This window comes from Elephas maximus, chromosome 2 (genome assembly GCF_024166365.1).
Source record: "Elephas maximus indicus isolate mEleMax1 chromosome 2, mEleMax1 primary haplotype, whole genome shotgun sequence".
NCBI lineage: Eukaryota > Metazoa > Chordata > Mammalia > Proboscidea > Elephantidae > Elephas > Elephas maximus.
In genome coordinates this window covers 226,393,101-226,496,573 of record NC_064820.1, presented here as the reverse complement: position 1 = coordinate 226,496,573, position 103,473 = coordinate 226,393,101, and the positions used below count along the sequence as shown (strand labels likewise).

At 46.4% G+C, this 103,473-nt stretch overlaps 1 protein-coding gene across 5 annotated transcripts; it reads right to left on the bottom strand.

The window, feature by feature from the left end:
• Positions 1 to 28,205: 28,205 nt before the first annotated feature.
• SLC37A1 (solute carrier family 37 member 1) lies at positions 28,206 to 101,714 on the bottom strand. Of its 5 annotated transcripts, XM_049874944.1 has the most exons (21): positions 101,547 to 101,714; positions 101,215 to 101,429; positions 95,089 to 95,321; positions 88,494 to 88,575; positions 76,725 to 76,857; positions 75,933 to 76,011; positions 72,240 to 72,375; positions 70,606 to 70,682; positions 69,257 to 69,423; positions 68,286 to 68,323; positions 64,505 to 64,582; positions 59,575 to 59,706; positions 56,764 to 56,854; positions 54,882 to 54,944; positions 54,358 to 54,443; positions 52,418 to 52,466; positions 50,968 to 51,041; positions 43,533 to 43,611; positions 36,133 to 36,230; positions 31,917 to 31,981; positions 28,207 to 31,420 (listed from the first exon to the last, which is right to left on the bottom strand). In XM_049874944.1, the coding sequence occupies exons 3-21, from the start codon at positions 95,193 to 95,195 to the stop codon at positions 31,405 to 31,407; spliced, it is 1,650 nt and encodes a 549-aa protein (XP_049730901.1). In that variant the 5' UTR covers positions 95,196 to 95,321; positions 101,215 to 101,429; positions 101,547 to 101,714; the 3' UTR covers positions 28,207 to 31,404. The 5 variants fall into 5 exon arrangements, with proteins under 5 accessions (XP_049730903.1, XP_049730901.1, XP_049730899.1 ...); XM_049874942.1 differs by having other exon boundaries at positions 101,215 to 101,714; XM_049874943.1 differs by lacking the exons at positions 101,215 to 101,429; positions 101,547 to 101,714 and adding an exon at positions 100,614 to 100,702.
• Between the last annotated feature and the right edge of the window lie 1,759 nt (positions 101,715 to 103,473).

Genomic DNA, 103,473 nt, shown 5'->3' with positions numbered 1-103,473 from the left:
TAATACCATCAATTCTTGATCATTTGCTGCCTCCTGAAGTGGTTGAACATTGACCAATTCCTTTTGGTACAGCGATTCTGTGTATTCCTTCCATCTTCTTTTGATGCATTCTGTGTCGTTCAATATTTTGCCCATAGGATCCTTCAATATTGAAACTCAAGGCTTGCATTTTTTCCTCAGTTCTTTCTGCTTGGACCATGCCTAGGGTGTTCTTCTCTTTTGGTTTTCCAACTCCAGGTCCTTGCACATTTCATTATAATACTTCATCTTCTTGAACCACCCTTTGAAATCTTCTGTTCTGCTCTTTTACTTCATCATCTTTTCTATTTGCTTTAGTTATTCTACATTCAAGAGCAAGTTTCAGAGTCTCTTCTGACAAGCCACTACAGTATGACAAACTGACAGATGAGTGGTGGCATGTTCTCTGGTAAACATTAATTTGTGATACAAAGACCCATACTCATTGCTTCTTCCCTGGACCTCACTATACCATATCCTCCAATTTTGCTTCTTTCGGTCCCTGGATCAGCCAACCAAGTCATTGGCTACTGCCCATGAGTCTGTGTATATTCTTTCCTTGGGCTACCTCCCTCTTTACACAAAGTGGTTGACCAGGTAAACTGTCCAAATCTCTGTTCACTCTCTTTGAAGGCCACCTCTGAGGAGGGCTTTAATGCAGCAGAGCCATAAATTTTGGGTTGCATTAATACTGAACCAATCTGCCTGTGAACCACGCTCACTCAGGCTTCTCCTTTTTCAGGTGGTCAAAGGAAATTCCCTTCCCCCAATGAATTCATAAGTGTGAACCAAGGAAGACACATTTGTGTGCAACCGTGATAGGTAACATAGGGATCTGGGCACGTGTTTGTGCAGCTTACTTGTGCCTCTGGCTCTGACTGAGCCTGTACCATGTGTGGTGCCATATGTACCACTTCCACTTTATGATATATTGCTGCTGGACTTACCCAATGCTTGATTTGGTGGTTATGACAATACCCGGATCATGATGGGCAGATCTGGCCACATAACTACCTGATGTTCCGCAGTCAGTCTCTACCAGAACCCAGGACCCAGAAGCATGCCAGGAGCTGTTTCAATGGGTGTAGAGTTCTCTACTGCATATGGAATACCTTACTTTAGAACTAAAGGGGTCTGCATTGTGACTCTTCTACTTGTGCTTGCCAGAGCTTCTGCAGCATCTTTATTTACCATACGGTCTGCCCAGTCATGTGGTCCAAGTGGCAGGGCTGTTTGTACTGCAGCCTGGGCAGGCTTGAAGAGCGGTTTCTTGCTCTGGGCTGGAGCAGTATTCCCAAGTGCAGAATATGCTGCCTCCACAGGGATGGGTGAGCACTGGGACAAGCTTTTCCCATGGGAGGACTGGTCTGGGTCTACATATGGAGCCCACCCCATCTGGGCACAATTCACTAATGACTCCCTAAGTCGTGCTACCTGGAGCTCCAGGTCAAGTCCTGGGAAAGGCCAGCTGAGAAAACAGACACAGGAACTACCTGGAATGGTCTATCTGGCCCACACCTGAGGACCTTCCTTTCTCCTGGACTCTCTGCCGAGTTTGCCAGGTTGTGTTCAGAATCCATAATTCAGACCTGCAACAGGTCATAAATGTCAAATATCATCTTATCTCTGTAAAGCCCGAGAAGTCCTTTGTGGAAAAAAAAAATCCCAAAGTTTGTCTTACTTTCCTAGGGCTGCCATAACAAAATACCAAAAAGTGGGTGGTTTTGAAAAACAGAAATTTACTTTCTCACAGTTCCAGAGGCTAGTCAGGGCACCATCATGGCTATGGTCTCTCTCTGTTGGCTCTAGAAGAAGATCTTCCCTTGCCTCTTCCAGCTTCTGGTGGCCTCAGACATTTCTTGGCATTCCTTGGCTCATAGATGAATCCTTCTCTTTTATAAGACACCAGTCATATAGAGTTAGGACTCATTCTACTCTGGTATGACCTCATTCACTTGAGCGACAACATCTGCAAATAAAAACTCTATTTTCCCAAACAAGGTCCCATTCACAGGTATAGGTGCTAGAACACCAACACATCTTTTTGGGGGACACAATTCAGTCCATAACAGCCTCTTGGTAAGCATGGTTTTATGCTAAAGATCCTTTGGTCAAACAAACTCTGTTATTCATGAACATGGAGTTTTACAGAGAAATGCAAAAAAAAAAAAAAAAAAAAAAAGCTGTAAATCTGTGAAGAAAGCATCAAACGTGGTCAATAGCCTTGGACTGACCTGACCAGTACTGTGACTTGTGCAAGGATTCTGGGCTCATTTTCTTCTTATGTAAAATGGGAAAAGCAACATTCACTGTGCAAGGTGGTTGTGAGGATTAAAAGGGATATTCTGTATGATTTACCACCCATCTGTCAGTGTGTCATACTGTGGTGGCTGTCGTGCTGCTATGAAGCTATGTCACTGGTATTTCAAATCTAGTAGGGTCATCCATGATGGACAGGTTTCAGCCAAATTTCCAGACTAAGACAGACTAGGAAGAAAGGCGTAGCTATCTACTTCCCAAAATTAGCCAGTGAAAACGCTATGGATTACAAGAGAATAGTGTCCAATATCATACTAGAAGATGAGGTTGGAAGGTACTCAAAATACACAATGGCCACAAAAATGGACTTGAGCACACCAACGATCAATATGATAGCTCAGAAAATTTCGTTCTTGGTTGAAACCAGCGTGGGGTTGCCATGAGTCAGAGCCAACTGGACAGTCACTAACAACACCAACCAACAATGAATCTATGTGATCAAGCTTGGCTAGCAGTAAAGCTATGTATAGCTGTAAAGTATTTTAATAATTCTTTACTTTCTTATAATGTGAGTTTCTTTTTGTGGCAACATTAAAACTAGAAAAGTTTTCTGTTTTATAGAAAAATTGCATGTAACCGAACCATTGGTTAAAGTAAAATGTAGGCAACCAAATCCTACCAGGAATGGAAATTTCACTTGATTTATTATTAAATTGATAATTAAAAAAAAAAAAAGCAGCAATGCTGTAGAATGTAAAACTATTTGATTTATCTGAGGCAAAAATCTTAAAAATATGATTTCAGGGTATCCTAGTCATATGGGTGCCCAATTTATAAACTCTCACAAATAGTCCCAGAGGCCTCGGTGTGGCTTCTGCTGTCTCCTATCCCCTTGTTTTCTCTGTCACTGATGTTCCCTTGATACAACACCAAAACTTCTCCACCTCAAAGCCATTGTAAAAAATTTAAAAATACCCGAACACAGAACTTTGAGAGATTCCTATGTTTCAGAATCAAAGGGAGGAAAGGAGATGGAAGCATAAAGATGGTTAATAGAACACATCACCCTTGGCGGCATAAGGTATGTGTAGCCAGTAAAGGTACTACTCAGCTTAGACCATCAGAAGAAAGCAAGAATGGATGACTAGGAGGATGATGACATTCATCCTCTTAAAAATTCATGATCTTTTGTCTAGTTTCTAGACCTGGGTTAGTTTTTAGACTGGGACCTGTTGATTGAAGAGAAGACTGGGTCACTAGGAGAGTGAACTGTGCAATATCATGGAAAGTAAACTTGATATCAACTGTCCAATTCCTTCACCAAAGAGATAATTGGAGAAAAGGGAATATCTAAATATTTTAAGAACTGTTAGACATAGGGTTGGAGTTGACACTGATAATTAAAGGCCCCAAGCTTCACCATGGCTTTTCTATTTAAGTAGAAGTATATGGGGTCTGGAAACCCTGGTGGTGTAGTGGTTAAACGCTACGGCTGCTCACCAAAGGGTCTGCAGTTCAAGTCTGCCAGGCGCTCCTTGGAAACTCTATGGGGGCAGTTCTACTCTGTCCTATAGGGTCGCTATGAGTCGGAATCTACTCGAAGGCACTGGGTTTGGTTTTTGGTTTGGTTTAACATGGGGTCTAGGCAAAAATTGGAGTCTTGGCCTAAGACTGGCTTACAGTGGATCCGCTTGATGTATTAACTCACCTGGTAGACATGTTCTCAGTTCCCACATTATAATTAAAAAAAAATTTTTTTTAATTTTTTTTTATTAGGGTAGGCAAACTTGGCAGTTGGCGCAACCTCACTTGGGTCTTCGGCCTATGGGATAAGAACAAGCAATTGTAGTGTGGGATGACAAATGAAAGGCTATGAAACTGCCCCTACTCTTGGCCAATATAGTAAATAAGAAACAATATTGCATCCCGGGGGGGTGGGGGGGTTGGTAGTGGAAATTAGTACTACTGATAAGGATCTAAAGGATGCAATGGAAATGATCTCCCTCATCTCTCCATTTAATATACCAGGCTGACTCCTGCAGAAATCAAAAGAATCTTGGAGAATGACAGCAGACTACAGCAAGCTAAACCAAGGAGTTGCCTCAATTGCAGCTGCCCTGCCATATGTGGTATTTTTACTAGGGCAGATTAGCACAGCCTTAGCTATATGGTATGCTCCCACTGATTTGATTAATGCATTCTTTTCGATCTTTATGAGAAAAGATCAGAAACAACTTGCATTCACATGGAATGAATAACAATATACATTTTGTTTTGCCCTAGAGCCATGGTAACTCAGCCACTCTATGTCCAAGGAGATCTGGACAACCCAGGCTTCCCAAAGAACACATCTATCTACTACATTGATGCTATCATGCTAACTGGGTGATAAACAAGAAGTGGCTAATGATTTTTGCAACAATAAAAACAAAACAAACAAACAAAAATCCAGGACCTCAAACACTTACCATATGATCCAGCAATCCCACTTTCAGATATTTCTCTGGAGAAATGAAAACCTATATTCACACAAAGACCTGTACGTGAATATAACAGTGCTGTTCATAATTGGCAAAAACTGGAAATGACCCAAATGTCCTTTGTGGGTGAATGGATAAACAAACTGTGGTATGTCCACACAATGGAATACTACTCAGTAGTAAAAAACAAACAAAATATAGATACACAAAAAGGAACAAACAATAGATACATACAACAGCATAGATGAATCTCAAATGTACTGTGCTAAGTGAAAGAACCCAGTAGTCTCAAAAGATTACATGCTGTATAATTCCATTTATATGACATTCTGGAAAAGGCAAAAATATAGAAAAAGAGCACAAATCAGTGGTTGCCAGGGGTTGGGGACAGGATCTGAATAAAAAGGGGCAGCACAAGGGAATTGTGGATGTGGGAATTTTTCCATATCCTGTCTGTGGTGGTGGTTACAAGAGTCTATGCATGTGTAAAAGCTCAGAGAATTGTACACCAGAAAAAGTGGATGTTTGAAAACTGAAAGCATTAAAAAAAAAAAAAAGTGGCTAATGCATTGGAAGTCTTGGTAAGATATATGATTTGCAGCAGGTGCGAGGTAAATCCTAAGAAGTTTTAGAGGACTATCACGGTATTAAGATTCTTAGGGGTCCCATAACCATGGCCATGCTGGAACCTCTTGTCCAGAATAAAGGACCAGCGATTGCATCTTGAGGCTTTCACCACAAAAAGAGAGGCACAATGCCTGGTAGGCCTCAATGGATTCTGGAGGCAGCACATTCCGCCCCTGGGGATACTGCTCCAGCCCATAGACTGTTGACATGGAGAACTGTCAGCTTCGAGTGAGCCCAGAGCAAGAAGGGGCTTTGCAGTGGGTCTAGGCCGCAATGAAAGAAGCCCTGCCACCGAAGCCATATAACCAAAATGTTGTATGTTGAGAGGTGACAGTGATGGGAAAAATGCTGCATGGAATTTATGGCAAACCCCTATGTAAGAATCACAACGTAAGCCCCTAGGATTCTAGAACAAAGTTATGCCATCTGCAGCAGAGAAAAACAACACCTGGTGAGCTACTGGGTCCCAGTGGAGACATAATGCCGGCTTTGCATCTGAACCTACTCAGATGAGCCCAATTCTGTCACACCCACAAGGCTGGCAGGCTCAGGAATGATCCCTCCTGAGATGAGAGTGTCTATCTGGGACCAACACGCAGGGACCAGCATAAGCAGAGAGTACGAACAAGCTGCATGAGCATGATGCCCAGCACCCTACCACCCTCCATTACGGAACGCTCACCCCTCAGCTCACCTATGGCCCAGTGGAGGAGCTCGTACAACCTACTGATGGAGGAGGAGAAAGCTGGATCTTGGTTTATGGGTGGGTTCATAAAGTCTGCAGCCACATGGGTTGGCCTTGTAATCTAGCGATGAGGAAAACTCTCCCAAGGAACAGAGTTTTGGGTTCACCTGGTATTTGGGGTTGAATTGTGTCCCTCCAAAATATACGCTGAAACTATTAACTCTGGTACCTGTGAACATGACCTTGTTTGGAAAGAGGGTCTTTGAAGATGTTAGTAGTTTAGTTCACATATGGTCTCACTGGGGTAGGGTGGGTCCTAATATTACTGATGTCTTATAAAAGAGGAAAAGAGACACAGACACAGAGAAGGAAAACGGCCATGTGGCGACAGAGGCAGAGGTTGGAGTGATGCATCTACAAGCAAAGGGACGCCAAGGATTGCCAGGAACCACCAGAACCTGGAAGAGACAAGAAAGAGTCCTCCCCTACAGTCTTCAGAGACATCATGGCCTTGCCAACAGCCTGAACTTGGACTTCTGGCCTCCAGACCTGTGAGGCAATACATTTCTGTTGTTTTAAGCTGCCTGGTGTATGGGGCAGGGTGTATGGTACTTTGTTATAGCAGCCCCAGGAAACTCAAACACTGGTCATCACAGTGTGGAAAGAGTAGTGGCCCCGAAGCTAGGAGATATTCGAACTCATGGGCAGCGGTGATGACCTGGCCAGCTGCACAGGGGCCTGGGAGGGCACAAGGTGAAGAGCAGGGACAAGGAGGTATTGAGTTGGGACAGATGGAAGGGCAGGGGGAGTGGGCAGGAAGTGTGAGGACCTCTGTCCTCACTCACCAGAGAGCACACACCACGGAAGAGGCAGAAGCCACCAACTCAGAGGCATAACAGCTGGCCATTTCAGCTAATGTGGGCCAGCTCTGATGAGGATATTTACTTCAGACCTCTCCATGGAGTAAGCCAAGGCTATTGTCTGGCCTGCATCGTGGTTCAACTCTCCCTCTGCCAAGTCCTTCTCTGCACCTCCTTTCCAAAGGTATCAATCTCGGGGTACTTCCTAATACACATCCATCTCAGAGTGTACTTCCTGGGACTCACCTGGGATGTCTCCCATGTTCCTAGAGTGGGGAGAACCAGAAATACCGGTGAGCAGAACTAATACCCACACAGTGCCCTCTGCTGGCCAAAGATCACTCTCCGTACATGTAAAATATATTCCCTCCTCCCCACTACTAGCCCTGGTCGAGCAGTGGTTAAGAGCTTGGCTGCTATCATGGATTGAATTGTGTCCCCCCAGAATATGTGTGGCTGTCCTCCATTTTGTGATTTTCCTATGTGTTCTAAATCATAATCTCTGCCTGTGGTTAAAGAGGATCAGGGTGGGATTGTAACACCCTTGTTCAAGTCATATCCATGATCCAGTGTAAAGGGAGTTTCACGGGGATGTGGCCTGTACCATCTTTTACCTTACAAGAAATAAAAGGAAAGAGAAGCAAGCAGAGAGTTGGGGACCTCATACCACCAAGAAAGCGGTGCCAGGTGCAGAGTGTGTCCTTTGGACCTGGGGTTCCTGTGCAGAGAAGCTCCTAGTCCAGGGAAGAATGATGAAAACAACCTTCCTCCAGAGGCGACAGAGAAAGCCTTTGCCTGGAGCTGATGCCCTGAATTTGAAATTCTAGCCTACTAGACTGTGAGAATAAATTTCTCACTGTTGAAGATATCCACTTGTGGTTTTTTTGTTATAGCAGCACTAGATGACTAAGACAGGTTGGCAGTTCTAACCCACCAGTCGCTCCTTGTAAAACCTATGGGGGCAGTTCTACTCTGTCCTATAGGGTCGCTATGAGTCGGAATCAACTCAATGGCAACGGGTTTTTGTTTGGTTTTCCCCACTCCCGGTTTCCATTCTGTCCTGCTACCAAGCTCGAAGACTCCCTGGGCAATACGTGCATTAACGGGCTGATGCCCAGTAGTCCCCATTGGGTCTGGACAGGCATCTTCTTGATCTAGAGATCTATGAAATGAAAAGACAAGTTATTTCCCTGCTCAAATTTATTTATTTGGAAAGGGGCAGAATGGCAGACACACAGTAGGCACGAGTCTTTAAAAAACAGTAAAAGCAAACCAGTTGTCTCTGACTCATAACGACACCATGCGTGTCAGAATAGAACTGTGCTCCATGGGGTTTTTTGGCTGATTTTTCAGAAGTAGATTACTAGGCCTTTCTTCTGAGGTGCCTCTGGGTGGACTTGAACCTCCAACCTTTCAGTTAGCAGCTGAGTGCCTAGCCATTGTACTCCGGGATACCTCACAGGTATGTAGCTATCCTGAAATCCCACTGGGGGAAAAGAAAAAAGTTGCTGTTGAGTCAATCCCGACTCACAGTGACCCACTGGATGGAGGATAAGGCTTGACGTGGCCCTGATTCTCTTCCCTCGGAGTGGGTCCCCATTCTTTGTTCTCTGTGGCCCCAGGCTCTGCCTTCTGGGTGGTTCTTCCCTTTCCATTATCCTCCTGGGCTTTGTCGGAATTGAGCTTTGAAGATTTCTCTCCTAGACAGCTGAGCTGCCTTCTGAATCTGCCTCTTGCGCCTAGAAGAATGGGGACACAAGCATTATCTTTAACTTTTCAATGGTCACGTTCTCTTAAAATTGTAGCTGAACTCTGTCTTCGTTACCTAGTGCTGCCGTAACAAAAAAAACCACAAAGTGGGTGGCTTTAAAGAACAGAAATTTATTACCTCACAGTCGGGAGACCGGAAGTCCGAATTCAGAGAGTGGCTCTGGGGGATGTCCTTCCTGTCTAAGTCCCCTTCTGGTAGTTGCTGTCAACCCTTGGGCTTGCAGCTGCTTTGGACGTCTGTGTCTGGACCCCCAAGTGTGTGCCTCTGAATCTATTCTGCTCTTTTTGTAATTCAGAAATACTTAGGTTTTGGACCCATCCTACTTTGCCATGACCTCATTAACATAAAAGAAATATAAAGGATGCGAATCCAAATGCCAACAGCATTCTTTAACAAGATGGAAAAATGAATCACCAAATCTATATGGAAAGAAAAGAGGCCCTAGATTGGCAAAGCATTACACAAGAAAAAGAACACAGGAGGTCTCACATTACCTGATCTCAGAAACTGCTATACAGCCTGGTACTGGTACAATGACAGACACATAGACCAACGGGACAGAATCAAGAACCCAGACGTAGGTCCATCCACTTATGGCCAGCTGATCTTTGACAAAGGACCAAAGTTCATCAAATGGGGAAAAGACAATCTCTTTAACTCATGGTGCTGGCAAAACAGGATGTCCATCTGTAAAAAAATGGAACGGGACCCATGCCTCACACCACACAAAAAAACTAACTCAAAATGGATCAAAGACCTAAATATAAAACCTTAAAAATGATAAAGATCATGGAAAAAAAAATGGAGATAATGCTAGAGCCCCTAATATATGGCGTAAATACAATACAAACCATAACTAACAATGCACAAACACTGGGAGAGAAACTAGATAACTGGGAGCTCCTAAAAATTAAACACTTATACTCTTTAAAAGACTTCACCAAAAGAGTAAAAAGAGAACCTATAGACTTGGAAAAAAAATTTGGCTATGACATATCCGACAAGAGTCTAATCTCTAAAATCTAGAAAATATCTCAACACTTCAACAACAAAAGACAAATGATCCAATTAAAAAATGGGCAAAAGGTATGAACAGACACTTCACCAAAGAAGACATTCAGGTGGCTAATAGACACATGAGGAAGTGCTCGAGATCATTAGCCATCAGAGAAATGCAAATCAAAACTATTATGAGATACCATCTCACCCCGACATTACTGGCACTCATGAAAAAAGCAGATAATAACAAATGTTGGAGAGGCTGCGGGGAGACTGGAACTCTTACACGCAGCTGGTGGAAATATAAAATGGTACATCCACAGTGGAAAACAATAAGGTGCCTCCTTAAAAAGCTAGAAATAGAAATACATACAATCCAGCAATCCTACTCCCAGGAATATACCCTAGAGAATTAAGAGCCGTATCATGAACAGACATACGCACCGCCATGTTCATTGTAGCATTATTCACAAAAGCAAAAATATGGAAACAGTGTAGATGCCCATCAACAGATGAAGGAGCAAATTATGGTACATACGCAATCTTAGTCACCTAGTGCTGCTATAACAGAAATACCACAAGTGGATGGCTTTAACAAAGAGAAGTTTATCTCCTCACAGTAAAGTAGGCTAAAAGTCCAGACTCAGGGTGTCAACTCCAGGGGAAGGCATTCTCTCCCTGTTGGCTTTCTCATCAATCTTCTCCTGGACTAGGAGCTTCTCTGCACAGGGACCCTGGGTCCAAAGGATGCCCTCTGCTCCTGGTGCTGCTTTCTTGGTGGTATGAGCTCCCCCTGTCTCTGTGCTAGCTTCTCTCTTTTATGTCTCAAAAGAGATTGCCTCAAGACACAGTCCAATTTTGTAGATTGAGTCCTGCCTCACTAACACAGCTCCCACCCATCCTCCCTTAATAACATCATAGAGGCAGGATTTACAACATGTAGGAAAATCACACAATACCTGGAAACATGGCCCAGCCAAATTGATACACACATTTTTGGGGGGACATGATTCAATCCATGACACACAACGGAATACTATGCAACAATGAAGAGCAATAATGAACCTGTGAAACATCTCACAACATGGATGAATCTGAAGGGCATTATGCTGAGTGAAAAAAGTCAATCACAAAAGGGCAAATTTTGTATGAGACCACTATTATAAAAATTCAAGAAAAGGTTTACATGCAGAAAAAACAATCTTTGATGGTTACACAGGAGGGTAGGGGTGGGGAGGAGAAATCACTTGCTGGATAGTTGGCAAATTTTAACTTCGGTGAAGAGAAAGACAACACTCAATATAGGGGAAGTCAGCACAACTTGACCAAGGCAAAGTCATAGAAGCTTCCTAGACGCATCCAAACACCTTGAAGGACCAAGTTGCTGGGGCTGAGGGCTGGGAACATAGTCTCGGGGGACATCTAGGTCAACTGGCATAACATAGTTTATAAAGAAAATGTTCTATATCCTACTTTGGTGAGTAGTATCTAGGGTCTTAAAAGCCTGCAAATGGCCATCTAAGATACATCTATTGGTCCCATCCTTCCAGAGCAAATAAGAGTGAAGAAAACCAAAGACACAAGGAAAGTATTAGTCCGAAGGACTAAAGGACCACATAAACCACAGCTTTTACCAGCCTGAGCTCAGAAGAACTAGATGGTGCCTGGATACCACCACCAACCGCTGTGACAGGGATCACAACAGAGGATCCCGGACACAGCAGGAGAAAAATGTAGAACAAAATCCAAATTCACAAATAAAGAGCAGACTTACTGGTCTGACAGAGACTGGAGGAACCTCGAGACTAGGGCCCCTGGGCACCCTGCTAACTCAGAACTGAAGCCACTCCCAAAGCCCACTTTTCAGCCCAAGATTAGACAGGCCTATAAAACAAACAATAACACATGTGAGGAACGTGCTTCTTAGTTCAATCAAGTATATGAGACCAAATGGGCATACCTGCCCAAAAGCAAAGATGAGTCATCAGGAAGGGACAAGAAATCTGGGCAAATAGACACGGGGAACCCCAGGGTGAAAAGGGGGAGAGTGCTGACACATTGCAGGGATGGTAACCAATAGTACAAAACAATTCGTGTATAAATTTTTGAATGAGAAACTAATGTGGGCTGTCAACTTTTACCTGGAGCACAATAAAATTAAAAAGAAAAACCCCTATTTCCAAACAGGGAGGTATTTACAGGTGCAGATGTTACAACTTCCACATGACTTTTGGGAGGAAACAATTCAATCTGCCATAGCTTTTTACTTCATTTATGAAGAGAGAGAACTGACGCACTCTAAGTTCTTTTCCCTGAGCCACTGTGTCTGCCTGAAACTATTCCCCAGGCGCCACCAGTTAGAGGTTGTTCCAGTTAGAGATTCGGGCAATGGACGGGGGCCACGCAGTGATTTAATTCTTGACAAACAGCCTCGATTTTCTCAGTTTCACCATTTTGCTGTTTGCGTTTGAGAAGCAGTAGCTGCTTTCCAGTCCTCCAAGCTCCTGAGTTTGTTAGTCTCTCGCTGCTTTTATTTCCGGTTTAAACCAGGTCATTACCTTCTGAGCTCATCTTTGTCCTATAACAGCGTTCTACATGGTTCCAGTAGCAACCAGCACACACTACTGAATGAAGCTCCGTTTTCCAGCCACCTCCCCCAGGGCTACAACTTCATCGGCTGTCAGACCTGCTTCCCACGGATTCGCAGGTGTCTATGTCACTGGCCGAGTCACCCACCACCACCATCTTCCCACCTCTGAGGGTAGCTTTGTCACTGTTGTTCCGCAGCGGCTCCCCACATCAACACACTCGGGGCCAGGGCCAGGCTCGCAGGGAAGCGAGTTGTTGAACATCGCCAGGCACTATGGCAGAGGGAAAGAGCTCCATAGGACCATGCTCTGGCGATGAAAGACCCCAGCCCAGAAGGGACATGTGACCCTTCCCCTCGATCCCTGTTGGCTGAGCAAGGGGGCTGGAAGCGCAATGGCTGCATGTGCTCAGAAGGGGTGAGAATTGGAAATATTTGGCAGAAAACACTCATGATGCTACCTACAGAGGACTAAAGACATGGGAGGATTTTTAGAGGACTCCAGAAAAAAAAAGTTGCTATCAAGTCTACTCCGACTCATGGTGACCCCCTGTATGTCAGAGTAGAGCTGTGCTCCACAGGGTTTTCAGTGGCTAGTTTTCCAGAAGTAGATTGCCAGGCCTTTCTTCCGAGCCATCTCTGGGTGGACTTGGACCTCCAACACATTAGCCATTTGCACCATACAGGGACGCCTTGGAGGGCTTAAGGGGGACAGATACATTATAGGGTCTACTTGAAGTATCATCCAGGATAGGGGCTGGGGGCAGTCCCAGGGTGGGCTTGAGAGGTGGTTAGGAGTTGATACACATTTGTCTCACATCCTGCATTGTTCTGCGATGGTGCGCACTGCACACTTGATGGTATCCTTGAGACGGTGATTCCCAGGCTTGAGCAAACCTTAAAACCAAAAAACCAAACCTAGGGCTGTCGAGTCAATTTCGACTCATAGCAACCTTGTAGGGCACAGTAGAACTGCTCCATAGGGTTTCCAAGGCTGTAAATCTTTATGGAAACAGAACGCCACATCTTCCTCCCTCGGAGTGGCAGGTGAGTTCGAACCACCTATCTTTCAGCTAGCAGCCAAGCGCTTTAAGAACCTTGCAGCAGGTCAAATGCCTGACAGCCCTTTGCAGCCCCTCTACCACCTCCGAGCGCCCTAATTCAGGGAGAAGATACTGGATTTTAGCTGCTGCTGCCTCATTTTTGAGCTCTGAAGTGCAAAACCTTTCTGCTCGCCACATGGCCTTTCCCAGTGATCTGGAAAGCTTTGACGGAGCTGTATTTTTCATGGAGGGTGCCAGTAACACATCAATTATTCACCAAACTGAAAGCCCACCAGCCATCACTGGTCTCTGGTGAAATCCCCCTCTCTGAGCTCCTCTCTGAGCACCAGCCTTGGGTGGGCGTCTGGGATGGAACAGGCTTTCTTGCACATTGCAAGCATGGATTTATCATTTCCCCCACTTGGTATTCTCGAGACATTCATTTTTCATTTCATACCTCAGTTTCTAAAAATAAAGTTAGTGGTAACTTCAGTTTCTTACTCATTTCTCTTCCCTTTCAACGAGGCAATTGGGTTTGTAAGATCCTGTGGCTGAGGAAACGGGGTGTGAGACTCTCAGCTTGTTCTTTTCACACATGCCAGCCCTTCCGTTTCAGTCAGGGGGCACATGTGTGATTGCCTGGGTGGGGAAGTGGCCAAAAAGGGCTCAGTCCCTCCTCACATCCATTAGGGCACAACCATGGAGGACCAGTGTCCTGAGGGCTCGTCCACTGATCACAGTGGAGTGGGGCTCAGGCGGGCTTTCCTCCCCACCAGGATTTAGGGGTGCAAACAGCTCTCGTAGCACTGGCATCGGACTTGTTTCATTTTGAGCAAGATCTAGGGGCAGGGTGTTGACCCAGGGACACGGCACACAGTGGGTCTCTCTCAGGCTCTGGGAGCCGTGTGAAGTCCTTCATCTCTCTGGACTTCATACTCCCTCTGTAAAATGGAGAACGGTGTGTGACCTCTCCTTCTGTAGAGCTAGAAGCAGAACTAGATGACTTGTTAAGACACTGAAGTCATTTGGGGTGAATGATATGAATTTAGGATTTGCTTAAATATACTTAAAGTTATAAAATGAAGTAAAATGGCTGGGTAGAGATAAATCAAGAACAGCAGACTGTCGGTTGCCGTTGAGGTTGGGCGATGGGTACCTGGGGGCTCGTATGTTGTTTTGTTTGTCTTTGCGTACACATGGAAATTCCAGAATAAGAAGCGTAAGAAAACCCACAAAACAAAATCGCAAGGAAAACCCACTTATTCCACCTTCTTTGGGGTCTGAGGTAGGTGAGTTTGGGCCTCCCAGCCTGACTGGGGGCAGGAGGGTGAACTGTATTCTTAGGCTGGGATTCTAGCATTACTTGGGTCGGTCTCAGAATGGCAAAAGGAGTAGGAGTATGTAGGTCTCTCTGAACCTCGGTCTCTTCATTTTTTTATTTAAAAGAGGGAATAACAGACTAGACCTCACAAGAAGGGTTGCAGGGAGTAGGTGGTGAATGAACATGAAAGAGCTAGATGTGGGCTGACTTCTGCCCTCCATCCCTTCCTTGCGCGGCCCTCCCAGCTGCTCCTGCCCACTCCCCCCACCACCCACCCTCTTTCAGTTCTGCCTGCTAGGCTCCAAGCTCAGGCCCACTTGGTTCCTCGCCCAGGCTGCTCATCTGCATATGCTCCTACACCTTTGATTTCCTCCTAAAACATGAAATGAGACCAGCTAAGCCAGTGGAGGAAACCCTGGTGGCGTAGTGGTTAAGTGCTACGGATGCTAACCAAAGGGTCGGCAGTTCGAATCCACAGGCGCTCCTTGGAAGCTCTATGGGGCAGTTCCACTCTGTCCTATAGGGTCGCTATGAGTTGGATTCAACTCGATGGCACTGGGTTTGGTTTGGTTTTGGTTAAGCCAGTGGAGCACTCTGGCACCCCTCACCCTGGTGAGGTGCCAGGAGGGACTTGCTGGGTAGTGGGGAGGAGTGTGAGGTAGGGCTGGCCAGTCTGGCCTGTGCCTGGCAGAGGTGCAAGGTTGTGCTCCCAGGAGTGTATTTAAGCCAGCTCTGAGAGGCCCGAAGCCCAGACTCAGGGAAAAAAACAAAACAAAGCAAACCCATTGCTGTCCAGTTGATTCTGACTCACAGAGACCTTACAGGACAGAGTAGAACTGCCCCACAGAGTTTCCAAGGTGCCGCTGATGGATTTGAACTGCCAGCCTTTTGGTTAGTAGCTGAGCTCTTATCCACTGCAGGGCTGAAGTACACGCACCCTGGAGTACTGCCATGGAGATATCCCACAGACCATTGCGACCCTTCAGAGCTCTCTCCTTCCACTGCTAGGAAGCAAAGCCCTGTCCGGCCTGCTGGAGTGAATCAGCACTGCACGGCCCTCTTGTGGCAGTAAAGCTGTACAACAGAACAAAACGTCACCAGGTCCCACGCCATTTTCACCGTCATTGCTGTGCTCCAGCTCTTTGTTGCTGCCACTGAGTATTTTGAGCCCTTTTTTTTCCAACCTAGGGGGTTGGTCGCCTAGTGTTATATAGGACAGTGTTCTCTTGTGATCCATAGCATTTTCATAGGCTGATTTTTGGAAGTAGATCACCAGGCTTTTCTTCCTAGTCTGCCTTAGTTTAGAAGCTCCACTGAAACCTGCCCACCACGAGTGACCCTGCTGCTACTTGAAATACCTGTGACATAGCTTCCAGCCTCATAGCAACAAGGAAGCCACCACAGTTTGACACACTGACAGTTGGATGGGGGGCATTAAAATAACTGAGTTATATATAAAAAAACAATGGGGCCCCAGGCAGGAATACTTCTGGTCCCCTGAGCATCACCAACCCTGCTGGCTGAGGTGGGAGGGGGGCCTGCCTTCCTATCAGCTCTCGAGGCTGTGCAAAAGCCCCTCTGTGGGGATCGGGCGCCAAGCAGAGCCCACCTCGAGGTCTGCAGAGATGACCAGGTCATGGACTGGGGACAGCGTGGTGGCTTTGGGGGCATGAGAATCACACTCATCCCACCCATGGTGGCTGAAGGAGCTTTCTAAAGACGAGGGGCTGTCTCCAAGTTTCTTTCAAACAAAGAGCAGGGTCAGCATAAGTCTGGGGACATGAACCAAGGATAGTGGTGGAGACCCTGGGTTTGCCCTTGTGCCTCGTGGAGTCTCAGTTTCCTTAGCTGTCAGCTCAAAAATTGTGGTTATATGAGCGCTGTTGAGGCTGTTACTCTTCCACTCTTTCCTCAGGCCTTTCCATTTCCGAGTCTGTCCATTTTCTCTTGTTCAACAATATTCCATCTTCCACCTCTCCCCTACCCTGCTTCAACCCTTCATTTCCATGGTCATACCCTAGCCTTTGTCATTGCCAGTATCTGCCCCACCTCCAAAATCTCTGTTCCAAGGTCCCCGCTGACTGTCAAAGAAACAGTTGCCACGGAGTGGATCCCAATTCATGGCAACCTCATGTGTGTCACAGTAAGACTGTGCTCCATAGGGTTTTCAATGGTTGATTTTTTCAGGAGATCACCAGGCCTTTCTTCCAAGGCACCTTTCGATTAGTAGCCTAGTATATTAACCATTTGTACCACCCAGGGACCAATGACCACCACTGCCTACTTTTCCAGATCATGGGTCCAGCACTGCCCTCCAACAAGTCTCCAGTCCCAATGGGATGGACAATCCATCAAGTCCACTCAACTTCACACTCCATCTTCCAGCTCTTTACCAAGCTTTGATTCAGCTTAGAGCTGGCCTGTCATCATTCCAATCTTCCTTGCCTTCTTTTTCAACCCCCTTGTCCCTCACTCTTTCAGTTCTCTTTACCTGGAAAACTCCAGTCTTGGTTGAATTCAGTGCCCCATGGCCCTTGCTCACTCCCCTTCAGCCACATGCATCTCCCTGCTGTTCTCGCACTCACCCAGCTTCTCTGTCTGGGATGGGCTTTCCCTAGATCTTTGCAGGGTTTGCCCCATCATGCCACTGAATCCTCTGCTCAATTATTCTTTCCTTTGCACCCAGTGCAAATTAATAGACTCTCCTTTCCTGTTCTCTTATCCTGTTTTAGTTCCTTTATAGAGCTTGTCATTACCTGAAACGGTACTAGTCATTGGGTTACTTGTCTATTACTCCCACCAGAATGTATTTCATGAGGGCAGGGATTCTGCTTATCTGTTTATTGCTGATTCTTAGTGCTTGGCAGTATTTGTTGAATGAATGAGTGAGTAAACGAGTGAACGACACTAATCTACCACCCAGGTAGACCCTGGCTTTAGATTTAGGTAGGTTTCATGACACCAAGCACCTGAGAGGAGTCTTTGTGGGGTTTGGACTTCAAGGGTAATGGTTCTGAAGGTAGAAATTCTAGGCTTGGTGACTTATTTTTCTTTTGTACTTTAGACGAAGGTTTACAGAACAAACTAGCTTCTCATTAAACAATTAGTGCACATCTTGTTTTGTGACATTGGTTACCAACTCCACGACATGTCAACACTCTCCCTTCTTGACCTTGGGTCCCCTATTACCAGCTTTCCTGTCCCCTTCTACCTTCTAATACTTGCCCCTGGTCTGGTGTGCCCCTTTTGTCTCATTTTGTTTTATGGGCCTTTCAAATCTTTGGCTGAAGGGTGAACCTCAGGAGTGACTGCATTACTGAGCTAAAAAGCTGTCCAGGGGCCATATTCTCTCAGTTTCTCCAGTCTCTGACAGGCCAGCAAGTCTGTTTTTTTGTGAGTTAGCATTTTGTTCTATGATTTCCTCCAGCTCTGTCCGGGACCCTCTACTGTGATCCCTGTTGAGCAGTCAGTGGTGGTAGCTGGGCACTATCTTGTTGTGCTGGACTCAGTCTGGTGGAGGCCGTGGTAGATGTGGTCCATTAGTCCATCGGACTAATCTTTCCCTCATGTCTTTGGTTTTCTTCATTCTCCCTTGCTCCTGACAGGGTGAGACCAGTGGAGTATCTCATATGGCCGCTCATAGGCTTTTAAGACCTCAGACACTACTCTAAGGTTGGTGACATTTTGGATGTCACTAAGGGTGTGGTGGAGCCCTGGTGGTGCAGTGGTTAAGCATTGGGGTGCTGACCAAAAGGTCAGCAGTTCGAATCCTCTAGCAGCTCCTTGGAAACCCTATGGGGTAGTTCTACTCTGTCCTATAGGGTCACTATGAGTTGGAATCCACTCAACAGCAACAGGTTTGATTTGGGGTTAAGGGTGTGGCAGGATGCTGGGCTCAACATTCAGCTGCTACTGCATCATCTCTTGGAACAATCTACTCAAAACACAACAACCCCAAGAAGAAGTCATTCCTGGCATAGAGTTTTTTTTTTTTTTAACTTTCTTTATTACTTTTCAGGATTATAAAAATAAACATGTCCACAGTAAAATATGTAGACAACACAGAAAGATGTGAAGGAAGGAAACATTATCCACGTAAAACATTTGTTGGTGGCGGTGTTGGTGCTGTTGAGTTGGTTCTGACTCTTAGCGACCCTGTGTACAACAGGATGAAACACCGCCATTTTCTGTGTCATCCTCACAATCACTGCTATGTTTAAGCCCATTGTCGCAGCCACTGTGTCAATCCATCTCATTGAGGGTCTTATTTTTCACTGACCCTGTACTTCACCAAGCATGATATCCTTCTCCATGGATTGGTCCCTCCTGATAACATATCCAAAGTATGTGAGACGAAGTCTTGCCATTCTTGCTTCTAACAAGCATTCTGGTTGTACTTCTTCCAAGACAGACTTGTTCGTTCTGGCAGCCCAGAACTCTCCACCAACACCATAACTCAAATGCATCAATTCTTCGGTCTTCCTTATTCATTATCCACTTTTCACATGCATGTGAGGTGATTGAAAACATCATGGCTTGGGTCATGCATACCTTAGTCTTCAAGGTGACATCTTTGCCTTTAACACTCTAAAGACATCTTTTGCAGCAGACTTGCCCAATGCAATCTTTGATATCTTGACTGCTGTTTCTATGGGCATTGATTGTGGAGCCAAGCAAAATGAAATCCTCGACAACTTCAATATTTTCTCCATTTATCTTAATGTTGCATATTGGTTCAGTTGTGAGTTTTTTTTTTTTTTTTATGTTAAGGTATAATCCATACTGAAGGCTATAGTCCTTGATATTCATTAGTAAGTCCTTCAAGTCCTCTTCACTTTCAGCAAGCAAGGTTGTGTCATCTGCATATTGAAGGTTGTTAATTAATCTTCCTCCAATCTTTGGATAGCCCAGCTTCTCATTATTTGATCAGCATACAGACTGAAAGGATACAACCCAGACGCATATCTTTCCTGATTTTAAACCATGCAGTATCCCCTTGTTCTGTTTGAACAACTGCCTCTTGGTCTATGTAAAGGTTCTGCGTGAGCACAATTAAGTGTTCTGGAATTTCCATTCTTCTCAATGTTATCCATAATTTGTTATGATCCACACAGTCAAATGTCTTGGCATAGTCAATAAAACACAGGTAAACATCTTTCTGGTATTCTCTGCTTTCACCCAAAATCCATCTGATGTTAGCAATAACAAAATCCCTTGTTCCATGTCCTCTTCTGAATCCAGTTTGGCAGTTCTGGCAGTGCTCTGTTGATGTACTCCTGCAACCACTTTTGAATTATCTTCAGCATAAATTTACTTGCATGTGATATTAATGATATTGTTTGATAATTTCTGCATTCCATTGGATCACCTTTCTTTGGAATGGGCACATATATGGATCTCTTCCAGTCGGTTGGTCAGGTAGCTGCCTTTCTAAATCTCTTGGCATAGATGAGCGAGTGCTTCCAGAGTCACATCTATTTGTTGAAACATCTCAATTGATAATCCATCAGATCTGGAGCCTTATTTTTCACCCAATGCGTTCAGTGTAGCTTGGATTTCTTCCTTCAGCATCATCGATTCTTGACCATTTGCATAGTGGTTAAGAGGTACAGGTGCAGGTTGGCAGTTCAAATCCACCAAGTGCTCCTTGGAAACAGCATAGGGCAGTTCTACTGTGTCTTATAGGGTCACTATGACTTGGAGTCAACCCGATGGCAATGAGCTTGGTTTTTGGTTTAAATGGCTGAACATCAACCAATTCTTTTTGGCACAGTGACTCTGTGTTTTCCTTTTATCTTCTTTTGATCCTTCCTGCGTCATTCAATTCTTTGCCCATAGAATCCTTTAATATTGCAACTCGAGACTTGAATTTTTTCTTCAGTTCTTTTAGCTAGAGTCATGCCAAGCGTGTTTGCACAGAAAACCTTTTGGTTTTCTAACTTCAGGTATTTGCACATTTCATTATAATACTTTACTTTGTCTTCTTGAGCCAAACTTTGAAATCTTCTGTTCAGCTCATTTACTTCATCATTTCTTTAGCTACTCTATGTTCAAGAATAAGTTTCAGTGTCTCTTCTGACATTCGTTTTGGTCTTTTCTTTCTTTTTAATGACGTTTTGCTTTCTTCATGTTATATGTCCTTGATGGCATCCCACACCTTGTCTGGTATTCAATCATTAGTGTTCAATGCATCAAATTTATTCTTGGGATGCTTTCTAAATTCAGGTGGGATATACTCAAAAGTCATACTTTGGCTCTCATGGACTTGTTTTAATTTTCTTCATCTTCAACTTGAACCTGCATATGAGCAATTGCACAATCAGCCCCTGGCCTTGTTCTGGCTGATGATTTTGAGCTTCGCCATTGGCTCTTTCCATAGATGTGGCCAATTTGATTCCTGTATATTTCATACTGTAACGTTCACATGTATAGTCGCCATTTATGTTGTTGAAAAGGTATTTGCAATGAATAAGCCGATTGTCATGCAAATTCTATCATGAGATCTAAAGCTTCATTTCTATCACCAAGGCTATTTTCCAACTACTGGTCCTTCTTTGGAAACCCTCGTGGCAGAGTGGTTAGGAGCTATGGCTGCTAACCAAAAGGTTGGCAGCTCGAGTCCACCAGGCGCTCCCTGGAAATCCTATGGGACAGTTCTACTCTGTCCTATAGGGTGCTATGAATTGACTCCAAGGCAATGGGTTTGGTTTTTTGGTTTTGGATCCTTCTTCGTTTCCAATTTTTGCATCTCAATCACCAGTAATTATCAATGTATTGGGTTGTATGTTTGATCAATTTCAGGCTGCAAAAGTTGATAAAAAAACTTCAGTTTCTTCATTTTTGGCATTAGTGGTTAGTGCGTAAATTTGAATAATAGTCATTAATAGTCTTCTTTGTAGATGTATAGATATTATCCTATCACTGACAGCGTTGTATCTCAGGATAGATCTTGAAAGGTTCTTTTTGCAATGCTATTCCTCTTCAATTTGTCATTCCTGGTATAATAGTCCCTACAATTGCCCGATTCGAGATGGCCAGTACCAGTCCATTTCAGCTCACTAGTGCCTAGGATATTGATCTTCAAGCATTCTGCTTCATTTTGACAACTTCCAATTTCCCTTGTTTCATACTTCATACATTTCACATTCTGATTATTTATGAGCAAATGTTTGCAGCCATTTCTTCTCATTTCGAGTCCTGCCACATCAGCAAATGAAGGTCCTGAGAGCTTTGCTCCATCCCTGTCATTAAAGCTGATTCTGCTCTGAGGAGGCAGCTCTTCCCCAGTCATCTTTTGAGTGCCTTCCAAACTGAGGGGCCCATCTTCCAGCACCATATCAGACAATGTTCCACGCTATTCATAAGGTTTTCACTGGTCAATTTTTTCAGAAGTCGATAGCCAGGTCCTTCTTCCCAGTCTGTCTTTGGAAGCTCCTTTGAAACCTGTCCACCATGGGTGACCCGGTGGTGGAAGCTATGCCGATCATGCATGGTGGATAGGTTTCAGCAGAGCTCCCAGACTAAGGCAGACTGGGAAGAAGGACCCAGCTACCTACTTCTGAAAAAATTGGCCAGTGAAAATCTTATGTATCCACCACTTGTCTGTCAGTTGGTCATACTGTAGAGGCTTCCATGTTTGTAAAACATTTAGCATTGTGTTTTCCCAAGAAATTAAACTAATATTATTCCATGGTTTCTGAGGGCCATGAGAGTGGGAACCATGGTTGCTTCGCCCACCTCTGTAGCCACAGTCACTACTTGAGTGGATAAATTAATGCATGAGCAGACAGAAGCTCTGGTAATGCTTTTATTTGTATCCTTCCAGGGTTTTTCTTATACAGGACCTTTAAAAAGAAAAAAGACCATACCCTGTATGCTGCTTTCTACCAACCTGCTTTTCACTTGGCACTTTAATTTGTACATTTTTCTATGTCAAGAAATACGGATTCCCCATAATGTCAAGAAATAGATTCTCAACAATGAAATAATGGGTCTAAGCAACAATCATTAGTGGCTGTTGAAACCACTCCATGAACAGCTGATGAAGGGCTTTATAATGGGTGGAACACGCCGATGTCTTAACATCACAGAGAGGAAGCCGGGCACTATGTGACCCCGAGGGAAGAGCACCCCACCACTGATGAAGAGTTGTGCCAAAATCCAATTCGAGTCAAGCCAAGCCTCCAGCTCTAGCTGACAGTTTCCAGGAAACCAGGGCATTGAAAACGTGGTAAACACCACCATTGCAACGCAGTCAGAAAAATCTGGAGTGTGGGCAGTCCTACCAGACAAATAGCCTGCACACTGCAAAATGAGAAAGGAAAAAGAGGAAACTGATAGAAGTGCTGTATGCGACGTAGGAACCCAGTGCAGTGTGTAGGCCTTTTGGACCTTGATTTGAACAAACGAAAAGTAGAAACATTTATGAGCCAATTGGGGACAATTTGATTGAATGCAGGCTGCATATTCAATGATGTCAAGAGTTATTGTTTTTTCTTTGACCTGTTACTGGTATTTGTTTATATGTTTTTTTTTTTTTTTTAAAGGTGTTATATTAAAAAAGAGAAAGACACCATAACGTGAAAAGACAGCCTCTGATTGGGAGAAAATGTACACAAAACCTATAACCAATGAAATGTTTAGATCCAAAATATAGAAGATACACTTACAAGCCAGTAAGGAAATGACAGACCACCCCACAGAAAAAATGGGCAAAGGATATAAAGAGGACATAGCCGTTAAGTGCTAAAGCTGCTAAACAAAAGATTGCAGTTCTAATTCACCAGATGCTCCTTGGAAACTCTATGGGGCAATTCTATCTACTCTGTCCTATAGGGTCGCTATGAATTGGAATGGACTCGATGGCAATGGGCTTGGGCTTGTCACAGAAAAGGGAACCTGAGTAGCCAACAAGCATATGAAAAGATGTTCAGCCTCATTAATCAGTAAATCAAAACCCTTGAGAGGGTCACAATAATGTTTACAGTACTTCTAGGGACAGAGTTAAAATCCAGGAAGGGGCTACCTCTGACACGCTGGTAAGACTCTATTACTTGCGCTGGATAATGGTAATGAGACCATCAGTAAACTGGCCACGTTGAACAAACAAGGGGCTGTGCCTAGGGGGCGAGCCTGCCATCCTCAGTAACAAAAAGAGTTAACTACCAGCATGGAAGCTATCCCCTTATTAGGCAAAACTAATCTCTGCATTCAGAGTATCTCCCTATTTAGGTATACTTCCAGCTCCTGTTCCCACTCAGTTAAAGCTGGTCTTCAGTCCAGCTAAAACCAGTCTTGGACCAGCTCAGGCCCTCCTGAACTGCCCAGTACTGATGACCTTGCCCCTCAGATGTCTTATTGACGTCAGAGGCCAAAAAACACACCCCCATTTACACCCCAGATATGGGCAAAATGCCATCTTTGTGGTCCCCCTTTCAGACTGAACAGGCATAGAAGACTGCCCCAAGAATGCCCTCTCATGTCAAACCAATCAGAAAGCTGGCCCCACCTGGGGGTGCTCCTGGGGACCCCAGACCCGATTTACTCTATTCATATAAACCACTTAGACTATTGTTCTGGGAGGCACCTTGCCGACCTGAGCGAGTCCTGGTATTCTCCTTTACTTGGACAGCTCCCTGGGTCTCCACAGCCGCAACCAGCAGACCTTGGAGTGTCAGGTTACAGTTACGCGGGTGTTTAATTTATAATCACTGTTAAACCTACTTAAAGTCTACTAGTCAGTGTGTATAGTTCAATTTTTTTAAAGCTTTTTTAAAAGAAATAAAGATCAATATCACTGTTTTGGAAACCCTGGTAGCATAGTAGTTAAGAACTACAGCTGCTAACCAAAAGGTCGGCAGTTCGAATCCACCAGGCGCTCCTTGGAAACCGTATGGGGCAGTTCTGCTCTGTCCTATGGGGTCGCTATGAGTCGGAATCAACTCAACAGCAATGAGTTTTGGTTATCACTGTTTTAGTGGCGGTATAGATTGCAGTTAAATAATTCTATAATATATTAAAAGGCCCGCACTGATGGACTTTTAGGTTGGTTTTTTACTAGAAACAATTTTAGGTGAATGCCGCTCTACCAGATTTTTTTCTTTAACTCTTCTGATTACTCCCTTAGGATAAATTCCTGGATCTAGACTTGCTTAGTCAAAATGGACTCACACTTAGGAGCCCTGGTAGCGTGGTGCGTAAGCACTCAGCTGCTAACCAAAATGTTGGCAGTTCAAACCCACCCAGTGGCTCCCCGGGAGAAAGACCTGGCATTCTGCTTCTGTAAAGAATACAGCCAAGAAAACCCTCTGGGGCAGTTCTGCTCTGTCACGTGGGGTCTCTGTGAAAATGGACTCACGGCACCTAACAACAGCAACAAAATGGATACGCACTTACACATTTTTTTTTTTTAATTTTGATTCATTTTGTAAGAGAAAATGTGTGCCAATTTATGCTGTGTAGGCCTGGTTTCTGATAGGAAACACATTCCTACTCATGCACACACACCTCTCCACAGCTCTGGGAAGTTATAGAAAAAAGGAATTTTTATCAGAAAAGACCCCGTGCCTGCTGACCACTCTTGTCCACCCAAGGGAGACTGCATCTCCCGTTGCTGACACAGTGGTGGTCGCTTGGGACCCCACAAGCTGGTGGGCTCTGAGAGGCCTCCTCCTTCTACATCCCCTCGGCTCCCAGGCCTCCTTCCTCCTGGCTGTCCCAGCCTGGGGCTTAGAGGAGCCCCCTGCGGCAGAGGCTGGTAGCTGGGAAGTCAGACCCGAGAAGGCAGCTGAGAGAACCAAGAGGTGTTCGTTCTGATCTGATCGTGTCACTTCTAAAGTGAGGGTGGCAGGGTGGGCTCGTGGGCTGCTGGTAAGGGTGTGGGCGAGGTGGGTTGTAAAACCAGTTGCCATTGACTTCAACTCACGGCGACCCCTTGTGTGTCAGAGTAGAACTGTTATCCATAGGGTTTTCATGACTGTGACCTTCTGGAAGCAGATTGCTGGGTCTTTCTGGATGGACTTAAACCCCCAACCTTTCAATTAGCAGCTGAGCTCATGTCATGTCATCCCACCTGTGGGGAGTGTGGGTCCTTCCCCCTGTGGGAGGCTTTACCACCAGCAGCAGCTGGAGAGAGAAGGAGACACGGGAGAAAGAGTGAAGACAGTGGGAGAGAGAAGAAACCAAAGCTGAAGCCCACCGAGGCCTGTGGAGCCCACTGCATAGAGCCCACTGCGGCTTCTGGGATGGTGACAATCTCAGTAGCGGCTCTGCAGGACATGGCCCACAGTGGGCTGCAGAAGAGCAGACCACCCAGGGTTAGCAGTAGACCCAAGGCCATGATTTCCCAGGAGGCATCTCAGAAGGGTCGGGGGGCTGCTCCCTCGCCAGCTAACGACAGTGCAATTTACAGTGCCCACAGTTTCACATGACGTGCTAAAAATGTGCCAGGGGACCCTCAGAACGTCTGTTGAACGAATGGGTGGATTAGTGTGGAAATGTAAGCAGCACAATTTTGCAGACATGTAGCTCTAGAATGTGAGTGGTAGGAAGAGCCCCAGAGCCCATCTACTTTAAAGACGAGGGGCTTGAGAGCCAAGATTGGCCTCCAGGACTGCCCAGCTTCTTGTGTGGGACCCACGGACATTTGGGGTGTTGGTGTCATGTCTCAGGACCCTGAACCTCTTCAGGACGCAGGGCACAGGGGCTCAACAAAAGCACACCCAACACCTGTGTCTACTCAATGTGTCAAAGTGCCTTTCAGAGAGGACGGAATGTGAACTAGGGTCCCTAGGTGGCGCAGTTTGCGTTGGACTACTAACCTAAAGGTTGGCAGTTCAGCCCACCCAGCAGCACTGTGGAAGAAAGGCCTGGAGGTCTGCCTCTGTTAAGGTTACAGCCAAAAAAAGCCCTGTAGAACAGTTCTGTTCTGTAACACGTGGGGTCGCCATGAGTCAAAATTGACTCGACAGCAATGGGATTGAGAGTAGTATTATCCCAAAAGATAGACTACCCAATTAGTGCCTCATGTTAAAACCCCAGAGAGGGAAAGGGCAGTTCTGGTGACTGACAAATCAAGGAGGCAGGTGACAGAATACTCAGTTTTTTGATTCCATTAACCAAAACCGTCTCCAAGCAGTTTTCATTAACAGCCCAAGGCCTTTCCCTCCCACTCTCTGATACTGTTTGGCCAAATGCGAGCCATTTCAACCAAACCCCCGAGCTGTCAAAGCTGCTTCCTCCCCTTGCGCCTGTCCAGGCTGGGCCTGCTGAGGCCCCGGGTTCCCCTCTCTGGCCAGCCCATCTCCCAGATACTCCAAGTGTGCTCTACGGGCCACCAGGTTACAGTCCATGCTGAGGTGAGCTATGAAATGAGCATTTAAAAACTTGTATAGCAATTTGACAGGGCGATTTTTATGTCCTTTGGATTTAGTAAAAAATGAGGACTTTTTTTAGTGATCAATTTATTTCTAGCCATTTATCTTTACTGAATTTTACAAACCAGTGGGTAAGGGGGAGGTCCTGGCCCTTGCCCACAGCCAGTTTGAGAAACAAAGATCAACAGCCTCCAGAAGAGGAAGGACAAAGACCAGCCTGCACCTGAGCACAAGGAAGGATTTGAAGCCTTCCAGGGTGTTTTCTGTAGGGTCGCTATGAGTAGAAATTGACTATGGCAACAGGTTTATTTATTTATTTATTTATAGGGTGTTTTTACTAAGGCGGCTTCCAGGAGCAACTTTCCTGTCCTTTGTGATGGGAGAGCTGGGGTCCCCTCTTTGACACTTTCCACTGGACTGGACACAGCGTGCATAAAATTTCAATCACCCTGGGCATTCTTGCTGACTTGAATAGGACAATCTCCAAGACATGCAAATTTATGAGCACAGAGCCTCATTTCCATATGAATGCCAACACAGTGCTCCCCAACCGGCTGTTTGCAGAGGGAAGTGAGCTCAGCTAGGCTGGGGATAAAATTAAGATGTATTTTTATGCTGAAATCATGTACTCTTCCCCTTAATAGTTACAATGAAATCTTCCATTCACGGGTTGAAGATGTACCTTGGCTTTAAAAAGCTGTTACCATCGAGTCAACTCTTGACTCCTGGCAACCCCACGAGTGCAGGGTAGAACTGCTCCATAGGGTTTTCATGGCTGTGACCTTTGCAAAGCAGATCTCCAGGCCTTTCTTCCACTGCACTGCTAGGCAGGTTCAATTGCCAGCCTTTTGGCTAGCAGTCAAGTGCTTAATCATTTGAGCCACCCAGGGGCTCCTGCTTTGAAAAATAACTGGGTGTATACCTCATTTTCAAAAAAGATCGACAACCCGTTTCAAAAGGTATTAATAGGATTTAGCTTAGACGGTTCAGGAGCACAAAATTCTTCTTCCTTTGTGGGTTGTCTAAGATTCTCTTCTGATACTTTACCAAGTTGGGGAAAAGCAACTCTGATCACCTAAGAGCCTTCTATTTGCTGAATAACAAACAAACGACAGTGGTCACTGGCTGGGGTGGGGGGTGGGGGAGGGTGCAGGGAGGGAACAGACGTGAATTCAGTCTACCTAGGACTGCGCCATGGAGCCCTGGTGGTGCAGTGGTTGAGAGCTCGGCTGCTAACCAAAACACAGGCAGTTCAAACCCACCAACTGCTCCTCGGAAACCCTACGGGTCGGTTCTATTCTGTCCTACTGGATCGCTATGAATTGGAACCGGCTCGATGGCACCTTACAACAAGACTGCCCCATAGAAGCCAGACTCCTCAGAGCTCCTTAGAAGCAAGGATGGCGAGACTTCGGCTCACTTATTTTGGACATGTCATTAGGAAAGACCAGTCGCTGGAGAAGGACATCATGTTTGGCAACGTAGAGGGTCAGAAAAAATGAGGGCAATCTTCCATGGGATGGATTGATACAACGGCCACAACAATGGACTCAGATGTACCCCCAATCATGAAGATGGCACAGGCAACGTTTTGTTCTGTCATACGTAAGGCTGCCATGAGTCAGAGCCAACTGGATAGCAGCTAGCCAAAAGAGGAGCCCCATACTGGGCTAGAGGAGGCCTTAGAGAGACCAGCTCTGCAGAGGCAGAGAAGCAGTGGGTTCAAAAGACCTTATTTTTAAAGAAAATTCTCTGTGCATTACCAAATACCAGTTACCAGGTGCTGTTGACTCTGACTCATGGCAACCCCATGTGTGTCCGAGCAGAACTGTGTTCCATAGGGGTTTCAATGGCTGTTTGTTCAAAAGCAGATTGCCAGGCCTTTCTTCCAAGGCACCTCTGGGTAGACTCGACCCTCCAACCTTTTGGCTGTGTTAATCATTTGCGCTACCAAGGGGCTTTGCATTACCAAATACGGTGAAATCTGTGAGAGCCACAACTCGATGGGACTGCCTTGTTTTTCTGTATCTCGGAAGTTTTTCACCTTTCACAGGCTCTTGTCTTACCACTTTTCTATCACTATTGGTGGAAAATATTTGAGTTTTCCTTCTCTCACAGGTCTCTGCCTTACTGAGGTTCCAGCTTTCACAGGTTTTACTGTAGCACATTTATATTGGTCTCATTTTCCCCTTACACTATTCAATTTAATGTCAACAGCGAACACCTAGAAAGAGACATGCAGGGTGGATGCTGGGGACTTGGAGGTCAGGGCGCAGATCAGCAGGCCTCTGTGATGATACCTGGTGGGGTGAGGAAGTACTGGTGGGGTGCTTAAGGCTGGGGAAGGGAAGGAGGTGGGCTAAAGGCAGAAGAGGAAACTCAGGATGGAAGAGAACAGGAGGAAGAGGAATGTGAGGGCTGTTGTCGTTAGGTGCCATCAAGCTGGTTCCGACTCAGCCACTGGTCCTGGACCGTGTGCACAATTGTTGCTATGCTGACACGTGTGTGTCAGAGACCTGCAGATACTCCATTTAGTGTTGATGAAACTTTTATTTTAGTAGGAGGAAAATTTTAAATGTATAAATAACTTTCTTTTAGAAAGGCCTACTCTGCCTCGGAAAAAAGGCCTGGCAATCCGCTTCCAAAAAATCAGCCACTGAAAACCCTACGGAGCATAGTTCTACTCTGACACGCATGGATTGGCTGTGAGTCAGAGTCTACCCCATGGAAACTGGTTTTCACCCAGTGGGACCAGGGACGTGGAGAACCTGCCTTCTATGCCTCGCACCCTGCCTGGGCTTCTCTGGAGGGCTGGCGTGGCCCACCCTGGGACGGCAGCAGTGGAGAAGCCCTTCTAACCTCCCCCTTTTCCTAGTGAGAGGCCGGCACAGAGCTATCTTTGAAAGGTATTTAAGTATTTAAATATATTGGATATTCTGTTCCCTTTTTTTTTTTTTTCTCTTTGCTCAAACACAGGAGCTCCAACTCTGAGGAAAATGTGTACCGTGCAAACCTGGGAAATACCTAAGAAGAAAGCTGTGAAGCCAGATCTCCACTGTTGGGTGAGTTAGAAGTGTAGGAAAATCATTTTCAAGTGCAACTCTGCCCCCACTTGGTGTGTGGCGTTTCCCAAGGAAGGGTTTACAACATATGCAGCCGGCTGGGTTTGCAGTAGCCTGGGCTCAGGCTTCTGTGTAAGTGCCGGCCTACTCCTGAGCAGGGGTGACCCCTTTTCTGGGGGAAACTGCCTTAGCCTGGCTGCAAAACTGCGGTGGGTGTCCAATCCTGAGAAAACCAAAAGCACACACTGTACCTGGGAGTTTTCTTTTTATAATGTGATGGAAACGGGCCCAGAAATAATCAACATTCTCTGAGCATTCTGCTGGAGGTTTTTCTTTTTTTTTTTTTTTTTCTAAAAACATTTATTTCAAAGGGCAGGTAAGTGTTTTGCTAGGCAACAGCCAGGAAAACAAACAGCCCGAGAGCAGTCGGAGTTTGTCTTAATAAATAATGAAATGCCCTTTACAGTTTCTAAACCTCATATACACATCACATATTTTAAATAAATAACATCCACTCTGCTACCGTGTACCTAGAGACCATCCCCAGATGTGTGCAGATCCGGAGTGAAGCAGATTGCTGCGCTTGAGATGTGTGGCTCACAGCCCTGAGTGTGACGCCCCCACCCCATGCCGGGGCCCCTCTGAGAGGGCTCAGGTGGGCCCCGCTGTGCCTGGCGCTTCCCAATGTGCCTGGGCCCCATCGCCAGCGTGGGGAGTTTCACTGTCGTTCAGTTTTCAGGTCATACAGAACGAGAGGAAGCCCTGGGAAAATCTTTTGGGTAATGTGAGGAGTCATTTTAGAGGCTGAGTTGTTATTTGCTTCCTAACACCAGCTTCTTTGCTAGCTGGTGGGTTCTGATATTCTTCCATTCGCTTTAGGCAGCACCTTTGGGGTCTCTGGAAGTGACGGACACATTTGTGGTCAGGGGTCCTGCTGGCAGAGCGTCATGTCCCTTTAACATTCTAGTACCTAAATACCTGAGAGAGGGGGTCTGCATCTAAGAACTCATTGTGTCGCCATTGGTTTTCATCCATCCAGTGGAGCAATGGGGTGAGACCTGCCACGAGGCACTTGGTTGTCAGAGTCTGTGTTTTCCTGGTTTGGGTAAGGCAGCCGGGCAGCAGCTCCCACCGACGTACTCACTGCTGTCCTAGGCTCTGCATGTCGTTGCAATGGCACCAGGGATTCGCCAGTTTGAATCTGCGTTTCACCTAGGTGCCTGTGCAAAAGGCAAGGGTACGTCATTCTTCTCAACCCAGGAGGCTCTGTTTGAACTTTTCCAGGAAAGACGGCTTGTGAAGGATGAGATTAACACAGTCAGTGTTCCTTAAACCTGAAAGATATGATAAAGTAAAACTGCAAGCCACTGTTAAATAGATGCTTAATCTCATAGAACACGCACACAGCCCTCAGACAGCACGTCTGTCTCTCTCCGCCACAGCTTTTTCTGGAAGCAGAGTCTGAAGGTGGATAAGGCCTGACACCATCCCCACAGCCTGATGGTGGGCGGAGAGGAGAGAGCAGGCAAGGCAGGGGCAGGCGCGGGCGGGCGGGGGCAGCTCGGGGAGCTGTCACTGCTGCAGGGAAGCTGCGGCTCCCAGGGCCAAGGACAAAGGAGGCAATTTCCCTCACACGTCTCCGTTTGGATCCGAGGAGCGATGGCCAGGATCATACACACACAGGGGCGCCTTATCAGTGAAGGGAAGAACCAGAGACATGCCATGGAAAGGACGGCTCCCCATTTTTCTTTTTCAGGAAGAGCCCGGTGTGGAAGGCAGATAAGGCAGAAAGACATCCTAAGGCTGAGCAGAGGCCGGTGGTGGACTTACGGAACTTGGTCCCCCGTCGGTGTCCCCGTGCAGCCCAGCTCCTTGTGGATGAGGCGGATCAGGCACTGCACCCAAAACAGAGGGAGACGAAACCCGTCACTGCAGCCCAGGTCCCACAGAGGCCGGCAGACACCTGCCGGGGCCCTGCCGCCCCACCTGGGCCTGCAGTCTCCCCCATGGCGCACCCTAGCATGTCTGCTCCAGGAGATGGTTTTTTTCTGAAGAGAAAGGGACGTAAAAGCCTCCAGAGGGAGCCAGACGCAGGCCGCCTCTGGCCAATTGCTCAGCTTGAGGCATGGTTGTTTCTTGGGAAGCCCTAACAAGCAAGGTTTCAAGGCTGCGGCTCTGAAAGAAAGGTGTTTTGGGCAGTTTTCAGCAGCCTGAATGACTTCTGGGTTCAAGTAATGGCTAAAATAAAATTAGTACAATAATAAGATGTCCAAATTGGGCAAAGACAGAAAACAAAGATGAAGTGACAAGTGGACTGCAGGGATGCTGGGGAGAACCTGAGAGCGTGGGGGGTCAGGCTGAACACCAGATGGGCATCTCCTCAGCCGAGGTGTGGGAGGCTCAGGAGGCCGTCTGGGGAACAGCTGAGTTTCATCAGGAAGCTTCTCAGAGAGCACCTCAGGCCTTCACAAACAGGCCGTCAGTGAGTGCAGCTGCCCTGACCCTGAACAACCATGGCCAGCTCTGGTCGTGATCCAGCGCCTTCTCTTCACAGTTCTTTAAAAGCTGAGACCAAGTTTACAAGTCTAGACTAATGACCAAGTGTCACAGAAAACTTAATTGTTTTTTTCTGCATTTCAAGTGTGGCTCTAGTCTTTCCCCCAGCATTACCCAGCCACACAGAAGGCTGCCCTGGAATGTATACTTGAGGGACATCCTGCTGCTTCTTAGAAGGCAGCAAGTACCCACAGGCCCCAAGGCGTGTGAAAGGCCCAGCAGTGGGGGTGCTAGAGGCAAATCTTGGGGGAGGAGGGGGTCTTCATAAACATTCACACACATAGCTACATTATCAAGCCTCAGGTAGAAACTCTGGAAGGCATAAGAGTTTCTATTTTCTTAGATGCTTATCATCCAAGCAGGACCTTAGAAGCCGCACATATGATATAAGTTCAGGTTAAAGAGAACAGGTATTTCTCCTACAGATAAAATGCAGCTTTGCCTGATACACATAGCATAGCAGTGTTTATTACTGTCACGAGGGGTAAAAGTAATTGGAACATTTCAGATGCTACAGATAGCATTGGTGGCAACAGAATAAAGGACAGGAATACTACTGTTAAATGATTTGATCACTGTGAATTTGAAACTGTAGCTCCAACTACTACATGTTTGCTAAGTTTGAGCCGGTACCTCGTCGACATTATGAATTTTATCAAGTCCAATGTGTGCGGTGTTAGTAGGAGGAGGTGTCTGATTATGAAAAGGAGATCAATAGGAGAAATGGAAAAGAAGAAAACAAGTGTTGTTGGGCCATCTCATTTGGTCCTCCATTTAATATTTAATCTCTTTTTTTTTTTTCTCTTTTTAATATTTGCCATCTCTTCTTTCCGAGCTACATTCTAGGTAATTTTCTTATTTATCTACACTCTACTTAAGTAATTCTCTCTTTAGATATATCTAATTTGCTTTATGAACCCATCCATCAAGGATTTTTTCTGCTAAAGACCAACCACATTTTTCACTTCCAGAATTTCTATTTGGTTGTTTTTAAAACATGCAGTGTTTTTTGATAGTGTTTTGTTCTTTTCCCATGAGTCCAGCTTTTTCTTTTATGTCTTTAGAAATGTTAAATATATTTATTTTTACAGTTTATCTGATAATATTTTTATCTGCAGTATTAGGAGGTCTGCTTTTGCTGGTTGTTGTGCCCGATAACACTCCTTCACAGTGGATTGCTTTCTCATGTTTCATAATTTTGGATTTTGAGCTCTTCTTCAGGAGCATGTTAACACTCCTTCACAGTGGATTGCTTTCTCATGTTTCAAAATTTTGGATTTTGAGCTCATCTTCAGGAGCATGTTAACGCTCCTTCACAGTGGATTGCTTTCTCATGTTTCAAAATTTTGGATTTTGAGCTTATCTTCAGGAGCATGTTAACACTCCTTCACAGTGGATTGCTTTCTCATGTTTCATAATTTTGGAATTTGAGCTCATCTTCAGGGGCGTATTAGTTGTAAGAATCCTGTGCATCTGGATTTGTCCCACTCAAATGGTTTTGGATTTGCTTGTGCCTAATATCACACTGACCATTCCAGGGCCAATTTTATTCTTTTGTGTGTGAGCATGTGTGTGTGTATTTCAGTAATGTAAATTCAAAAATTAAATGTAACTGTGGGCAAGTCCAAAATACCAGTGAATATTTTCCCACATCTGGTGTCCAGGCTAAGACAGACACAAATTCTTACTGTCTTCCTGTGCCAATGTGCAGATGTTGTCTAATACACCCCTTCACTGCAAGCACAGTCCTTTGAAGGTCCTGGCTCCAGTTTCAACTCCTCACCTTGTACCAGCCCAACACTTCATCTCTTATTCCCTACGAACATACTGTATTTTTATGCAAATAATGCATGCCTTCTATGTTTGTTTGCCAATGGTGCCCTATCCCTGTGAGGTATTTTCTAAGTGTCCCTATGCCAAGATATTTGTGGAGGGAGGGTGCGGTTGGCAAACAAATGTACAAGGCACACATTATTTGTGTAAAAATACGATAACCATCCCAGCCCTAGATTCCTAAGATTGGTAACTCACTTCAGGGCTGCTCTGCATCAACCTGTGAACTAGTTTTATGTTGTCTCACGTTTTTGGCTCCTGGGGATTTCCTAACTTCTTTGTGAGTTCAGCTATGCATTTAAAATGATTTCCAATACATATAACCCAGTATTTCTGAAGCAGAATTATCAGGGACTCTAAACAGCTGTAAGAATGGAAATTTTGCTGCTACTTTGTGGAAATACATCTGGGGATATAACTAAAATCCTTAGCCATTTAAAGAAAAAATGGTCTGAGAGTCAGCCTTTTAAAACTTAATAGGTTCATAACTGAAAGATGGTATTTGATTCTGTATGCATTGGGGAAGCTCTGTTTTAGGAATCCCTGGGATTAAAATATAGAATTTTTGTTTAATTAATATAGTTGATATTTTCATCAAGATTTTTATCAGGATCAATCTCAGTGTTTCTTCTAGCAAAGCAAGAGGAGCAGCATGGCTTTAAGGTTTGGGGACTTTGTATAGCAAGATGACATGTAATGATAAGAATACTCTAACCACCCTCGATGTATGTGTCTGTGTAACTGTCACATACTTAATCACCCTCAGATGTATACACCTGTGTGACGGTCACATATCCTAATCACCCTTGGATGTATATGTCTGTGTGACTGTCACATACTCTAATCACCCTTGATGTATATGTCTGTGTGACTGTCACACTCTAATCACCCTCAGATGTATGCATCTGTGTGACAGTCACATACTTTAATCACCCTTGGACGTATATGTCTGTGTGATGGTCACATACTCTAATCACCCTCGGATGTATATGCCTGTATGACAGTCCCATCATCACTGGTCTTCTCTGTCCTGAAGGAGCCCTTGAGTCTTGTCAAGTCAGGAAGGGTTGAGAAGCAGGACTCCAGGGAAGAGGCAAACAGAAGGCAGCTCAGTGCCCACACTGGCAGCCTCTTTGCTCCTCTTTTCCTCTCCCATCCCTTTGGGTAAAAGGGAGTCAGGGGGCTCCTCCTTGTGAGGACTTGATGGAAGGAGGGACACCAGAACAACAATGGCCACCAGTGATGTAGCCAAGCACCAGGCATTATTTTCTTTAATTCCCACAATGATCCTGTCATTGGGCGCCATTATTATACCAATTTTAAAGATGTGGAAGCTGCAGAGCAAAAAGGTTAAGTAAGCTGCTCAACTTGCACATATATGATAGCTGACAAAGTCAGAATTCAAAACGAGGGAGCTCCATCCTCTTAGCATCTACATCATCCTCCCTGAAACTACAGAGCAGCAGGTTGACCTACAGTCTGTTTTCAACATTATTTTTAAACGAGATAGAGGGTCTTCTACCATGAATATTTAGGGAAGGACCATCTGTAGAGATGTATCATTAGAAAAAAGAAAAAATTGTCTACAGGAGTGTTTGGCCAGCCACCCTAGATACACTCATTAAGTGCTGGTTGGATTAAAAATAAGATGACTTACCAGTAAGGCACAGGCATCTGCAAACATCAACATGTAAAACACGTTGTTCCATCCAGAGGGGGAGATGAGCCCAGCCAGCAGAGGGCCCAAGGCTGCTCCTGAATGTGGCGAATGGACACACATGGTGTGTTTAAGGAAAATTCTGGCACGTGACATTTGAAATACCCAAGCCCAATAAATATACAAAAGATGCTAAATGCCTCACTCATAATGAAAGAAAAACATACTGAAAAAATCAAACCAAACCCGCTGCCGTCGAGCTGACTCCGACTCATAGTGACCCCACAGGACAGAAAAGAACTGCTCCATAGGGTTTCCCAGGCTGTTATCTTTATGGAAGCAGGCTGCTTGGTATTAGCAAGGGTACAATTGGTTCAACCTTTTTCTGGAACTGAATCTAAAAATACTTTCTAGCACCAAATCTAAAAAAGATTTAATGGATGATATTAAAAATGTTCATTCTTTTGATCTAACAATCTCATTATTTTAAAAATTTATTATATAAAGAAATACTTTCTGAATCTAATGCACAATTTTGAATATTCCCATGCTATAAAAAATATTACTGGGTAAAATTTGAATAAGGTCTGTCGATACTAATACTTTATCAATGTTAACTTCTTGAAGTTGATAATTGTACTGTGGTTATATCAGATAATTCCTTTTTTAGGAAATAAATATTGAAGTAGTTAGGGACATGGGGTAGCATGTCTGCATTTTACTCTCAAGCAGTTCAGGAAAAAATATGTACATGTGCATGCATAAGTATACACGTATGTGTGTATGCGTAAGTATACACATATGCGTGTACATAACGTGCGTGTACAAATATATGAGAGTGGGGGAAGGGGAGGAGGGAGGAAAAGGTGAAAGAGGAAGGGGAGGGTGTAAAATGAATAGTTTGTACAATGAATTCTGTGAATTCTTTGTATTATTTTTACAACTCTTCAGTAAGTCTGAAATTATATCAAACTAAATTTTCAATAACAAAAAACAAAATATTCTGAAAAATGCCCAAAGATATGTGTACAATATTGTTTGTTGAAGCAGTTTGGTCATTTATTTTCCTAGTAGGGCTTGGAATAAATCATGATACATTCATAGATGGTTTATTGTTTTGGGAGATGTATGGTTAAGAAGTGTGAAGGAAGAATTTACACTAAACTGTAAACAGAGATGTAATCTCTGGGACATGAGATTATTAGGGTCACTCATACTTCATACATATTTTTGTTTCAAGTTTTTACAAAGAGCACTTACTACTTTTATAATTGTTTTTAAAAACAACTGTGTGTGTTTAAGCCTCAGAAGAACTTCCAGGTAAATGCAGTAGATTGTTCCTATGTGTTGATCTCTCTACCTCCCAAATACCACGAAATGGACTATAAACTGAATTTAAAAATTATAAGCCCACAAAGAGAAGGGCAGATGAGAGAAGGCATGTGTTCCTGGACAAAGGCTCCAGTTTTCCCTGCTCTACCACATGTCCTCAGAGGGAGGTGGCATAGGGACCCCCCCCGCCCAGATTCAGGACTACCCAAGCATGTGAGGCAGACTACCCAAGCACATGGATGGTGGGTGGCGGAGAAAGGGAGATTGGTTGAGTCTTAGATACGTCCCCTCTGCCCCACTCCCACATTCCAGATTTCTCCTCCTCAGCCTCACTATCTAGTGACCAACCTACCCTGAGCCTCACAGGAGAATTTGAACCAGTGGGCTCTGGGATTGGGGACGTTAAGCCCAATGCAGGGCAAATGTGAGGCACTGACTGAGGACAGGGGCATCCAGGAGAAGATGTCACACGCATCCCGCAGCCCTGCCTACCCTCCTACACAATGACAAGAATCCTGGGGGCCCGCACCCCTAGGCAGGCACAGAAGAGTCTTCTCCTCTGGATCCCAGTCGGGTCCCAGTTAAATTCCACTACTGTGAAGACCAGCAGGTGACACGCCCTCCCATGGAGAAAGGACTTCTCATAAGTGTTTAGTGGCTCATTCTTAAATATGAAAATATGACAGATGACAAAGATTCATCTCGTGTCTCAGGAAAGACCCCAAATGAAAGCAAACAAACCAGGGGGAGGAAGGACCTAGAGGAACAAGACAAATCAGGGAGAAGAAAATTCTAAGGAAATTATAATACCCTCAGAGGGTTAGTAGAAAATTAGGTTAAACCATGTAAGACTCCCATTTTTGTAGCTGAAAACTAGTTCAGTGTTGGCAGTTTCATGATTCAACGTATACCGCATCTAAGAAATAAGAGCAGGATGCACTAAAAGGACAGTAAAACACCAGTGAACCTTAAAAACATTACGGCCAAAATGAAAAGTTCAATACAAGGTTGGAAAATAAAGTCACAAAAATCTCTGCAGAACAGAAGGAGAGATGGGCAGGAAGGTGGAGAAAAAAAAAAAATTGAAGGATTAACCCAGAAAGTCCAACATTTGATCGATAAGACTTTCAGAAGGAAAACACAGAAACTGTTAGATAAAACTTATCACTGAAACAACAGAGAATAATTTCCCAGAAATGAGGGGTATGTGTTTCCAGACTGAATAGACCTACTAGGTTCCTGTAGCACAAGTGATGAAAAGGGTCCAGGGATAAAGAAAAGATGCTAAATGATTTCTAAGAGGAGAAAAAGAGTCATAAATGAAGGCCTGGCATAAGAATGACAGCGGACTTCTCAATAGTGGCAATGGAAGTTAGAAGCCATTGGAATTCAGAAGGAAAAGGATTTCCAATCTAGAATCCAAACTGTCCATCAAGTGAGAGAACAGAATACAGACACCACAAACTTGCAAGCTCTCAAGATTTACCTTTTGTGAACTACCACACAAGAAGCTACTAGAAAATGTTTTCCACCACAGAGAAGGGGTAAACATGGGATCTAGCAAACAAGGGTCCAAGGTAGGCCAGAGATGAAAGCCATCTGGAGGCTGGTGGTGAAAGAAAGGTCCTGGACAAGAGCCACGGAGCAGGTGGCTGTGGAGGCCCCTCACAGGAGGGATGGTGTGAATGGAGGTATGGAGAGCAACACTGATGAGGTTGGGGTGGGTGGGAACACCTGTGGCAGAAACTGAAACAAAAGGAAGAACAAAATGTACCTAGTAGAGGATGTATAATTAAAGTTTATTTCCTGGCCCAAGAGTGAACAATATTAACATGGCCATTATAACTGATGAGGATGAGGGGAAGGGAAGTTGGGAGGGTAGAAAAAGAGCTAAGTCCCCATCTTCCTTCATAGGTGGGCAATAGATAACGTCAAAAATGGATGAATTGAGAAATATGTAGGTAATACCAGAAGAAGAAAAAGTTGAAAGTAAGTGCTTCCAGGAAGAGCAGGGTTAGACAGTGTGGGGTTGAGAAGTATCATTTTCATTAGAATAAGCCTATAAAACTATCTGGCTTCTAGAGTTACATGTATGTTTGACAAACTAAAAATTAAAAAGATTCAATTTGATTTTCTCTTCCTAAAACCTATAGAAATGGCAAGCTGTACATCACACCGGGAAGCAGTTCTAAGCACTGCAAATGCCCTGCACAGATAAGCTTGTGCAACTGAGCCATAAGGCACTTCTGTGATTTTTGAGAAAGCACCGGCTTATTGACAACTAGTCAAGGTTTTCTTCCTAAACAAATGCCACTGATGGGTATTTATAATACTTAATACATTGGGACAAACTCCCTGTGAACAGATTTTTTTTTTGCTGAAACAATGTGCATTCCCACTTGCGGGTCCCTTTGCTTTTGTCTCGCTGGAAAGCATTTCTGGAAAGAAATAATGACCAGAGCTCAGTGGTGTACAAGGTGCATGCCGTTTCCACAGCGATCATTACTCAGCCCTCCCTGCACTCAAGCAGCAGGAAGTGTGTGAGAAGTCAGAGTTGCCTAATGAGAACTCTGAGCGTAAGTGCTGCAGAAGTCAACGTAGGCTTTGTGGTTTGGGGACAGTCAGTGTTTTTGGCAGATTAATGAAAATGTCAGAGATGGCACCATTCGCACCCTGCCCTTCTTCTGTGTGGCTAAAAAGGCATTTAAAACCATTCTTTGGTCTCTGCTGCCATGGCTCACTGGGCAGTGGCAATGGGCTCCCTCCATTTACAGATGCAATGGGCTCCCGCCATTTATAGATGCAGGGCCCCCCACCCTTAGCCACAAACGTCTGCTTCCCTGTCATTTTGAGAAGGGTACCAAGAAAAATGTGTTTTTCACCTAATTCATAATTTCTCTCTCTCTTTTTTTTTTTACTCCCATCCTCTGCTTTAAAATAGCAATCAGGGCTACCAGCTGAGCTCCAAATTAGCTTTCCAAAAAGGGCTTCACTGTGGGAGTTGGACTGATTCACAGACAAAGACCTCTGTTGGCAGAAGGCGGAGAGAAGGTTGTTCAAAGTCACACAGTTAATTAGAACCACACCCAGCCCAGGAGTCCCCATGACGCCCAGCAAGTGTGTCTTCCAGACGGCGTGGTGTGCCTGCTGCGCTGCCTGGGCCGGAGGTCATGGGTGCACACCACACAGGGACCCATCACGAGGCACAGTGCTGGCCTCCCTTCATCCCCTGTCCTAGACACATCCCTAGGCCCCAGGAGGTGCCCCATAAGGGAATAGCCTCGCTTGAAATATCAGAGGGATGACCGCTAAAACTGTCCAACAATTCAAAGTCATTTCTGGACCCAACAAAATAAAAGAACCAATATTGAGGGCAAAAACAGGGCTGGTACAATCTGGCAAACCCAGAAGTCAAAGCCTGGCCTTCTGAACAATTGTGTACTCCCTTTTTAACCACAGGAGATGGGCTTTACCCTGAGACGGCCCAGTCCTTCTCAGAAAAGGCACATTCTCTCATGGAAGGCATGCTTCTGGAATCCCTGGAAATGGCGGCAGAGCATGGATCTGGGGTTACTGTGACCCTCAGACCAGCCCTGCCCGAGTGAATGTGTGGGCTGAGAGAAGGCCTGGGGCCTCTCTGACCTGACTCACCTGTGAACTCCACAGCCTGGACAGGAGATAGGAGGCCTCTTGGCCCCGTCTGCAATTCTAGGTGTTTCAGACCAGCCAGTCAATTCGTTTAACATTCATTTATCGAGTGCCTACTATGTTGACCTTACTTATTCGATCTGCATGCTGGACAAATATTCTGTGCAGCTGGTCTCCATGGAGAATGCAGCATCAGGATTGGAGGAAGACTCATTACCTACCTGAGATATGCAGATAACATAACCTTCCTGGCCAAAAATGAAGATGAGTTGAAGTACTTAGTGATGAAGAAAGACTACAGCCTGTAGTATGGACCCGTACATGAAGAAAATGAAAATCCTCACAGCTGGACTGATAAACATCATGATAAATGGAGGAAAAATTGAAATTGTCAAGAATTTCATCCTACTTAGATCAACAATCGATGCCTAGGAAGCAGCAGTCAAGAAATCAAACCACATATTGCATTGAGCAAATTTTTAAAAGCAAAGATGTCATTTGGAGGACTAAGTTGTACCTGACCCAGTCCATGGTCTTTTCAATTGCCTCAGAGGCATGCGAAAGCTGGACAAAGAAAAAGGAAGTCAGAAGAGAACTGATGCCTTCAAACTGTGGTGTTGATGAAGAATACCGATTATACTGTTTATTGCTAGAAGAACGAACAAATCAGTCTTGGAAGAAATATAACCAGAGTTTTCCTAAGACACAAGGATGGTGAGACTTTGGCTCTCTTATTTTGGGCATGTCATTAGGAAAGACCAATCGCTAGAAAAGGACATCCTGGTTGGTAAAGTAGAGGGTCAGCAAAAATGAGGGAAACCATCAATGAGATGTATTGACACAACAATGGCCTCAAACACACCAACGGTCCTGAAGATGGCACAGAACCAGGCGACGTCTTGTTCTATTAAACATAAGGTGGCCGTAAGTCAGGGCCGACTTGATGGCAATTGACAACAACCATGTTCCCGGCACTGCTTCTGGGAACACAGCAGAGAGCAAAATAGACAAAATCCCTGTCTTCACAGAGACAAAAACTTAGCAAATAAGTCAACGATGTATTTGAGAAGGTGGTAAGTGCTATGGGGAAAAACAGACTAGAAGAGGGGCCTCGAGTATGGGTGAGGAGGGATTCACCGTCTAAACAGGGGGCCTGGGGTGGTCTCACTGAGAGGGTGGTATGTGAGCAAAGACTTCATGACACAAGAGAATGAGGCCTGGGGCCACCTAAGAGAAGAGGGTCTCAGGCACAGGGCACAGCCCATGTGGAGGGCCTGCACTGGGACCACGTTCAGGGCTTTTGAGGTGCAGCAGGGAGGCCACATGGCTGCAAAGTGAGGAGGGGCGAATGGTGGGAAGGACTTGGGATTCTGCATCAGTCAGAGAGGAGTGGGCGCGCGAGAAACATTCTGTGGGTGTTTTCTGTCCAGCCACGATAAAGGGCCATGTCAACAGCCCAGAGAAAAGCCTGTTTCCTACAACTGAGCAGAAGGGCTGTCCCGAGCCCTGGGCTCTGGTTCACTGTGTTTTTGCTGATTCACCCAGCAATCTGCCTGTGCTGCCTTTTCTGGTAGACCCTTTGTTTCACCGCTATGAGGGTGCAAGCACAGACCATGTCCCCAATGCCCTCCCCACCGCCCCCCCCGCCCCCACTGTTCCCACTGGGGTTTGAGTCTGGAGCAGCAGGAGACAAGCCAGTTCCAATCCCAGACCTTCCTGACCAGCTGTGGGGCTACATTGGTCAACCTCCCTGAGCTTCAACTCCCATACAAAAGGGACAGCCCAGGGTACTGAGGGAGGTGAAGGCCCAACACAGGACAGCTCTTAGGGCCGCAGCAGGGAGGGGCCACAAAGGCTAAGGGCAAGGACGTGGAGGTCACCCTCACTGACTGGCTGATGAGAACAGGCCTGATGTTTTTTACCAATTCCCACCTGTCCGTTTGCCGAGGGGGTGCGCTGCTTATTTTGCCACCTTTCTTTACTCCAGAAGATGCTACTGAACGCTCTTGAAGAACCTCAGCGAGGCTGGTAACATGTGACATTGAGAATCTTGTATGCTCTTAGACCATTACTTTTTCCGTCATTGCAATAAAACTCTGTCCTTGAAATGGGCTACATTGAGCCCGTGGGCTGTAGTCTGCAATCTGTAGTTTAGATTAAAACCTGACACACCTTCTAATATGCTGAAGAAAACCAGCCCCAATCAGAAATACCCACCTACCTCCTCTGAACCACCCCCCAAAATGAGGACGCTCCCCACACGCTGACTTCCCGTGGGCTTGCCAAAGCTTTGCTTTGTCATATTTTAAGAAGGCCAGCCGACACTAGTATCACCAAGGCAATTGGGATCCTGGACATCTGTTCAATGTGGCTTCCCCGGGACTACAAGCACCCTCTTGGAGCTAAAATTCTCCACGTACCTACAGACCCGGTTCCGTCGATGATGGCAGTCACGGTGGCAAGGGCATGGGCGTTCCCTTTCAAACTTTTATGAGTCCCCTAGAAGAAAAGAAAAAATAACGTGAAGCCCACTGCAGCAGCATTACAGCTGAGAAATAAACTTCTGCCTTCCATACGACAACTTACTCAAGTAACTGCAAAACGATTCAGCATGTGGGATGTTTTCCATTAGAAAATTTAAACTCTACCCTAAACTTACGTTTCAGTGGTTTTTTAATTTTACTTCTTTATTGTGCTTCAGGTGAATGTTTACAGAATAAATTAGTTTCCCATTCAATGGTTTGTACAGAAAGTGTTCCATGACACTGGTTACATTCCCCATGTGTCAGCACTCTCCCCATTTCCACCCTGGCTTCCCTGTCCTTACGTCTGGATTCTCTACCCCTTCCTGCCTTTTCATCTTTGCTTTTGGGCAAGTGTTGCCTTCTTGATTCCATAAAAATGATTCTTTTAAGGAACACGTTCCTGTCTATTGTTTGGCTGAAAGGTGGTCTCCAGGAATGGCTTTAGCTCCAGGTCAGAAGGGTGTCTTAGGGCCATAGTCTCAGGGCTTCCTCCAGTCTCTGTCAGACCAGTAAGTCTGGTCTTTTTTGTGAATTTGATTTTTTGTTCTACATTTTTCTTCCACTCTGTCCAGAACCCTCTATTATGATCCCAGTCAGAGCAGTCAGTAGCTGTTCTGGTTTCTGGGTCGTGTAGGCTGTGGTTCATGTGGTCCGTCAGTTCTTTGAGCTAACTGCTCCCTTGAGTCTTTGGTTTTCTTCACTCTCCTTTACTCCAGATGAGAAGGGACCAATATTTGTATCTTAGATGGCCACTTGCAAGTTTTTAAGACCCCAGACACTACTCACCAAAGTAGGATGCAGAACTCTGTCTTTATAAACTATGCTACGCCAATTGATGTACATGTCCCCTGAGTGCATAGTCTTTTGCCTTCAAGCCTAGGAACTTCACCTCGCGAGATGTGTGGTTATGTCTAAGAAGTTTCCATGACTGTGCCCTTGTCTGCTCTATTTCTATACTAATATACACGCAGCACCTACAATAACGTATGCAGAAATATCCACAACCAAACCTATATCTGCAGGAGGTGTGCGCCCTTACACCCTCTCCCACACCTCTTTAGCTTACCCAGCTACCTATGTATCCATTTGTAAATTATTGTTTGTTAACACTATTGTTGCAGGATTGTCTATGTTATAGTAATTACCATGTTGGTGTTGTTGTTAGGTGCTGTGGAGTCAGTTCCGACTCATAGTGGCCACATGTACAAGAGAACAAAACACTACCCAGTCCTGCGCCATCCTCACAATCCTAGTTATGCTTGAACCCACTGTTGCAGCCACTGTGTCAATCCATCCTGTTGAGGGTCTTCCTCTTTTTCACTGACCATCATACAAGCACGATGTCCTTCTCCAGGGACTGGTCCCTCCTGATAAGATGTCCAAAGTATGTGAGACATAGTTGATTCTAAGGAGCATTCTGCTTGTACTTCTTCCAAGACAGATTTGTTCATTCTTTTGGCAGTCCATGGTATATTAAATATTCTTTGCCAACACCACAATCAAAGGTGTCAGTTCTTCTGTTTTCCTTATTCTCTGTCCAACTTTCACATGCATATGAGGCGAATGAAAACACCGTGGCTTGCGTCAGGCACACTTTAGTCCTTAAAGTGGTATCTTTGCTTTTTTTTTTTAACACTTTAAAGAGGTCTTTTGCAGCAGATTTGCCCAATGCAATGTGACTTTTGATTTCTTGACTCCTGCTTCCATGGGTGTTGATTGTGGATCCAAGTAAAATGAAATCCTTGACGACGTCAATCTTTTCTCCATTTATCATGATGTTGGTTATTGGTCCAGTTGTGAGGATTTTTGATAATGTTGAAGCATAATCCATACTGAAGGCTGTGGTCTTTGATCTTCATCAGTAAGTGCTTCAAGTCCTCTTCACTTTCAGCAAGCAAGGCTCTGTCATTTGTATATCACAGGTTATCAATGAGTCTTCCTCCAATTTGATGCCCTGTTCTTCTTCACACTGTCCAGCTTCTCAGATTATTTGCTCAGCATACAGATTGAATAGGTATGGTGAAAGAATACAACCCTGGTACACACCTCTCCTGACTTTAAACCATGCAGTATCCCCTTGTCCTTTTCAAACAACTGCCTCTTGATCTACGTACAGGTTCCTCATGAGCACAATTAAGTGTTCTAGGATTCCCATTCTTTGCAACATTATCCATAATTTGTTATGGTCCACACAGTCGAATGCCTTTGCATAATCAATAAAACACAGGTAAATGTCCTTCTGGTATTCTCTGCTTTCAGCCAAGATCCACCTGACATCAGCAATGATATCCCGGGTTCACGCTCTCTTCTGAATCCGGTCTGAATTTCTGGCAGTTCCCTGTCAATATACTGCAGCAGCTCTTGAATGATCCTCAGCAAAATTGTACTTGTGTGTGATATTAATGATATTGTTTGATAATTTCCATATTCGGCTGGACCACTGTTCTTGGGAATAGGCATAAATATGGATCTCTTCCAGTAGGTTGGCCAGGAAGCTGTCTTCCATATTTCTTACCTAGACGAGTGAGCACTTCCAGCGCTGCATCCTTTGTTGAAACATCTCAGTTGGTATTCTGTCAGTTCCTGGAGCCTTGTTTTTCACCAGTACCTTCAGTGCAGCTTGGACTTCTTCCTTCAGTACCATCAGGTCCTGATCATATGCTACCTTCTGAGATGGTTGAACGTCGACCAATTATTTTTGGTATAGTGATTCTGTGTATTCCTTCCATCTTCTTTTAATGTTTTCTGCATCTTTTAATATTTCCCTATAGAATCCTTCAATATCGCAGCTCAAGGCTTGAATTTTTTCTTCAGTTCTTTCAGCTTGAGAAATGCTGAGTGTGTTCTTCTTTCCTTTTGGTTTTCTACTTCCAGATCTTTGTACATGTCATTATAATACTTTGCCTTCTCAAACCATTCTTTGAAATCTTCTATTCGGCTCTTTTACTTCATCATTTTTTCCTTTCACTTTAGCTACTCGATGTCCAAAAGCAAGTTTCAGAGTCTCTTCTGACACCCATTTTCATCTTTTCTTTCTTTGCTATCTTTTTCATGATCTCTTGCTTTCTTCATGTATGATGTCCTTGATGTCATTCCATAACTTGTCTGGTCTTTGGTCATTAGCTTTCAGTGCGTCAAAGCTATTCTTGACATGGTCTCTGAATTCAGGTGGGATATGCTCAAGCCCATACTTTGGATCTTGTGGACTTGTTCTAATTTTCTTCAGTTTCAACTTGAACTTGCATATGAGCAATTGATGGTCTGTTCCACAATCAGCCCTTGGCCTTGTTCTGTCTGATGATATTGAGCTTTTTCATAGTTTCTTTCCACAGATGTAGTCGATTTAATTCCTGTGTATCCCATCTGGCAAGGTCCACGTGTACTGTCACGATTTATGTTGGTGAAAAAAGGTATTTGCAATGAAGAAGTCACTGATCTTACAAAATTCAATCAAACAATCTCTGGCATCATTTCTATCACCAAAGCCATATTTTCCAAGTACCAATCCTTCTTTGTCTCCAACTTTCACATTCCAATCACCAGTAATTATCAAAGCATCCTGACTGCATGTTTGATCAATTTCAGACTGCAGAAGTTGGTAAAAATCTTCAATTTCTTCATCTTTGGCCTTAGTGGTTGGTGCATAAATATGAATAATAGTCATATTAACTGGTCTTCCTTGTAGGCATATGGATATTATCCTATCACTGACAGCACTGTTCTTCAGGACAGAACTTGAAATGACTAGGAAGAAGGGCCTGAAAAGAATTAGCCAATGAAAGCCTTATGACTAGCAGCAGAACATTGTCTGATACAGTGCTGGAAGATGAGCCCTTCAGGTTGGAAAGCACTCAAAGGATGACTGGGGAAGAGCTGCCTCTTCAAAATAGAGTCGACCTTAATGATGTGGCTGGAGTCAAGCTTTCTGGACCTTCATTTGCTTATGTGGCACAACTCAAAATGAGAAAAAACAGCTGCAAACATCCATAAATAATTGGAACCTCGAATGTATGAAGTATGAATCTAGGAAAATTGTCAAGAATGAAATAGAACCCATAAACATTGTATCTTAGGTATTAGTGAGCTGAAATGGACTGGTATTGGCCATTCTGAATAGGACAATCATATGGTGTACTATGCTGGGAATGACAAATTGAAGAGGAATGGCATTGCATTCATCAACAAAAAGAACATTTCAAGTAATTACCGTAGTTGCCTTTTATTCTTGCCTTCCTCTCAGCGTCTTCCTTTGTCTTGGTCATGTTGTGTTGACTTCCCCCACGGTGTTTACTGCCTATCTCTTCATCAGTATTAACACATCTTCTATCTAGTTTGTAATTTTCCCTCCCTCCCTTTCCTATGCCTGGTAACCATCAAAGAATGTTTTTTTCTGGGTGTAACCCTTTTCTTGTTTTTTCATAATGGTGGTCTCATACAATATTTGTCCTTTTGTCATTGACTTATTTCACTCAGAATAATATCCTCCAAATTCATTCATGCTGTGAGATGTTTCATGGATTCATCATTATTATTTATCCTTTTGTAATATTCCATTGTGTATACATCCCACAGCCTGTTTATCTAGTCATCTGTTGATGGGCACTTAGCTCGTTTCTATCTTTTCGTTATTGTGAATGATGCTGCAGTGAACATGGCCGTGCATGTCTATTCACATCATAGCTCTTATTTCTTTAGGGTGTATGTCTAGGAATGGGATTGCTAGATTATATGCTATTTCTATGTCCAGCTTTTTAAGGAAGCACCATACCGTTTTCCATCGGGGTTGCAGTTTCACGGGGTCGCTATGAGTCAGAATTGACTTGATGGCAGTGGGTTTGGTTTGGTAGTTTCAGTGGCTTTTAGTAGTAAAAAACCATCAGAAATACCTGTCCAAGTGTATTCTAGTTAATGGAACTCTTTGTCGTCAAATAATTATTTACTCAGCACAATCATATTCTTCACTGGAATATCACACACGTGAATGTGGGAGATAAAAAGATGAACATGTTCCCTAAGCTGCACTGGCATTAGTGTCCTCTTCCATGTGTTCGCTGAATTCCTGAGCTGTGACACACGTTGGGTATCTCTGCAGTGTCCAAAACTCCACCAGATTAACATCAAAAGCCAGGGAAGGGTGGAGAAGAGGAGACAACCTAGGAAATCATTGTGGGAGCGCAAGTTCTACATGACAAACCAGTGGGAGCTCCAGTTTTTAAAAAGCCACATATGGAAGGTTAAAAAAACAGCACAAACTGAGGACAATAAAAAAAAAATAAAGGGGAAAAAAATCAAGAAAAATAGTGCCCGGAAGCCTAAAACTCTAAAAATGGACTAAAGCTTGAAAACACAAATGCTTGTGCATGTGTGTGTACACACCTATATGATACAAGAATAAGGAAAAACATGCATACACAAAACTCAGGGTCTTACACTTTTTGGGGTCTACAAAATAAGTGAAAGTCCCTCCTCTGCCATCTAATTCCATGAGGACAGATATGTTAATGGTCTGGTGTGGATCCTTCTGGAATTTTCTATGCTATGCAGACACGAGTATGTACATACTCACGCATACCCAAGGACAGGCTTTGTAAAGGCATTTCAGGTACATTCCAACCACAGGGGTGGTCAAGGCAGGGCTAGACCTGCTTTGGGCCAATGACGTGGTGGAGAGAAAGGAGATGAGAGAAGCTGAACTCCCCAGTGTCGCTGCACTGGACTTCTCTCCTCCAGCCCATCAGGGGCAAGAGCCTCTGGTTCTCTCAGGAAAGAAAATAAACCTGAGATGCCAAGGACATAGCACAAAAGCCTTTTGTTGCTTTAAATGGGGTCGAGTTTCTTGGGCCAGATGACCTGCCTGTAACCCTAAAGGAGAGCGGCCAATGGGACAGGTGTGGAAAGACTGCAGAGGGATGGGGCTGTTATGATTTTTGAGCAGGACAATGAGTGGGTTTCTACAGTTTGGGGATGCTGCCCTTGGGGATGGTTCTAGAAGGGGCTTTAGAGAAGTAGAGGAGAAGTGATCATGGAGTCCAGCAGAAACATCGAAAGAGGACTCAAGTATGTGGGGATGTGCCAAACCGATGGCCCTCAAGTCCCTGCCTCCACGAGTCCACAAAACCTTTCAAGAACTCCTTTTTGTTTTAAATAAACGTTGAATTTTAGAATAATTTTAGATTTAGAGAAAGCTTGCAAAGATAGTACAGAGTTCCTATACACCCTATGCCCAGTTTCCTCCGTCATTATGTTTTTCTGTTTTTGTTGCTATTAATGAGCCAATACTGATGCATTATTATTTACTAAAATCCAGACTTTATTTGGATTTCTTTAGTTTTCCCCTAATGTTCTTCTGTTCCAAGATCCATCCAAGACGCCACATTACAGTTAGTCATCATGTCTCCTCAGCCTCTTCTTGGCTGCCATGGTTTCTTGGACTCTACTTGTTTTTGATAATTTTGACTGTTTTGACCCCTTAATTGGGGTCTGTCCAGTGGTTTTCTCATAATTATACTGCAGTTATGGGTTTTGGGGAGGAGGACCACAGAAGTAACATACTCCCCTCATCACATTCTGCGGATGACTTATCACTGCTGATGTTGACTTGTGGTTTACCATGGGCAATGTCTGTCTCTCACACCAGGAGATAAGAGTGCCCCTGCTTCCTTTGGGGTTGAACTGAGGTTTCTACAACCAGACACAAAGGCCATCTTGTCAGGACAACCCCCTCACTCTTCCTTCCTCTAGAAGAGTTAGTCAATGGTTCCTTTGGATCCCAAAGCACTGGGTGGTTCTGGTATGACAGCATTCACCACTCTGTGCACTGATCACTTCTTCCCCATGCTGTGGCCCTCCTGGGTAAGGACCCTGTGTGCCTCATCTCTGCAGTCTCACAGACCAGCTGAAGGCTCAGCGCAAGTGGGTACCAAGAGTGGGTAGAACAAGGGGGAAGGGACAGAACATGCTTTGCTGCAGCCCGGAAGTCACCAGCCTTCAGGATGAGCCACGTCCCACCAGTTAACAACAGTAACACAGAGGAACAAGCCCAACTGCCAGCTTCAGACCCAGGACCAGAGGCTGCCTCTGGGGCCTCAGACGAGGCCCTTCACCTCATCTCAGCCTCTTCGTCTGCACATGGCAGACTGCCGTCTTCCCTTATTTGCTTCAGAAAACTCTTTTAAGAGGATAGACAGAGGTTATATGTTAAAAAAAAAAAAAAAGTTTTTATAAACAGTGTTTTACTAATGCTGAACATCTTTGCCACAGAGAGGACAAGGTGACTACTGCCACCAGCATTTCGTTTCATAGCTTGTGCTACGATGCATGGCCCACTCACCAGGTCAGCGGAGACAGCAGTCGTGATCAGTGCGTACGGCCCGCTGACCAGGGCCCCGCTGAGCAGCAGCATCACTGTGGAAACCAGAAAGGGGATTCAGCCAACAGAAAAGCTCCCCCTGGGAGAGTGTGTGCGTTCTTAGAAATCCTCTGGGTGGGGCCTTGGTACTGTGCTCTTGGAGACGCACACCTGGCTACCGCATGGTGGACCTGAGCACATGATCTTCAGGGAGCACCAGTCAAGCCGCTGCAGAAGGTGGCTGAGCAAGTCCCCGGAGATGCTAATTCCCTGGGTGTGCATGAAACCTGCATGCATCGTTATTAACTCCTTAAAGACTTATCTATTGATAAGTTTGTAAGTCAATCACACTTCCCTAAAGATTTAGCTATCGCTCCAGAGGGCACTCAGTTTACTGGTCTTCCATGGGTAGCACCTGTCGGCATGCTGAGAGGAAGAGAGCCTGGTGGGTAGGAGCACAGAGCCTAACCTGGGGGGTCACCTGTGTCGGTGCACCCTGGGCTGCCCAGGTTCAGGGTGGCTAAAGCCAGCCACTGCTTCTTCTGCAGCAGAATAGCCTTCCTCCCGTCACCGACAGCTGCTGGTGGCAGCCCCCAAAGGAAACCCAGGACCCCAGCGCAGCCATGCTTGCCACAGCCAGGACAAACATGCTTAGTTTTGAAATGTGTGGCCTCTTTCCCAAACTGTCCTCTGGACTCACATCCTTTGTGCAGATATTTCTGGGGCAGAGAAACTTAAAGGAAACATCATGCCCTCCTGGCACTGGCAGGCTGCTTTCAGACACCTTGTAAAATGACCAGATACACACATGCACCTGCACTTCCGGTCCCTACTGCTGGCTTGTTAGGGGAGAAAACATGTTTACCAAGTGTTAGAGGCTTAGTCTGGCAGCACCGCTGGCAGGAAGTTAAAAATAGCCCCCATTGTTATACCCAGGATGGAGGCAGGACAGCCAGTCAGCTCAGACGGACAGATGGGGAGACCACAGCCAGGCTCCCCTGGACTTTCCACAGTCTAAGAGCCAGCCTGGGCCCAATGCCTCCCGCCCAGGGCCGCCAGAGACTCAGCCGAGCTCCTACAGAGGCCACAGCCAAGGCCCGAGGAGGGGCGGGAGGATCCGCAAGGGGGACGAAGGGCCTTCCACTCCCGTCTGGCTTCTCTCTAAGAGGCTCCCTTCCCACGGGCACCCAGCATGCATCCCTGCTCCGGGCTAGGTCCCTGGCACTCCCCAGGTGCACTCTGAGGCCTACCGACAGTCAGGCCTCACACCTGGGAGCAGGTGTCCTCAGGGGCTTCTCCCAGTGGCCCCACCTGAAGGACGGGACTATTTCAGACACACCACATGCTCCTATTACACCAGCTGGATGTTTCTTTGTTGTTTTTTATATTTTACCTCAGCAAACTATGTGAAAGACAGGCTGCAAGTACTCACCTGTTGTGGCTTCTAGACCCATTTTACTGATGGTGGAGAATATGTAGAGCTGCAAACAGTGGAAAAGCAATGGTTTACTAGAAGCAGCCACGAGATTGTCCATAGCTATCTGTCTGCATTTTGCTATGAGGTCCTGTTTGTCCTGCTTGCCAAGTTGCCCCCTTAGCCAGAGTTGGTGCTAGGTAGATACCACTGTCAGCCCCATTTTTCAGATGAAGAAACTGAGGCGCAGTGAGGTGAAATCGCCTGCTCAAACTCATGAGCTACTACATGCATCAGAAGTTGCATAAACCAAGTGCTATGATGGGAGAGATCAACACTGCCTGGGGAGGGGGCTGGTGTCGGTGATCCTAAAGGATGAGCAGGGGGAGAAGGCTCCCAGAGAGCAGAGCAGAGCAGCTGGGTGAAGCCAGGGAAGGAGAGGCTGGGAGACATGCTGACAGGGGACGCTGGGCTCTGCAGGCCCTGTGGGGCACGCTGAGGAGTCTGGACAGGTTCCAGGCAGTGACGAGTGAAGAAACCATGGCCATGGGTGAGCCAAGCCTGTCAAGAGCCAAGCCTGTCAAGAAAGTGAACGCTGGCCAGGCGGGAAGAATGTTTGCTGGTGGAAGGTTAGCGGGGCGCTGCTTGCAGACATGCTAGGGCCCAGACAAAGGCAGCAGTGGGGGTCCAGGGAGGGTGCACATATTGGAGATTTGGGGTGTCCTAAGACAGATTAGGAGACTTAGAGATGAGGGAAAAGAGAAGGTGGAGAAAACTCTGGGGGGCTGTGAGATCCCTAAGAGCTGAAGAATGTAGGAGAAGGACCCAGGTGGATGGGGGACGGACAGCAGCTGAGCATTCTGGTTACTGGTAGGAGGAAAAGGCCCCAACTGCACACAGGCCAGACATGCTGAGGCCTGAGGAATAGGCCAGGGTCCAAAACAAAACGAAAACGGGGGATGCCAGGGAGAGTAAGGTCCGGCAGAAGCCACCTTGGGAGCCAGGAATGCAGGAGCTTGGAGACCGGCAACATACAAGGACTGGACAACAATGTTTTGGGGATGGAGGACCTTTCTGAAAATCAGCAGGAGGGCTGGGTGGGCAGCTCACAAGGCTGCCCTCGAAGGAGACTCCCCAGCCAGGATGAGAGCTTGGCCCAGAGGCTCTACCACACAAGGCTTTACACAGAACGAGATGACTCGCTCCTGGAGCCCCCACCAAAACTGGGCCTTCTTTCTAGTCTCAAGGCCCAGTGAACAACCAGGAGGTGGGGCCTCGCGCACTCTCCTGGACCTGGAACTCCAGTGTGGATCAGCTCAGCACTGTACTCCTCACAGGGTGGTCTTGGTACTGGGCTGCGGTAGTGAGGGCTCAGACACAGCAAGGGCCTGTCATGGATTGAATTGTGTCCCCCCCAAAATATGTGTCAACTTGATTAGGCCATGATTCCCAGTATTGTGTGGTTATACTCCATTTTGTGACTGTAATTTTATGTTGAGAGGATTAGGGTGGGATTATAACACCACCCTCACTCAGGTCATCTCCCTGATGGAAGGTAAAAGGGAGTTTCCCTGTGGTGTGATCTGCACCACCTTTTATCTCTCAAAAAATAAAAGGAAAGAGAAACAAGCAGAGAGTTGGGGACCTCATGCCACCAAGAATGCAGCACCAGGAGCAGAGCGTGTCCTTTGGACCTGAGGTCCCTGCGCCTGAGAAGCTCCTTGACCAGGGGAATATTGAGGACAAGGACCTTCCTGCTGAGCTGACAGAGAGAGAAAGCCTTTCCCTGGAGCCGACACCCTGAATTTGGACTTGTAACGTGCTAGACTGTGAGAAAATAAATTTCTCTTTCTTAGAGCCATTCACTTGTGGTATTTCTGTTATGGCAGCACTAGACGACTAAGGCAGGGCCTGAATGCAGACGTGGTTCGGGCACCTCAAAGTCTGAGTGGGCTTACCGTCGGGGCCGCAAGCAGCAGCATCAGGCCGCAGGTGGAGGCCCTCTTCTCCAGGCGGTCTGAGATCAGGCCTGCCAGGATCCCACCTGCAACGAGGACAGGTCCCCATCAGGGGAATGCACATTACTGGACTCGGTGAAAGAGAGCTCTTTTTCCCAGATCCTTCCCCTTCCTCACTGCAAGAAGACCTCCCTTAGTGCCTGGCCCTGTCCCAGGACTTGCTTGGTTGCTGGGTTTGGGGTTTAGGCCAGCCCCATCTATCGCCTCCCTGTGAGGCAGGCTCCTGTCTCTGAGGAAGCGCTAGTTCAAGTTTAGAGGCAGGGCCCAGGAAGAAGGAAAGGAGGCCTTCCCCTGAGTGAGGGCCACAGAGCTGCTGGGCTGAGTCCACTCGGTGCCACAACAGCTCACTCGGGGACACACTCCCTCTCGGCACTTAATCACCTTCCAAGAGATCCTGGGCCACTGGTGCTTACGGTGTGATTGTTAAATTGTCTGTCAATGTAGAACACACCTAATGGACTCACCGAAGATTCCGCCCACATCAAACAAGGTTGACAGCACCCCTGCTTTCTGAGCATCAAGGTGATCTAGAAAATAACAGGGGTCTAGTTAGTGAGAGCACTCTCTGTCATCGTGTCACCGGAAGGAAGTCAGGGCATGACAGACCACACAGGAGATTCTTCGGTTTCACACGCATGATTTAAACCAGGTGGTAATTATTAGTTAACTCGCCTTAAAAAAAAAAAAAAAAAAAGCAATTCACTATGAATAGAAACATAAAGAATGGAAACTCAACCCTCTAACCAAAAAACAAGGATTTATTCTGCTGAGTCAAATTACCATCCCATCTTTGGGTTCTGAGGGCCCTCTGTGGTAGCCAGAAAGTCAGATGCAACATGGGAAAGACAGAAGTAAGGCCTGTGAAAAAGTACCTAGGGAGACAGCCCTCAAATGCCTCTGGTGCTACAGGAGTTTCCTGCAATACAAATCATCTGACCATATGGGGCTGGAACCTTCTATATTTCAGATGAGGAAACTGAGGCCAATGACCTGTCCCTGCACTGAGGTCCCACAATTCTCCCCACTTGACTTGATACAAGTCCGGAACTTAGAAGGAGATTACAGATGACCGTGCAGGAGGAACGAGACTTAGTGAGCATCGAAATGGTTGATCCAGCCCTATCTCTCCTAACGCCCTGAATGGCACGTGTAGAAACTTGCTTTCTTCAATCACTACAACTGAACGTGCCAGCAATTCAAGACCCTTGTCCGGACAGTGTCACCCCTTGTGCAATCCCAGGGGAACACAGGAAGGAAGAAGGCACCCCGTCTGTTTACATGGTGACCGCCATGTCTAGATCAAGGGCAGCTCGTGTGCAGATCACCTGCCTTAACGAAGCGGGGGGATGTCACCAGAACCTCAGGGAGCCTGAGCCTATGAGCCCTTCTGTCTGTCTGTTAGTTTTTACCAACTCTGTACCATCACTAACATGACCTCCTCACTGTCTACCACCTCTCCCTCCTACGGACCCCATTCCTGTTCACAAATGCCCTAGGGGACAGTGCCCTCCCTGTCCCCTCAATTTTCATCCTCAGGTTCATGTCACTTTTAATTTGCCCTCATGATACTATTCGGGATATGTGTCTGGGCTCTTTAAACCATCCTACTGTCTCAAGGGTCCCTCCTCTTTGTCCCATCAGCCAGAGCCTGGATCTCCCTCATGACCCTTGTCCCTCCTGGTCTCCCTGATCCCTGGGGCCTGGAGACTTCAGGGCACTCCCTGACCATCCTGTTCCAGCCCACAGTTCCAACACCTACACGCAGCACCCTCTCCTCAGAAGGACTGCTGATTCCCTCCTTGTCGTGGTCACACAGCACAAGGAATGCATACAGTATCGTCCTGGTATTTCTGTTGTAATGTCTTTCTTCAGCCACTGCTGGACTTCAGAATGTAAGACAAACCGCTGGCCTTCCCCCAAATTAGAACTCATTTCCAAGAAGAAATTTCCTCGTCAAATCATTAAAGATTTATTAGCTCGGAGCCGCAGAGGCCCTGCTTTGGCTCACTGGCCACTGTGCCCAAGGTCTGACACAGCTCAAATTTAAACACAGGCCGCCCCAGAAGACAAGGCACCTGATGGACCTGGAGGCCAGAGCCAGGACAGAGCACGTCAAAGTTTTCAATGCCAGGAAGGTTGTTATTACAGCAATAAAACTCTCACATCCCAAAATTCTTTTGTCTATATATTTTTACTAATCGTGTTGTTCGTTTCAAAGTGTGCCTCTCGAATTGCCCTACATCGTTTCTTCTTTCCACGACTACAAAAACTAGCAGATAAAAGCGAGTGCAGATCACAGTCACTGCACAGAGCTTAACATTCCCACCTCCAACAACAGATACTCACCCACATTCGTGATGTACAGTGGAAGCCAAAATAGGAAAGTGTAGCTGACCAGCTTGGCAAACAGCAAGCACAGAGAGAACTCTACCACACCCTAGAAGGGAGACAGGCCAGTGTGAACTTGGCAAATGTGAACTTGGCAGTTTTTTTAAAATATGCAACACGCTCATATAGTATCTTTGGTCTGGTCTCAGCACCTCTAGCTCCCTACAGGGAGAGGATACTGTACTGCTGCACTGCACAGTCTGACAATGTGAAATACTCGGCGATGGCTGACGGAGCCTCGCCTGTAGCACCTGCTATGGTGTTTCATCTCAGACCACGCAGCTCTGAAAACATGGCTACTGAGGGGTTCCTCGCAGAGCGTGGGTGTGGTGAGCACCATCTAGTTAGGGAGTAGTTCAGGGCTATTTCATTTTTCCCTTGAAAATGAAAGGACTGCAAATTAAACAGTGACCCTGAAACACACAGAACAAATCACTGTGACCATTCTGTGAGGTCCACAGGCTGGTGCACCCTGGTCTGAATAATATGGACCACTGGACGCTGGGAAAACAGTGGAAAGAGAAATTGAGCAGATGTTAATAAGGAAGTCGAGGTCTGAAGTTCCATGGGCACTCTGAAATGTTTGCTCGCCTTTCATAAATAGTATTTTTATTTTGTGTCTACCTTTAATAAGAAGTGGCGCTTGTGAGACAGTAATTGCAGGTATCACTTGGGAAACCCAGTCACACTAAGGCGCTCAGCAGTCCCCTTTCCGTTCCCCACACTGTGTGTGTGTACGACACCCACCAGAACTAGGCAAAGAGCACACACATGCTCAGGTTCCAAAGTTATTTTAAAAAATTCAACAGCTTAATGCTTTCAAAACTGATATACCAGTGTGGATATGTGAGTTGTGTGTGAGTACGTGTGCATGCGTGTAGAGCATGTATGCATGGGCATATGAGTGCGTGAGTATGTGAATGTGAGTGTATACGAGTTTGAGTGTGAGTATTTATTTGCACGTGCAAGTGTGTGCATAATTTATTGCATGCTGGCACATGCCTGGCATGGTGCTTAGTGCTGTAATGAAACTATTTTATTTAATCCTCAGAACCACATAAAAAGTGCCCAGCTGGGTACTTAACCTGTATCACAGACGAGGAAATGGAGGCTCAGTGTGGTTAACAAACCTGTTGGGGTACACAACTAGTTGGTAGCCAGGCGAGTGTCACCGCAGGCCAGGCCTGCAGAGCCTGTAGTCTGGACAACTCCACCGGGAAGATTTTACTTGTGTGTGTTATTAGTGTATACTGCATACTTATATGTATCATAAGTATACACCACAGACTGCCAGAAGAACGAACAAATCTGTCTTAGAAGAAGTACAGCCAGAATACTCCTTAGAAGTGAGGATGGCGAGGCTTTGTCTCATGTAGGTTATCAGGAGGGACCAGTCCCTGGAGAAGGACATCATGCTTGGTAAAGTAGAGGGTCAGCAAAAGAGAGGAAGGCCCTCAACGAGATGGGCTGACACGGTGGCTGCCACAATGGGCCCAAGAACAGCAATGACTGTGAGGATAGAGCAGAACTCAGCAGCGTTTCGTTCTGTTGTACACAGGATTGCTATGAGTCAGAACCGACTTGACAGCACCTAACAACAACGTTATTAGTGTGTACCCTCATTTTAGCAAAATCTTCGAGGCAGAAGCAATGCTTTTTGTTTTCCTTGAATTTCCTTAAGGAGACTGAGACAGGATGTTACGTTAAGGTTCTGGGTTATTCTGGGTTGTACTATACGTATCACCAGCCTCACAGTCACTGAGGGGCCCCTGGGTCCATGTTCTCTCAGCCCTTTCCCCTGAGGGGGAGCATTAATGAAGCGGTCTTGTCTTGAGGTGAAAGCTATAGCTGCCCCTCTTGGTGTCTGAATATCAGCACCCAGGGCTGCAGCCCAGGCTTTTCTGAGCGTGGTCTACCGGCCAGCAACAACAGAGCCTGGACCCCCAGCCTAGCCCATCTGCAGCGACCCCTCCACCCGCTTGTGCTCTTGGCTCTCCACCTTCTGGCATCCTCTGTGGGTCATCATGCTAGAAGACAACAGCTTAAAGGCCCTCTGCCCAGCTCCTCGGATCCTCTGCCAAGGGAGCCCACGGATTTAGTGGAAGGAAAACCTAATGCAATAAGAGATGGCACCATTGCACCTCTCCCTCCCACCTATTTGCAAGCCAAGCCTTGAGCTCTCTCTGCAGGCACTGCAATTGGCTCTTTCCCTTGGCCTCTGCACACGCTGCCCCTTTACCACCCCCCATCCCCCAGGCTCAATCACACACAGCCTGTTACTAAAACCGCTTTCAGAGGCTGGAGCCCAGCTTACCTGTGGCCGCAGAACTCAGTACTGGTTCTCGCCTCAGGGCCTTACCCTCAAGGCCTTTAGGGGTGAGGCAGGCCAGGTAGGAGGGTGATGCCCTGGGGAGGCCTGAGGCCCCCCTAAGGGAGTAGGGGTTGCAGCCCTCAGCTCTGACCACTGCCACAGGGATGCAGGCCCAGTGACAGGAAGTCAGATTTGTCTATAAAATTTCTGAATTTCTAAATGGTGGCAACGAGTTCAAAAAAGTTCTAAACATAGTCTGAACCAAGCGAAACATCGCCTGCAGCCACCTTCACACAAAGAGGAGTGGTTTGCCACCCCTGGTTTTTGCCAGGTAAGTATCACAGGTTTCTTTTATAAGACTTACTGTCAACGGAGGCCAGATTTTTTTTTTTTTTTTTTTTTCATGGAAAGAACAACAGAGGACACTTTAAAAACTGTTCCCAGGCTTGCTTACTCACTGGAATTCTCAAGGCCCCGGTGAAGCTGATGGCCGCCATGGCACTTCCGCCTTCAGCAGGGAGGATGATGACGTGGTTGGGATGGACGCCACTGCTCCCATCTGACAGCAGCAAGCACTGCGCCTCCGGGTCCTGCGGGTAGCCCAGGAAAAGAACAAGGACAAGATGGTGAAGTGAAGCCAGAGCTCATCAGGACTTTGTTTGACAATTTATCCTCTGCTGAAAGTCTTAGACAACATTCTCCTGGCAGTCATTAGGGCTCACATGTTTTTAGGAAACACTAACTAAAAATATGCAAAATCCTTCAACTGCTGGAATCTATTTGGTAAAAGTAATTTTGAAAAGTGAAAAAATTACAAATTTTTGAATGAGAAACGAATTTGTGCTGTAAACTTTCACCCAAAGCACCACCATTGTGAGAAATTGTAAACTAAAGTACATCCATAAAAATGGCATAATTACAGCTGTAAAAAGAATGTGGGATTTTAATGACGTGGGAGAATGCTTACGTACTCAAGTAATAAAACCACATTCAAAACTGTATTCTCACTCTGATCTGCAAGGATATTTAAATACCGTGTATATAACTGGGTAACTATAGCATCTATTTCTAGAAAGAAAGACGCTAAATTCTAAACCCTCAATGGCTATCACCGGATGGCAGGATTACATGCAATTTTTATGGACGTGTCAATAAGAAATTCTTTACATGGTCCTGTATTTTTTTTAAGGCGTTTACAATGGACAGGCATTAACAAAAACAGCATTATTTCAAAATTAATAAACCAGTTCCGATATCTTGTGAATTCTAACACTCTGGCCACTCCTAAGGGACCAAGTTTGTGTTCATTAAAACAGAGAAGAGTGGGCTCCAGCTCAGGGTGGGATTTCAAATGAGATCAAGGATGATCTAAACATGGTCTTCGTGAATGAACTCTGAAGTTCAAGGACTGACACAGAAATGTTCCTATGTATTTCAGACTTTCCACAAAATCAAACAGATTTGACTGGATTTATCTTACCACAGGAGTCCCTGGGTGGTGCAAACACTTAACATGTTTGGCTGCCAACCAAAATGTTGGAGGTTTGAATCCACTCAGACGTGCCTTGAAAGAAAGGCCTGGGATCTACTTCTGAAAAATACGGCACTGAAAACCCTACAGAGCACAGTTCTTCTCTGACATACACAGGGCCACCGTGAGTGGGAGTCAGCTCCATGGCAACCTTTTTTTTTTTAAATCTTACTACAACCTATACAAGATGGATTCAAAATGCAGTTAAATAAAAAGAAAGAAAAGAAGGAAAGAAGGAAATGACAATGCACTGCTATATCCCCCCCTCAGTATTTAGATTAGAGCACTCTTTCAGTAAAAAAAAGAAATCTGGAACACTGGGTGGCAGGCGACAGGCACCAGCATGTGGCCCAGGAGTGACATCTCCTGAGAAGCCACCTTCCAGACCAGGGCTTCTGCCTGGACAGCTGGACTTTGATAAGCACACTGACATTTAGACATACAGTCTACTGTTTCAGAGTGAAAATGACCAACCCCCAATGTAAAAGTGTGACACTGCCGAATGACAATCCCACAAAGCTATACGAAAATAAAAAACTGTGATTTGGGTTCAGAAGCGCACTTTCCTCTCATGAGCTGTGCTAGCTGTCTAGGTTAGGAGACCAGATCTATAGTTCTCAACCCTGACAAAGCATGTGCATCTCGGGGGGTAGGGGTGGTGGCTGCTCTGAGAGAGCCCGACACCAAGGCTGCGCCCCAGACCAATTATCCCACATCTGCGGCAGCCCCAGGCACCAGTATTTTTAGAAGCTTCCCAGGTGACTCCAAGGTGTAGCCAATGTGGAGGACTGATGGGCTATTAGATTTTTTTTTTTTAAACATTAAGTAGGTTAACTAATGGATGAAATGCACCAGATACAGAGAAAATATAAAAAGATTCTGCTTAACCAGGAGCAGGGCGCTCTCTGACTTGGAGAGTAGCAATTGCAACCAACCCAGGACACCACCGCCATCCAGCCCTTTCCTGTTTTGTGCAGTTGCTCAAAGCCACAGACGGAGGGCTGCTCTTTATCCAAACAGGAGGGGACGCTCTAGGCGCGGCTGTTTTCATGGAGAACACGTCCATGCCCACCCACAGATCTGTCACCCACAGTCGGGGGACATGTAGCCACCAAATTAGAGACTACAGTATCTGGAGGAGCAGGGAAAGCATGAGGTCACAGTGTGTTTTCCAGAACAAACAAAGGGTGCCTTGCTGCCTCCTTACACAGCAAACACCAAACCGCTGGGCTGACCAAGATACAAGCGCTGAGGTGAAGGTGGCACCTTTTTCTGCCCACAAACCAGGGCTTTTCAATGTGGGTTCCAAGAACCTCCTGTAGGTTCTGCGGAGCCCTGCGTGGGGCCGGGGCAGGGCTTCTCCAGTCATGGCAGCCCCGCCCTGTGGGTTCACACTTTCACAGGGCTCCAATGCTATTAAAAGAAAAACAAGGTGGTGGGAGGGTGTAATAATGACTGCTCTAATCTAAAAATGAGGGGCAGTGGTAGTCCAGTGGGAGAATTCTCACCTTCTATGCAGGAGACCAGGGTTCGATTCCCAACCAATACACCTCAAGCACAGCCACCACCTGTCTGTCAGTGGAGGCTTGCATGTTGCTATGATGCTGAACAGGTTTCAGCAGAGCTTCCAGCCTAAGACAGACTAGGAAGAAAGGCCTGGCAATCTACTTACAAAAATCAGTCAGTGAAAACGCTCTGGATCACAATGGTCTGATCTGCAGCCAATCATGGGGATGACACAGGACTAAGAAAGTCTCATTCTGTTGTGCGTGGGGTTGCCATGAGTCAGGGGCCAACACCACAGCCGCCAACAACCATCTAAACGCGATAAGCCCCTCCCTGCTCCCTAACAATCCCTGCAGCTACACAGCCAGACAGGCCATCCCAGAGGAGACTTATGGATTCCCACCTGGCACGTGAGCTGGGATAACCGTTAGTATTAAATACACACCCAGAGCTCATTAAGTGTTTGTAGAGGCAGTTTTTGAGCCACAGTCTATCAGAAAAAACCTCAGAGAAGCCAAAGGAAGACCAGGAGGACAAATGACGACAAGGACAACAAATTATGCCTGTCCCCTTGGGCAAACATCAAAAAGACAAACAAAGCTGAGAACATGAAGAAGGTTGGCCACGTAGACAAGTGATACACCTTGCTGCCTGGCTCCCCCCACCCCTTTCTTTGTGTTTTTCTCTACTAAGCCTTCCTGAGTCGGGTGACTACAAAACTTAAGCAGCACTGTGGAGGCGGTGGGGTCTGGGGCTGTGATGCTCCGCTCCGAGCCCCAGTGGGTCACAGCAGGGTCATGCTAGAAAAGGGGGCAGCCAGGGATTCCCACCAAGCACGCTGGGCACCCTGCTGCTGATTCTTGGGCCAGCTCCAGTGTGGGGGCTTTTCCTATGAGTAGTGAGGAGACAGACAAACTGCTGAAGGTGTCTGTGCAGGGGCTGCTGATGGGGACACCTGCCACCGGGCCAGGCCTGCCCGGCAATGTCAGCCTCAAGGTCAGCCTGGAGTGTGGTCGGGCCCGAAGCACGACTTCTCAGGACCCCTATGTATGTAGCTGGCCCTTTGTTACTTAACATGTTAGTGAGCACTCTTTGGCAGAAGGGACAGAAAAGGAAAGACAAGGCTAGCTTTACTAGTTGGTTACTTCAGAAAAAAGGAGTCTATGGTCTTGGTTCAAAAGGACAAAGCAAGTCCTCAATAACCATCAGAGAGGAAGTCCTGCCATTAGATATTAAGACCTAATTTTTAAAAAATGTAAATGTAAATGCATAAGTGGGTAGTGTTTCAGTTGAGTTAATTGCCACCTGTACTTTGCCTAAAATCAGAAGACCAAGACGTACAAGACACCATTTTCCCTCTCCAGTATCTCAACCACCACAAATAAATTTCCCCAGGCAATAAAAGAGGAAAAAATGTAAGAAACTTTAGTGTACTAAATAACCTCTAAGCTATTTGATTAGAAAATAAAAAATGGCTTATAATTTCAGTGATTAAAACAAAACCTAAAAATGCCTCCAGCTGCCCCGCGGTGTGTGAGAAGGAGGCGGAGCAGGTGGGGTGTGAGGCAGGCCTGGTAGAGACCACTGGGCTTGGAGCCTCCCATTTCCCAAGGCAGCCAGGCAGGTAACTTAGCATCTCTGTGCCTCAGTTTCCTCATCTGTAAAATGGGGGGAGTGGAAGACAACTTTTCACTTTATCTCCTTGTCTCTTACCTTTTCTTGGTCACATGACATTAACTTCCTACCTGCGCCTCATACACCTGGCCCACCCAGTGCTCCCCCTGCCCAAAACCCACTTGGCCCAGGTACCTGCCAGGTGCCCCTCACTCCTTCCACATCTCTCCTCAACGCCCCCTCCTGAGGGAAGCCTACCCCCCTACCACCACCAGGCACTCACCCCGCCTCTGCTTGTCATAGTGCCTGCCCATCCCTCTCTTGGCAGATTTGTCTTCCTGGCACCTGATGCCATCTGATGTATCATCCCTGCTTGCTTCCTGTCCCCCCCACCCCCAGAAGGTAAGCTCCATGACGGCAGGGTGGGGTGATGCTCACGGCCGGACCCTCACCTGGAGCAGGGCCTGCCAGCATGCTGAATGCTGGCAAACCGTAGCTGAATGAATGAATCGTTTAAAGATCAGATTCGATTAAAAAACTTAAATAAGCTTAGTCTACTATCCAAAGAAATCTAACATAAGCAAAGTCAAATGTTAATGAAGAAACACAATGAGACCAACTTTCTAACAACCCCAGATGTCTGTGGGGACGTGATCGAGGCAGAGGGACAGACGGAGAAAGCTGGGAGTTTTCCTGGTGCTCGGACCGCCACTGAAAGAACATCAGGCGTCACTTACCAGAGGCTTGTTCTTCTCATTTAGGATTTGCTTCTGGATTCTAAATCTGTTTGTACCATTCTCATAGTCTTTGGAATGCTGGGAGAAAACAGTTTAATTAGATCAGTTACCAAGTCAACAACCAGAAATTAAATCTAACTTGACTGCAATAATGATACGATCCTCAGAGAAAGCTACTGAGGGAAAACAGCGGAAATAACAACAGACTAATCATTTTGATCTCAAGGCTCCAGACCCTCTGAAAATGTGAAAATAAAATTCTCCGTTGAAGGATACTCCAAGTCCAGGGTCTACAGAGATGTAAAATGACGATTAAGGCAATTTAACATTTCTTAAGTTCTTGAGGAGCCCCGGTGGCACTGTGGTTAAGAGCTCAGGCTGCTAACCGAACAGTCAGCAGTTCAAATCCACCAGCTGCTCCTTGGAAACCCTATGGGGGAGTTCTGCTCTGTCTTAATGGGTCACTATGAGTCAGAATCGACTGGACAGCAATACCTTTTTGGTTTTTATAGTTCTTGGGTGGTACAACGGTTAACTGAGAGGCTGGTGGTTCGAATCCTAGAGGCACCTTGGGAGAAAGGTCTGGCAATCTACTTTCAAAAAATTGGCCACTGAAAACCCTGTGGAGCACAGTTCTACTTGAACACGCATGAGGTTGCCCGAGTCAGAGTCAACTAGACAGCCAATAACAGTGACATTCCTCATAGGCTTTGACATTCAAAAAAAAAAAAAGTTTTTGAAATGAAAAGGCCTTTAGAAATAACAGAGGCCAAAGTTTTTCTCTACCAAGTGAACAGAGGCCCCTCCTGTGTCACAGCCGATTCAGAAGGAAGAGCACACACTCACTACCGAATGAGCGCACAACGCTCATGGACAACGCTCCTGCTCTGCAGAAGTGGATGAAATGCACCCAGAAAGTCCAGGGAGAGGAAGGATGAAGGAGTGTCATCTCCCTGGGCCACCTGGCGCCTAGCACCCCGGGACCAGCTGTGCACCACAGAAGTGCAGGAAGCTGCTTAGGTAGGAGGGGAACAGGAGAAAATAAACCACAGCCTTCAGCCTCCAACGCAGAGAAACAAAGAGCAGGACTCCCGCCTTGCACCTAGGGACACTGCCCTTTTCTAAAAGCTGGGTGAGTGGGAGCTACCCCCCAACACGCACATCCACACAAAGTCCCCTGTACAAATGGGGCCTGCTTCCATCCCAGGCCGGGCCGCAGCTAGGAACGGAAATGTTTCAGGATGGAAGGCTGACCCGGGTGAGCGCCAAAGTTCTCTGCAATTCCAGAGGCTGGCTGGGCCCTGCCCTCTAAGGTAGTTCACTGCACAGCTAAAAACGTCATTGATCTGTGCCAGCCTGCAAGTTCAAATTCATGCCTGTGGCAGGACAATGGCTTTGAGAACACTTTGGAACATCGACTCTAGTTTTAAAAATCTTCATGGTGTGTTTAACTTCCCCAAACGCAGCAGTTTTCAGAACTGATTTCGTCTGCTTCCTTATTATTTTTATTTTGTTTTGTTTAACAAGTGCCAGGACTCTTCTTTTCAAATGAATTGTATTCAAAAGCCCAATGTATACAAAGACGGGCAAGAGGAGACACTGGCTCCACTCCTGTGTGCTCTGCAAGGCTCTGTTCTGGGGACTAGGAATTCTGTAGCAACCAGGACAAGGCCCTGCTCTCTTGGTTCTTACACTCTGATGGGGGAGACACAATAAAGAGGGAAACAGTCAAAGAAACAATATAACTTCAGATAAGTGGAAGGAGCTAGGGCCTGAGCTGGGGGATAGCTCTTTTAATGGGGTGGTCCAGGAAGCTGCCCTGAAGAGGTGACATTTGAGCTGAGACCCACCATGGCCTCATGGTGGAGGACTGCATTCCAGCAGAAGAAACAACAGATGCAGAGGGCCTGAGGCAGAACAGAAAGCCAGAGGCATGACTAGGGTGAGGTGAGCGCCATGGAGAGTGGAGAAATCACACTCACCGAGGTGGTAGTCAGCCCGTCATGTAGGGCTCACAGGCTGTGTATGACCAGGGCTTTGTGCAGAGCAAAGTGGGAGCCACTGTGGGGGTTGGTGAGCAAGACAGTGATGCGAGCTGGCTTGTTTAAGAAAACCTTTCCAGGTGATGTGGGAAGAACAGATTTTAAGGGAACAGAAGTGGATATTTTAGGAGGCTAATGAGTGCTGACTGGGAGGAGAGATGAAGGCAACTTGGACCAGAGTGGTGGCGGCAGAGGTGATGAGAAATGTTTCCATTGTGTGCGCACCACATGTACACACACACACACACACACACACTGAAAGCAGAGCTGATGGAATCCGCCAATGGGCTGGGCACAGGGCTGATGAAGAAGCTGGGATGGCTCCCCCATGACTGAGACGGGAAATGCCAGGGCACTCACAAGTTCATGGGTTGAAACCAAGAGGTCTGCTCTGGTCACCCTAAGTCTGAGATGATAACTATGTGAGTGGGAATGTCACATTGGTAGCTGGATCCTTGACTGTGGATCTCATGGCAGAGGGTCATGCGGAGGATATCGATGGGGGAATTAACACACCCAGACCTGGGGGAGGTCACTAATGGTGAAAGTATGAATTGATGACAGAAGGGGCCAAGGACTGGGCCAGTGTGCCCCCACGTGCAGGGGGTCTGGCAAAGCACTCTGGGCAGGAATGGCAGTGTGTTACAAGAAAACCAGGGCAGCAGGCATCCCAGACCCCAAAGGAAGAGAGCACTTTCAGGAGGGAGAGAACACCTGTGTCCAGCGCTGCAGACAGGCCGAGTGGGAAGGAGGCTGGAGCACTGGCTGGGATGAGGTTGCTGCTGACCTTGACCAGGGCCATGTCAACGGGGGCAGGGGCAGGGGCAGGGGCAGGGGCAGGGGCAGGGGCAGGGGCAGGGGCAGGGGCAGGGGCAGGGGCAGGGGCAGGGGCAGGGGCAGGGGCAGGGGCCTATTTGGAGCAGGTGGGGAGAGCAAGAAGCCTGTACTAATGAAGACGGTGAGGAGAGACGGCTTCTCTGGGATCTGCTATGAGTGAGAGCAGAGAACAGGGGTGGGAGCTGCCTGGAGTAGGGCATGATGGTGAGAGGGGCTTTCTTCTGAGATGGGTGGTACCACCAGTAGCTTAGGGCAGAGCAGAGGTGGGCCTTGGGCAGCACAGGTGCAGTTTCCCACCAGCGCCCCAGGAGGGCTGCAGGCATGCACCATGCAGGGATGTGGAAGGGGTGGAGGGGGGCGGGTTAGCACGTGCAAGCTCTCTAATTGCTTCTGTTTTTCTCAACAGTCAGAACACACATCACTGTCAGCTGACTGTGAGGCAGAGGCTGGAGGAGAGGTATACAGCGTGAAGTTAAACTGACCAGGGCAACGTGGTCAGTGGGCTCCGCAGTCCTGCTGGCCCACCTGAGATTAGTGGTCACTGGTTTAAAGTAACCAGTTTAAAGTCTACTCAGCTGCGTGTTCTTTCCCAGTCACACTTCCATACCCCCAAGGGTAAGCCAGGGTGTCCCCACCCCTTGTCAGGCTCCATTGGCCTGCCGGCCTCTGGTCTCCTCCGCACTGAGGTTCTCAGCATGGATCACACCAACCTTCTGCCTGGTTTGTGTGGCTACTGCTACCAAATCTTTCCTAAAACTGCCAGTATTCTGAGGGTGGGGATCACACCCATATCCACTGACACTGCACAGACAGGACAAGGTGGTCACTGGGACAGTCACAAGAACACATGGCACAGACACCCTGCCCTAGCAGATGACAAGGAACAGAGGGCAAGACCTTACCGTTGATAGTGTGGAAGAGCACCTGATATCTTTCGGATCTGAAACACCAAAACACACAAAGACATTTATGAATCCAATGCTTCACATTTCTCCTAGCACAACAAAGTAAAACTAAAATAACAAGACGTCATTTTGTACTTTTATTAAATTAGCAAAACTTTAAGGAAAAAGACAATACCTGACATAGGCCCATCTAGGGAGGGGGGTGGAGGGTGCACCCTGCCTTTGGGAAGCAGCTCGGTCTCCACATCAAGGACCCATGGGTGCCTACCAGGTCATCCAGCCACCCAGGGATGGCTGAATCCTTATGTATTGACGCATTTGAAAAGTTCACCAACAGATAAGGCTTCAGTAGGTTACAGTAGATCGCCAGCAAAAAATGTGAAAAACCATGATTATGAAGATCACTTCGCAATCCGAAAAATATTTTTACACCCACCCAGCAGAGCTCTGAAAGGAAGGCCTGGTGGTTTGCTTCCATAAAGATTACAACCAAGAAAACCATATGGAGCAGTTCTACTTGATAACACATGGGTTGCCATGAATCAGAATCGACTTGACGGCAACAGGTTACACCTGAACAAGGAGTCCCTAGGTGGTGGAGATGGTTAAGTATGTGACTACTAACTAAAAGGTTGGCTGCTTGACCTCCCCAGAGGCACCTTGGAAGAAAGGCCCGGTGATCTGCTTCTGAGAGGTCACAGCCTTGAAAACCCTATGGAGCACAGTTCTATTCTGTACACATGGGGTTGCCAGGAGTCAGTATCGACTCCAAGCAAGACATCCATCTGAGTAGTGATTACACCTGAATGAGGATGTTGGCATGGCAACGTAGAGGCCAAGTAACCAACCACAGGCGAGCACAGCAAGCAGCAGCAGCCCACTCCTAACAATTCAGCCCCAGAGCCCTCCCAGTGACAGAAGCTAACCGCCTCTCCTGGTGGATCCTCTCCGGGGCCACGTGTACTTACGCTCGATGAGAAAGAGAAAGCACACCATCCCCATGACTGCCATGATGGCCCCGGGCACGACGAAGGACAGGCCCCAGCATGTGGACACCCAGTAGCCAGCAATCAAGGACCCCAAAATGTTGCCCACGGAGGTGTGAGAATTCCAGACGCCCATGATCAAACCTCGCCTGCAACACAACAAAAGACAAGAGAGCAATGACGTGGAGAAGCTGAAATTTGAGTTACCGCAGGTTGCCTGCCCCCTGGAAGAGTCCGTGTAGACACAGACATATGAGCAACAAGACGCGAGACTGGATGTGCTTATGGGAGGACTGCGTTTTCCTTTTCCCTCAGAATTTATAATCACACATTCCCATTTCTCTCTCAGAGCTTATTCTACAATTAAAAAGAAAAAGCCAGATGTAGTCGAGTGGATTCTGACTCATGGCGATCTCACGTGTGTCAGAGTAGAACCGTCCTCCGGAGGGTTTTCGGTGGCTGATGTTTCAGAAATAGATCGCGAGACCTTTCTTTCGAGGCACCTCTGGGTGGACTCGAACCTTTAACCTTTCAGTTAGCAGTCGAGCATGTTAACCATTTGTGCCACCCAAGGACTCCTTAATTAAAAAGAGAAGTCTTTTTCCTGAAATTCTTGGAAGATGCCAAATTTAAATTTGTGCCTCTACCGTCTAAATACAATCATCTGACAAAATTTCATATTAGCAGAAGTTCATGCTAAGAACAGACAAGCGGGTGGAGTATCTAAATAAGGCTCGATGGGTTTGTCTCCCCATCCTGTCTAGTATCCTCCCTATTAGTCAGCCTTTGGCCTGGCTGAGCCGGGTTAACCTCTGTCCCATTTTTCACACAGATATCCATGACTGAACCTGTCTTGGCAGTCAAGTGACCAGACACTGAGTCCCAGCTCTGTGACTTCTGTGCTGGATGACCCAGCTCCGGACTTCTCAAACAACTTCTCAGAGGTGTGAGTTCCCTGGGAGTCTTGTTCAAATGCAGATGCTGCTTTAAAAGGGCTGGGGCAGGGCTGAGACTCTCCATTTCTTGGGAGCTCCCAGGTCAGGGCCAGGCTCTGCAGGTCCTGAGACTCTGTGAGTGACACAGACCTCGCCCCACCCATAATATGGAGGGTTGGGCTCTACGGACTTCCAGGACAAAGGACCATCTGAATTCCAGAGTCCTAAGTCCTCAGTGGAATAAGGTTCCAACAACCTTATTCGAAAGAGTAGAACAGTTACTTAAAAGTGTTTTTTCTACAATCCATCCAAAGGAAACCTAACAGTAAAGTGGTTTTTCATCACCGTCATCTATTTAAGAATAACTGCTGCTGGAACAGGGCTGCAGTGTCTCACCTTCCTTTGCCGAACCAGTTGCCAAGGCAGGTGACCACGCTGGGCCAGCCCGTGGTCTGCACCAGGCCATTGATGATCTGCGAAGAGGGCAACACAGGAACTTAGCACGGATGCGAGTCACACACGGCAGTTCTTCAAAGGAGGGAAACGAGCCTACTCTTTACTGTTTGTCTGAAGTTTAGGAGCATAGCGGGGTCTCGCATCAAAGAAGGGGACAGAACTATCTGAGTCTTAAAAGCCAAAGATGTCTTTTAAACAATTTTTTTTTTTAAACTATAATACTTGTCCATTGTAGAAATTTTAGAATAAAGAGAGAAAAGGCAAGACAAGGTGGCCCAGACTAGCTCCCACTGCTCAGCATATAAACTATTGTCACAGTTGGGTGCCAAGCTCCCCAGTCTCCTTCCAATCTAAAAACTTATTAGGATTTCTTCTTCTTTTCATAGACATGGGATTGTACTATAAATGTGGCCTGTATACTGTGTTTTTCACTTACTACATGATGAAGAAGGTATTGTTTTTAATAATTCTCTCACGTGAACATAACTTCGACCTAGCACTGAAAGTATTTGTTTTTCAAGAGTATCTGTAGCCGAAGTTTCCAGAAGGAAATTAGGCATGTATCAGTGAATAGGTCTACTTTAGCTTCATGAGAATCAGGGATAATTTTACATGAAGTCTAGCACTTCCTACAACCTCTGCTAGGACTAACCCAGTTCTCTAGAACACAGTCTGGTCTAGCCTATGGCTGCCTTCTGGGCTCACCAGGCCAGTCTGAGATAGCCCAGTCTCCCAGGCTGGGTCTTCATACCTGCAGCATGCTGGGACTCTGGGCGATTGCTTTTCCTTTCTCCTAGTTTTCTATATTACTATACAAGCATGAGTCACTCTTGCAATTAAAAAGCCAAACTTTTTTTTAAAAAAGTATTACAGTAAAATGTTTTTTGATTAAAAGCAAAGTTAAATAAAATGTCCTTTGGGGATTTTGTAACACCCCTTTAGGCTATCTGGAGAGGCTCAGAAGCATCGCAAAATCAGAGTTGAGCATCATCATTTTAGGTCATTTTACATTTCTAGTGAATGTTTACCCACAGAACTGTTGGGAGGGACAGACCCAGGCATTTCCGGAAGGGCTGGACCAATTCAGGGGCAAAGCCAGCCTGACCTGTCTTAGGTTTTCACTCCCTTGCGGCACCATTAAGCTTGCTCCTTTTCTCCCCACTGACAGCCCCATATCCCACCCCACTGCCAATGGCTCCAAAGTCATCCCTTCTTCTACCTTCCACAGCCCCACCCCCTCCCACTCCTACCACACAGTATAATATCTCAAACTCATCAGATTTAAGAATGATGACTAAAGGCTTCACGTTCAATTCCCCTGTGGGTGGTTCTAACAAATAGGATTCTTTAAGAAGCAACCTTGAAGCTGAGGAACACTTCACAGCTGCTGGAATGTCAGCGTGGACAACAGAGTTGGGGCTTTACCCGCTAGGGCAGACCCTGACTTCTGATAGGACACGGTTCTGACCCCATCCCATTCTCTCTTGGCAGAGGTAGGGTCACATGCGATAAATGCCCTGTCCTATTCATCATGGAAACCCCACACATGGTAAGCCATGGGCCCGAACCTTTACCTGAGTGACCACGTAGAATCCAAAGCTGTGAATATCGTAGAAATATCCTAAGCCAAACAAGGCGGTGAAGGCCCCGCTGGCAAACATCCCAAAGGTCAGGTAATACCTAATTGGCAGGCGTTCTCCTATGATGCCACTGAGGATGGAGAAGAAAGAGAGACAAACATGAGAGCACACACCCGTCCACAGTGCCCATGACCAGCTGCTCCTCTCAGGGCGCTTGCAGGCTGCTCATGGGGCTCTGAGAAGGCAAAAGCACGACAATATCTGGAAAGACTGAGTCGCGAGCATTTCCCTACCGAGCATTTATTAACCAGGACCTGGCAACTGGCGAAATCTTATGAGAAGTTCTGTTTCTAGTGACAGTCGTTAGCTGTCAAATAATAAAGCTCAAACATTATGATTTACTTACGATGGCAGCCAATTAAAGAAAACAAAAACTTGTACTGCTAGTTAACCCTGATGTCAAATAAACACTATCCAGGGAATATATACAGCATTTTAAAATGTCAAGTGTCAAACTGACAGACAAGCAACAGGATCACTAAAGACCTTGAGCACATCACACAGGCCAGGTGGGCAGTAATTAAGTCACCTACAGAAACACCTGGAAGGACTGGCACACTCCTGGCCACACCCACTTTCCTCTGCTTTAGACACAGAAGGTTTTCTTTAGGATAGGGTCTGAAACCCAGGGGCAGAAGCTCTAAGGTTCTTCTGAACAACAACAGAACTCAGTAAAAAGGTAACCCCTTTGCAGTCTGGCCTCATAGAGTTATTTGGGGATTAAATGAGATAAGTGCAGGTTAAGCACCTGGTACATGGCGGGGATTCAGTCACAGCTACGATGGTGGTGGGGAGGATGAAAAGTCTCCAGTTTCACAACAGGGCACACATTTCACAGGCTTTTACACTATCACATCGCACTACCTGACGCCATATGAAATATATTCCTTACTGCTTCACAGAAAGTGTCACTAGGGAGCACCTGGCCATTGTGATTAACTGGATTAAAGTCGGTACATCTGCCAGGACCTGGCAGGCATGACCTGGGCTAAGGGATGTGCCCATCTGACCTGATTTATCTGATGTATTAAATGAAACAATGCCCATTGTTGGGACCTTGGGCAGTAACTACACACTCAGTTTTACTAGCCATGGAGCCATCCGTCACATCAAAGGCCAGGCAAGGAAGCAGTGTCTGTTTATGGGTCGTGAATCTATTTACTGATTTCATGTTAGACAGTACTTTGTTTTAATGACCCTCGTGTACAAGCTGTGTGAAAAATTATCTTTGCCAATAAAAAAGCAACAATGGAACCACTTTATTTACTTTAACCAGCATTTCTCAACTTTGGCCTATTGACATTTTGGGTGGGATCATTCTTTGTGACGAGGGTCTGTTCTTTTCATCGTAGGAGCCCTAGCAATATCCCTGACCTCTTCCCACTACCTGCCAGTGGCATCCATCCCCCGCCCCCACCAACTCCTGCTCAAGACCCATGCTCTGATAATGCCCACAGCTCTCATGGTGCCTCTCTTCAGTGGGGCTCACGTCTCGTTGTGTCTGCTGCTTCGGGCTCTGAAACCCCTTATTACTCATTTGCTCATTCAGACATTGTGCAAATATACAAACCCAACGTTGGCCTGAAGGGGGAACTCTCCATTCCACTAGCAGACGCTGCCTAACAGGGCACCAACCGCCCACAAGGGGCCCAGGTCTTGATGGTCCCACACACTGGGTGTGATTCCCTGAGATTCCTAAGCTATAAAGATCTCTAAGTTCCTGAACAAAACCCTCTGGGGGCTAAAGGCCTCAGTCCCTAGAATGCTTTATTTGTTTTAACATGGCTGGACTGACACGACACCCCAGTTTTACACCTGCCAACCCCATGTCCCATTGTCCACACACCACTTACCACCCACCTAGGTCATGCCAAGAATGGGATCAAGAACATGGCCTGGGGTGACAATTACACCTAACAGTTGCTGAGGACGCCCCATGTGTTGGGCACCATTTTAAGCATTTCATATGCATTAACTCGTTTAATCCTCACTGCAACCCTATGAGGTGAGAACTGTTATTTTCCCCATTTTGCAAAGGGGAAACTGAGGCACAAAGAGGCATAGTAACTTGCCCAAGGACATACCCTAACAAGTGGCAGAGCCGGGATTCAAACCCAAGCTGTCGGTCCCCGGAGTCCACACCCTGACCACCAGGCCGTACTCCCACTGCTGCCCTCAGAGAAGACTTACGTTTGGGGCCAAGCTGAGTGCTAGGTATCCAGAAGGCATCCAGGTGGAGACGCCCAGTGCATATGGGGTAAACAGCCCAAACCCAAACAAACCAAACCTGTTATCTTCCAGTCAATTCTAACTCATACAGATCTTATAGGACAGAAGAGAACTGCCGCATAGGGTTTCCAAGGCTGTAACCTTTATGTGGGAGCCCTGGTGACACACTGGTTAAGAGCTACGGCTACTAACCAAAAGGTAGGCAGTTCGAATCCACCAGGCGCTCCTTGGAAACCCTATGGGGCAGTTCTACTCTGTCCTATAGGGTCACTATGAGTTGGAATTGACTCCATAGCAACAGGTTCTTTGGTTATTATTGTATCCCAGTGGCTCACTGTTACGGATTGAATTATGTCCCTCCAAAAATACGGTGTTTTTTTTTTTTTTAAATCTTTATGGGAACTGACTGCCACTTCTTTTTGCCACAGAGCAGCTGGTGGGTTACAACTACTGACCTTCTGGTTAGTGGCCAAGCACCTAACCATTGTGCCACCAGGGCTCCTTAACAAATGTGATGTTACTGCAGAATTCATCACTTGGGCATGTAATCAGATGGTGGCCACTCAGACCACAGGAAAGGACAGGTTCTGCAGGGTACCATGGGGAGCTGCCACCCCACTGTCCCTAGTGACCACACCCTATTTTCCCTAGTGAACACATGCCAAGTAAGACTCAGCGTGCGACGGCAGGATTCACAGGCACAGTGCATCGCAAGCACAGGCCAGGAAGGCCGTGCACAGTCTGCGCCTACTCAGCAGAGCACCAGGGACAAGTGAACCTCTGCTTACCAGTTCACCTCGACAGACTGAGTGCCCAGCACACCTGCTTTCACTGTCCTCACCTCCGAGGAGATACTGGATAGGAAGCGAGTGCGAGCAGGGGCCCCTGCCTTGTGCATGCTTCTGTTGTTGTTTTTGTTAGCTGTTGTCAGTTCCAACTCATGGCGACCCCATGTGTGCAGAGTAGCACTGCTCCATAGGGTTTTCAAGGCTGCGACCTATTGGAAGCAGATCACCAGGCCTGTCTTCCAAGGCACCTCTGGGCGGGTTCAAAGTGCCAGCCTTTCAGTTAGTAGTCAAATGCTTAAATGTTTACACCACTAAAAAAAGAAAAAAAAATACGAATCCATTGCCATTGAGTTAATTGAGACTCATAGTGATCCTACAGGACAGAGTAGAACTCCCCCACAGCGTTTCCAAGGAGCGGCTGGTGGATTTGAACTTCTGGCCTTTTGGCTGGCAGCCGAGCTCTTAAGCACTGGGCCACCAAGGCTCCGTCTGCACCACACACACACAAAAAAAGCCAGTGCTGTCTGCACCACAGTGCACCTAAAATCATTTCTGAATTGAACAGGGCACATAACTGGTCAAGGGCCTTGGAAAGTGCCAGCCGACCTACCTCAGGTACATGCCCACGGCGTAAGCGCACAGGAAAGAATAATCCAGGGCCCCAAGCAGCTGCTGATAGTTGTCCTTGTCTGCAGAGATTTGAAAATCAACAGGAAAACCCCATCATTGTTTAGTTTTCACTGAACATCAGTTTAGGTTCTGGAGCAGGGGATAAAATACAAAGCACCTGTCCTCGCCATTTGGACAGGTCGCTCCGGAAGTGCAGACGGGTGATCGGAATGCACAAAACATGGCAGCGCGGCTTCCGTTTAGCTTCTTGGCTAAACATTTTGCAAAATAAAGTCCCCACAATATCAAATAATCACTAAACAGACATCATTCAGATTACGTAAAATCCAGCTGATGACGGTGAGCATCTGATTCATTTTGTCTTCAGTGTTAAACTGGGTTTTCCTCAACACCCCACCCCACGCCCCTCAGCTCTTCCTCTTCCTTCCGCCCACAGGTTCATGCTCTACAGGTCCCAGCTTCCAGTTCTGACAAACAGAAAATGCAATTCGCCCTCGGCAGACTCCCTCGGCAGCGACTCTCGTTTCAGGTGGCATGACCTTGCACGCCAGGGCCCCATCCCTGAATCACGCAGGGCAGGAGCAGCTGCGCTAACGATAACTGTCTGACGGGAGACAGCCGTCACCGGAAACGCGTTACACCTGAGAACGGCATAACGGCTGCTAAAGTCAGCCAGGCCAGCAGAGCCTGGCGACACCACCGACGCTTGCCAGCTCAAGGACGAACTGCTTCAGGAACAGGACCAAGGCAGGGCGGCTGACAGGGAACTCACCAAAGGGCGCCCAGCCGCAGTCGGTCCCATTACTGGGTGGTTGCTGAGGGGGCAGGTAACTGGGTTGTCGGCTCAGGCTGTTGAACTGGACGTCACCCTCGGTCACAGCGGCACAGTCCTTGTGGAGCTCACCCTAGGACATCCGTGGGAGGACGGAGCGAGGAGAGAAAACGTGTACAAAGTGAGCCTCGGTGTGGATGCAGAGCAGAAACAGCTGCCCCTCCCCTCTGACCAGCCTTCCTAAAAAAAAAGGGCCCCTGAATTTCAGGAGGGGGCTCCTGGGGAAAGTACGCAGGACCCACAAGAACGCCTGTTTGTGACGTCAAAGTTCAGGCAGGACTGCGCAGCAAGTCCACCTGAGTATACACACAACAACAATAAGCACTGATACGGCCACCATGAGACCAATGCCTGCAGCAGCTTTGTTGCTAAGAGGCCCCAGCTGATGGCCTGCGGTCCTCAGATCGCTCGCCCATAAAAGAACAGAGATAATGGATGAATTCCTGGAAAAACACTACCTACCTGAACTAACACATTCAGAAGTAGAACAACTAAATAGACCCATAACAAAAAAAGAGATTGAAACGGTAATCAAAAAACTCCCAACAAAAAAAAAGCCCTGGCCCTGACGGCTTCACTGCAGAGTTCTACCAAACTTTCAGAGAAGAGTTAACACCACTACTTCTGAAGGTATTCCAAAGCATAGAAAATGACGGAATACTACCCAACTCATTCTATGAAGCCACCATCTCCCTGATACCAAAACCAGGTAAAGACATTACAAAAAAAGAAAATTATAGACCTATATCCCTCATGAACATTGATGCAAAAATCCTCAACAAAATTCTAGCCAATAGAATCCAACAACACATCAAAAAAATAATTCACCCTGATCAAGTGGGATTTATACCAGGTATGCAAGGCTGGTTTAGTATCAGAAAAACCATTAATGTAATCCATCACATAAATAAAACAAAAGACAAAAACCACATGATCTTATCAATTGATGCAGAAAAGGCATTTGACAAAGTCCAACACCCATTCATGATAAAAACTCTTTGAAGGAAAATTCCTCAACATAATAAAGGGCATCTATGCAAAGCCAACAGCCAATATCACTCTAAATGGAGAGAACCTGAAAGCATTTCCCTTGAGAATGGGAACCAGACAAGGATGCCCTTTATCACCGCTCTTATTCAACATCGTGCTGGAAGTCCTGGCCAGGGCAATTAGGCTAGACAAAGAAATAAAAGGTATCCGGATTGGCAAGGAAGAAGTAAAGTTATCACTATTTGCAGATGACATGATTATATACACAGAAAACCCTAAGGAATCCTCCAGAAAACTACTGAAACTAATAGAAGAGTTTGGCAGAGTCTCAGGTTATAAAATAAACACACAAAAATCACTTGGATTCCTCTACATCAACAAAAAGAACACCGAAGAGGAAATAACCAAATCAATACCATTCACAGTAGCCCCCAAGAAGATAAGATACTTAGGAATAAATCTTACCAAGGATGTAAAAGACCTATACAAAGAAAACTACAAAGCTCTACTACAAGAAATTCAAAAGGACATACTTAAGTGGAAAAACATACCCTGCTCATGGATAGGAAGACTTAACATAGTAAAAATGTCTATTCTACCAAAAGCCATCTATACATTTAACGCACTTCCGATCCAAATTCCAATGTCATATTTTAAGGGGATAGAGAAACAAATCACCAATTTCATATGGAAGGGAAAGAACCCCCGGATAAGCAAAGCACTACTGAAAAAGAAGAAGAAAGTGGGAGGCCTCACTTTACCTGACTTCAGAACCTATTATACAGCCACAGTAGTCAAAACAGCCTGGTACTGGTACAACAACAGGCACATAGACCAATGGAACAGAATTGAGAACCCAGACATAGATCCATCCACGTATGAGCAGCTGATATTTGACAAAGGCCCAGTGTCAATTAATTGGGGAAAAGATAGCTTTTTTAACAAATGGTGCTGGCATAACTGGATATCCATTTGCAAAAAAATGAAACAGGACCCATACCTCACACCATGCACAAAAACTAACTCCAAGTGGATCAAAGACCTAAACATAAAGACTAAAACGATAAAGATCATGGAAGAAAAAATTGGGAGAACGCTAGGAGCCCTAATACAAGGTATAAACAGAATACAAAACATTACCAAAAATGATGAAGAGAAACCTGATAACTGGGAGCTCCTAAAAATCAAACACCTATGCTCATCTAAAGACTTCTCCAAAAGAGTAAAAAGACCACCTACAGATTGGGAAAGAATTTTCAGCTATGACATCTCCGACCAGCGCCTGATCTCTAAAATCTACATGATTCTGTCAAAACTCAACCACAAAAAGACAAACAACCCAATCAAGAAGTGGGAGAAGGATATGAACACACATTTCACTAAAGAAGATATTCAGGCAGCCAACAGATACATGAGAAAATGCTCTCGATCATTAGCCATTAGAGAAATGCAAATTAAAACTACGATGAGATTTCATCTCACACCAGCAAGGCTGGCATTAATTCAAAAACACAAAATAATAAATGTTGGAGAGGCTGCGGAGAGATTGGAACTCTTATACACTGCTGGTGGGAATGTAAAATGGTACAACCACTTTGGAAATCTATCTGGCGTTATCTTAAACAGTTAGAAATAGAACTACCATACAACCCAGAAATCCCACTCCTCGGAATATACCCTAGAGATACAAAAGCCTTCATACAAACAGATATATGCACACCCATGTTTATTGCAGCTCTGTTTACAATAGCAAAAAGTTGGAAGCAACCAAGGTGTCCATCAACGGATGAATGGGTAAATAAATTGTGGTATATTCACACAATGGAATACTACGCATCGATACAGAACAGTGACGAATCTCTGAAACATTTCATAACATGGAGAAACCTGGAAGGCATTATGCTGAGCGAAATTAGTCAGAGGCAAAAGGACAAATATTGTATAAGACCACTATTATAAAATCTTGAGAAATAGTAAACCTGAGAACACATACTTCTGTGGTTACGAGGGGGGGAGGGAGGGAGGGTGGGAGAGGGTTTTTTATTGATTAATCAGTAGATAAGAACTGCTTTAGGTGAAGGGAAAGACAACACTCAATACATGGAAGGTCAGCTCAATTGGACTGGACCAAAAGCAAAGAAGTTTCCGGGATAAAATGAATGCTTCAAAGGTCAGCGGAGCAAGGGCGGGGGTCTGGGGAACATGGTTTGCGGGGACTTCTAAGTCAACTGGCAAAATAATTCTATTATGAAATCATTCTGCATCCCACTTTGAAATGTGGCGTCTGGGGTCTTAAATGCTAACAAGCGGCCATCTAAGATGCATCAATTGGTCTCAACCCACCTGGAGCAAAGGAAAATGAAGAACACCAAGGCCACACGACAACTAAGAGCCCAAGAGACAGAAAGGGCCACATGAACCAGAGACCTACATCATCCTGAGACCAGAAGAACTAGTTGGTGCCTGCCCACAATCGATGACCGCCCTGACAGGGAGCACAGCAGAGGACCCCTGAGGGAGCAGGAGATCAGTGGGATACAGACCCCAAATTCTCATAAAAAGACCAAACTTAATGGTCTGACTGAGACTAGAGGAATCCCGGCGGCCATGCTCCCCAGACCTTCTGTTGGCCCAGGACAGGAACCAGCCCCGAAGACAACTCATCAGACATGAAAGGGACTGGTCAGCGGGTGGGAGAGAGACGCTGATGAAGAGTGAGGTAATCATATCAGGTGGACACTTGAGATTGTGTTGGCAACTCTTGTCTGGAGGGGGGATGGGAGGATAGCGAGAGAGGGAAGCCAGCAAAATTGTCAAGAAAGGAGAGACTGAAAGGGCTGACTCAAGAGGGGGAGAGCAAGTGGGAATAGGGAGTGAGCTGTATGTAAACTTATATGTGACAGACTGATTGGATTTGTAAACGTTCACTTGAAGCTTAATAAAAGTTATATAAAAAAAAAAAGAACAGAGATATTTGGCCAGATCCAGACAACTGCACACTGCACAGCAGCGAAAGAGAACAAATCGCAGCTATGCACAACACTCAGGATGAGCCTCACAAACGTAATATTAAACCAAAGAAGCCCAACACAAAGGCGTACAAGCTGCATGATTCCATCTGTATGAAGTTGGAGAACAGGAAAACAAATCTACGGTGATGGAGGTGAGAACCATGGCTACCTGGAGGGCAGTGATGGGAACAGGGTACAAGGGAGTCTCCTGGACTCTGTGTCTTAACAGGGCCTATAAAGGGCCTATGTCTTAAAGGGTTCTACACCTTAGCCTAGGTGATGATAACCTGGGTACGTATATAAATATTTTTCAGGCCAGATATTTAAGATTTGTGTACTTACTTTACCTATATGCAAATCATACCACAATAAAAACAGATATTTGGGAGAAAGGTCACCAGCCCATCACGTTATCCATGGAGCCAGCAACCAGGGCGCTGGGTGGGCAGAGGAACTCATCTGGGAGGCAGCAGGCAGAAGGGAAAGCACAAGGCCTTGGGAGCTAAAGACCTGTTATCAAACCCCAGCTTGATGGCTAAACTAGCTATGTGAGCTTGAGAAAGTTACCACCCCAGCCTCAGTCCCCTCATCTGCAGACAGGGTTGCTCATACCCACTTAACGCCCACAGGATGGCTGGGGCCCATACTGTTAGAGAGGAAACAGCTGACTGAACAAACAGGGGACCTGCTCTGTAACTACAAGGAGGCAACAGACCAGACTCCACCTTCTGCTGGGACGTCTCCTCCAGCCCCTCCCAGGCCTCTCCAGGCAGCCTCTCTCACTCCCACTCGCTCCAGCTGGACGAGCTATTTAATAAAGGCCTTGCACCGCATGTGGCTCAGATGGACAGACCCACCAAGCAGGGGTGAGGGCAGGAAGGAGGGGTCCTCTGTGGTCAGGGAGATGCCCTTTAAGGGGACCAGGTGCCCTTTTAATGACCATGATATTGAGACCAGGGGGGCATCTTTTCGTGAAAGAGGCCAGGGGCTCTGAGGAAAGCTGGCCCAGGGGAGGAGGGGAACAGGGCGTCTCTCCAGAGTCAGGGCCCAGTGCAGTGGTCAGGGAGGTCCACACCAGGCCTACCGGCAGCAGCAGCAAAGTCCTATCCACTGCCCTTGTGCACTGGCCATTCCACCTCGTCTCCTCTGAAAGGCTGCTCTTCCTGGGACCATGGGCAAGCCCACTGGACACTACCTGCTTTTACAGCTGATGGCACACAGACGCACGTCACTGAGTCCTGGCACAGCAGCAGGAGCCAGCCACTCTGGTCATGCTGCTGTGTCCCGTCACGGGGCTACTCTGCTGTAACCTATACATCACCCTGAAAGGCTGGCCAAGACTCAGCTTCACAGAGTCGAAATAAAGATCTGCTGCACAGCTGTCCTCCACAGAGCCCCACCTGTGGTCCTCAAGGCCTGAGGAGATCTGTCTTGGTCGATGGGCTGATAATTTCTCCCCAAGTGCTTGAGCTCCTTCTTTGCTCCCACCTCTGCTCCTTCTGTGTCCTCCCTCTGTCCCCACCTGTGCCCCTTCTCTGTGCCCTGCACTCAGCTCAAGTGAGGACTGTGGAGCATCACCCTGAGATTGTGGTGGAGCCCCAGCGGTGAGACAGCACCCTTCCTCTCTGCATGAAGCAAGCCTGCTCAGCATGTTCCCATCCCTTTGTCTTTATCCTCTCTCCTCCTCCTCTCCCTCAGGCAGCAGGCTGCTCTGCCCACCTTTCCCCGCTGTCTCTCATGGAAGCCAATCTGCCCTGCCATGAGGCCTCACTGCTGCTGCTGTGGTCATTAGTCCCTGACACAGGGAGGATGGTGGATGGGGCAGGCCCTCCCAGCTCCGAGCTTCCAGGGCTAAATTTGAGCACTGAGGCTTCTAGAACAGCCTTGCAGGGAAGCAAGAGGAAAAGGAATTTTGTAGACCACTGCTTAAAAACAAATGTTTACAATCTCTTCCAGTGTTAAATGTTCCCAGGGAGGAACCACCTCGTGAAAACATGAAACACTAGGAATGATCCCCTTGTTTCATAAACAAGCAGAAAGGTTTTCTGGGGTTGGGTTTTGGCATGACGAGAGGCAGTCTAGAACAGTGGTTAGAAACATGAGCTGTGGCACTGACAGATGGGAGCTGGAATCCTAGTGCCCACGGGCTTGCGACCACGCAAAGTGTCACTTAACTCTCCTTGCCACAGGGTGGCTGCAAAGATGAAGAGATAGTGGAGAGCACCTCTCTGGGTCCTCAGCCCCAGGAAAGCGCTCAGGCACTGGTAGCTGTGAGCATACAAGGCCTGACCGTTCCCACAGAGACTCGGCCCCTGGAGGGCCTCCACTGGGCCTTTGCTGACTCTGCCCTCTCAACCTCCATCTCCCCAACGTTTCTCTTTCATATGAGAAAATGTAACTGCCCCGTTGGAGGGCTGCAGCAATAGCAATACCAGGTTTAATGTTACTCTAGCAGAAAGCCTTGGAGGTTATTTCAATACCCACACACGTTAAGTCTTCAACAATATTGTTGTACTTCAATATTTCAGTGAGCTTCATCCCCAGACCCTGGTGTTGGGGGGACAATTAAGGCTTCAATAAACTAAGAAGAACTTATCAGAAAAAGGCTCACAAGGTGACTCACCGTGGTTGCCTCCAGCGAAACAGCTTTACCTCCCCACGGCCACTACATACTTAGAAAAATATTTGTGAGGAGGAGATCAAATCCCTGGAGAAACACTGGCTTTCATAAAAGCAGTTTTCTTGGCAAAAATTTTTTACATGAGTGACTTTCAACAAGTTACATATAAAATTAATCAACATGCTATATCAGGCAGTTATGAAAAATTGATCAATCAAAAAACTGGTTGGCAAGGAGGGAAATACAGAATGGAATTTCAAATTCTCATGGAATCCAGACTTTCTGGGAGCACTGAGGCTGGCTGAACCCCTGAAACTATTGCCCTGACATAATATTTAAACCTTCAACCAAAAACATCCCCTTAAGTCTTCTTAAAACCAAATAATAATTTAGCTTCTCTAGGAAACCCTGGTGGCATAGTCGTTAAGTGCTACGGCTACTAACCAAAGGGTCTGCAGTTCGAACCCACCAGGCGCTCCTTGGAAACTCTATGGGGCAGTTGTACTCTGTCCTATAGCGTCGCTATGAGTCGGAATCGACTCAATGGCACTGGGTTTGGTTTTGGTTTTTGTTTAGTACAGAATGTCTGCCTTGAGCGTTATGCTTGTTTAATATCTATCTATATGGGATCAAACTGACAACAACTTGGCAAGATTAGATAAACACTTAGGGGTCAGAGAGTTTGTGTTAATGGGGGAGGAACCGCTTAGAAAAGGAGGGAGAGAATGGTTGCACAATTCAAAGAATGTAACAGCTATCACTGAATTGTACATGTAAAAGTTGTTGAATTTAGTGGGTTGGGAGGGGATGGGAGAAGAAAGGTGACAACACAATGACAGGACACAAAACAACTCTGAAGTCATAGTAATGTGTATGCACGGTGGTGAGGGGGAAGTAGGATGCTGTTCTATCTGTGGGGTCCCTGGGTGATAGAAACAGTTAATACATTTGCTGCTAACTGAAGGGTTGGAGGCTGGAGTCCACCCAGAGGTGCCTCAGAAGAAAGGCCTGGTAACCTACTTTTGAAAAAAATCATTGGAAACCTTATGGAGCACAGTTCTACTGTGGTGCAGAAAGGGTCGCCATGAGTCGGAGTCGACGCCACAACGCCTGGCGTATTCCACCTCCAGATTCCGTCTCCTCCCCCAACACACACACCACACCACTGGGAAGCAAGGAAACCATTTCCAGGGATTGGGAGGCAGATTCAACAGGTAATTTTATTTTCAAAGAATACACTAGAAAAAAAGTGAGCCTCCTTATGTTCTACACCTGGGCAGGTCTGTGCAGTCACTTACATACAAATAGCAGCTATATTAACGTACATTTAATGAAGGCTGTTCTTCAAACTCTGTATGTGAACAGCCAACTTCACATTGAGAATGTCCACTCATTCATTCATTCCAAAGATATCTGTTGAGTACCTCCTAGGTTCTCAGCTCTCTGTGGGCCCTCGGCTACACCCAGGGCTGCTGCTCCTCCTATGTGGCTGGACCCCCTCTAACAGGAAGTCACCAGGCCAAGAGAGGAGGGGTACGGAAGACGCTGCAGGGCAACCAGGAGGAGGACAAGGACAGTCAGAGTGGGGATTCAGGCCTCACTGAGCCTCCTTCTCCTTCCTCGCCCCCTGGGAATGGGGTACTGTCGGTTTCACTCCACCTCTGGACTACGCGTAAGAGTTCGGTGTGTATGTGTTTAGTAAGCTCTATATGGATCCCTAGGTGGTATGGCTTCATTTATTCTAACAAGTCCTTTATACTCCTTTTATAAGGTTCTGGGTTAAAAAAAATTCTCCAAAGTGTCACCCAGAGGACATCCTAGACGGAAATTAAGGTTTTGGTATCTGAAATAGGAAGGCCAGACACCGGGACTTGAACGTGAATGGATTCTGAATGAGTCTGAATGAGTCAAGGGAGATGCCCAGAGACATACACAAACACCCCACTCACAGGAATAGAATATATAAGGAAATTGCTTGTTCACTATTTATTCTCCAAAAATGGAGTCACGCTTCATATACTTCTGTGTATGTTAACTCCTCTCACTCAGATACTTCCTGGAAATCTTTCTGAGTCAACTGGTTTAGCCCTAACTCCCTCTTTGTAGTAGTTGTACATCTCATAAGATGGATTTACCATCACTTAGTCAACCCCGCCCCTCCTGATGAGGCTCACTCATTATCTAGGTGTTTTGGTTTTTTTCTTTCTGGTCAATACAAACACGGCTGCAATAAAGATGCTTATGCAGATATCCCTAAGTATGGGCAGATTTATTTTTATGGACGAAATTCCCAGAAGTAAGACTAAGCAGCATGTGTAATCTTTAATTTCAATGGATGTTACCAGATTTCCTTCCAAAGGGCGAGACACTTCCCATTTCTGTCAGCGATACATGAAAGTACGCCCCAGTCACTGGCCAAAATAGGGGTTATCATTCTCTTAAATGTCCTGCCAAGTGATGACTATAAAGTGATATAGCATCACTTGAATTTGCATCTGTGAAAGCTAATAAACTTGAACATAGTTGATGTGCATCTTGGAAATTTGAATTCCAAGCCTGTGAACTGCCTATTCATAGCCTTTGTCCATTGTTCCTGGGTTTCCTAACTTCACACTCCTAAGACGATCATAATTTTATTTTAAGATTTTTAATTTACATTTAAATCTTTACTCCCTTTGTAATCTATTTTTCATGATGGGAGGGGATTCTTGGGAAGAGGTTAGGCCACAGAGTCCCTGGACCCCAGAGGAAAATGGTGACATGGACTTGGTGTGAGCATGGCCAGGTCTCTCCAACCACACACAGCTTGTAAAAAGAAAATTATAAACCCCTCAGGGGCAGTTGGAAAACATAGTTTGAAACACTGGAAGTACATGTGGTTTGGGGTGGGAAAACTTGCTATCTTGAAAGTTCGAATGCTTTCTGTATTAATATATAAATATAATGCAACTCCAATGAAAATCTCAGCAGTTTTTTTTAATGGAATACAATAATCTTAAGGTTTATAAAAGATAATATCTAAGAAGTATCTATGAAAAACATATTTTAAGCCACTGTAATAAAATTATTGGAGTCCCTGGGTGGTAAAAACCAAAAACCAAACCCGCTGCTGTCAAGTTGATTCCGATTCATAGCGACCCTATAGAACAGAGTAGAACTGCCCCATAGAGTTTTCAAGGAGCACCTGGCGGATTTGAACTGCTGAACTCTTGGTTAGTAGCTGCAGCACTTAACCACTACGTCACCAGGGTTTCCCCTGGGTGCTACCAATGGTTAATGTTCTTGGCTGCTAACCAAAAGGTTGGAGGTTCGAGTTCACCCAGAAGCTCCTCAAAACAAAGTGCCTGGTGATCTACTTCCAAAAAATCAGCCATTGAAAATCCTATGGAGCATGGTTCTACTCTGACACACTTGGGGTCACCATGAGTCAGAATCAAGTCCACAGCAACGGGTTTTAATCAAATTATTATGGTATTGGCATGGGAACAGGTCAGTAGAACAGAATAAAAAATCTAGAATATTTGACAGAGATGATCGGAAAAACGTAGCCTACTTAATAAATGTTGTTGGTACCACTGGTTATCCACCTGGAAGAAACAAAGTTGAATGTCCACTTAACATCATAAAACACAGACTTTAGAGTCACTTGTCTAGTAAAGGAAAAGTTTCTTACAGCACCGCCCCTTTCCTCTTCCTTATCTCTCTTTTGTGCCACCATCAGCTAAAACCTGGAGGGCCTGGACAATCCCTTCTTCCTAAAGGTCAAGAAGGAATTTCAGGATATTTTGAGTAAATGATTAAAGCTTCACACCAACTGGAAGTTTCTGGAAACAGGGAATGCATTGGTGGTCAGAGAAGTGACAGGTCTGTGCTGCCTCTCCCACCGGCCTGAGGACAGAGAGCAGCTATCCGGAGCTGAGCCTCCCGGTGGGCGTGGAGGAAGCACAGACACGAAGGTCAATGTGATTAGAGGCCTGGATCTGATGTCTTGCCAACTTCTGGAAAGTGATGGAATGGGCCACACAAGTGAGAAGGAGCTACCTCTGGCACTGGACAATTTCCTTGTTCCTTCTACAATAAAGAGTCAAAAGCCATTCAAGTCTGTAGACCAGTCTATAGGCAAAATAATGTATTTTAATGACGATGAGAAAATTATCCTGTTTTTTTTCCAAGTCATAACTAGTTATCATGCAGGGTTCTCTAATCTTCTTTTCAAAAAGTCTAGCTAAATACCTAGTTAACCATCTTCTTTCCTGCTCACCCATCATTCAAAAAGAAACTCAGTGTTTTAATTGTGACTCACCACCACAGGCCAATTTAGGATCAAAATGTAATAACGTTTGAAGCAATTTAGGAAACAATATACCTTGAACGTATTTGAGGGCGAAATTTACACAAAAGAAAATAAATATTTAATTAACCTTTAGAGTTCTGAAACTGTCAACTGCTATAACTAAAATTATTTCCAGTTCCAGCTGCCAGTGAATCAACTCTAACTCATGGCGACCCCATGTGTGTCACAGTAGAACTGTGCTCCATAGGGTTTTCAATGGCTGGTTTTTCAGAAGTAGATCACTAGGCCTTTCTTCTGAGGTGCCTCTAGGTGGACTTGAACCTCCAACCTTTTGGTCAACAGCTGAGCACTTAACAATCTGCAGCACCCAGGGGCTCCTCTATAAAAGTATAAAACCACCTGTTGCCATCGAGTTGATTCTGACTCATAGTGACCTCTTAGGACAGAGTAGAACTGCCCCATAGGGTTTCCAAGGAGCCCCTGGTAGATTCAAACTGCCAACCTTTTGGTTAGCACACGAGCTCTTAACCACTGTGCCACCATGGTTCCAATAATACCTCCAAAATTATAAATCCTAAAATATAAATTTGAAGATTTTTAATTTCAGAAAAGGGAAACTAAAAATCCAAGCAGCGAAATAATTTGCTGCTTTTCCTTGCACACAAATCTGTTTTCTCCAATTCTCTAACCATCCACCTCTTCCCCCTGAATGACCCCAGGAAAGTAACTAGGTCCTTATACAGATTACAGGCAGGATATGAAACTGAGTTTTTTTTTTCCTAATGACTGCTTACCTTAACTATGCTGATAGGCTTCCGAGATAAGTGAAAACTTGCGTACAGCAAAAACGTCAAAAAAAAAGTAAAGGCTCTGTACCTGAAACAGAACAGTGATAGAGCATGACATAAGATACATTGAGAATGCATTTCAGCTGTATCCTTCAATCGTATTATGCTATTTATAATTTATTCAGTCAATCTCAATCCTATTTATATCGCTATAATAGTACATTAAAAAATTTACCACTTTTGCTTTGTCCAAACTGAAGAATTCATTAAAAAAAAAAAGAAAAAGAAAGCGATAATCAAAGAGAAATTTGACATCAGAGCCTGTACACACACATTTACAAGGCAGACAAAATGGAATGATTATTCAGTTTACAACAAAATTACCCACAAGCTTCTTGGGCAGCCTGCTATCCTGGGCATTTCAGATCATATTTATTTTTAACTTTTTTATTTCTGTGCAACTTTTCAGAAGCACACAGGCAAGGCAGAAATAGAAATATTTGACTGACCTCAATGAGAAAAACTTGGTGATGCTGACAAACTATGAATAAGGTCAGTGACATAAAAAACTCTGGCACCGAGCCATCTTGCTCCCCTGGTTTATGAGAAGAAGAGTTTAAGAGTAAGCACTGAAATATGAAAAGCTAAAGAAAAGACTTCAGGACGAAGGTAAATGTTAACTCAGGTCAAAATTAAAAAGCATTTCTCTGGAGGATACAAAGCGCAGGGGAAATGGTATCTGGCAAGAGGTGACAGAAAAAGAGCTCCAGCCAAGGAGGCTGGTCCTTCTCTGTCCTGAGGCAGTGCCCTGAGTCCTGAAGATCAACCAGCTTGTCGGTTTCTCGAATTGTGTGAAGCTTGAATCAGTAGTTCTCTGAGGCAGGAAGCACTATATACAGAAGAAAGGAAAGGCAAGGCCTCTCCCTAGGGAGGACCCGTTTCTGGGCACAGCCCGGTGCATTCTAACTCCTACCCACAAGTGATGCTGGGCTCACTTCCTCAAATCTCAAGTCTCAATCTTAAACCTTGATTTACTGCTGGGTAGAAGCTTTACGTGAATAACACACAGAACCACAGGGGTGCCTGCTTCTCTGGCCACAGGAAATGGTAGGGGTCAGACAAACTTTTCCAGATCTTTTTTTTTTTTTTTTTCAGTAAAGGCCATTAAAAAAAAACAAAAAACAAAACCCATTGCCATCAAGCTGATTCTGACTCTTAATGAACCCATAGGACAGAGTAGAACTGCCCCATAGGGGTTTCCAAAGAGTGCCTGGTGGATTTGAACTACTCAGGTGGAAAAACAGGATCAGCGAAACCCTGAGATGCAAACCTACAACCTTGGAACAACTGTGCCTTAAACAAAGGAACAAAAACCAATTTGCTAGGTACTCAGTAAGTCCTTCTAAATGAATAAAGGAATGCCCTGATACTCCCTGCTTCATCAAAAAAAAGTCATGGCCTTTTCTAGGATTCTTTGCTCCCCAAACCCATGCCAATAACCCAGTAGGGAAAAAGTCAGACAAGAAAAATGAGTGTGTAATTTGTCCAAAAGCCCAAAGAACAAAGGCTATGCAGATAAGATGACTCTGTTACATAAGGCTGGGCTCTGTCCTTGTGTTCCAGAAAACCATCCATTTGGGGAGAAATGAAAGTCTCTTGATCCTTTGGTTTACCTCTCTGTTATACTACCCACTACTCCTACAAGCATAGTCCCTGGAGGCCAAATAATTAACGCTCTCATCTGCATCCACAGAGGGCACCTCAGAAGAAAGGTCTCGCGATCTGCTTCAGGAAAAGTCAGCCATCGAAAATCCTACGGAATTACTGAACATTTTGACCAAACAGTCTATAGAAGAATCTTGGAGCATTGGGGCTGAGTGAACCCTCGAAACTATTCCCCTGAGATAATATTTAAACCTTAAACCCCTGAAGTCTTCTTAAAAGCAAACAATAAAAAAAAAATAGTTTAGCTTAATTAGTAAAGAATGTCCAATCAGTAAAGAATTAATGTCTTCATTAGTAAAGAATTGTGCTCTCTTAAGAACTATATGGGATCGAACTGACAAGAGCAACTCGAAAGATCAGGTAGGAAATGTAGGGGGCAGTGAGTTTATGTCCTGTAGGGTTGCTGTGAGTCAGAATCAACTCCACGGCAATGGTTTTTTTTTTTTTTTTTTTTTTGAGTTTATATTAATGAGGGAGGAACAACTTGGAAAAAGAGGGTGAGAATAGTTGCATAACTGGAAGAATATAATCAAAGTCACAGAATTGTAATAGTAGAAATCGTTGGATTGGTGTACGTTCTGCTGTGTTTGCTCTCAACAACAAGAAAAAATAAGTTAAAAACCCAATGGAGCACAGGAAACCCTGGTGGCGCAGTGGTTAAGAGTTATGGCTGCTAACCAAAAGGCTGGCAGTTCAAATCCAACAGGCACTCCTTGGAAACCCTATGGGGCAGTTCTACTCTGCCCTATAGGGTCGCTATGAGTCGGAATTGACTCAACAGCAATGGGTTTGGTTTGGGTTTTGGTATGGAGCACAGTTCCACTCTAACACACACAGGGTTGCCATGACTCAGAATCAACTCCAGGGCAACAGGAGGCCCCTCTACGCCTCAGGTCGCTAGTATAGAAGGATCCCAGGTGACGGAGCTTCACAAGCCCCCAATCGCAGCCCACAGCTGGACTCACCGATCACTTAAGTTCCCAGTTGCTATAAGTTATTAGCAAATGTAGCCCACTGATGACTCTGACCTGCCCATTCAGGTACACGGTTCCCTTTTTCCCATCTCCACCAGAAAAGCAAAATTACCAGACGAGTTACCTCAGGAACCTCCCAAAGCAGCATTTGAGGGAAGACTTTGGACCATCTCTCATGAGCCCTTGGGGATACCAGGAGCCACCAGCTTTACAGCTGTATCAGCAACCTCAAGGATCTGAGTTTCATGAACACTTAGCTAAGAAGGTGTCTGAGAGGGTGGCTCTACGTAAGTGGGTACTTAGGTGCTGCTCTCCACTCTCACCCAGGTGGCCCAGGAATAAAGATCTCTCTCTGTTACCAGATAAGGTCTAAAGAGTCCTAGGGCCCTGGGACTGCATTCCTAGATCGGCAAGTCTGTTAGGTTATCAGTCCTGGCCGTCATTTCCCAGCTGCTCCTCTCCTTCTCCATCCAGCTGGTGGCTTTGCAAGCACTGCTCGGTGGCCCCAGCCTGGTAGGGCTTTGGGCTCTTCTCGTGGCTGGCCCTCGCTGGGGGTGGCCGAGCTGCTGCCCACACCCAGGGTGCCAGGTGAACACTGAGGACCAGAGAGAGTGGCCTGTGCGTCCGGAATGCTCAGTGCCACTCTGTGTGGAGGTGAAGATGACTTGGCCCATCTGGGAAGAGAAACCGCCCGCAGGTTCACAGGGTTCTCTGAGAGAAGCTGTCCCACAGAATCATGTAAAGGGCCCACTGACACAGCAATCTGGAATTTTCCTAGAGACAGAAGACAGATCTCCAAATGAGGAAAACCTTTTAGCTGGAATCAGGACAATTCTCCTTCCTCTGTTTCCAAATTCTTCCTTCTTCCCTAACTTCCCACATCTTATTTAAACAGAGTTTAAGGAGTGGGGAGGAGTGAGTAACCTGAGGTTGGGTGTCCCCCTTGAACAACGTCTTCCCACCAGGCCCGTTTAAACCAGAGCAGCAGCTCTGGGCCTGGTGCTGTCTTGGTAGCCACCTCAATAGCCTGTCTGGACAGCGAGCAGACCTTCGTTTCTGTAGGAGCGCCCTGGGCTCTGGGGTCACATCTAACATTCTAAACAACCCTCCTGAAGTCCTTTTCCCATTTTGTAATTCCATCCTCATTTTGCTCTTTCTTCTTTTATTATTTATAAAGCCAGGGTTTTGGATTTATCCATCCACTACTTTTATTGTTGTCTGGTATTGCATTTAGGTTTATAAACATAATAGCAAATGCAGTTAAAAATATATTCTCTGATCCTTTCATTCATCACTGTCCCACTTACTTTTGGTATTTCTGTCAAACGGTAGCATTCCTTGCAGCCACTGACATGACAAGAACAGTGGGTTAACCTTAAGTTTCCAGCAAAAAAAGCACGGCTCAGCAATGACCACGCAGAACAGAAATGTCCCAGACCATCACAGGTGTTCTCAGACTCAAAGGCAACCTGCTCCAAGCTCAGAGACTCAAGGCAGAAATCTGTCGCCTTGCTTGAGTGGTTATTTACCTCAGTCATACGCAAATGAGGGGAAAAAAAAAAAAACACACTTTCGATGAGAGTTACTGAGCAACATTATTCGGTGTAGAAATTGGTCCAAAGTGACATCCACAATTTAAAAAAGAGAAATGAAACCCAGATGCGAAGCCACGTCCTTTTCAGAGTGTCCTATCAGGAGACTCCTACGTCAGTGACGTCACTGCTGCCCACTTGACTAAGACACTGCCCACCACACTGTTCCCCACGAAGCTACTGTTTTCCCAAATAATTAATAAAGAATTTGTGGGAATGTGAGGTCATGTAGATGTCCTGTCCGTCAAACGTTCACCAGCAGTTTTTGGGTCCGTTGATGATGTTTGCCAGAACTAACTACTGCTCTAATGGCCACAGAATGGTGATGTTCTGACTCCAACTGTCCTTCTCCATTTATTAGCTGACATTCTCCTATGATGAAGAGCTTGCCATTCTCCCATTTATCCACTGATTTACAGCAGTATGGACTCACTAGATTCTTACGGTATTCGATGGGCTATAATCCACTGCTATTAACGTTTGTTTAAAATCTCAAGTTATCCCAGACCTGGCCAGTGATGGTCCCTTCACTGCTAAGCACTTCCTTATCTTCTGGCACAGGATGCTCCAGGCTCATCTTTTACTTTCTCTGCCCCACTCCCGGCACCAACCATGTCCCCAAGGATCCCTGGCTCCGTGTGGTGGGAAGGGCATGTAGGAACCAAATTCTGGTGCTAGGTGTGCCACTGGGCATTGCTGTTCCCAGGTCCTCTCAGTTTGCTGACTAGGACCTTGTACGCACACATGTACACACACATGTCCATAAATGTCTATTCTTGTTTCTATACCCACCTACCTATCTATTTATGTACGAAAATGCAAGACTTTACCCTGGTACCTTTAATTCTAACCCACCACCACATGATGCATGCTAGACCCCCTCCCTTCCCTACCTGACTCCCTTCATCGGCAGTGATATTCCTGCCAAAAATGCATAATCTGAATGCAATCATGAAGAAATATAGGACATATCTAAAACAAGAGACATTTTATAAAATAAATGGCCTACTCCCTTCAAAAATGTCCAGGTCATGAAAGACAAAAGAAAGCTGAGGAACTGTTCCAGATTAAAGGAGACTAAACCCACGGGACAACTGAATCTAACGTGTGATTCTGGACGAGATCCTGGACGGGGAAGAAAAGTCTATGGAGGACATTACTGAACATTTGATAATTTTGAATATATGCGTGGATTAGATATCAGTATTGGATCAGTGCGAAATTTCCTGATCTTGATGATGGTGCTGTGGTTTTGTAAGAGAATGCCTTGCTCTTTGGAAATACACACTGACGTATTTAGATATTAAAAGGCATGATGTCTGCAACTTACTCTCAACGGTTCAGAAAAAGTGGTGGGGGGGGGTGAGTGAAGTAAGAAGCAAATGATAAAACAGATGAGGCAAAATGTTAACAGGCCTGCATTCTACCGGCATTGTTTGTAACATTCTTACAACTTTCTTCTGTGAGTTTCAAACTATATCAAAATAAAGTTACAAAAGTAAAGAAGCTAATGATAAAAATGCTCTAAATAAAACGTTAACTATCCAACCATGTCTTTGTGGCTAGATCAGCAGTAGACAGGAACTAAAAGTCAGCAAGGACACCCTCTGGTTAAAGGCAGTTGCTTTCAAGTCAAACCCCAGAGACCTGGAGGCTCTTGAATCAAGCTCTAACAACCAGCAGGAGCCCAAGAAGCAGCAAAGTGTGTGGAGGCCATGAGTGGGTTGGTGGCAGGAGATGGACCGGGGAGGGAAACCTCCAAGACAGCGTGGGTAGGCCAGAGTGCCAGCTCCAGACTCTGCCCCGCCGTATGCTTCCTTCACAGACTGAGAGATCAATGAATCCACCCCAAGAAGGTCTTCCAGAGCGTTTAAGGAGAGGTGCTCTCTGAACAGAACCTGGTGTTGTGGCCTGCATATAACTCTGTTTGGATTTTATTTCCTCCCTGAAAGCACTGAAAGCCAGGCCACTCATTTGAGCTCAGAGTTAACACACACACTTTACCTACAGCCATTTTATAAAACTGCTGGTTGAGAGTTACTATGCTCCTGAGGAGACCATGATTATTACAGAAAGCACTAAACCACACAAGAGTCCAGACACCACCTGTCACCTCCAGTGCCAAAGACCGATGGACAACTCAATGCTCCCAACCCCTGCTTCTACACCACCAAGCAATTCAACAGTTACCAGGGAAGCAAGTCAACACCGTGTGTTTTACGGTGACATCAGGAAGCGAAAGCTGGCCTGCATGGCGCACCCACATCTGTACACAGCCCCACACCAAAGATACTCAACACCAGGGCTTACCATTGGTCCCTTGAGAACGAGATGAGGAAGCGAATGCCAATAGGGAGCCGAGCCATTGACGTCACCGCTGACCACAGAGCTTCAGGCAGAAAGAGGGTGCTTCGCATATGGGTGATTAATCTTTGCCCCAAGTTACCTCTCTATTGCTCCTAGAGCATGCACAGGCTGGGGACATGCACAGACAGTGTCCTGGGGTCGCGTGTCCCCTCTTCTTCCAGCAATGGCTCAGTACTCTGCAAGGAGAAAGTGGGGTGTCACTTGCAGAAGTCGCTACAAGTATGGCTGTGACCCGGTCTGGGTTAGAGCAATATGAAAGAGAGCTCTTACCATGGGTACTACCAGGTAGAGGCAGTGTCTGCCCTCACGGCAGTTTGTTCAAAGGAAACTGAAATTAATTTCACATGCTATTCTGATTAACTATTAAAGGGACCACAAAGGTCATCTGCATCTGGACGGTACCTAGAGATCAACACATTTGCTCTGAACCAGAACACACTACAGAGGTAGAATTAATATTCATGTGAAACCAAGTATGTGCCCGGCGGTTATGCCACGTGCTCAATTATACAGCATGCCAGGGCAACTGGACCAGGCCACTTTTGAACCACAGAGAGGAGCACAGGCCTGTTCAAGATGGCAAGTTGTCAAGCCAATCACTTCATCGTGGCTTTGCAGTTTGAATCTAAACCTATGTGATGTGGTTGGAGCTAACTCCATCTATGTATCACTTCCTTTTTTAACTCCTGTGGGTCACCATAAAGATCAGGGAAATCACAAAGTGAAGGCTGAAGGCAGAGTTAAGAACAGGTAGGGAGGATGAGAGCCATAGGGTCCCCAGCTCCCCAGGCCTGGCTTCCCCTTCTGCCTTTGGTGACAAGAACTCTGTGGACCAAAACTTTACACAATACACAGTAACCGTGTACATGCCATAACATGGATTTTCTACCTCCATGTTCATAGTCACAGGTTATATATATATATATATATATATATATATATTTTTTTTTTTTTAAACAAAGCTATTGTTGAGTAAAAACCAATCTGGATTTAAAGAAACTGGAATTTATTTAGTGTCTTCGCACAACTTGCTTTTGGATAAGTAATAGCAAACACCTTCCATTCAGATTTATTGTTCTTATTAGCTGCCGACAAGTCGATTCTGACTCATAGCAACCCTACGTATAACAGAATGAAACGTTGCTCAGTGTTGGTGAAGCCACTGTGTCTTCCAAAACACAACTGGTCTTGGCACATTCACTCGTACCCTCCGTTCAGAGTGAGCTTTCAAAACATGTACCTTCTTTAATGATTTTCCTTTGTACGGCTTTTTTAGAAAAAAGTTCAAAACCCTTGACAAGCTTTCATCCCAGAGCCACACCAGCTGCCTCATCTCCTCCAGGCATCTCATAACGGAGGGCTGAGTGCTGCAGGCCTACTCCTTCCTGCCAGGAGAGCCAACTGCCTGTGTCCCATGGGGCCCTCAGCACCTACCACATCTTAAGTCTTAACAGATGCTATCCGTTCACCTCAGGGCCTCCCAAATGACCTCAGGCACTTAAACTCAGGCATGTTACTTAACGCTTCTGCTTTTCTCCCCTTCCCTGGCTAAAAAATGGGGACATAAGCACCTATATTTCAGGGTTGTTATAAAGATGAAACAAGATAACACATGGAAAGCACTTGGCACGGGGCTTGGTGTGTAGTAAATGCTCAATACAGATCAGCTGGCACTGTCCTTGTTGTAAATTCAGGATGGCAAGGTCTGAGATGGCAGGGGACTGCCCTATTCCCAATGCCTGGCTCAGAACCTAACCCAGAGCAACTGCTCAAGAAACTCGTGTTGACTCAATGGCCACGAATGCTGCACGACTGCTTGTGCTTGAATCTCTAGATGTAAAAAATTTTTTACTCAAATTTTGTTCAAAATGAATGGGCTCCTTGATTGGACCTGGATCTATGCTGAGAAAAAAATTCTGCAATGATGTCTTCTAAGTAAAGGATTTGGTTTAAACTTTACAAGGCCTGAAAATGGACGTTCAGAATCAAAGGTCTTCCTCCATCCAAATACTGCTTCCCTACTCACGCCTAAAAACCAAACCAGCTGCCATCAGTTCAGTTCCAACTCATAGTGACCCCACGTGTGTCAGAGTAGAACTGGCCTATAGGGTTTCTAATGGCTGATTGCTCAGAAGTAGATCTCTAGGCTTTTCTTCCAAGGCGCCCCTAGGCGAGTTTGAACCACCAACCTTTTGATTAGTAGTGGAGCACTTAAGTTTGCGCCACCAAGGGACTCCTTTCTATGCACAGGTTGTTCTTACTCAAGTCTAGAAAGGTTCAATTACCACCTACTAAGCCCATCAATCAATAAACCTCAATTCAATTGTTAAAACCTGTAACAGCAACAAAAAAGGCCCCAAGGCACTAAGAAACCAGGAGGAGAAAAGTAGAAACTCCTTGGTTTCCTTTTAAAACAATGAAAGTAATTGCTATAAACTCTCAAAGCAGGTGAAATTAAGATGCATAAAGAGAGTGACTTCACATCTGAGAAATTAACAGCCACGCAATGAGGCCCCTTCCCACTGAAAACCACTCATTTAGAGCTGGTGGAGACCTTGAGATCCTTAACGACAATGATGTAGCTGACCTCATCTTAGCCCTTCAACCATGCAGAAGAAAAGGCACCGTCCACATTTCGCAGATGAGGAGAAATGAGGCCGGTGGCTTGGCCGGGTTGGCTGGATGTGATGGGGGCAAATTCCAGTTCTGTTTCCTGAAGTCCATGCCTCCCACCAGCCTTGCTTCCACTGGCCCAAATGGGCCTAGATATACTTACCACATGTTACGGACTGAACTGTGTCCCCCAAAATGTGTTCCAACTTGGCTAAGCCATGATTCCCAGTATTGTGTGACTGTGCACCATTTTGTCATCTGATCTGATTTTTCTATGTGTTATAAATCCTACCTCTGTGTTGTTAATGAGGCAGTTTTAGAGGCGGTTATATAAATGAGGCAGGACTCAATCTACAATATTAGGTTGTATCTTCAGTCAGTCTCTTTTGAGATATAAAAGAGCAACGAGCAGAGAGATAAGGGGACCTCATACCACCAAGAAAGCAATGCCGGGAGCAGAGCGTGTCCTTTGGACCTGAGGTTCCTGTGCTGAGAAGCAACTAGACCACAGAAGACTGATGACAAGGACCTGCCCCCAGAGCCAACAGAGAGAAAGCCTTCCCCTGGAGCTAGAGCCCTGAATTCGGGACCCCTAGCCTCCTAGATTGCAGGAGAATAAACTTCTCTTTGTTAAAGCCATTCACCTGTGGTATTTCTGTCGTACCAGCACTAGATGACCACGACACCACGGAGAGGGCAGCAGAACAGGAGCAAGTCACTTGGCTACGGCACACAGCCAGGTACACAAAAAGAAAATATTCTTTTATTAAGTCGCCTTTTATAGGCACCCCTTGAACTTACAAACTCGCTAAGGGAAAACTGTCAGGGTTTCATTCTACTGTCCAAGGTGTCAAGAAACACCCCATTAGAGCATTTTCATGAAACCCTGGGAAACACAAGTTGTACACCCATCTTCTGAAAGAGCCCAAACTGGTCAACCCTAGAAGCCTGGGTGGCACAAGCAGTTTGCGTTTGACTACTAACCTAAAGGCCGGCTGTTCAAACCCACGCAGCGGCTTCGAGCAACAAAGGCCTGGGGATCTGCTTCCATAAAGATGACAGCCAAGAAAACCCCAGGGAGCACAGCTCTTCTCTTTAACACACGAGGTCACCATGAGTCAGTGGCCACCTGGTCGGCAGCTAACAGCCAACAGTGAAAGGGACTAACTTGAGAAGATATACATCCCCAAGCCCCACCCTCAGGCACACCCACGTGGTGATCTCTGTGCCTAGAACATTTCAGAGCACTCCGTGGAGACTCAGGTAATGAGGTCAAAAACAAACAACAGCAAGAGTGAGATCTAAGAGGTGTTTCCAGGGTCTGAGCTGCCGCCATAAATAATCAAATCGGCCCCATGTGCATTTTAAATAATTTACTCAAAGATAAAAAATGTTTAATGTGTGTCTCATTTTAAAGGTAAAGGTGGGTGAAAATGCATCCCCCCCCCGAAACGTTTTCATAATTTTTTTTCACCAAGAGATAAAGACAACTTCCATTCCAGAGTAAACACTTTCTATGGTTTTGTGCTTTTAAAGGCTATTAAAGATTAACGCAAGCAGCCTTTCCTTTCCCTTGGCTTAAGTACAAGAAACCCCACTGCCCTCGAGTCGATTCGACTCATAGCGACCCTATAGGACAGAGAAGAACTGCCCCATAGAGTTTCCAAGGAGTGCCTGGCAGATTTGAACTGCAGACCTAAGTACAAGTAGGCATCTGAATTCTATTCGGGCCACTATCCCTCCCCTCACCCAGAACACCGAAGATGGTCTGCACAGAAGGACCTCCAGCTCCACAAACACACGAATCCACACAGACGGTCTAAGAACCCCGGGTTTTTAACTTGATCTGAAAAGGGATTAATGAAGGGGGTCCTAATTCAGTGACCAACTCAAACAGCTGCACCCAATTTCAGTTCCAGAGTAGGCGGCACCTTCCTGGCAGTCAGATGTGGGAGAGTTAGAGACAGCAGGCTTTGGAATTTCTCTTCAGAAATGCAAACCTGGGGAGTTGGTGAGGGGCTTTCTCAGCATCCTCCGTTCAAACGCAAATCCTCAGACCCCTACCTCCTTCGGCTACCGGTACTGTAGCAGCGGTGAGGGTTCGAGGATACCGTGTGGGATGAGGGGGCAAAAGAGCCAGACGCTAGTGGCCAGCAGTGAAAGGACTCGCCTGCGTTCTAAGACCCATAAGCCCGGAGGTGGCTGTCATTCCCGGCTGGCCGGAGGGTCACGGGCGCAGGAACCAGCTGCTCAACAACCAACTACCCAGAGGCCCGGGTGCTGGCGCTGGAGCCCGTGGGGAGGTTTTGTGTTGGCTCCTCCCCGGGCGTCTGGTCCCGGCAGGGGGCGAGTTCAGCGGGCACCGCCACGTCCCAATCGTGCGGGCGACAATGCGCGGGGTGGCTTTTCGCGGGGTCCCCAGACCCCCGCTGTCACTGCGGCCGGGGCGGGGGCTCACTCCTCCGGGACAGTGAGGCTCGCCCCGGTCCGGGGCTCCAGTGCGGCCGCCGGTCTCCCTGACTTTACTTCCCTGGAGCCCCCGCGGCGCAGGGTTCGAGAACGCCCGGCATTGTCACCTAGGGCTACTCTTCCAGATCCTTATTTCAGGCATTTCCCTCAAGGAAAGGAGCGCTGGAGACCTTACTGCCCCCCCCCCCAAAAGAGGCAGAGGGAGGGGACAGCCCGGAGAGAACAGGGACTCCGCCTCCTGGCTCCCAGCGGGGGCGGTGCCCCTGTCCCCCCGGGTCCCCGCTCGTCGCCGAGGTGTCAGGTGCGGTGGGCGGCGGCGCCCGAGTCCCAGCGGCGGGCAGGTGCTGGGAAGGGTCCTGCACGCCCTCCCAGTCCCCGCGTCTCACCTGCGCCGCCGAGGCCCCGTGTCCCCGCGTTCCGGCACGGCCCTGCGGGCGCTTCCTGCTCGCGACTTCCTGGAGCCGCCGCTCCGCCGCCGCCCTTTCACTTTTCTCGGGGCCGCGGGGCTCCGGGCCGGGCGGCGGTGACGACTGGCCGGCGGGCCCTCCCCGCCCCCACCGGCCCGAGGCGAGCGCCCGGCCGCCCGGCCCCCCGCGCCCCGCCCACCGCGGTGCCCGCGCCCCGCGCTCCGCCCACCGGGGGGTCCCCGCGCCCCGCACCTGCCCGCCGGCGGCCCGAGCTCCCGCGCGCTCACTGCTTGCTCCCCGCCGCACACGGAGCCTCCAGGGCCGGCAGCGCGTCGCCCCTTTGTCTTAAAGGCAGGTCGTCCCCAACGGCGGCAAGACTGGCGCTCCCCGGGGAAGGGCCGGCGCCGCCGTGCGCGGCGCCGAGGGGCTCGTCCTCGCCTCCTGGGTTTGCATTCGCATTGTGTCCCGCCAAGGGTCAGGATGGCGAAGCCCGAGCCTTGGATTAAATAGTGGACGCGGGTGCGGGAACGCGTCTGGGCTGAGCCATTTTGACCGCACCAGGTATGCCTGTGACGCTCACCTCTTTTGGAAAAGCCCCGGTTGGCTCCATCACCTGCTTCAGGTGCACCCTCGCTGTCACCGGGCAGTTTTCACTTCACCCCACGAACAATTGTTCTCCGAATCGCACTCACTTCGTGCAGACCCAGAGAGGGGCCTGATTATTTCCCGAGGGGTGCCGTAGACCGCCCACTGTGGACAAGGTGCCAAGTCAGCTGCTCCCCGATCACCTCCTCCCTGGAAGAGAGAAGTGCCGCAGAAAACACGTTTTGCAAAAGAAATTCTGGGAAGAATCCTGCTCAGTTACAGTGCTTAAGGCTAAAACCAATCAAGGGCCTGTATGTAAACACCCACAGTGGGGAGTGTGGGAGACCTCCTAGGGACTCCCCGAGAACTCCTCTCCTGACCCTCCTAGCCCTCTTCAGACCCTTCTGGAGACGGCCTGCTCCCCTGCCCCTCGCCAGACTCCCAGTTTCCGCCAGGGCTCTGTTCTGTTTCCTGGAAGCCCAGATGTGGGCGTGTTTGTTTGCTGAATTGGGGAGCATCAACTGCACCACTTCTTTAAGCTTTTGAGAAATGTTCTCCACAGAAAGGAAACCTGCCCACCCCACTGTGGCCCCACTGCTCAGCCACAGGAAGCCTGCCTGGGCCCCCTTCATCTGCAAATGAGGCAGCCTTCTGCAGCAGCGGCAAGCCTCTCCTCTCCTCTCCAGGCCAGTTCCTCCTCACCTCCTTCCTTTCCTAACCCTCCATTCCACGTGAACGCTGGTGAAGCAGCGGGTCTGTCTCACGGTCATCACTCCTTCTCCAGGCACGCTGCCGAAGTCTGTTCGGGGCTTTCCTCTCTCACCTCTCCCCATGGCCTCCTCAAGCTCTCCCTCAGGCAACCCACTCTCTTAGCTGCCTCAAACTGCCCTTCTTAAAACAAAATTCGATCCTACCATTCCTGACCTAAAAGCCTTCAAGATACACCATCACCTAGAGAAATGTGAGCAAATTTCTCAGCAGCTAGAAAACAAGGCCTGAAACCACGGTTCCTGCTGAATTTCTCTTAATGCCCACAGCTTCGGGACAGCTTAATAGTGTCCCAGAACATGTACTTTTATCCTGGGTATTTCTGCCTGGGCCCTCCTAACCCCAGCTCTTCCTAGTGAGACCAAACCCTGAGACCTACTTCAAATTTGACCCCCTCAGAGGCACCTTTCCCTTGGGCAATCTCGCATATTTCTGGGGCACTGTATCAACCTCTGTATACAAATGTATGATAATGAATTCTTCGTACTTATTTCTAAATCTACCTCCTGGCCCCTAGAAGGGGGTTAGGGGGACTCTTGGTGTCCTGGCTGATCAGAAATCACTCATCCACTTTTGCTAGTTGCATGAACGGATACATTGTGATACAGTAGAGTGTATCCCAGCATTTTCACAATTTCTCACACAAAAAAATGATCATGTTTGTATAGTACATTGGAATAAATCAGAGGGGCTTTGGGACAGTCCATATAATGCTTGGAAACCCTCGTGCAGCAGTGGTTAAGTGCAAAGGCTGCTCACCAATGGTCGGCATTGGAATCCACCAGGCACTCCTTGGAAACTCTATGGGGCAGTTCTACTCTGTCATACAGGGTTGCTAGGAGTCAGAATCAACTCAACGGCAATGGGGTGGGTTGGGGTGGGGATACAATGCTTGCTGAAAATATTAATCTTTTCTATTGTATGATTAAGGAGTCCCTGGGTGGTACAAATGATTAAGGCATTCACCTGCTTACCAAAAGGCTGGAGGTTTGAGTTTACCCAGAGGTACATCTGAAGAAAGGCCTGGCAATTGACTTCTGAAAAATCAGCCATTGAAAACACATGGAGCACAGTTCTACTCTGACACATGTGGGGATGCCAAGAGTCAGCGTCAACTTGACGGCAACTGATTTATACAATAAAGCCTGTGCAAGCCGGAACCTGTGTAAGGTGGAAACCTGTTGGCGAAGGAAAACTCAAAATACTTTCCACTAATAGAGAGCTATAGTAAAGTGGTAAGATGTACCCTACTACAGGTGAAAAACTTCTGAGACCCAGGAAAGCAAGGCAGTCCTGACCAGTCCTGTATCTCACAGGTTTCACTATTATATGATGATAAAACAGTTTTTTCATGTGTCAAAGGAGACAGCAAATAAAGTATTTCACATTTTTAAATGAAAGCCTGTGATTGCTTCAATGAACATAGTGGTGCAAACGTTGAAGTGCTCAACTACTAGCTGAAAACTGGCTATTCAAACCTATACCC

Coding starts and splice junctions, on each gene's coding strand:
- SLC37A1 (XM_049874942.1), bottom strand. CDS start 95,195: ATGCGAAGCACCCTCTTTCTGCCTGAAGCTCTGTGGTCAGCGGTGACG. Junction 76,012..76,724: donor CTGCGGCTGGGCGCCCTTTG/GTGAGTTCCCTG, acceptor AAATCTCTGCAG/ACAAGGACAACTATCAGCAG. Junction 43,612..50,967: donor CTGCTGTCTCCGCTGACCTG/GTGAGTGGGCCA, acceptor CTTTTCTTCTAG/GGGACTCATAAAAGTTTGAA.